The sequence below is a fragment of the Phyllobates terribilis genome, unplaced genomic scaffold (assembly GCF_046119375.1).
Source record: "Phyllobates terribilis strain yellow unplaced genomic scaffold, ASM4611937v1 Scaffold_11__3_contigs__length_659146591, whole genome shotgun sequence".
Taxonomy (NCBI): Eukaryota; Metazoa; Chordata; class Amphibia; order Anura; family Dendrobatidae; genus Phyllobates; species Phyllobates terribilis.
The window spans coordinates 508827471-508971649 of record NW_027362771.1 but is presented as its reverse complement, the minus strand read 5'-3'; positions in this window follow the sequence as shown (position 1 = coordinate 508971649).

The window sequence follows — 144179 nt, the reverse complement described above, 5'->3', positions numbered from 1 at the left end:
ACGTGGGGTTGCAGTTCAAGTTCTTTACTCACAGTTCTTTATATTCCAAGTCACTCCGCCGACAATGACTGCCCGAGCCGTGCTGCGTCCACCAGATGCGGGGCTCGGTCAACCCCCAGGCAATTCCAGAATGTGTCACAGGACTCCCTTCTATTCCTTTCTCTGGCCGTGCCCCACCAGTGACTGTACGTCTGTCCAGCTCCCGCGGGCCTTCTCTTGGGAGGGCTTCGTGCTCACCTCCCTGACCCTATGTGGTGTGCCTTTCTTGTAGATGTAGCGAGGGGTCGCACCAAGATATGATCGCGACTGCCGGTCCTTGGCTGAGGATTAGTCACCCCCACCAACTTGGGATCCGGTACCCTGTTTTGCCAACCCATCACCCGCAATCTCCTGGGTCCTTAGGGTTCCTTCTGCCTTCGTGTTTCTGGGCCTCTCTTGGTGTTCTGTTCCTTTCTGTTCCTTTCTTCTGGCTCTGGCCTTCACTCTAGGCCTGCCTCGTGGAGCTGGGCCCAGACTGAGCCACAGCTCCCTGTCAGCCCTCCTGGCTGAACTCCTTCTCTCCTCCTCCTCACTGTCTGAACTCACTTCTTCTACTCTCAGAACTAAGATGGTGCCCACCTTTTATACCTCCCTCTCTGTGTATGAGCCCAGGTGACTTGCAACCAATGGGCTCCTGCCTATGCCCAGAAACAGTCCCCTCCTGCTCCTACATCACTGGGTTTTCCTCCCCCCTCCCCACTCCAGCCAGGGACAGATTCTGTCGTGCCTGCATTACTGTCTAATGGGAGCACCGTTGAGCTGTCCCCCGGAAATGGGGTGTGTGTGATGCATGCAGCTAAACGAGCCCTGGTCCACACTCCATCCTTACCCGGGAGTGGAATATCACACTCCTGGCAGAGGTGCAATACCCCTGTAGCGGCCGAACCCTCGGGGCGCTACACATCTCACTATATTCTCTGCACAAAATATGATACCCACACTCTATACTTCTTATGGTACATCCCCTCCACACTGCCCTCTCCCTTCTATACTGGGCCCCCTCTTCACACTGTCCTCTCACACTGTGTCCCCCCTATAGAGCCCAGTCTCTATAATGTGCCCCCTCATCACACTCCCCCTCCTTGGCATACTGTCCCTTCCTGGCTGTGCCTTTACACTCTCCTCCCATGCTACTCCCGAACACACACATACTACTCAATCTTTATTCTGTGCCCACTCACACTTTTCTCCCTCCATACTGTCTCTTCATACTACTCCCCTCAATAGTCTTTTCCCACATTTCCCCCTCACACTTTCTGTACTGCCTCCTCCAACATCCCCCCTTAACTCCCCATACATCCCCTCCATCTCACCCCTTGCTTCTCATATTATGTCTTCAAATTTCTCCTGCTCCCCATATTGTGTCTGCACCAATCCCTTCCTTGATCCCTTGTGTCCTCAAATCATCCCCACCCCGTTACTCTAAATCTCACCCACACAGTAAATACCCCTCCACACGGTAAATCTCCCCCAGCTCCGTTACACTAAATCTCCATCACACACAGAAAAAAAAACCTCCCACATGGTAAATACCCCGTCCCACACACACACAGTAAATACCCCCCCACACAGTAAATATCCCCCACACACATACACAGTAAATACCCCCCTCCCACACACATACAGTAAATACCCCCCTTGAACACAGTAAATACCCCTTCCCACACACACACAGTAAATACCCCCCTCCCCCTCCGACACAGTAAATACCCTCCACCACACACTCACAGTAAATACCCCTCCACACACACAGTAAATATCCCCCACACACACAGTATATACCCCCACCACACACACAGTAAATATTCTCCCTGCATACTATATTTACCCACATCCAGCATAAATATCTCACACACACAGTAAACCCCCCCAACATTAAATATCCCCCAGCCTTCCTTTACTTTTATTCTTCGGTGTCTTCAGCTCCAGTCTGGAGCTCTTTCCACTTGTTCTTTGCGCTGGGCTCCGGCAAGTGACATCAGCAGCGTAATCACATGACCTGATCATGCTGCAGGCGTCGCTCTGACACGGAGGTCAGACCTTCAATTGTACTCAAATCTGAGAGACTCGAGTACAATCACTGGGAGCCGGCACGCTGCAGCTTCTCAGAGCCGGGTGTCAGTTTGACAGCTGACTCAGAGAACTGCCGACTCTCAGTCTGAGGGGGGGGGGGGGCTGAATGCAGCCTCCAGGGGACACACATTGGACCGCCGCATTAGGCGGCCTGACTGCGCCCCCCAGCCGGCTGCCTTCACCTAGATATGCATCTGTTTTGGGTCATTGTATTGTCTGTGGCCTTTCAGAAAAGGTAAAGTATATATACTGACAGACCATATGACACATTGCACACAGGTGAACTTCCTTTCACTAAGCATGTGACTTATGAAGGTAGTTGCTTGCACCAGAAATTTTTAGGGGCTTCATTGAAAAGGGGTGAATACATATGCAAGTGCCAATTTTTAGTTGTTTGATCCCATAAATGTAATTTATGCCTATATTTTTCTCACTTGACCAACTTAGATTATTTAGTGCTGCAGCATCCCATACAAATCGGATTACAAAAAAATGTAAACAGATTTAAGGTAACAAAATAGGTAAAAAGTCAAGGAGGGTGAATACTTTCGCAAGCCACTGTAGACTCCTGTGTGATACTCTGGCTGTTTCGCAGCTGTTTAACCAGTATCATAGTCTGATAGATCTTCTAGCCAATCACAGTTGCGTCGCAGATCAGCACTGCCTTTCGTAAGGCCCAAGAAAGGCCATTGTAAATGTCCTGTAGTCTTAGGCCATTGTGCAGGATTAATGTACTGTGTGTTATAGATTTTTTTATATGTTATTATCGTCTTTCTCAAATAAAAATGACTGTTATACAATGTTATAAACTATAATATGCTTCATAAATTCACAGTCTTGGAAATCTGACAACTATTAAACATTTGACTTCAACAAAATCAGCACGTGGTTCTGGCTAAACGCAGAATTATACTTTATAGGAATTTTTTGCATTATTTGAACTGATTTTTCTAGTAATTAATTCCATTGTCACTAAGGCAGTCTTCACATAATACATTCCTAATGCATTTTTATTTACTGCATTTTCCGAAAATTGCAACAATAAATGCATTACATTTTTAGAAGGAAATAGAAACTGACTGTCACTGGGATTAATAGGGCAAACAAGGAATAAATGCAGTCAAGCTGGAGACCAATCATTAGTTTGTCATAACGTGTGATAATCCAGCATTTCTGTTAGTGACCCGTATAATAAATCTTGTCAGCAGGACATTTGAGGACTTTTCTAGCTTTCAGACAACGTGATTAATGTTGTTCTTCTGGGTTTGCAGTAACATGTAACTAATTCCTCCGGGAATGATGGCTTAAGACGGAAGGGTTGGGAGCTGACGGGAAAGGGGCATCGTGCATTGCTGGAAGCGATATATCTAGTACTGAAATTATATGTACAGTGCTGTGAAAATGTTTTACATCTTCAAAATTTCTTCTATTTTTTGCCACATTTGTCACAAACGTAACCAAAAAATGAATTTATTTTTTCATTCATTGAAGGAAATATACAAATGAGTCTTATCTGGTCCTATTTCCAAAAAAGTAAATGTGTCTCCTCCTAAAATACTAAATGAGTCAGTTAAATAACTCTGTAGAACTCTCCCATTGTTCTCGGAATTCTGCTGAAGTTTAAAAATTCTGTAGAACTCTCCCATTGCTCTCAGAATATTATTGTTTTTTTTAAATAACTATGTAGAACTCTCTCATTGTTATCGAAATTCTGCTGAAGTTTAAAAATCCTGTAGAACTCACCCATTGTTCTCGGAATGTTATTGTTTTTTTAAATAACTCTGTAGAACTCTCCCATTGTTATCGGAATTCTGCTGAAGTTTAAAAATCCTTTGGAACTCTCCCATTGTTCTCGGAATGTTATTGTTTTGTAAAGAACTCGGCAAAATTCTCCCATTGTTCTCGGAATTCTGCTAAAGTTTATAAATCCTGTAGAACTCTCCCGTTATTCTCGGAATAATGTTGTTTTTTTAAATAACTCTTTAGAACTCTCCCAATGTTCTCGGAATTCTCTGAAGTTTAACCGGTTCCCGACCGCCCACTGTAGATAAACGTCGGCGCTTGCCGGGCTCTGTGCAGTGCCGACGTTTAAAAACGGTGGGTGGTCTCGCAGTGCTCAGGACCCCCAGGGTCCTGCAAGCACTGCGATTCCGGTGCAGAGCGATAGCTCTGACAGGGTACATCATCGGGACCTGATTAGATCAGGTCCCAGTGATGTTAACCCTTTGCTGTCTGCTATATGCTGTGATCTATAGTGATCGCGGCATATAGGAGACAGCAGGAAGAGAGGGGGTCGTCTTACTTACCTCCGAAGACCTCCGTTTCGTTTGAGGACCTGGGGTTGCTATGGCAGCTGGAGGTCACATGACCGCCTCCAGCTCTGCCATATATGGTGTCCTTCCTGTCTGGCTTCAGCCTGTATGTAGCTGATACCAGACAGGAGACTCTGACTGAAACAGTCAGTGAAGATCTCATATAATGTAATATATGTGTATTACATTACATGAGATCAGTGATCAGAAAAATAAAAATTAATGTCCCATACAGGGACTAAGTAAAAATGTAAAAAAAAGTTTTTAAACTATTAAAAAAAAAAATCACAAAATAAATAAAAATAAATAAATAAAATATTAAACCAATAAATCCGTAAATTATTACAAAACCAAAAAAAGTACACATATTTGGTATCGCCGCGTCCGAAACAACCCGAGCTATAAAACTGTCACACTAATTAACTCCTTCTGTGCACACCGTAATAAAAATAAATAAAAAACGGAGCAAAAAAATATGCTTTTTCATCATATCGCCAAATAAAAAGTGGAAAAAAATGGTACCACTGAAAACGTCATCTTGTTCCGCAAAAAAAAGCTGCCATACAGCTCCATCAGCCAAAAAATAAAAAAGTTATAGCGCTCAGAATAAAGCAATGCAAAAAAAATATTTTTTTTTCTATAAAATTGTTTTATGGTGTAAAAGCGCCAAAACATAAAAAAAATACAGTAAGTGTAGTATCGCTGTAAACGTACTGACCCGAAGAATAACGCTGCCTGATCACTTTTACCACACGCAGAACGGCATAAAAAAAACCTCAAAAAACAATTCCTGAAGTGTTTGTTTTCGTTAACTTTACCTCCCAAAAAACGGAATAGAAAGCGATCAAAAATTGTCACGTGCCCAAAAATGGTTCCAATAAAAATTTCAACTCGTCCCGCAAAAAACAAGCCGTCACATGACTCTATCAGCCGAAATATGGAAAAATTATAGCTCTCAAAATATGGTGATGCAAAAACTAGATTTTGCAAAAAAAGCGTATTTTAGTGTGTGACAGCTGTCAGTCATAAAAACCCGATATAAATCTGGTATCTCTGTAATCGCACCGACCCGAAGAATAAAGTAATCTAATCAGTTATATCACACTAGGAACGGCATAAAAAATAAATAAAACAAATATTATTCACCTGCTACTGATTTGTTTATTATGTCTCCCAAAGATCCTAGTAAGGCTCTGCTCACATTTATCCTGTGCTCTGCGCTGAGCACTTACACCAGAGTTTCCGTGTAAATCTCTGAAATACGTGATTCAGCCAGAACCCATGATGGAAGATTCCCTGTAATGAGGCAGATATAGGCCACTGTGGATGCCCTCTAGCCTGGGATCCCACGGTGTCATTTGTTTTAGGCGTGCATAAAAGTGCGGTTGGCCACAGTTTTGTGCACTTCTGAAAAAAAGGACACCACTAAACAGAGGCCAGACGGAGTCCAGAGTAACTCTGCTGCCTCATTACAGTGAATGGATCCTGCAGGGGTTTCATCTGAATTACATCACTTGGAAATTTAGATGGAAACCCCGATGTAAGTGCTCAGCCTAGAGCGCCGGATAAATGTTACGTAAAATGTTCCCAATAAAAGCTTCAACTCAGTCCTCAAAAAAAGCTAGTCCCCACTCAGGTCCATCATCTGTTAAAAATATAAGGGACTTCCAAGTTACTGGTAGCAGAAAGGCTCTGGAAAAGCAAAATGGTCCTTGCCCCCCAAAAGAAATTCAGAAAATTTTGTGCTCCCAAATCCAAATGCCTATTCTACAATAATTTGTTCTCCAATTGTCAAATAGCGCTCCTTCCCCCTCAAATCTCACCGTATGGTTAAGTGGTACGATACAGCCACATATGGGGTATTGACACTTTTAGAAGAAATTGTGTGACACATTTCGGCACCATTTTTACCCATTGCCCTGTGTGAAAATGTAAAATCTGAGGGTAAAACATTTTTTTGTGGTAAAAATATAATTATGCTTTTTTCACTGCCCAATGGTATAAATTTAAAAATTAAAAAATGCTCACTACTTCCCTAGATGAATTCCTTGAGAGGTGTAGTTTACAAAATGGGGTCACTTGTGGGGGTTTCTGCTGTTTTGGCATGTCAGCGACTCTTCAAATGTGGCATGGTGTCTGCTGCCTATCCCAGCCAACATAGCGCTTCTTTCTCTTCCGAACCCTGCCGTACACCAAAGCAGTGGTTTTCCCCCACATATGGGGTATCGGCGTACTCAGGAGAAATTGTACAACAACTTTCATGGTGCAATTTATCCTGTTACCCTTATGATAATGCAAAATTAGGGAATGAAAAACATTTTTTATGGGAAAAATGTGAAAATTTTATTTTTACGGCTCAATATTATAAACTTCTGTGAAGCAGCTGGGGGTGCAAGGTGCTCACTACACATCTAGATAAGTTCCCTAAGGGGTCTAGTTTCCAAAATGGTGGCACTTGTGGGGTTTTTCCACTGTTTAGGCACATTAGGGGCTCCCCAAATGTGACATGGCGTCCGCTAATTATTCAAACAAATTTTACATTCAAAAAGTCAAATGGCGCTCCTTCCCTTTCAAACCCTGCCATGTGCCCAAACAGTAATTTGCCTCCACATATGGGGTATCGGCGTGTTCAGGAGAAATTGCATAACAAATTTCATGGTGCAATTTATCCTATTACCCTTATGATAATGCAAAATTAAGGGATGAAAAACGGTTTTGTGGGAAAAATGTGAAAATTTTATTTTTACAGCTCAATATTATAAACTTCTGTGAAGCAGCTGGGGGTTCAAGGTGCTCACCACACATCTAGATAAGTTCCCTAAGGGGTCTAGTTTCCAAAATGGTGTCACTTGTGGGGGGTTTCCACTGTTTAGGCACATCAGAAGCTCTCCAAACGCGACATGGCGTCCGCTAATTATTCAGACAAATTTTACATTCAAAAAGTCTAATGGCGCTCCTTCCCTTCCGAACCCTGCCGTGCGCCCAAACAGTGGTTTTCCCTCACATATGGGGTATCGGCACGCTCAAGAGAAATTGCACAAAAAAATTTGGGGTCCATTTTTTCATGTTACCCCTGTGAAAATAAAAAAATTGGGTCTAAAGTAACATTTTTGTGAAAAAAGTTAAATGTTAATTTTTTTCTTCCACATTCCAAAAATTCCTGTGAAGCACCTGAAGGGTTAATAAAGTTCTTGAATGTGGTTTTGAGCACCTTGAGGGGTGCAGTTTTTAGAATGGTGTCACTTTTGGGTATTTTCTGTCATAAAGACCCCTCAAAGTGACTTCAAATATGATGTGGTCCCTAAAAAAATGTTTTTGTAAATTTTGTTGGAAAAATGAGAAATCGCTGGTCAACTTTTAACCCTTATAGCTCCCTAACAAAAAAAAATTTGGGTTCCAAAATTGTGCTGATGTAAAGTAGACATGTGGGAAATGTTATTTATTAACTATTTTGTGTGACATATCTCTCTGATTTAAGGGCATGAAAATTCAAAGTTTGAAAATTGCAAAATTTTCAAAATTTTCGCCAAATTTCCGATTTTTTCACAAATAAACGCAAGTGATATCGAAGAAATTTTACCACTATCATGAAGTACAATATGTCACGAAAAAACATTCTCAGAATCAGGGGAATACGTTGAAGCGTTCCAGGGTAATTACTTCATAAACTGGCAGTGGTCAGAATTGAAAAAATTGGCCCGGTCACGAAGGCAAAAACAGGCTCTGGCGCGAAGTGGTTAAAAATCCTTTGGAACTCTCCCATTGTTCTCGGAATTCTCTGAAGTTTAAAAATCCTTTGGAACTCTCCCATTGTTCTCGGAATTCTGCTGAAATTTAAAAATCCTTTGGAACTCTCCCATTGTTCTTGAAATGTTATTGTCTTTTAAATAACTCTGTAGAACTCTCCCATTGTTCTCGGAATTCTGTTGAAGTTTAAAAATCCTGTAGAACTCTCCCATTGTTCTCAGAATATTATTGTTTTTTTTAACCCTAGAATGCGTAACCCAGCCCCGGTAGCTTACTTTTTTGCTATTTTCTGCAAAATTACTATAGATAAAATTTTTAAACTCTAGGTATTCCTCAAGTATATCGTTGTTGGTAATATCCAGTTGTTCATATAATTTTATGTGATAGACATTTTGGTATAACAATTCTTTTTTGGGGAAACCCAATATTTACAGAACCCGGGCCTTTTAGGCCCATACTATGTTTATCTTGTACTCATCAGTGTTATGTCCCATGAATAGGAAATTTACAGACTGTCCTGGACATTTTACATACTGTATTGCATGTCTTCCAGCTCCCATGTATTCCCGGTTGTTGCTATGCAATAATGTTTACTTTCCATGATGTTTGTCCCTTCTCTCTCCCTGTCTCCCTCTCATGTGACTGTGTTGTAGATAACCCCTCCTTTCTTTTTCCCTGCCTTTCCTCATTCACCATCTTGTCACCATTAGGAGCTCATGTGCTCACAGACTGTCTGAGGAAAAGTTTCTTTTTACCTGCTGCTGTTGTATGCATTTCACAAGATTTCTCAAGAAAAAAGAAACCTTCTTCTGGATTCTTCATAACATGTGTACCTGCAGCTGAGTTGAAGCTATCTGCGACCATCGCCATTGTAAGTAAGGTAAAGCATCTCACAGAGCCATATATTTACAGCACAGCCATGGGGACAGAATAGTAAAAAGAAACTTCCCAGATTAATCTGTAAAGCCAGCCACAGCTTCTATAAAGCTACAAAATATTCAGCAGAGCATCTGCTCTCAGCATATAAGACACCATACAGTGTTCCTACTCCCTGTGAATTAAGATGGCTGATGGAACGACTACCCAGTCTCAGCCAGACCCATTGTTAGAGGAAGAATGCATAGAACATGATCTCACTGTCTAGTGAGAAGGCTAAACATCCCACAAAGCCGGCATGGAAGGTTAGAGAGAACCTTGAAACCAGTAAAAATGAACTTTCCTGTGTTATAGCAGACTTATGGCAAAAACTGCTGAGTCACATCGACAGCCTCTCTCAGCCTGCTTCTCTCAAACTACCACCAGAGGGAGCCCTTGCACAACTGTGTTCAGATTATTGACTGTATGTTAAAAAGCACTGATGAATATGTCACAGTTTTACAAAAACTTAACCCATCTGTTTCCTGTAAAGAGCTGCAAGCTTTCCAACAACTTAACTCTGAGAGAGATTGCATGGTGTGTGATATTAAAGCCAAGACAGAGGCAAGAATAGCATTAATGGCCGAGATGTCATCTTGTATTTCTGGCTCAGCCAGGCAGTCAAAGTGATCATCTAAGTCACGCTTTTCAAAATCTTCAACCCTCAGCGAACAGCTTATAAGAGCATGGGCAGAAGCTGAGGCCACTAAGGTACAAGCTGCCTTTGCTCAAAAGAAAACTGAGATAGAAGTAGAGGCAGCCGAAGCGGTGCGCAGAAAAGCCGAAATAAAGGCAGATATGGAAGCCAACGCAGCTCGCCAAAAGACAGAAATGGAAGCCAATGCAGCATGCCAAAAGGCAGAAATGGAAGCCAGCGCAGCACGCAAAAAGGCAAAAATAGAGGCCCTAGAGAAGGAATGTGAACACGCCAAAGCCATGGCAAGGTTAAAGATCCTGGAACAAGCTACCAGTGGGAGCCAACGAGACAGCATCAGTTTAAATGATTTTGATACTGAATACCCCCTTAAGCGTACAAGAGACTATGTACAAAGCCAAAATAGTGCACCCCTGATTTCAGCAATCATTCATGATGCCACAGACGTTCCCTAAGACAACAGGACACAGAGAGTTTATCAGCATCCTGCATTCAAGGTCAGTACAACATGCTGACAACCTTTCATCCTGATTCTCCTCCATGCACCAGAGTGTACCAGGCCCCTGCACCTCACCAAACCCTAAACACAGAAGCACACATGCAGGCTAATACGCAGGCAAGTCATCACATTCCAGCCAGCCACACAGTTCCCGCACCATGTATGGCAGAATCTATGCACCTTAAGCCAGTTACTGGACTGAATGCCTACGCTGCACCATACTTTCCTGCATTCCTAGGTCAAAACACCACAGATCGTATGAACAATGCTACCCAGCCAGCAACTGTCTTTCCAAAATCAGAGAATGCTGACATGTCCGGTTTTGCAAGGTACATGATTCGCCGTGATCTAGCTAAGACCGGTCTTACAAAGTTTGATGATCAACCTGAAAACCACAGGGATTGGAAATGCACCTTTAAAACCGCAACTAGCAACTAGTGTTGAGCCACCCCCGTAGTGTTCGAGTTCGGTTCGTCGAACACCCGTGTGTTCGCCGAACTGTTCGTCGAACTGTTCGTCGAACACCTTCGAACACCGTTAAAACCAATGGCAGGCAAACAAAAACACATAGAAACACATAGAAAACACCTTCAAAGGTGTCCAAAAGCTGACAAACTGCTCAGAAGACACAACTAACACATGGAAAAGTGACAAGTACATATAGTCATGCGAAAATAAAAGAGGTGGAGGAGTAAAAGGAGGGGGAGACACAGATATAGGCATGTCATGCCCTTCTAAAATCCAAAAAGTGAGAAGCCGAGACGGCCAGTCCGCTCCTGCCCGTGCCACCTCCGTGTCGCCGGGTTTGTGCCAGAGCCGCGGTGAACCCTGACGGCTAGCCCCCCTCTCCCAATACTGGTGCCTGTCCGCTGGTGGGTCGAGAGAGCCCCCCTGTGGTGGAGGCAGCTCTAAGCTTTTTAATTTAAATTGTCCCTCTAATTTGAATGAATACACTTTAAATCCATTTACAAGGATCTATTGGAGGGCAAGTCTCATGCCAGCAGCCGCGTAATTCCAGCTCCAGTAGCGTCCACTAAAGCTGCTGCAGTTAAAAAGCTTTTATAAGGATCGAGCTCGGCTGTCCACCGCAAGGCATCCTAGTGCCAGTCCCAGCCCCTATGCCTTGGGGTGCCTCCTGATGCTCTTCACTAAGTATCCCGTGGTCCCGAAGCATTTCCTTTGAAAAAATTAAGTGTCCAAACTACAGGTGGTGTAGCTTGCTTAACAGCCGGGATAATCCGCTGACTAGCAGACACTGCTACTAGGCACAAAGTATTTCCTGGGCTAGATGCAGTTAAAAATTTGTAAGTAGATACTCTCGTTGGATGCTGAGAAAGCATTCCATAGAGTCTCCTGGCACGCCATATATGATTCTCTTAAAAAGCTTGGGGTAGGGGTCTAGGGGACCCTTTTATAGCCAAAATCACGGCCCTGTATCACAATACGTCACCTAGGCTGAAGATAAATGGAACTGTAGCACCGAGGGCTCGGTTGCTACAGACGTATTGCACCTCACCCAGAGGTGTGATATCTCACTCTCAGATAAGGATGGAGTGTGGATCAGGACCCGACACCTGCATGCATTACACCACATTGCCGTGGGGCAGGGTGACCAATATACCCCTGAGATGGGCACGACAGTCCCTGTCCCTGGCTGGAGTGGGGGGAGGGAACACTGAGGAAGGGGAACCCTGCAGTGCAGGAGCAGGGAGGAAGCAGTTCCTGGGTGCATTGAGAAGGGAGTATAAAAGGTGGGCACCATCTTAGTTCAGTGCAGAGAAGTCTGAGCAGAAGTGGCAGGGAGCAGGGGCTCTGCATGAGCTCTGCTCCGGAGGCGGGCCTAGTAACAGAGGCCCAGGCCTGCAAGAGGGAGAAGGAAGGAAGAGGAGCGGAGAAGGCTCCAGGAACGAGGAATGAAGGGATCCCAGGGGTGCGGACGGGCGAGTCGCCACCGCACGCCCGAATCCACCTGCGTGGAGGGGTCAGGCCAAAGGGGGAGACCGGTCCCCGAACTAGTGGAGGCAGGAAACGACCCTCAGCTAGAAACCGGAGGCTCTGACATTTTATGTGGCGCAGCCCCTTGCTCCACCCGCTAGGAAGGCACCACATAGGGTCAGGGAAACTGGCGCCAAGTTTACCAAGAGGAGGCCCGAGGCAGCCGGACAGAAGTGTTGGTAAGAAAGGCCAGACAAAGGACACACAAAGGGGGTCCTGTGAAGCGCTCCAAAGTTATCTGGGAGTTGTCTGAGCCCCTCACCTGGTGAGCACAGTACGACGTGGGCAGCCGTTACCTGCAGACGTGGTCTGGATAATAAGAACTGTGAGTAAAGGCCCTGAACTGCATCACTGACTCCGTGTCGTTACTGCTGCTGCCCTGCACCATCACCCCCATCTTCCGCATACACTGCCCTGAGGCTATACTCCTCCCGTGGGGAGTTATGCTACGCTCTGCTGCACCCACAACACCAGCCTTAGCGGTCTGCCCTGTAGCGGCGGTTCACTCTGACCGCAATCCACGGGTGGCGTAGTCGGACATTTAAACATCAAAACCACATAAATAGTTCCGCCACTGGTTTGACCGCCCTGAGCCACGGAACCGGATCGCCGCCACGAAGACTACAACCACCAGCATCCACCAAAAAGGGTCCGGCTCCGGGTGTCCCAAGGCCCAGGGGGTGCGTCAGAACATTTTCATCACCTTTCACAATCACCAATGGGACAAGGCAGGGATGTCCTCTGTCCCCTCTCTTATACATCCTAGTGACGGAGCACCTGCTCTCATCAATTCGCCATAACCCCAATATTAGGTGGATTGAGGTGGGAGGCACCGAGTACAAGTGCTCTCTATTTGCTGATGATGTCCTAGTATATATCACTCAATCACATATATCCATCCCTGCTGTTATGGCTGAAATAGATCACTTTGTTACATGGTAAAATTTTAAAATCAATGCAGCGAAGTCTGAGGCCCTCGATGTCTCCCTCCCTAAATCCATATAGGATTCCATCCAGTCCAACTTTCCCTTTGCCTGGCCCTCACAGGGTATCAAATACTTAGGAATTCCTATTCATAGAGACCTCTCCCATCTATGTTATCTTAATTTTGGGCCCTTTATTGAACAATTCCATACAGACCACGGTTGGCAAGTTAGAACTGTAAGATTCACTACGTGAACCACTGGTGTTTTGTGGAAAAGCACATGTACACCGCGTTCCAAATTATTATGCAAAAAGTGTTTAGGAGTGATAAGGGAAGAATTTGTTTGTTTGTCAGTTAAACTCATTGATGGTGATGTGTGTCAGGGCTCTTTATATCACTGTAAGCAATTGCAGACACCTGTGCTAATTAGTTTGGCAGGTGTGTCCAATGAAAGGCAAGACTACTTAAGAAGGCTCTCTCACATTATTAAGCAGACTACATTTTCTGCCAAAATGGGAAAGAAAAAGGATGTGTCGGCTGCTGAGAAGCAACAAATTGTGGAGTGTTTAGGTCAAGGCATGACTACAATCAACATTGTGCGATGATCAGGATGAAGTGTCTTGGCAATCAAGAAGTATGTAGCTGATTCACAGTACACACGTGTGCGTGCTGATAAGGGCAAATTGAGGACTCTTTCCTACAGGCAATTACGTCAGGTTGAAAGAGCAGCGGCAAAAAAGCCTTGTCATAGCAGCAGACAAGTTTTTGAAGCTGCTTGTGCCTCCAACGTCCCCCGAACAACAAGATGCAGGGTCCTTCAGAGGTTTGCAGCTGTGCATACGCCATCCTGTCGACCTCCTCTATCCACTTCACACAAGCAGAAACGGCTCCAGTGGGCCAAACATTACATGAAGACTGATTTCAAAACTGTTTTGTTCACGGATGAGTGCCGTGCAGCGCTCGATGGTCCAGATGAATGGAGTGGAGGATGGCTGGTTGATGGACACCCCACGCAAACACGGCTACAGCGCCAACAAGGAGGAGGTGGAGTAATGTTTTGGGCTGGAATCATGGGGAGAGAGATTGTCGTCCCCTTTAGGATCCCTGAAGGCGCTAAAGATGAACTCCATAATGTATGTGGATTTTCTCAAACAGCACTTCCTGCCATGGTTCAAGAAGAAGAACCGTGTATTTCACAGCAAGATCATTTTTCTGCATGATAATGCACCATCTCATGCTGCACATAAAACATCTGCATCTCTGGCTGATATGGGCATAAAAGGGGACAAACTTATGGTGTGACCCCCATGCTCCCCTGACCTCTACCCCATTCAGAACCTTTGGAGCATCATTAAAAGGAGTGTCTATGATGGCGGGAGGCAGTTCACATCTAAGCAACAGCTCTGGGAGGGTATTCTGTCCTCATGCAAAACAATTGAAGCAGAAACCATCCAAAACCTGACAAATTCAATGGACGAGAGAGTTCAGAAGCTCCTTTCGAACAAGGGGTCCTATGTGAAAATGTAACATCACCTAGAATAAAGTTTTGAGTTGAAAACTGTTTGATTTCAGTTTCTAACAACCTGCTAATGCTTATAATTTCAAAAATGACCATTTTTTTGGTCTTTATTAAAATGAAAAGGTTGATCGAAAAGTTTGGGGGATCTAAGAGTGTGGCAACCCAGTAGTCATGATTACTTCGAATTCTGACAATATGAGGGTCATGCTGCAGGTAGTGCAGCAAGAAGGCACTTATGTGTCTTGCGCATCTCGGAGCCCCAAAATTATTTTCCGGGCTAGATGCAGCTAAAAATTATTTTTAATTTTAAATCTGGTGAAGCTTATTATAGATGGCCTAATAGGATCAGTGCTGCACACTGCTACAAAGCCCAAATTATTTTCCAGTCAAGATACAGATAAACATGATTAGTAATTTGAAAGCTTAAAACGGTTGGTAGGGTGATTTTAACCAATCATCAAGCTTTTACTCTCCCCAGGATGACACAGGGGTAGAAAAGTCATTTCGGATCCATGATTTGTTCATCTTTATGAACGTGAGTCTGTCTACATTATCAGTGGAGAGCCGCGTGCGCTTATCTGTCAGCACACCACCAGCAGCGCTGAACACACGTTCAGACAGAACGCTGGCTGCGGGGCATGACAAGATCTCCAAGGCGTAAGTGGCTAGCTCCGGCCATTTATCCAGATTGGAAGCCCAAAAAGAGCAAGGGTCCAGTGACACAGTCGTGGCTTCAATGTTTACTTGGAGATACTCCTGTACCATCGTCTCTAGGCGTTGACTATGTGTCAGACTTCTTGTCTCCTGTGGCCTTGCAAAGGATGGGCTAAAAAAGTGGTGAAATGATTCCTCAAAATTGATGTTACCAGCAGATACTGTGGTTCTGTTACGGTTTGAGTGCTGAACACTTGACGGTCCCACGGTTGGCAAGTTGGAACTGTGAGATTCACTACGTGCACCACTGGTATTTTGTGGAAAAGCACATGTAAGATTCTGCAACAGTCTCTGCTGATACTCCTGCATGCGTGCATCCCTTTCTATGGCAGGAATAATTTCTGCAAATTTACTTTTGTACCGGGGATCTAACAGTGTGGCAACCCAGTAGTCAGGATTATTTCTAATTCTCACAATTCGAGGGTCATGTTGCAGGTAGTGCAGCAAGAAGGCACTCATGTGTGTTGCGCATCCAGGAGCACCAAGTCCCTGTTGTGTTGGTGGCGAGGTAACAATCATGCTTCCTTCCTCTATCCTCTCCCCCCAACCTCGCACAACAGAAATGTGATCAAGGTCTCCCTCATCTGATGAGTCTTCCATCAGTTCGTCCTCCACTTCTTCCTGGGCTCCTGCACCTTCCTCACTAGTTTGGCTGCTACCATGCACCCTGGTAAAATCATCTCCCCCACCCTCACATGCCTGCCGCCCTGGTGCTGCCGACCTCTGGACCTTGCAGATGTTAGCCCTTCCGCATACAACTCCTCCTCCTCTACTTCCTCCACCTCCTCTTGTGCCACCACCTGACTCCGAATTCTGTTTAACATGTGCTCCAGCATGTAAATCACCGGAATAGTCATGCTGATAATGGCATCGTCAGCACTAAACATCTTCGTCGCCATTTCAAAACTGTGCAGAAGGGTGCATAGGTCCCTGATCTGAGACCACTCCTCCAGCGTGATTTGCCCCACCTCTGAATCTCGTTGGCCCAGGCTATACGTCAGAACGTATTGCACCAGGGCTTGTCGGTGCTGCCACAGTCGCTGCAACATGTGCAGAGTTGAATTCCACCGGGTAGGCACATCGCATTTTAGCCGGTGAAGTGGCAGGCCCAACGACTTCTGTAGAGATGTAAGTCGCTGAGCTGCGGGATGCGAACGGCGGAAGTGAGCACACAGCGACCGTGCCCTCTGCAGAAGGCCATCTAGTCTGGGATAGTGGGCTAAAAATTGCTGGACAACCAGGTTCAACACGTGAGCCATACAAGGCACGTGTGTGACATTGCCCCGGCGAAGGGCCGCACCCAGGTTTGCAGCATTGTCGCACACGGCCTTCCCTGGTTTCAGGTCCAGTGGAGACAACCATTCATGAAATTGGTTCTCCAGAGCTGACCACAACTCCTCAGCTGTGTGACTCACATTTCCCAGACATTTCAATGTAAAAACCGCCTGATGACGTTGAGCCCTACTGCCAGCATAGTAAGGAGGTGTGCAGGATCCCTTCTGCGCAGTTAGAAAGCTTGTGGCATGACCAGACAGGCTTTGGGTGCAGGTGGAAGACCGAGAGGAGGTTGAGGAGGCAGAAGCAGTGGAGGAAAAATGACATAAAGAGGATTGACGCACAACTCGTGGGGACGGCAAGACTTGGACAGCAGCCCCTTGTCCTGCTGTCACCATAGTTACCCAGTGCCCAGTCAGCGACATGTAACGCCCCTGTCCATGCCTACTCGTCCAAGTGTCTGTGGTGAAATGCACCCTGTCACACACAGAGTTTCTCAAAGAAGCGGTGATGTTGTGTGCTACATGCTGGTGGAGCGCAGGCACACCTTTCTTTGAGAAGTAGTGCCGACTGGGCATCTGGTACTGGGGCACTGCGATGGACATAAGGTCTCGAAAATCCTCTGTGTCCACCAGGCGGAAAGGCAGCATTTCTGTAGCCAAGAGCTTGCAGATGGTGAAATTCAACCTCTTAGCTTTCTCATGGCTAGGAGGAAATGGTCTTTTACTTGTCCACATCTGAGGGACCGAGGGCTGGCTATTGTGCTTAGACGGGGTTGATAAGGGTGTCCCCGGCAAACTGCCGGTCTGTGAGGAAGATGCAGGCGGACATGTTAGGTTGCCTTGATCCAAAGGTGGTGCTATCGATGTCGGACAGCGCTCAAGACCAGCTGGTGTTACCACCTCCAAAGAAAATGATGACCTGCCAATCACGCTGGCTGTTGCGGGTAAAGAGGTGGCAGGTCTGCGCCCCAAAACAGGTGTGACTGCTGTCCCCCCAGTCACAGAGGATGAAGAGGCCGCGGATGCACAAGATATGGCAGACGGTGGTTGGCCCGGCCGGCTAGACCGCATTGTAGCACACTGAGCTTCCCACTGCAACTTATGCTTCATGTCCATGTGCCGGTTCATGCATGAAGTACTCAAACTATGTATTTTTTGGCCTCTACTTAGCTTTTGCTGACAAATGTTACAGATAACACGAGTTGGGTCATCTTTATCGATCTGAAAAAATGCCCAGGCTATGCAAGGCTTAGCACCCATGCGACCTGAAGAGCCACCACGACTTGTGGTGAGAGGCAGAGTTGTGTTTGAGGATGCAGTTGTTGACGTGCTTCCAGTACTACGTCTCTGTCCAGGAAGGCGCAACCTGACCTCGTCGTCACTAGCATCTTCCTCCACCTCCTCTGCTGACCTCATCTCTTGGCTGACTGTGGGTTGACAGTAAGTGGGATCTCCGACCTCATCATCATCACCCTGTGCGTTATCACACCCGTCGTCCTCAGAGCCAACCTGTTCCTGCCCTGACAAAAAACTAAAGTTGTCGCTCCAATCAGGTATTTGAGTCTTATCATCGTCTTCCTCATTGTCTCCACCAACAGGAGTTACAGTTTGGGAATGAGGGTCTACATTATGGTCAGAACCTTCTGCGTCTGGTCCTGGATCCGACTCATAAAGATTCTGGGCATCAGTGCAGATCATTTCCTCGTCTGGATTCACAGAAGCGCTGGAGTCGACCTCTGATTCCCAGGCTATAGTATGAGTAAACAGCTCTGCAGACTCAACCATCTGTTCTACCTCATACTCAGACGGGCAGCTGGAGATTTGGGAGCTGTGAGGAAGCAAGTGCGATTTGGGTGACACCTTTGAGGACTGGAGTATTTGTGATGTTGAAGTTGATGTGGAGGAGAGCCCACTTAAAGGAGCACTTGATATCCGTTGAAGCACCTGCTGTTTTTGTGCCTCATCTGGAATTTGTAGCGATTGGCGTGGCCGTAAGAAAGGGATCTTATCACATTGTCCGCTAAAAGAAGTAGACATTTTAGTTTGGCTGGAAGATGGTCTTTCTTCTGCACCTACCCCACGGACACAACCTTTTTTCCCCTTCCCAACACGCCTATTCCCCTTTCCACCAGCAGCAGGCCTTTTTCCACTCATTTTGGTGGTTAACTAATTCACAACTCTGGAGTTGTTTGCACATAAAAACAATGGATGGTAACCGAGCAGAGCTGAGTGGCCAAACTGTGGTATTAGGCCAAAACTATTGGCTGGGTTAGATGCAGAAAAAAATTATTTTTAATTTGCAACCTGATGGAGGTCAGTATAGATGGACTAATAGACCAAGTCCCACACACCGCTAGAAGCCCAAATATTTTTTCAGAGCTAGATGCAGAAATTTTTTTTATTCAATTTGCAACCTGATGGAGGTCAGTATAGATGGACTAATAGACCAAGTCCCACACACTGCTAGAAGCCCAAATATTTTTTCAGAGCTAGATGCAGAAAAAAATTATTTTTAATTTGCAACCTGATGGAGGTCAGTATAGATGGACTAATAGACCAAGTCCCACACACCGCTAGAAGCCCAAATATTTTTTCAGAGCTAGATGCAGAAATTTTTTTTATTCAATTTGCAACCTGATGGAGGTCAGTATAGATGGACTAATAGACCAAGTCCCACACACTGCTAGAAGCCCAAATATTTTTTCAGAGCTAGATGCAGAAAAAAATTATTTTTAATTTGCAACCTGATGGAGGTCTGTATAGATGGACTAATAGACCAAGTCCCACACACTGCTAGAAGCCCAAATATTTTTTCAGAGCTAGATGCAGAAAAAAATTATTTTTAATTTGCAACCTGATGGAGGTCAGTATAGATGGACTAATAGAACAAGTCCCACACGCTGCTAGAAGCCCAAATATTTTTTCAGAGATAAATGAAGAAAAAAATTATTTTTAATTTGCAACCTGATGGAGGTCAGTATAGATGGACTAATAGACCAAGTCCCACACACTGCTAGAAGCCCAAATATTTTTTCAGAGCTAGATGCAGAAAAAAATTATTTTTAATTTGCAACCTGATGGAGGTCAGTATAGATGGACTAATAGACCAAGTCCCACACACCGCTAGAAGCCCAAATATTTTTTCAGAGCTAGATGCAGAAAAAAATTATATTCAATTTGCAACCTGCTGGAGGTCAGTATAGAAGGACTAATAGAACAAGTCCCACACACTGCTAGAAGCCCAAATATTTTTTCAGAGCTAAATGAAGAAAAAAATTATTTTTAATTTGCAACCTGATGGAGGTCAGTATAGATGGACTAATAGACCAAGTCCCACACACTGCTAGAAGCCCAAATATTTTTTCAGAGCTAGATGCAGAAAAAAATTATATTCAGTTTGCAACCTGATGGAGGTCAGTATAGATGGACTAATAGAATGATGCTATGCCCAAAAGATTTTACTTCACTAGGTGCAGTAAAAAAATTGGTATTCTATACACAGGTGGTATATCTTGCAACACAGATAGGCTACTCCACTGACTAACACACTCTGCAATAGGCCAAAAAGGATTAGCTTTGCTAGATTCAGCCAAATGCTGTGAAAAAAACTTGCACAGCACTGGCACAGACCTGCCTGGCAAAAACTGATAGGAACTGATGTAACCTAGTCCTGAAAAGGACTCCAATTACAATTAGTCTTTACTCCCACAATCTATCTATTTAAGAGCACAGACCTGCCTGATAAAAGTCGTAGGAAATGCTGTAACCTAGTCCTTAAAAGGACTGCAATCACAACTATTCCCTACTCCCAAGCTATCTGTATATTTGTGCGAAAATTGGCTTGAAATTAACAAGGTATAGCGCACACAGCAACAGCGGTGCCGTCTAACACGCAGCTGCAGCAGTGAGAAAATGGTGGCGACGGGGAAAATGGCTTGGTCTTATAGGGCAAGGACATGTGACATACACTGCCAATCACACATGCCCTTGCTTGTGTGAAAAAAAGCACTTCGCTCCGTGTGTGCGCTGCTGATAGGCTGACAGATTGCACCTCCCCACTGCAAATGCGGGAAAGAGAAAAAAAAATGGAGATCTTCATTGTTCCTGCAGAGATCCATCCCCTGCCCCTCCCCCCGCCCCGCTGTACACTCAAACTGCGTATTAACATTAATTTTCATCATTACTGAGAAAAAATCCAGTTATGATTTTGGTGCACGAACAGTTATCGAACATAACCTCGAACAGCCGAATTTTTCTCAAATTGTTCGTGTTCGCCGACCGGCTCGAACACCGCCCAAAACAGCTCGAATTTGAGATTAGCGAACAGTTCGAGTAGAACAACGCTCATCTCTACTAGCAACCTCTGCATCACCGCTGCTGAAGAGCTAGACCTGCAGATCAGGTGGCTTGGGCCACAATCCACAGAACGGGTCAAGAGACTTAAATCTGTCCACATCAGAAATCCAATGGCTGGTCTCACTGCTGCATGGGAGAGACTAGAATGAAGCTATGGTAGTCCTGAGGCCAAAGAAAATGCTCTGTTCAAGTGTCTAGATGATTTTCCAAAAATATACAGTAAGAACAGTCTAAAATTCCAAGAGCTCAGTGACCTCCCTTTAGAGGTTCAGCTGGCCAAAACAGACCCGCACCTTCCTGGCCTCAGCTACCTGGACACTGCTTGTGGATTAATCCCAATAGCTTCTAAGCTACCATTCAACATCCAAGATAGGTGGGCCATGCTTGGATCAAAATACAAAAGGGAAAGCCAAGTTTCCTTTCCTCCATTTTCTTATTTCTGTAAGTTTATCGAAAATATTGCGGAGTGTAAGACTGATTGAAGCTTTTCCCACCCAGTGGCCCTGTTTTATCTCCTAAACATGAGAATCTACGTCCTAATAACAGAAACCGCAGAGCTTCAGTGTCCGTCAAGAAGACTGATGTTCTTCCCACACCTACATCATCACCAGACAAGTGCAACAAAGGTGTGAAGGTTGAAAATCCAAATCTTATGTGTTCCATTCATAAGAAGCCACATCCCCTAAAGAAGTGCATCAGCTTCAGAAAGAAACCGCTCCAGAAATGCAAAGAGCTTCTAAAGAACTTTGGGGTATGGTACAGGTGTTGTGCTTCTACTGAACACTTTGTTAAGGACTGTAAAATCCCTATTAAGTGTTTTGAGTGTGACAGTGAGGACCACGTACAGTTCAAGCGCTCCATCCATCCCAACCTGACTCTGCACCGCTTCCGCCTTCTCCCACCACAAGGCATGGCGGGGAGGATGCAGAGCAAGGGGCAAGTCCTACCACAATATTTTCTTCATGTACACAAATCTGCGCAAAAGACCTGTGTGACAAGTCCTGTGGGAAGATATGTCTGGTGAACATGCATCCTAAGGGCCATCCAGGGAAAACCGTAAAGATGTACGCCTTTCTGGACGATCAGAGCAACTGATCCCTTGCAAGGTCAGAACTCTTTAATCTATTTGACTTAAAGGAAACGTTCACCCCTACACTCTGGGCACCTGTAGTGGTGTTACAGAGGTCTCTGGGAGAAGAGCCAATGGACTTATAGTATCTTCTCTTGAGAACAATGTGAAGATTCCCCTAACCACTTTGGTCGAGTGCGACCTAATACCATCCAACAGAGAGGAGATCCCAATTCCAGAAGCTGCTCTTCGTCACCCCCATCTAAAGATTATAGCCAACAAGATTCCAGCTCTTGACAATAGCGCAAACATCCTGATTCTGCTTGGCAGAGACATTCTGCGGTTACACAAGGTACGTCGGCAAATCAACGGGCCACATGATGCTCCATTTGCTTAATGCTTTGATCTAGGCTGGGTTATCATAGGTGATGTCTGCATGGAAAGGACGAAGAGACCTGCAAGGATCTTCTCATTTAAGACTCATGTCTTACCAAATGGTTGCAACACTCACTCTCAACCATGCCCACATCATTACTGGGTGAAAGAGAAGCCGAGTAACTGTAAGTGGCAGCAAGAAAACGCTAACAACATAAACACGTTCCCATCCTGTGAAGACAACCTCGGGTCAACAGCATTAAATTCTTCAAGTGAAGACAACCGGCTGGTACCTGCAAGAGAAGACAGTGGAAACTATCTCAGGTTCCTACGACACAAGGACAATGACATCCACAACGAGGTCATAGACTACCGGACGAAGGTACATGTCTTTGGGAACAGCCCCTCACCTGCTGCAGCAATCTGTGGACCGAGAGAGACAGCCCAGGAAGGTGAGAGAGAGTATGGATCTGATACTCCTCTATCTGTGGAGCAGAACTACTATGTAGATGATGTGCTTAAATCTCTACCCACAAGTGAAGAGACAATTGGTCTGCTCTCTGAAGCACAGGAAATGTTGTTAGCAGCAAACCTCAGACCTCACAAGATCATCTCCATCAGCCAGGAGATAATAAAGGCATTTCCATCTGAGGACAGTACAACGAGCTTAAAGGATCTTGATCTAGATTCTGACATTCCTTCTATGCAATGCGCGGCCTTTATCTGCTCTGCGACATTAAGCAGGACACATTCACATTCCAGGTGTCAGTTTGTGATAAACCTTTCACTAAACGAGGAGTCCTATCTCTCGTGAACAGCATCTCTGATCCTCTCGGGTTTATTGCACCCATCACCATTCAAGGCAAGACACTGTTGAGACAGTTGACTGCTGAGAACATGGATTGGGACACTCCGCTAGCATCCCAGAAACAATAAAAGTGGGAAACATGGAATAAGTCTCTGAAGGTCTTAGAGCATCTCCAAGCCCAACGTTATTATTCACTAAGCACCCTTTCAGCCGCCACCAGGAGGGAAGTCCACATTTTTCTCTGAGGCATCTACAGAGGCCATAGCTGCAGTAGCCTACCTGAAGACCTCAGAAGCCAACTACAAGGTACATAGTGAATTTGTCCTGGACAGGACCAAACTAGCCTCAAGGCCTGCTCACACTGCACCAAGACTTGGTCTTCGCGCGCTGTACTAGTGGTGGAGGTTACAGAGGTTGCCCCTGGACAGTGGCACCACATCTCCACTGACTTGCATCCAACGACCCAGAAACAGGACTCATGGCTGTACCCAGCCTTTGTGAAAACACCTGGCTGTCGTTTCCAAGTTTTGTTCCTGAGGACCCTTGTGCTGTCAATGCTGGCAGCACATTTGAAGTTAACAAACCAGTCACTGACGGAGAGACCAGACCCGTCATCTATACATGCAGCATACCTGTGACTCCAAAGTTGAAGCTGAGGCCTCATCTCTCTGGACACTCTCTCGTCACCGGTTATACAGGTTGGTATTCACTTGACGTATACCGCCAAGTGCTTCATGAAAGAAGGCATCACATGAAGGACATCGCTTCTGGACACAGCTGACAGCGGGGAGCCTACCACCGTATTCCTTCAGCTGTGTTAGAACATTGAACTTTCTCCAGCGGATTGTTGGGCTGATGGAAGTGTTTGCATGTTGCGGCTTCCCCAGTCCGAAGATGGGTTTCCATTTGGACTTGGATTATCCTTCTGTTGAGAACTTCAGGCCTCCAACGGAAGATTGGACTACAACTGTTACTGTTATTGTTGTATGCTTGTTTATTCCTTTGTCTTTCAGGTCTACTGTGACATCCCCAAAAGACACCACAACAAGAATTATTGAAATCTAAAGATTTCAGACGGGGAGTGTTATGTCCCATGAATGGGAAATTTACAGACTATCCTGGACATTTTACATACTGTATTGCATGTCTTCCAGCTCTCATGTATTCCCGGTTGTTGCTATGCAGTAATGTTTACTTTCCATGATGTTTGTCCCTTCTCTCTCCCTGTCTCCCTCTCATGTGACTGTGTTGTAGATAACCCCTCCTTTCCTTTTCCCTGCCTTTCCTTATTCACCATCTTGTCACCATTAGGAGCTCATGTGCTCACAGCCTGTGTGAGGAAAAGTTTCTTTTTACCTGCTGCTGTTGTATGCATTTCACAAGATTTCTCAAGAAAAAAGAAACCTTCTTCTGGATTCTTCATAACGTGTGTGCCTGCAGCTGAGTTGAAGCTATCTGCGACCATCGCCATTGTAAGTAAGGTGAAGAGACAGCATCTCACAGAGCCATATATTTACAGCACAGCCGTTGGGACAGAATAATCAGTGTTTGTGTCTCAAGTTACTGTGTTATTGTAGTCAGGGTTGCTGGGAAGGGGAAGTCCCCAGTACTTGTCCACTAAAGGTGTTTTCTGTACTTTTTTTCCTGAAGATATTACAGATGAGGTGCTTTTATGTGCAAACCAAGAAGGAAGACGTATTTCTTCTGGGAAAAAAAACTTGGCAAAATATCTCAGAAGAGCAATTGTATGCTTATATTGGACTAACACTTCTGGCAGGATGTAAAAAATCTTATGATGTTCCTATCAGAGAATTATTTCTGGACCCACTTTCTGATCCACAGTACAAAGCCACAATTTCAGTGGATAGATATGAAGAAATTCGGAGAAGCCTTCGATTTTATAATAAGCAAACTCGTCCTACAAGGTTGGAAACGGATCAATTAGCACCTATCAGTTACGTCTGGAATATTTTTATCAAGAATTGTACCAAGCTCTACAATCCTAGTGCTAATGTAACAGTAAATGAGCAAATTGTAGCCTACAGAAGACATTGCAAGTTCATTCAATATATGCCTAGTAAACCAGCCAAGTATGGAATAAATGTGTTTTGGATGTGTGATTCTGCAAATTATTATGGGATGAATGGGTTTATCTACTGTGGCAAAGAAGTTGGTGCTCCAGTGCAGAAAGACCTAGGTTCTGACATTGTAAAAAAAAACTTGCTGTACCAATTTACAATTCTGGTAGAAACATTAGAATGGACAATTACTTTACTAATGTTGACCCGGGCAATTTTTTGCTTGAAAAAAATCTTACAGTTGTTGGTACTATGAAGCCGAATCGACGAGATATTCCTCCGGTGATGAAGCACATTCCACAGCGATCACTTTATGATAATGTCTTTGGTTTCAGCAACAAAGCAACAATGGTGTCTTACAATGCGAAGAAGGAAAAATCCGTTATATTGCTCAGTACCATGCATCATGATTACAGTATTGACAGCAATAACAGGAAACAGAAACTAGAAATCATCCTGCACTATAATAAAGCTAAAGAAGGTGTGGACAAGGTGGATGAAATGGTTGGAGAATATTCATGCTAGAGGCCAATAAAACGTTGGCCTGTAGTCATTTTTTCAAATATGCTTGATGTATCAGCCCTTAATTCCTACATTATTTATACTGAAACTCATCCCGATTTCCATGCTAGGAGGAAGGACAGGAGACGCCTATTCTTGAAGGACCTTTGTTTGAAATTGAAAAACAAAATCATTAAATGACAAAAAGGATTCATCACATAGAATGCATAATGCGGGCCTTTTAGGTCCATGTACTTACTTTTTTGGTGTTTTCTGCAAACAATTATAATTCCAATGTTGTGCATTTTTCATATCTTACTTTGTAATTTTGAAATAAACTTGTAAAAGTTATTTATTTTAGTTCCTCCATATGATTTCCACCAGGGCCTAAAAGGCAAGGGTTGCATGAAAGTGTATATTTCAGATGTCACGCATTCTAGGGTTAACCTAATTCATTTCACAAATTAATTTAATTTCACTAGCAACACCGGACATAATTACTGCCAGGACTGTTAAATCTAGACATCAATTAAAAGTGTTATCCAGGGCTATTTTATTTTTTTCTCATGAGGCTAAGAACTATCAGGTAGGTTCTGCCTGTACCACCCGGCATCGGCTCAGAGCAGTCTCAAACCACTATTGCCGGCAATTCTGCTGCTTCATTTCACCAACAGAGCAGCTCTTCCACTTTTGTGCTGCTCTGTCACTAGGGTGTGACTTATGACATCTCGCTGATTGACAGCTGGCTGCCCGCAGTTAGGCTGCAGGGAGCCAACTGTCAAGCAGCATATCATCTGCAACTGGAGAAAGTGGAGATAAACCTGTGCCGCCAATAGTAAAGGATGCAGTGGAAAAACCATGAAGGTATCAATGTGGTTTTTATTTGTCTGTCAACGAGTTTCAAAGCACACCTGCTTCTGATGAAGAAGCATGGAAGTGTGTGGTTCGAAACTCATTGATACCTTCTTGGTTTTTCGACTGCATCCTTTACTATTTGCAGTGTGGGTTTACCTCCACTTTCTCCAGTTGCACATGATATCTCCTTTTGTGGATCTGCAGCAGCTAATTTCTCCAGCAATCACAGGGTTTGTGCCTTTGAAGGTGAGTATATTCTTTGCTTTACTTTTCGTTTTTAATCCGGATAAGACCCTATTGCACTGTGTAGGGGTAACATATAGGGAAGTGTTAACGTTGCAGGGATTCTAGAGGGGTCATCTGGTCATACATGCAATTGGCAACTGTTTGCTGTGCAAAAACTTCACCGATTACGGAACACAGATTTTCCTGCTACTATGCCATTTCCATAGTCCCAAAAATTTCCTAGCAATTTTAAAAAAAATCAAACATTTTTTTCTTACATTTTTTTTCTTAAAGTGTAACCATCATTTTAATTTTTATATAATCAATCAATAGTAGACATAAAAATAAGAAACTTTGTAATATATGTTATCAGAGAAATGTGCTTCTTCCTGTGTCAGGACTGATCATTCATTCTCAAAATTATCAATTCTAAGGGAACCTGTCACCAGAAAAAACATTATTAACCTGCAGATATGGGGTTAATCTGTAGATTAATAGTGTTATTAACCTGCCCGGCGCCCGCTCTTAGCCAAACACACCAGGGAGAAAATGTGCTATATTTATTATTCTCCCCCGCAGCTTTCCAGTTTCAGTCATGGTCCTCACCCTTCCCCACAGGTCCTAGTTAAAAAGCTCCTCAATTCGTCTGACTATTTTTTCCCCAAGCACAGCTGCACCCTCCCCAGTGAGGTGCAGCCCATCCCTACCATAGAGCCTTAGCTTAAAGCAAAGTCGGTTCAGTTCTCCTTTAACCCAAACACTTCCTTCCTGCACCAATTTCTAAGCCACTTATTTATCTCCCTAAGCTCCTGCTGTCTTTCTATTGATACTAGTGGCACTGACAGTATTTCTGAAAATGCCACATTTCCTTGTGTTTTACCTCTTATCAGAGCTTGATTCAGATCAATACAGCTCAGCTCTGCTGTATAATGTCCTCCATGTTGCTGCAGGTTCTGTCTGTGTGCTAAAAAGTGAATGAAGTTCAGACTATATAAAGAGGTTGATATATAGGTATTTGCATGGAAATAATTTTGTGGCATCAGCCTGCAGTATTGTTGTGGTGCTTACGATTGTTAAATGTGATGAATCAAGCAGTTGCAATAGTTTTTTTAAATAATTTATTAGGATTTATTAGGTTGGTAAAGCTGAACAGTAAAACTGGTTTCTGTTTGAAAGTCTGTGTTCGGGGTTTGGTACCGGACACTAGATGTCCAGTACGAAGCCCGAACTTTATCATTTGGGTTCATTCATGCCTACATGTAAGTTCATGAGAAAGGCTGAAATTTCCTACGCAACCACCAACTCAGGATTCACTTGGCTAGACCTGTGGTGTACTGATCATGCATTTTATAAACAACGCAAACAGGATCCTGAACTTGATGACGACCATCCATTTTTGTAACAATATCCCGTGTCACAGAATTAACTTTGGATGGCACTTTCCTTGAAAAACATAGTGTCCATACCACAAGAAACAAAGAATTAGGATTCTATTCCTCGAGTGGTTACCCTCTCCATCCATGTGATTTAATGCCAGCAAATAGCACTGCTGAATGAAGAAACTGTATTGGAGAATCGTGATGTTGTAGCAGAAGAATTAACAATATGTAGATTCTTCATCACCAGAAGAATTAGCTATTACTATTGTAAATTAAATTCTCAAAATAGCAGTTTAATATCAATTTGCCACCTCTTGAAGATGTATCCACCAGCATTAAGCAGGATCAATCTGTCAACTAAGCTACTTGATATTTGTTTCTGTTGCGGGTACAGGTGGTGGAACCTCTGTGCTGGGATGCAAGGAGGGACCAGAGGGGCGTAACTAAGCGCCTACTCGGACCGACCCTGGCCACATGGCGGCTTAGTCAACTCTGTGAACCAAGGAGGGACCGGGCAGGGGAACCAGGTGCCACTCTGGGACCGACTCCCACAGGTCAGGTGGCTGAGGCTGACAGGTACAGTGGAAGAGTACGGCAGGTAGCTTGATGGGTGATCCGGGTAGGCAAGGAGGCAGGTACGGCTGGTAGACAGACAGGTAATCCGGGTAGACAAGCAGGCGGACACAGCAGGTAACCTGACAGGTGATCCGGGTAGATAAGCCGGCAGATAGACAGAATCTTTCCTCTTACCCTCTTGATGGCCAAAATGTTTTCTACCTCAAAGACGTCCTCAGTGGAGACTGGAGCTGGAGTGGTACCTGGATTGTTGGAGAAAGAATTAAGGACAACCGGTTTGAGGAGAGACATGTGAAAGGAGTTGGGGATCCGTAAGGAGGCCAGGAGTTTCTTGTAAGCCACTGGATTTATTTGGTTCAGAATCTCGAATGGACCGATGAACCGCAGACCCAACTTGTAAGAAGGTATCTTGAGGTGGACATATTTGGAGGAAAGCCAGACCTTGTCTCCCGGACAGAATTGAGGCGGATCCAGACGTCTCTTATTAGCATGCTTCTTCATCCGCTCGGAGGACTGAAGGAGAGCAGATCTAGTGTCTTTCCAAATCGCAGAAAAATCACCGATGAGAGACTTCGCGGCAGGATTGTCCACTGAAGAGGAGACGGGAAATGGAATCCGGGGGTGTCGCCTGTAGACCACAAAAAACAGAGAATTAGCAGAAGACTCACTCACATGGTTGTTATAGGAAAACTCGGCCCAGGGCAGGAGCTCAACCCAATCGCTATGGTGAACGTTGACAAAGTGCCGAAGAAAGCTGGTAAGGATCTGATTGATACGTTCCACTTGACCATTGGACTGAGGATGATAGGCCTAAGAAAAATCCATAGAGACATCCAGCAGCTTGCACATGGCTCTCCAAAAGCGAGAAGTGAACTGAACTCCTCGGTCCGAGACAATGTGGAGGGGTAAGCCGTGGAGATGGAAGATATGACGGATGAAGTCCTTAGCCAGCACAGGTGCAGACGGAAGACCAGGCAGAGGGATGAAGTGTGCCATCTTGGAGAAGCGGTATCTTGTTACAGGCACAAGAGGAACAAGCCGTGACAAAATCCGCAACATCCTTGCGCAGGGTGGGCCACCAATAGTGCCGGGCAATGAGCAGAAGTGTCTTCTTCTGGCTGACATGGCCAGCCAGTTTGGACGAATGGCCCCTGAGTAAGACCTTCTTCCGATTCTGAACCGCTACAAAGGTCTTACCTGGAGGTAGATGAGACAGGTTAAATGGAGCAACAGTCATAATTCTGGAGGGATCAATGATGTGTAGAGGCTCCTCCTCCAGGTCGGAAGACAGAAAAGAGCGGGATAGAGCGTTGGCTTTAATGTTCTTGTCTGCCGGGCGGTAATAGAGATTGACGCATAATCGAGCAAAGAACAAAGACCATCTGGCATGACGCGGGTTTAGTCTTTGGGCGATCTGCAAATAAGCGAGGTTCTTATGGTCAGTGTAGATGACCACCGGGTGCAGAGCCCCCTCAAGCAAAGTTTTTGATACGTTTTTGCACTTTTGCATTGCTTTCAACCAAGACAAATGCATTCACCAGGAAATTTCATTTTAACATTTTACAACCTTATCTGGCCATGTGGTGTGTGGCACATCATCAGACACTGGCATACAGTGCTGAAAAGACATGGGAACAGCATGGGGAAGACCTCTGGAAGCATCTCTGACTCCCAGGTCACTGCCTAAAAGTGTACCCATCATAAGTGATCCTAGGCGCATGCGAAGATGCCTCCTACCATGCACCTGTTGTTGCAGACTTGCAACAATCACCTTCCACGTCCTTGTCCCAGTGCAGCGTTCAGTTGTCCGTGCCCCATTCCTTGGAATGCAAGCGCAAGTATGCAGCCAGCCACCCACCCACGGGCTGCAATACTATACTGCCAAATTTTTGACAGCTGCTTGCACTTGAAATGTGGCCTTTTAGGCTCGTGGAGGCGGAAGCTTTTCATAACCTCATGCCTGCGACGACCGGGTGTCCATACTCGGTCCCCAGCCGCCACTGTTTCTCCCGGTGTCGTCTCCGCCTTCCACAAGCACGGGTCCCACAACATTACCCATGCCCTCCCCAGTGCACTTACTGGGAAGGATCGCCTAACAACAAACACGTGGACAGGTGAATGTGGCCAGGGACGGTACGGAGCCAGTCCACAGCTTTTTTTGCTGAGTTGTATTTCACCACAGCCATATTCTTTAGCTTGGTGAAAGGACTGGGGAAACCATATTTACCCAACTGTCATTTCTCCCAGGAAGCCCTCTAAAGCTGCTTTCACTTGAAATGTGGCCTTTTAGGCTCGTGGAGGCGGAAGCTTTTCATAACCTCATGCCGGCAGCGGCCAGGTGTCCATACTTGGTCCCCAGCCGCCACTGTTTTTCCCGGTGTCGTCTCTGCCTTCCACAAGCACGGGTCCCACAACATTACCCGTGCCCTCCCCAGTGCACTTGCTGGGAAGAACCGCCTAACCACAAGCACGTGGACAGGTGAATGTGGCCAGGGACGGTACGGAGCCAGTCCACAGCTTTTTTTGCTGAGCTGTATTTCACCACAGCCATATTCTTTAGCTTGGTGAAAGGACTTGGGAAACCATATCTACCCAGCTGTCATTTCTTTCAGGAAGTCCTCTAAAGCTGCTTTCACTTGAAATGTGGCCTTTTAGGCTCGTGGAGACAGAAGCTTTTCAAAACCTCATGCCGGCAGCAACCAGGTGTCCATACTTGGTCCTCAGCCGCCACTGTTTTTCCTGGTGTCGTCTCCGCCTTCCACGAGCACAGGTCCCACTACATTACCCGTGCCCTCCCCAGTGCACTTACTGGGAAGGACCGCCTAACCACAAACACGTGGACAGGTGAATGTGGCCAGGGACGGTATGGAGCCAGTCCACAGCTTTTTTTACTGAGTTGTATTTCACCACAGCCATATTCTTTAGCTCAGTGAAAGGACTGGCATAGAGGGAAACCGTATCTACTCTGGGTGTCATATCTCCCAGGAAGTCCTCTAAAGCAGCTTTTGCAGAAGCAATGGCAGCCCGTCCAACATCAACTCGCACTTCTCGGTGGTGCTTTGACACACAAACATCTTTCTTTGCGCATTTAATCTCATGACTACAGAGTTGGGCAATGGCCTGATCTGCAATCCGATTTGAGAAATAACATGCATAAGCACATCCGATCCACATTAAGAATCAGCCATAGAGTGTCCGGGAACCTTCCCCCACACTTTTCTTAGCCAGGGCTGCTTCTCGGCAGGCTTGGACGGACCCACCAGAAAACTGGAGACTCCTCCAGTGGGCACTGGCTTCTCCTTCAGGAGAGTTCATAGTGCCGAGGTGAGGCGATGATGATGATAGAGGCCAACATCTGCATAGTTTTCTGTTACTTGGAATGCAAGCGCAAGTATGCAGCCAGCCACCAACCCACTCACAGGCTGCAATACTAAACTGCCAGGTTTCTGGGCAGCTGTTTGTACTTGAAATGGGGCCTTTTAGGCTCATGGAGGCGGAAGCTTTTCACAGCCTCATGCCGGCGGCGGCCGGGTGTCCATACTCGGTCCCCAGCCACCACTATTTCTCCCGGTATCGTCTCCGCCTTCCAAAAGCACGGGTGAATGTGGCCAGGGACGGTACGGAGCCAGTCCACAGCTTTTTTTGTTGAGTTGTATTTCACCACAGCCATATTCTTTAGCTTGGTGAAAGGACTTGGGAAACCATATCTACTCCAGCTGTCATTTCTCCCAGGCAGTCCTCTAAGGCTGCTTTCATTTGAAATGTGGCCTTTTAGGCTCGTGGAGGCGGAAGCTTTTCACAACCTCATGCCTCGTGTTCATACTCAGTCCCCAGCCGCCACTATTTCTCCTGGTGTTGTGTCCGCCTTCTACAAGCGCGGGTCCTTGAACATTACTGCTGGTACTTTTCTGTGGGAATCTGTTTGCCTCCTACCAGCCTGAAATATTTCCAGTAAACTATGGTACGAAGCCATGGTATTAGCACTGCCCCCAGTACCAGTAGCGAAGCCTTCCCCAATTTCCTTCTCAGGAATTTTATTTGGTAGACTGAATGGCTGCCCAAATACATTAGTTTATCACAAAGGAGCTGAAGATAGAGTGGCAGTAGGTGCAAGTTTCTTCAGCCTGTTAGAAATCAGAGGGTGAATGGCAGCACATTGGATCAGTGATTAGTAGTGTTGAGCGAGCACTAAAATGCTCGGGTGCTCAAAGCTCTGGCCGAGCTCACCGTGATATTCGGGTGCTCGACCCGAGCAACGAGCCCAATGTTAGTCTATGGGAGACCCGAGCATTTTTGCGGCGGCACCCCCGGCAGTCTGTGGAAAGCCTAAAAAGTGCCCAAAACGATAGTGACAGTGCTCAAAAGACATGGGGGCAGTATGGGGATCGCCCCTGGAAGCATTTCTGGCCCCCAAGTCACTGCTGTCAACAACGTGGTCAGAGGTATTAAGCCACTTTTACGGGCTCACAATAAAACGTTCAAAAACGAAACTGAAACGGTTTTCCTGTGAAATATGTTAAGGAATTTCCTTTCCAGGGTAAAGACTTGTGCATAAGGTAAAATAAATAAGCTATGTTCACAAGTAGGATTTTTCATGCGTTTTTGCACTTTAGTATTGCTTTCAACCGTGACAAATGCATTAACCGGGAAATGTCATTTTAACATTTTACAACCTTATCTGGCCATGTGCTCTGTGACACATGCATACAGTGCTGAAAAGACATGGGAACAGCATGGTAGGATCTCTGACTCCCAGGTCACTGCCTAAAAGTGTGCCCATCAGAAGTGATCCTTGCCACATCAGAAGATGCAGACTTGCAACTATCCCTGTGCAAGTCCTTGTCCCAAGGCAGTGTTCAATTGTACCTCCCCCATTCCTTGCAATACAAGCGCAAATATGCAGCCAACCACCCACCCACCCGCAGGCTGCAATACCATGCTGCTAGCTTTCACTTGAAATGGGGCCTTTTAGTTTGGAGGAGGCCGAAGCTGGCCACTACCTCATGGCTGCTTCGGCAGCGAGGTATCCATACTCAGTCCCCAGCCGCCCGGCGGCCGGGTGTCCACGCTCGGTCCCCAGCTGCCAGGGGGCGGCCGGGTGTCCATAAACGGTCCCCAGCCACCCCTATTTCTCCTGTCACCTTCCCCCACACTTTTCTTAGCCTGGCCTGCTTTAGGGCAGCATTGGACGAGCCCACCAGAGAACCAGACTCCTCCGGTGGGCCCTGGCTTCTCCATCAGGGGAGTTGAGAGTGCCAAGGTGAGGAGCATGATGATGATAGAAGTTAGCATCTGCTTTGTTTTCTTTTAATGCAAGCGTATGTGTGCAGCCTGCCACCCACCCACCCCCAGGCTGCAATGCCATACTGCTAGCTTGCACTTGAAAAGGGGCCTTTTAGTTTAGAGTAGGCCGAAGCTGGCCACTACCTCATGGCTGCTTCGGCGGCCTGGTATCCATACTCCGTCCCCAGCCGCCCGGTGGCCGGGTGTCCATAAACGGTCCCCAGCCGCCCCTATTTCTCCTGTCACCTTCCAACACACTTTTCTTAGCCTGGCCTGCTTTAGGGCAGCATTGGACGAGACTACCAGAGAACCAGACTCCTCCGGTGGGCCCTGGCTTCTCCATCAGGGGAGTTGAGAGTGCCAAGGTGAAGAGCATGATGATGATGATAGAAGTTAATATCTGCTTTGTTTTCTTGGAATGCAAGCGCATGTATGTAGTAGCGGCTAGGCCTGAGGTGGTCAGCGTTTTGGCGCATATCCTACCTCCTCTGAGGATTGCTGGATGTTTTCCTGCTACTATCCCAGTTCTATGACTCCCGTTAAAACAAAGCTTCAGGTGATAAATGATGGATGAGGTGGTGGCAAAGGAGAAAGAGCAGGAGGAACAGGGACCATTCACATCAATATCAGGCCAGTCAACCATACGTGTCTTGTAGGATATGTTTCTGTACCAAAAGGAGCGGTTCGGCTACACAGTTATAGGGCATACAGTGAGTGTAATGCCTATCAAAAATTTAGAGGCACTCCAATGCCCCTTGGAAGTGACATGGAGGTCAGAGGGCCTTAACTAAACCATTTTTTCCATTTATAGCAACTGGGTCTCCTGTGCACTGTTGGCCTAAGCAGTGAGTGGAAGGCTTTCCAAAAATTATGAAGAACTGCAATGCCCCTTGAAACAGACGTGGATTACAGCGTACTAAAAACCTTCTACCCATTATTGGGGAGTGGGTCTCCCTTAGCGTTCGCCTATGCATTGAAAAGCAAAAGCTGACTAAAATTAGGAGGAAATGCAATGCCCGTTGGAAGAGTCGTGGAGGTCACAATAGCTTAACAAGACGGTTTTAATGCCCCTTGGAAAAGTAGTGGAGGTCACAATAGCTTAACAAGACGGTTTGAATGCCCCTTGGAAAAGTGGTGGAGGTCACAGTAGCTTAACAAGACGGTTTTAATGCCCCTCGGAAGAGACGTGGAGGTCGCAGTAGCTTAACAAGACGGTTTTAATGCCCCTTGGAAAAGTGGTGGAGGTCACAGTAGCTTAACAAGACGGTTTGAATGCCTTTTGGAAAAGTGGCGGAGGTCGCAGTAGCTTAACAAGACAGTTTTAATGCCCCTTACAAGAGCCATACAGTACAGCATCTTAAAAACATTATTCTCATTATTGGGGAGTGGGTCTCCCATAGTCTTTGCATATGCCTTCCAAGCAAAAGCTGCCAATAATTAGGACGGAGAAACTTGCAAAGCCCCTTACAAGAGCCATGCAGTACAGCATATTACAAACATTATTCCCATTATTGGGGAGTGGGTCTCCCATAGTCTTTGTTTATGCCTTCCAAGCAAAAGCTGCCAAAAATTAGAACGGAGGAACTTGCAATGCCCCTTACAAGAGCCATGCAGTACAGCATATTACAAACATTATTCCCATTATTGGGGAGTGGGTCTCCCATAGTCTTTGTTTATGCCTTCCAAGCAAAAGCTGCCAAAAATTAGAACGGAGGAACTTGCAATGCCCCTTACAAGAGCCATGCAGTACAGCATATTACAAACATTATTCCCATTATTGGGGAGTGGGTCTCCCAAGGTCTTTGCTTATGCCTTGCAAGCAAAAGCTGCCAAAAATTAGGACGGAGGAACTTGCAATGCCCCTTACAAGAGCCATGCAGTACAGCATATTACAACATTATTCCCATTATTGGGGAGTGGGTCTCCCATAGTCTTTGCTTATGCCTTCCAAGCAAAAGCTGCCAAAAATTAGGATGGAGGAACTTGCAATGCCCCTTACAAGAGCCATGCAGTACAGCATATTAAAAACATTATTCCCATTATTGGGGAGTGGTCTCCCATAGTCTTTGCATATGCCTTCCAAGCAAAAGCTGCCAAAAATTAGGAGGAAATGAGATGACCGTTCGAAGAGTCGTGGAGGTTAGAGTTAATTAAAAACAACATTTCAATGCCCCTTGGAAGAGCTGTGGAGTTCAGAGTGGTTTAACAAGACGCTTTTAATGCCGTTCGGAAGAGACGTTGAGGTCCCAGTAGCTTAACAAGACAGTTTTAATGCCCCTTGGAAGAGACATGGAGGTCACAGTAGCTTAACAAGACGGTTTGAATGCCCCTTGGAAAAGTGGTGGAGGTCACAATAGCTTAACAAGACGGTTTTAATGCCCCTCGGAAGAGACGTGGAGGTCGCAGTAGCTTAACAAGACGGTTTTAATGCCCCTTGGAAAAGTGGTGGAGGTCACAGTAGCTTAACAAGACAGTTTGAATGCCCCTTGGAAAAGTGGTGGAGGTCGCAGTAGCTTAACAAGACGGTTTTAATGCCCCTTACAAGAGCCATACAGTACAGCATCTTAAAAACATTATTCCCATTATTGGGGAGTGGGTCTCCCATAGGCTTTGCTTATGCCTTGCAAGCAAAAGCTGCCAAAAATTAGGACGGAGGAACTTGCAATGCCCCTTACAAGAGCCATGCAGTACAGCATATTACAAACATTATTCCCATTATTGGGGAGTGGGTCTCTCATAGTCTTTGCTTATGCCTTCCAAGCAAAAGCTGCCAAAAATTAGGACGGAGGAACTTGCAATGCCCCTTACAAGAGCCATGCAGTACAGCATATTACAAACATTATTCCCATTATTGGGGAGTGGGTCTCCCATATTCTTTTCTTATGCCTTCCAAGCAAAAGCTGCCAAAAATTAGGAGGAAATGCAATGCCCGTTCGAAGAGTCGTGGAGGTTAGAGTTAATTAAAAACAACATTTCAATGCCCCTTGGAAGAGCTGTGGAGTTCAGAGTGGTTTAACAAGACGCTTTTAATGCCCCTCGGAAGAGACGTGGAGGTCCCAGTAGCTTAACAAGACAGTTTTAATGCCCCTCAGAAGAGATGTGGAGGTCGCAGTAGCTTAACAAGACGGTTTTAATGCCCCTTGGAAGAGATGTGGAGGTCACAGTAGCTTAACAAGACGGTTTTAATGCCCCTTGGAAGAGATGTGGAGGTCCCAGTAGCTTAACAAGACGCTTTTAATGCCCCTCGGAAGAGACGTGGAGGTTGCAGTAGCTTAACAAGATGGTTTTAATGCCCCTTGGAAAAGTGGTGGAGGTCGCAGTAGCTTAACAAGACGGTTTTAATGCCCCTTACAAGAGCCATACAGTACAGCATCTTAAAAATATTATTCCCATTATTGGGGAGTGGTGCTCCCACAGTCTTTGCTTATGCCTTTCAAGCAAAAGCTGACAAAAATAAGGATGGAGGAACTTTCAATAATGGCAACACGGACCACAGTCACCCTGGTGGTATAGTGGTGGTGGAGGCTGAGGATAAGGAGAAGAACATAAAACAGCCGAAATGAGGAAGCGTATACCCATGTGTGGGTGTGAAGTGGTGCATGTGAATACACTTCCCGAAATAACACAGTGGATTTGACTTTATGTTACTCTGCTGTCATTTGGTGGTGATGAGAAGTCTGGCCCAATCCAGCCCTTGTTCATTTTGATAAGGGTCAGCTTGTCAGCATTGTCAGTTGACAGGCGAGTGCGCTTATCAGTTATAATTCCCCCAACGGCACTAAAAACACGCTCCGATAACACGCTAGCGGCAGGGCAGGCCAGGACCTCCAAGGCGTACAGAGAGAGTTCATTCCAAGTGTCCAGCTTGGATACCCAATAATGAAAAGGCACAGAGGAATCATGGAGGACGCTGGTACGGTCGGCAAGGTACTCCCTCACCATCTTTTGAAACTTTCCACTCCTTGTGAGAGTACCCCGCGCCTCAGGGTCTGTCCGAAGGGAGGGTCTGAGAAAACTGTCCCAGAACGTTGACAGTGTTCCCCTGTCTCTGCTCAATTGGAGTTGCGTCTCTCTCGCATGTACGCCTTGGTTGGGCAACGAACTGTGATCTCTGCCGCTAGCGTGTTCAGATGGGAATTTTTTTAACAGTTCTGCAGCAAGGGACTTCTGGTACTACCCCATTTTTGTAGACCTCTCCACCTCAGGAATAAGAGAGTGAAAGTTCTCCTTGTAGCGGGGGTCTAAAAGTGTCACCAACCAGTAATGACTGTCACCCAACATTTTGACAACGCGAGGGTCACTGTTAAGGCAGCGTAACATAAAGTCAGCCATGCATGCCAGACTGGTAACGGGCAAGACTTCCGTGTACTCACCAAGATGATGACTGACCATGCTCTCCTCCTCCTCCTCCCCCCTGTCCTCAGGCCACCCACGCTGAACCGACGGTATGATAGTTGTACAGGTACTACTGTCTACAGCGCATGATACAAGCTCCTGTTCTTCCTCCTCCTCCTCTCCCTCATTGTCCTCCAATGAGGAGGACAATGCCCGTTGGGATGAGATGAGGCTGGGCTGTGTGTAATCGACCGCTACGGCTTCTTGATCCATCTCATCATACTCTGGCTGCAATGCCTCCTCTTTAATTCTCTGCAGAGAGCGTTGCAAAAGACAGACAAGTGGAATGCTGACGCTAATGATGGCGTCATCGCCACTCACCATCTTGGTGGACTCCTCAAAGTTTGTCAAGATGGTACATATGTCAGACATCCAGGTCCACTCCTGAGGTCTTATGTGTGGAGTCTGACCTGAATATTGACGGCCTTGTTGCAGCTGGTACTCCACAACTGCTCTCTTCTGCTTACAAATCGTTTGCAACATGTGGAGGGTAGAGTTCCAACATGTGGGGACATCACACACCAGTCGGTGTGACGGAAGCTGCAAACGCTGCTGCAACACAGCAAGGGTGGTGGAAGCTGTAGCCGACTTGTGAAAATGAGCTGACAGGCGGCGTACTTTGATGAGCAGATCTGGCAACTCGGGGTACGATTTAAGAAACCACTGAACCACGAGGTTAAGCACATGAGCCAGGCATGGTACGTGTGTGATCTCACCTCGCCTCAGAGCCGCCACTAGGTTACGGCCATTGTCACACACGACCATGCCTGGATGTAGGTTCAGCGGTCTCAGCCACAGATCTGCCTGCTCTTTCACAGCTGTCCACAACTCACAAGCAATGTGAGGTTTCTCACCTAATCTTATGAATTGCAGCACAGCCTGTTGCCGCTTGGCGGAGGCAGTACTGCAGTGCTTCCAGCTTGTAACTGATGTGGTGATATCTGAGATGGAGGCTGAACATGAGGAGGAGGAGGATGATGCGCAGGAGCTGTACCCTGTGGGGGCAACTCTGACTGACATAGGGCCCGCAGTCCTCGGTGTGGGGAGGATGTGTTCCGTCCCAAGGTCCGACTGGGTCCCGGCTGCCACTATGTTTACCCAGTGTGCCATCAGGAGATGTACCGTCCCTGTCCACAAGCACTTGTCCACGTGTCCGTTGTCAGGTGGACTCTCCCAGTAACTGCGTTGTTGAGGGCACGGCAGATGATTTGGGACACGTGCTTGTGTAGTGCGGGGATGGCACACCGGGCAAAATAGTGTCGGCTGGGGACCGAGTACCGAAGGGACGGCCACCGCCATAAGGTTGCGGAAGGATTCCGTCTCCACCAGCCTAAAAGACAGCATTTCCAATGCAAGCAGTCGTGAAATGTGCGAATTTAGGACTGTGGCCTGTGTGGCGTTGGTCTTGAATTTGCGCTTTCGTTCAAAGGTCTGGGATATGGACAATTGAACGCTGCGGTGGGACGTGGACGTGGACGTTGATGCTGTTTCTTGAGAAACTGCCATAACAAGTGAAGCCTGAGAGGAGGGGGCATCTTTGCATGCAGTATGCACAGGGGATTGCCTTGCACACACAACAAGGGGTTCTATTGCACGCACAACAGCGGAAGAAGCAATGGTGACACCCGCTGACACTGGTCGTGGACCCTGGGGTTCACCCCACAAAGTCGGGTGCTTTGCTGCCATGTGCCTGATCATGCTGGTGGTGGTCAGGCTGGTAGTTTTGTCACCCCTGCTGATGCTGGCATGGCAGGTGGTACAAATGGCCTTTTTGGGTTATCAGCAGAGTCTTTAAAAAAATTCCAGACTCTGGAAGACCTACAGGTTGTACTGGCAACGTCCCTCGTGTTAGTGTTACGGGGAACTGTTGCCTGCCTTCTGTGTGCGGCCACCACACTGCTTCTTCCTGCCTGTTGGGGTACTCTGCCTCCCTCACCCTGTGTGCTGCTGGCCTCGCTCTGCATGTCCTCCTGCCACGTTGGGTCAGTTACTAGATCATCCACCACCTCCTCCTCTTCCACTTGAGCACCACGATCCTCCTCCTCACTTCCTGGCAATTGTGCTTTGTCATCGTCCACCTCTTGTGACAAATTGCCAGCGTCGACTTCCTGTGGCCATGGCTGTTCAAATATTTGGGCATCGCTACATGGAATCTCCTCTTCCACCACTTCAAGCGGAGCAGGCGAGGGGTCACAAATCTGGAAATGGACCAGTGAACAGCTCTTCAGAGTGTCCAAGTGTGGGATCAGTTGCTGTCTGACGACACTCAGCATGGTGGGAGGAAGGAGCATCAGGGTGAGGAGGAATATGCGGTCGAGACTCATGGCTACTAAGAGTCGACCGTGTCGAAGACAGGCCGGAGGTGGTGGTGCCCAGGTAACTGGAAGTATTATCTGCTATCCAATTAATAACCTATTCACACTGATCAGTTCGCAATACTTGTGTTGTTCTGTGGTTCCCTAGTAATTCGGTCAAGAAGTGGGAGCAAGAAGATGTGGCTGTTGGCTGTAGCACATTTTCACCTTTGCACCGGCCCCGTCCTCTGCACGCACCATCACCAGATCGTCCAGTTCCACGTCCCTTGCCACGCGCCTTGCCCTTTGTAAAGGAAGTAAAATAGCTTACACTTGCACTATCAATGGAAAAAGGGTAATAAAAAGTAGATTAGAACCGTGGAAGAGGAAAACCACAGTTCTATTTCTGTGGTCTACATCCGACTCTTTTAAACAATCTGAACAAAAAGGGAGAAACTATTACTGTTTTTCTTCACGGAAAAAATACCAAAAGCTGAATAATAGAGATTTTTTACCATGGAATGGCAAAACCACAGTTATTGTGTACTGGGGTATACCAGACAATTTTAAATAGATATATTTGCAGCTGAACAGTGAGCGACACACTCAAACTGTTTTTTTTTAGGTAAAAATGGCCCAAAAGTGAATAATACAGAGGTTTGAACCGTGGAACTGCAAAACCACACTATTAAATTATTTTTTTAAGGCAAAAAATGACAAAAGCAGGATAATAGAGATTTTTTACCGTGGAACGGCAAAACCACAATTATAATTTACTGGTGTATACCAGACTCTTTTAGACAGATATATTGGTGTTTGAACAAACAGGAGACACTATTACTGTTTTTCTTTACGGATAAAATACCAGAAGCTGGATAATAGAGATTTTTTACCGTGGGACGACAAAACCACAGTTATAATTTACTGGTGTATACCAGACTCTTTTATACAGATATATTTGTGTCTGAACAATCAGGAGACACTATTACTGTTTTTCTTTACGGAAAAAATACCAAAAGCTGGATAATAGAGGTTTTTTACCGTGGGACGGCAAAACCACAGATATAATTTACTGGTGTATACCAGACTCTTTTAAACAGATATATGGGTGTCTGAACAATCAGGAGACACTATTACTGTTTTTCTTTACGGAAAAAATGCCAAAAGCTGGATAATAGAGATTTTTTACCGTGGAACGGCAAAACCACAGTTATAACTTACTGGTGTATACTAGACTTTTTTAAATAGATATATTTGCGACTGAACAGTGAGCGACACACTCAAACTGTTTTTTTTAGGTAAAAATGGCCCAAAAGTGGATAATACAGGGGTTTGAATCGTGCAACTGCAAAACCACACTTCTATTTCTCTGGCCTACACCAGACTATTTTCAACAAATATATTTGTGTCTGAACAATCAGGGAGACACTATTACAGTTTTTTTTTTATGGCAAAAAATGCCAAAAGCAGGATAATAGAGATGTTTTACCGTGGAACGGCAAAACCACAGTTATAGTATACTGGTGTATACCAGACTTTTTTAAATAGATATATTTGCCGCTGAACAGTGAGCGACACACTAAAACTGTTTTTTTAGGCAAAAATGGCCCAAAAGTGAATAATGCAGAGGTTTGAACCGTGGAACTGCAAAAACCACATTTCTATTTCTCTGGCCTACACCAGACTCTTTTAAAAAATATATTTGTGTCTGAACTATCACAGGCACACTTTTTTTTTTCGGGGGGGGGGGGGGGCTCCAAAAGGTTAATAAGATGGGTATTTGTACAGTGTGAAGGAGGAAAAAAAAAAGTGGATTTAGATGAAAAAAAAAGGATTTTTCCTGGCCCCCGAGACCTGGAGCTAAGTCCAGCAATTTCAGCAACAGGAGAACACAGGACTGTAATGCAGCATTTGCTGGTATAACCACTGCATCTCCTATACAGCCTGCCTGCCTGATATCTGGGATGGATATTAGTCCTGAGAAGGACTGTTTGTTTGATCTGGCAGCCTTTACAGACCCTACACTAACTATTTCGCAGGATATATCTCTCCCTAAATCAGCAGCGCTGTCCCTACACTGTCTGATCCCAGCCATCTGTGTCCAAGATGGCGGCGCCTGGTTTTAAATACTCGAGGTGACGCTGTGCGGCCAGCCAATCAATGTAATGCCCACAACCAACATGGCTCCGGCATTACAGTGACTGGCTGGCAATCCCTGCATTTTCAATGGCTCTGTAAAGAGTGCCAAACATGCAGGGCGGAGACCCGAGCTCCCGCCCCAGTTACCCGGAAATGCTCAACACTAGTGGTTAGCACTGAAGCCTAGCAGCACTGGGATCCTGGGTTCAAATCCCAGCAAGGACAACATCTGCAAGGATTTTGTATGTTCTCCCCGTGTTTGCGTGGGTTTCCACCTCAGTAAAAAAAGCAGCCATAGCGTGTCCGGGAACCTTCCCACACATTTTTCTTTAGCCAGGACTGCTTCTCGTCAGGATTGGACGGTCCCACCAGAGAATCCTCAGGTGTGCCCTGGCTTCTAGATCAGGAGAGTTCATGATAGCGCTAACTTTGCAGCTGCTATGGGGCTCTTGAGCGGGGGAGAAAAGTGAGCCCTCAGAATCAAATCCTCTGGTGGGCCCAATGTTTTTCCATCTGAAACAGCTTCTCAGTGGGAGTTGTATTTCACCACAGCCATATTCTTTAGCTCGATGAAAGGACTGGCATAGAGGGAAACCATATCTACTCCGGCTGTCATTTCTCCGTCACCAAGTTCTGCCCATTGTCACACACGACCATGCCTTGCTGTATGTTCAGCAGTGAGAGCCACAGATCAGGCAGCTGTGTTACAGCTTTCAACAACTCTGCAGCGCTGGGCGGTTTGTCACCTAAGTATTAAGCATGTTATCTTCAGCACAGCCTGTTGCCACTTGGCCAAGACAGTGCTGCAGTGCTTTCAGCTTGTCACTGATGTGGTAATTTCGGAGATGGAGGAGGAGGTGCAGGAGCTGAACAATGTGATTACATTGACGTTACATTGGCGGCTCTGTTTTTATACTTAAGAAAGATCCTACTGTTTTTTGTTTTTACACTATTTTTTAAGGCAAATGCATTCACCGGGAAATGTCATTTTAACATTTTACAACCTTATCTGGCAATATGGTGCGTGACACATTATCAGACACATCCTGTTTCATTGATGATGGAGGGACTCTGAAAGACACATAGAGCAGGGCCACAGTAACGAGTACGACATGTTCCCATTAGAAAGGAGAGAGTCTGATATACAGTTATAGGGTATGCAGTGAGTCTAACGGCTGACCAAATTTAGGAAAAACCCCACTAAGAAATTAAAGACACATAGAGCAGGGCCACAGTAATGACAAATTCCCATTAGAAAGAAGAGAGTCTGCTATACAGTTATAGGGTATGCAGTGAGTCCAACGGCTGACCAAATTTAGGAAAAACCCCACTAAGAAACTAAAGACACATAGAGCAGGGCCACAGTAATGACAAATTCCTATTAGAAAGAAGAGAGTCTGCTATACAGTTATAGGGTATGCAGTGAGTCCAATGGCTGACCAAATTTAGGAAAAACCCCACTAAGAAATTAAAGACACATAGAGCAGGGCCACAGTAATGACAAATTCCCATTAGAAAGGAGAGAGTCTGCTATACAGTTATAGGGTATGCAGTGCGTCCAACGGCTGACCAAATTTAGGAAAAACCCCACTAAGATACTAAAGACACATAGAGCAGGGCCACAGTAAAGACAAATTCCCATTAGAAAGGAGAGAGTCTGCTATACAGTTATAGGCAGTGATGAAGAGGTAGTTATCCACCAACTCGTGAAAGTGACTTAAAAAATAACCTTTATTTTGAAAAAATTAAAACCATGAGACCATGGTGCAAATAAAAGCGCACAGAGGCTTACGCGTTTCGGATATGTAGATCCTTATTCATAGCATAATACAATGTTGAAATGGAAAAACTTTTAAGGCATATGGAGAAAGTAGCCGCCCATCAACATCACCTGTTCCGAAGCTCAATTACACATGAGTCCAGAGTAGAGATGAGCGTTGTTCTACTCGAACTGTTCGCCAATCTCAAATTCGAGCTGTTTTGGGCGGTGTTCGAGCCGTTCGGCGAACACGAACAATTTGAGAAAAATTCGGCTTTTCGAGGTTATGTTCGATAACTGTTCGTGCACCAAAATCATAACTGGATTTTTTCTCAGTAATGATGAAAATTAATGTTAATACGCAGTTTGAGTGTACAGCGGGGTGGGGGGAGGGGCAGGGGATGGATCTCTGCAGGAACAATGAAGATCTCCATTTTTTTTTCTCTTTCCCGCATTTACAGTGGGGAGGTGCAATCTGTCAGCCTATCAGCAGCGCACACACGGAGCGAAGTGCTTTTTTTCACACAAGCAAGGGCATGTGTCATTGGCAGTGTATGTCACATGTCCTTGCCCTATAAGACCAAGCCATTTTCCCCGTCGCCACCATTTTCTCACTGCTGCAGCTGCGTGTTAGACGGCACCGCTGTTGCTGTGTGCGCTATACCTTGTTAATTTCAAGCCAATTTTCGCACAAATCTACAGATAGCTTGGGAGTAGGGAATAGTTGTGATTGCAGTCCTTTTAAGGACTAGGTTACAGCATTTCCTACGACTTTTATCAGGCAGGTCTGTGCTCTTAAATAGATAGATTGTGGTAGTAAAGACTAATTGTAATTGGAGTCCTTTTCAGGACTAGGTTACATCAGTTCCTATCAGTTTTTGCCAGGCAGGTCTGTGCCAGTGCTGTGCAAGTTTTTTTCACAGCATTTGGCTGAATCTAGCAAAGCTAATCCTTTTTGGCCTATTGCAGAGTGTGTTAGTCAGTGGAGTAGCCTATCTGTGTTGCAAGATATACCACCTGTGTATAGAATACCAATTTTTTTACTGCACCTAGTGAAGTAAAATCTTTTGGGCATAGCATCATTCTATTAGTCCATCTATACTGACCTCCATCAGGTTGCAAATTGAATATAATTTTTTTCTGCATCTAGCTCTGAAAAAATATTGGGCTTCTAGCTGTGTGTGGGACTTGTTGTATTAGTCCATCTATACTGACCTCCATCAGGTTGCAAACTGAATATATTTTTTTCTGCATCTACCTCTGAAAAAATATTGGGCTTCTAGCTGTGTGTGGGACTTGTTCTATTAATCCATCTATACAGACCTCCATCAGGTTGCAAACTGAATATATTTTTTTCTGCATCTACCTCTGAAAAAATATGTGGCCTTCTAGCAGTGTGTGGGACTTTCTCTATTAGTCCATCTATACTGACCTCCATCAGGTTGCAAACTGAATATAATTTTTTTCTGCATCTAGCTCTGAAAAAATATTTGGCGTTCTAGCAGTGTGTGGGACTTTCTCTATTAGTCCATCTATACTGACCTCCATCAGGTTGCAAATTAAAAATAATTTTTATCTGCATCTACCTCTGAAAAAATATTTGGGCTTCTAGCTGTGTGTGGGACTTGTTCTATTACTCCATCTATACTGACCTCCATCAGGTTGCAAACTGAATATATTTTTTTCTGCATCTACCTCTGAAAAAATATTGGGCTTCTAGCTGTGTGTGGGACTTGTTGTATTAGTCCAGCTATACTGACCTCCATCAGGTTGCAAATTAAAAATAATTTTTATCTGCATCTACAGTACCTCTGAAAAAATATTTGGGCTTCTAGCTGTGTGTGGGACTTGTTCTATTAGTCCATCTATACTGACCTCCATCAGGTTGCAAATTGAATATCATTTTTATCTGCATCTAGCTATGAAAAAATATTTGGCCTTCTAGCAGTGTGTGGGACTTTCTCTATTAGTCCATCTATACTGACCTCCATCAGGTTGCAAATTAAAAATAATTTTTATCTGCATCTAGCTCTGAAAAAATATTTGGCCTTCTAGCAGTGTGTGGGACTTTCTCTATTAGTCCATCTATACTGACTTCCATCAGGTTGCAAATTAAAAATAATTTTTATCTGCATCTAGCTCTGAAAAAATATTTGGCCTTCTAGCAGTGTGTGGGACTTTCTCTATTAGTCCATCTATACTGACCTCCATCAGGTTGCAAATTAAAAATAATTTTTATCTGCATCTACAGTACCTCTGAAAAAATATTTGGGCTTCTAGCTGTGTGTGGGACTTGTTCTATTAGTCCATCTATACTGACCTCCATCAGGTTGCAAATTGAATATAATTTTTATCTGCATCTAGCTCTGAAAAAATATTTGGCCTTCTAGCAGTGTGTGGGACTTTCTCTATTAGTCCATCTATACTGACCTCCATCAGGTTGCAAATTGAATATAATTTTTATCTGCATCTAGCTGTGAAAAAATATTTGGCCTTCTAGCAGTGTGTGGGACTTTCTCTATTAGTCCATCTATACTGACCTCCATCAGGTTGCAAATTAAAAATAATTTTTATCTGCATCTACAGTACCTCTGAAAAAATATTTGGGCTTCTAGCTGTGTGTGGGACTTGTTCTATTACTCCATCTATACTGACCTCCATCAGGTTGCAAATTAAAAATAATTTTTATCTGCATCTAGCTCTGAAAAAATATTTGGCCTTCTAGCAGTGTGTGGGACTTTCTCTATTAGTCCATCTATACTGACCTCCATCAGGTTGCAAATTAAAAATAATTTTTATCTGCATCTACCTCTGAAAAAATATTTGGGCTTCTAGCTGTGTGTGGGACTTGTTCTATTAATCCATCTATACAGACCTCCATCAGGTTGCAAACTGAATATAATTTTTTTCTGCATCTAGCTCTGAAAAAATATTTGGCCTTCTAGCAGTGTGTGGGACTTGTTCTGTTAGTCCACCTATACTGACCTCCATCAGGTTGCAAATTCAAAATAATTTTTTGTCTGCATCTAGCTCTGAAAAAATATTTGGCCTTCTAGCAGTGTGTGGGACTTTCTCTATTAGTCCATCTATACTGACCTCCATCAGGTTGCAAACTGAATATATTTTTTTTCTGCATCTACCTCTGAAAAAATATTTTGCTTGTAGCTGTGTGTGGGACTTGTTCTATTAATCCATCTATACAGACCTCCATCAGGTTGCAAACTGAATAAAAAATTTTTGTACATCTACCTCTGAAAAAATATTTGGGCTTCTAGCTGTGTGTGGGACTTATTCTATTAGTCCATCTATACTGACCTCCATCAGGTTGCAAATTGAATATAATTTTTTTTTGCATCTAACCCAGCCAATAGTTTTGGCCTAATACCACAGTTTGGCCACTCAGCTCTGCTCGGTTCCCATCCATTGTTTTTTTGTGCAAACAACTCCAGAGTTGTGAATTAGTTAACCACCAAAATGAGTGGAAAAAGGCCTGCTGCTGGTGGAAAGGGGAATAGGCGTGTTGGGAAGGGGAAAAAAGGTTGTGTCCGTGGGGTAGGTGTTAAAGCAACAGTAACATCTGCAGAAGAAAGACCATCTTCCAGCCAAACTAAAATGTCTACTTCTTTTAGCGGACAATGTGATAAGATCCCTTTCTTACGGCCACGCCAATCGCTACAAATTCCAGATGAGGCACAAAAACAGCAGGTGCTTCAACGGATATCAAGTGCTCCTTTAAGTGGGCTCTCCTCCACATCAACTTCAACATCACAAATACTCCAGTCCTCAAAGGTGTCACCCCAATCGCACTTGCTTCCTCACAGCTCCCAAATCTCCAGCTGCCCGTCTGAGTATGAGGTAGAACAGATGGTTGAGTCTGCAGAGCTGTTTACTCATACTATAGCCTGGGAATCAGAGGTCGACTCCAGCGCTTCTGTGAATCCAGACGAGGAAATGATCTGCACTGATGCCCAGAATCTTTATGAGTCGGATCCAGGACCAGACGCAGAAGGTTCTGACCATAATGTAGACCCTCATTCCCAAACTGTAACTCCTGTTGGTGGAGACAATGAGGAAGACGATATAAGACTCAAATACCTGATTGGAGCGACAACTTTAGTTTTTTGTCAGGGCAGGAACAGGTTGGCTCTGAGGACGATGGGTGTGATAACGCACAGGGTGATGATGATGAGGTTGGAGATCCCACTTACTGTCAACCCACAGTCAGCCAAGAGATGAGGTCAGCAGAGGAGGTGGAGGAAGATGCTAGTGACGACAAGGTCAGGTTGCGCCTTCCTGGACAGAGACGTAGTACTGGAAGCACGTCAACAACTGCATCCTCAAACACAACTCTGCCTCTCACCACAAGTCGTGGTGGCTCTTCAGGTCGCATGGGTGCTAAGCCTTGCATAGCCTGGGCATTTTTTCAGATCGATAAAGATGACCCAACTCGTGTTATCTGTAACATTTGTCAGCAAAAGCTAAGTAGAGGCCAAAAAATACATAGTTTGAGTACTTCATGCATGAACCGGCACATGGACATGAAGCATAAGTTGCAGTGGGAAGCTCAGTGTGCTACAATGCGGCCTAGCCGGCCGGGCCAACCACCGTCTGCCATATCTTGTGCATCCGCGGCCTCTTCATCCTCTGTGACTGGGGGGACAGCAGTCACACCTGTTTTGGGGCGCAGACCTGCCACCTCTTTACCCGCAACAGCCAGCATGATTGGCAGGTCATCATTTTCTTTGGAGGTGGTAACACCAGCTGGTGTTGAGCGCTGTCCGACATCGATAGCACCACCTTTGGATAAAGGCAACCTAACATGTCCGCCTGCATCTTCCTCACAGACCGGCAGTTTGCCGGGGACACCCTTATCAACCCCGTCTAAGCACAATAGCCAGCCCTCGGTCCCTCAGATGTGGACAAGTAAAAGACCATTTCCTCCTAGCCATGAGAAAGCTAAGAGGTTGAATTTCACCATCTGCAAGCCCTTGGCTACAGAAATGCTGCCTTTCCGCCTGGTGGACACAGAGGATTTTCGAGACCTTATGTCCGTCGCAGTGCCCCAGTACCAGATGCCCAGTCGGCACTACTTCTCAAAGAAAGGTGTGCCTGCGCTCCACCAGCATGTCGCACACAACATCACCGCTTCTTTGAGAAACTCTGTGTGTGACAGGGTGCATTTCACCACAGACACTTGGACGAGTAGGCATGGACAGGGGCGTTACATGTCGCTGACTGGGCACTGGGTAACTATGGTGACAGCAGGACAAGGGGCTGCTGTCCAAGTCTTGCCGTCCCCACGAGTTGTGCGTCAATCCTCTTTATGTCAAAGTTCCTCCACTGCTTCTGCCTCCTCAACCTCCTCTCGGTCTTCCACCTGCACCCAAAGCCTGTCTGGTCATGCCACAAGCTTTCTAACTGCGCAGAAGGGATCCTGCACACCTCCTTACTATGCTGGCAGTAGGGCTCAACGTCATCAGGCGGTTTTTACATTGAAATGTCTGGGAAATGTGAGTCACACAGCTGAGGAGTTGTGGTCAGCTCTGGAGAACCAATTTCATGAATGGTTGTCTCCACTGGACCTGAAACCAGGGAAGGCCGTGTGCGACAATGCTGCAAACCTGGGTGCGGCCCTTCGCCGGGGCAATGTCACACACGTGCCTTGTATGGCTCACGTGTTGAACCTGGTTGTCCAGCAATTTTTAGCCCACTATCCCAGACTAGATGGCCTTCTGCAGAGGGCACGGTCGCTGTGTGCTCACTTCCGCCGTTCGCATCCCGCAGCTCAGCGACTTACATCTCTACAGAAGTCGTTGGGCCTGCCACTTCACCGGCTAAAATGCGATGTGCTTACCCGGTGGAATTCAACTCTGCACATGTTGCAGCGACTGTGGCAGCACCGACAAGCCCTGGTGCAATACGTTCTGACGTATAGCCTGGGCCAACGAGATCCAGAGGTGGGGCAAATCACGCTGGAGGAGTGGTCTCAGATCAGGGACCTATGCACCCTTCTGCACAGTTTTGAAATGGCGACGAAGATGTTTAGTGCTGACGATGCCATTATCAGCATGACGGTCGGCAGCACCAAGGCGGCAGGCATGTGAGGGTGGGGGAGATGGTTTTACCAGGGCGCATGGTAGCAGCCAAACTAGTGAGGAAGGTGCAGGAGCCCAGGAAGAAGTGGAGGACGAACTGATGGAAGACTCATCAGATGAGGGAGACCTTGATCACATTTCTGTTGTGCGAGGTTGGGGGGAGAGGACAGAGGAAGGAAGCATGATTGTTACCTCGCCACCAACACAACAGGGACTTGGTGCTCCTGGATGAGCAACACACATGAGTGCCTTCTTGCTGCACTACCTGCAACATGACCCTCGAATTGTGAGAATTAGAAATAATCCTGACTACTGGGTTGCCACACTGTTAGATCCCCGGTACAAAAGTAAATTTGCAGAAATTATTCCTGCCATAGAAAGGGATGCACGCATGCAGGAGTATCAGCAGAGACTGTTGCAGAATCTTACATGTGCTTTTCCACAAAATACCAGTGGTGCACGTAGTGAATCTCACAGTTCCAACTTGCCAACCGTGGGACCGTCAAGTGTTCAGCACTCAAACCGTAACAGAACCACAGTATCTGCTGGTAACATCAATTTTGCGGAATCATTTCACCACTTTTTTAGCCCATCCTTTGCAAGGCCACAGGAGACAAGAAGTCTGACACATAGTCAACGCCTAGAGACGATGGTACAGGAGTATCTCCAAGTAAACATTGAAGCCATGACTGTGTCACTGGACACTTGCTCTTTTTGGGCTTCCAATCTGGATAAATGGCCGGAGCTAGCCACTTACTCCTTGGAGATCTTGTCACGCCCCGCAGCCAGCGTTCTGTCTGAACGTGTGTTCAGCGCTGCTGGTGGTGTGCCGACAGATAAGCGCACGCGGCTCTCCACTGATAATGTAGACAGACTCACGTTCATAAAGATGAACAAATCATGGATCCGAAACGACTTTTCTACCCCTGTGTCATCCTGGGGAGAGTAAAAGCTTGATGATTGGTTAAAATCACCCTACCAACCGTTTTAAGCTTTCAAATTACTAATCATGTTTATCTGTATCTTGGCTGGAAAATAATTTGGGCTTTGTAGCAGTGTGCAGCACTGATTCTATTAGGCTATCTATAATAAGCTCCACCAGATTTAAAATTACTAATCATGTTTATCTGTATCTTGACTGGAAAATAATTTTGGCTTTGTAGCAGTGTGCAGCACTGATCCTATTAGGCCATCTATACTAAAGCTTCACCAGATTTAAAATTAATAATAATTTTTAGCTGCATCTAGCCCGGAAAATAATTTTGGGGCTCCGAGATGCGCAAGACAGATAAGTGCCTTCTTGCTGCACTACCTGCAGCATGACCCTCATATTGTCAGAATTCGAAGTAATCATGACTACTGGGTTGCCACACTCTTAGATCCCCCAAACTTTTCGATCAACCTTTTCATTTTAATAAAGACCAAAAAAATGGTCATTTTTGAAATTATAAGCATTAGCAGGTTGTTAGAAACTGAAATCAAACAGTTTTCAACTCAAAACTTTATTCTAGGTGATGTTACATTTTCACATAGGACCCCTTGTTCGAAAGGAGCTTCTGAACTCTCTCGTCCATTGAATTTGTCAGGTTTTGGATGGTTTCTGCTTCAATTGTTTTGCATGAGGACAGAATACCCTCCCAGAGCTGTTGCTTAGATGTGAACTGCCTCCCGCCATCATAGACACTCCTTTTAATGATGCTCCAAAGGTTCTGAATGGATTAGAGGTCAGGGGAGCATGGGGGTCACACCATAAGTTTGTCCCCTTTTATGCCCATATCAGCCAGAGATGCAGATGTTTTATGTGCAGCATGAGATGGTGCATTATCATGCAAAAAAATGATCTTGCTGTGAAATACACGGTTCTTCTTCTTGAACCATGGCAGGAAGTGCTGTTTGAGAAAATCCACATACATTATGGAGTTCATCTTTAGCGCCTTCAGGGATCCTAAAGGGGCCGACAATCTCTCTCCCCATGATTCCAGCCCAAAACATTACTCCACCTCCTCCTTGTTGGCGCTGTAGCCGTGTTCGCGTGGGGTGTCCATCAACCAGCCATCCTCCACTCCATCCATCTGGACCATCGAGCGCTGCACGGCACTCATCCGTGAACAAAACAGTTTTGAAATCAGTCTTCATGTAATGTTTGGCCCACTGGAGCCGTTTCTGCTTGTGTGAAGTGGATAGAGGAGGTCGACAGGATGGCGTATGCACAGCTGCAAACCTCTGAAGGACCCTGCATCTTGTTGTTCGGGGGACGTTGGAGGCACCAGCAGCTTCAAAAACTTGTCTGCTGCTATGACAAGGCTTTTTTGCCGCTGCTCTTTCAACCTGACGTAATTGCCTGTAGGAAAGAGTCCTCAATTTGCCCTTATCAGCACGCACACGTGTGTACTGTGAATCAGCTACATACTTCTTGATTGCCAAGACACTTCATCCTGATCATCGCACAATGTTGATTGTAGTCATGCCTTGACCTAAACACTCCACAATTTGTTGCTTCTCAGCAGCCGACACATCCTTTTTCTTTCCCATTTTGGCAGAAAATGTAGGCTGCTTAATAATGTGAGACAGCCTTCTTAAGTAGTCTTGCCTTTCATTGGACACACCTGCCAAACTAATTAGCACAGGTGTCTGCAATTGCTTACAGTGATATAAAGAGCCCTGACACACATCACCATCAATGAGTTTAACTGACAAACAAACAAATTCTTCCCTTATCACTCCTAAACACTTTTTGCATAATAATTTGGAACACAGTGTACATGTGCTTTTCCACAAAACACCAGTGGTTCACGTAGTGAATCTTACAGTTCTAACTTGCCAACCGTGGTCTGTATGGAGTTGTTCAATAAAGGGCCCAAAATTAAGATAACATAGATGGGAGAGGTCTCTATGAATAGGAATTCCTAAGTATTTGATACCCTGTGAGGGCCAGGCAAAGGGAAAGTTGGACTGGATGGAATCCTATATGGATTTGGGGAGGGAGACATCGAGGGCCTCAGACTTCACTGCATTGATTTTAAAATTTGACCATGTAACAAAGTGATCTATTTCAGCCATAACAGCATGGATGGATATATGTGATTGAGTGATATATACTAGGACATCATCAGCAAATAGAGAGCACTTGTACTCGGTGCCTCCCACCTCAATCCACCTAATATTGGGGTTATGGCGAATTGATGAGAGCAGGTGCTCCGTCACTAGGATGTATAAGAGAGGGGACCGAGAACATCCCTGCTTTGTCCCATTGGTGATTGTGAAAGGTGATGAAAATGTTCTGACGCGCCCCCTGGGCCTTGGGACACCCGGAGCCGGACCCTTTTTGGTGGATGCTGGTGGTTGTAGTCTCCGTGGCGGCAACCCGGTTCCGTGGCTCAGGGCGGTCAAACCAGTGGCGGAACTATTTATGTGGTTTTGATGTTTAAATGTCCGACTACGCCACCCGTGGATTGCGGTCAGAGTGAACCGCCGCTCCAGGGCAGACCGCTGAGGCTGGTGTTGTGGGTGCAGCAGAGCACCCACAACACCAGCTATATTCATTATAACTGTCTGTTTCTAGGTCAATATTATGTGACTTATATTTAGCGAGTTATATTTATGGAGTTTGTAATTGTTTGGCAACTTTCCAAATTTTTTTTTTTCCCCCTTTAAAATAGAAACAGTCAGTTCATTTAGGGTTAAAACTGAGTTTTCTGAGACTCTGGACTCATGTGTAATTGAACTTCTGAACAGGTGATGTTGGTGGGCAGCTACTTTCTCCATATGCCTTAAAAGTTTTTCCATTTCAACATTGCATTATGCTATGAATAAGGATCTACGTATCAGAAACGCGTAAGCCTCTGTACGCTTTTATTTGCACCATGGTCTCATGGTTTTAATTTTTTCAAAATAAAGGCTATTTTTTAAGTCACTTTCACGAGTTGCTGGATAACTACCTCTTCATCACTGCCTAATGTCTCCCAGATGGGGATCTTTACAATCCGAACACCGTGCCTTATGAGAAAGTGAACCGAGCAGGCTGACCCAGGTGAGCTGAAATATTTTTTCTACATTATATTCAGTTATAGGGTATGCAGTGAGTCCAACGGCTGACCAAATTTAGGAAAAACTCCACTAAGAAATTAAAGACACATAGAGCAGGGCCACAGTAATGACAAATTCTCATTAGAAAGGAGAGAGTCAGTTATAGGGTATGCAGTGAGTCCAACGGCTGACCAAATTTAGGAAAAACCCCACTAAGAAATTAAAGACACATAGAGCAGTGAGTCTAACTACTGACCAAATTTAGGAAAAAGCCCACTAAGACATAGAGCAGGGCCACAGTAACAACAAATTCCCATTAGAAAGGAGAGAGTCTCCCATAGTGTTGGCCTATGCCGTGAAAGCTGCCAAAAATTTGGAGGCACTTCAATGCCCCTTGGAAGAGACGTGGAGGAGGGCCTCATAAAAAAATGTTCCCATTAGAAAGGAGCGGGCCTCATATACTTGTAATGCCCATGCCCTAAGTGTATGGGCTGGCAAACATTTACCCCTGAGGGTATACATGAACATACTGTATAATTTTTTTTTTTACGGGCATCATAAACACCCTTTAAAAAAATTATGTGGGTGTTGCATCACGGACCACGGACACCCTGGTGATATGGTGGAGGAGGATGAGGAGAAGAAGGGGGACAAATAGCCAAAATCAGGAAGCGTATACCCATGTGTGGGTGTGTAAAGGTGCATGGGAATACACCTCCCAAGAAAAGACATTGGATTTGACTTTGTGTTACGCTGCTATCATTCGGTGGTGTTGAGAAGTCTGGCCCAATCTAGCCCTTGTTCATTTTTATAAGAGTCAGCCTGTCAGCATTTTCAGTTGACAGGCGGATTCGCTTATCAGTTATAATTCCACCAGCCGCACTAAAAACCCGCTCTGATAAAATACTGGCGGCAGAGCAGGCCAGGACCTCCAAGACATAGAGAGCCAGTTCATTCCACATATCCAGCATGGATACCCAATAATAATAAGGCACAGTGGAATCACGGAGGATGTTGGTACCGTCGGCAAGGTACACCCTCAGCATCTTCCCAAACTTTGCACTCCTTGTGAGAGTACCCTGCGCCTCAGGGCCTGTGCGATGGGAGGGTCTGCGAAAACTCTCCCAGAACTTTGACAGTGTTCCCCTGCCTCTGCTGGATTGAAGTTGTGTCTCTCTCGCCTGTACTCCTTGGTTGTCCAACGAAGTGTGCCCTCTGCCCCCAGCGTATTCAGATGGGAATTTTTTTAATAGTTCCGCAACAAGGGCCTTCTGGTACAGCCCCATTTTTGTAGACCTGTCCGCCTCAGAAATAAGAGACATAAAGTTCTCCTTGTAGCGTGGGTCTAGAAGTGTCACCAACCAGTAATGACTGTCACCCAAAATTTTGAGAATGCGAGGGTCATGGGAAAAGCAGCGTAACATAAACTCAGCCATGCGTTCCAGACACTAACAGGCAAGACTTCCGTGTCCTCACCAAGAGGATGACTGACCATGCTCTCCTCCTCCTCTCTGTCTTTTGGCCATCCATGCTGAACAGACGGTATGACAGCTGTGCAGGTAGTACCGTCTATAGTGCATGAAACTAGCTCCTGTCCTTCCTCCTCCTCTTCCTCATTGTCACCCAATCCACGTTGGGATGAGATGAGGCTTGGCTGTGTGTAATCACCCTGTATGGTTCCTTGCTCCATCTCATCGTGCTCCGCCTGCAATGCATCCTCTTTGATTGTGAGCAGAGAGCGTTTCAGAAGGCAGAGAAGCTGGATGGTGACGCTAATTATGGCGTCGTTGCCACTCACCATCTTGGTGGAGTCCTCAAAGTTTTGGAGGATGGTACATACTGTATGTCTGACATCCATGTCCACTCATGAGGTCTTATGTGTGGATCTGAACTTAATACTGACAGCCTTGTTGATGCTGGTACTCAACAACTGCCCTCTTCTGCTCACAAATCCTTCCCAACATCTGCAGTGTAGAGTTCCAACACGTGGGGACATCACACACCAGTCTGTGAGCTGGAAGCTGCAAACGCTGCTGAAGCACGGCAAGGGCGGCGGAAGCTGTAGCTGACTTTATAAAATGGGCACTACTTTAACAAGCAGATCCGGAAGCTCCGGGTAGGATTTGAGAACGCGCTGAACCACGAGGTTAAGCACATGGGCCAGGCATGGTACGTGTGTGAGCTCGCCTCGCCTCAGAGCCGCCACCAGGTTCCGGCCATTGTCACACATGACCATGCCTGGCTGTAGGTTCAACGGTGTAAGCCACAGATATGCCTGCTCTTTCACAGCTGTCCACAACACTTCAGCATTGTGCGGTTTGTCACCTAAGCATATTAGCTTCAGCACAGCCTGTTGCCGCTTGACGGAGGCAATGCTGCAGTGCTTCCAGCTTGTGACTGATGTGGTCATTTCAGAGATGGAGGCTGAAGAGGAAGAGGAGGCTGAGGAGGATGAGGTGCAGGAGCTGTAGACCGTGGGGGCAACCCTGATTGACCTAGGCCCCGCAATCCTTGGCGTCGGGAGGACGTGTTCCGTCCCAAGGTCCGACTGGGTCCCTGCTTCCACTATGCTAACCCAGTGTGCCGTCAGCGAGATGTAGCGTCCCTGCCCACAAGCACTTGTCCACGTGTCCGTGGTTAGGTGGACTTTACCGGTAACTGCGTTGTTGAGGGCACGGCTAATGTTTTGGGACACGTGCTTGTATAATGCGGGGACGGCACACCGGGAGAAATATTGTCGGCTGGGGACCGAGCACCGAGGGACGGCCGCCGCCATCAGGTTGTGGAATGCTTCCGTCTCCACGAGCCTAAAAGGCAACATTTCGAGTGCAAGCAGTCGTGAAATGTGAGAATTTAGTAGTGTGGCCTGTGGGGCGTTGGCTGCATATTTGTGCTTGCGTTCCAAGGACTGGGGTATAGACAACTGAATGCTGCTCTGGGACAAGGACATGGATGTGCTTCCTGATGCTGCTACTTGAGAGTGTGCAACGACAGGTGCAGGGCAGGAGGCGTCTTCGCATGCACCATGGACAGGAGATTGGCTTGCATCCACAACAGCGGAAGAAGCAATGGTGCCACCCGCAGACACTGTTCCTGGACCCTGGGGTTCGGCCCACAAAGTCGGGTGCTTTGCTGCCATGTGCCTGACCATGCTGGTGGTGGTCAGGCTGGTCGTTTTGCCACCGCTGCTGATGCTGGCCTGGCTGGCCTGGCAGGTGGTGCAAATGGCCTTTTTGGGGTTATCTTTAAAAAACAACCAGACTCGGGAAGACCTAACAGTTGTACTGGCAACTTCCTTCATGTTGGTGTTATGGGGAACGGTTGCCTGCCTTCTGTCTGCGGCCACCACACTGCTTCTTCCTGCTTGTTGGGGTGCTCTGCCTCCCTCCCCCTGTGTGCTGCTATCCTCACTCTGCATGTCCTCCTGCCAGGTTGGGTCAGTTACTATATTATCCACCACCTCGTCTTCCACTTCCGCACCCTGGTCCTCCTCCTGACTTTCTGGCAATTGTGTCTCATCATCGTCCACCTCTTGTGACACTTTCCCACTGTCGCCTTCGTGTGACCGTGGTTGTTCAAATATTTGGGCATCGCTACATGCAATCTCCTCTTGTCCTGCTTCAAGTGGACCAGGCGAGAGGCCCGAATCTATATATGGAAAAATGAACAGCTCTTCAGAGTGTCCAAGTGTGGGATCAGTTGTCTCTGGGTACTCGGCATGGTGGGAGGAAGGAGGATCAGGGTGAGGAATATGCGGTCCAGAATCACGGCTAATGAGACTTGACCGTGTGGAAGACAGGGTGGTGGTGGTGGTGGTGGCTAAGTGACTGGAAGCATTATCCGCTATCCAACCAACAACCTTTTGACACTGCTCTGGGTTCAATAGTGGTGTGCTGCGGTCCCCTAGAAATTGGGACAGGAAGGTCAGGCGAGAAGATGTGGGTGTTTGTTGTGGCACAATTTCAGCTTGCCCACTGCCTTGTCCTCGTCCTCTGCATGCATCATTACCATCACATCCAGTTCCCCGTCCCTTGCCACGTGCCTTGCCCATTTTAAATGGAGGACAGTATGTTCCACGCTCACTACAAATGACTGAGTTTGGAGCGAACTTATATGTGATCCGTGTGACAGAGAAAACAGAGTTTCAAATAGCTGGCCTGTAGGTAAGTAGTTTGAACAGCAAACTGCTGTGAATTGCTTCACTGACACACTAAAGGAAATTTTTAATGGAGGCCTGAAATGGCAGTATTTTCTAACAACGTATATGTGATCCGTGTGATGGAGAAAACAGAGTTTCAAATACCTGGCCTGTAGGTAAGTAGCTTAAACAGCAAACTGCTGTGAATTGCTTCACTGACACACTAAAGGAAATTTTTAATGGACGCCAGAAATGGCAGTATTTTCTGACAATGTATATGTTATCCGTGTGATGGAACAGCAGCAGAAGGCAGAATTGGAATGGAGCATCTTTTGCTATATGCACTGCAGTCTGCTATATACACTGCCTGCCTATACACCCTGCCTGCCTGATATCTCTGCAGCTGGATTAGTCCTCAGAAGGACTGTTTGTTAAGATGGATATGTGCAATGTACGGTTTTTCTCCCTACACTACCTAATACACAAGCAAATCTCTCCTTGATGCAGCAGCACCTCTCCCTACACTGTCTGATTCCGGAGCGACTGTGACAAGCATGGTGGCGCCAGGTCAGATATAGACCCGATCACGCTATGCAGCCAGCCAATCACTGTAATGCAACAATCAACATGGCTACGACATTACAGTGAGCAACGGGCAATCCCTGCATGTTCATTGGCTCTGTAAAGAGCGCCAAGCATACAGGGAGGAGACCCGAGCTCCTGCCGAGCAACCCCGGAAATACTAGGCGACGCCGAGCATCTCAAGCAGTGAGATGCTCGGGCGAGCACCGAGGAGTAGCGAGCATGCTCGCTCATCCCTACATACAGACGATTCTTCCGGAGCCTCAGCAGAACCTGACGAACAGGGAAGATCAGGGGAGAACACCAAAATATCGTCCAGGTACACCACCACACAGGAATACAGGAGATCTCGAAAGATATTGTTTACTAACTCCTGGAAGATGGCTGGAGCATTAAAGAAACCGAAGGGCATCACGCGGTACTCGTAGTGACCATCCCGAGTGTTGAATGTCATCTTCCACTCGTCTCCTTGGAGAATCCGGACCAGATTGTACGCCCCAGGCAAGTCGAGCTTAGTGAAGATCCTTGCGCCTTTTAAGCGATCAAACAGCTCCGAGATGAGAGGCAGGGGGTTCTTATTCTTGATGGTAATCTGGTTTCGGCCCCTATAGTCGTTACAAGTGTGAAGAGAGCAGTCTTTCTTTTTGACAAAGAAGAATCCTGCTCCAGCCGGAGAGGTGGATTTCTGGATAAATCCCCTAGCAAGATTTTCTTCAATGTATTCAGACATGGCACGGGTCTTGGCCAGCAACAAGGGGTAGATTAGCCCACGAGGAGGTGAAACACCAGGTATTAGGTTGATGGGGCAATCATACGGCCTATGAGGTGGTAGTGTCTCTGCCTCCTCTTTATCAAAGACGTCCGCGTAGGACCAGTAGGGTGCTGGCAGGCCAGGTAGGTTAGCCGGAGTAGACGGGGGTCGAGCAGGACGAACAAGAACCAGACAGGTCTTATGGCATTCCTGACCCCAACGAAGCACCTCACCCGAGCTCCAATTCAGGACGGGCTCATGTCTCTGCAACCAAGGCAAGCCAAGCAAGAGAGGATGAGAGAGACCGGACAGTACGTAAAAGGAGATTTTCTCTGAGTGCAGCATTCCCACCTGAAGAGTTACCGGCTCAGTGACCAACGAGATTGTTTCAGGGAGAAGCTTTCCATCCACAGAGGAAACCGCTAAAGGATCCGCCAGACGTATGGTAGCAATCTGAAAACGCTCCACAACGGCCTGTTGGATGAGATTTCCAGCGGCTCCGGGATCCAGATGGGCAGTCTCGAAGAAGCGGGTCTCACCACTGGTAATGGAAACGGACAGAGTCAAGGGCGGAGAGGAAGAACTCTTGCCTAGGACGACCTCTCCGAGCGGTCCTAGACACTGGAGTTTCCCGGTCTCACCGGGCAAGAGCGGATCTGATGCTCTACATTGCCACAATAGAAGCAACTCCCCTCAGCACGACGGGTTTCCTGGCGGGACTTGACCATCTTTACTTGGTCAATTTGCATAGGCTCAGGAGAAGACACCCGCGGGAGTACCGGTTGCTAGACTGGACTTTGGAAGACGGGAGCAAGGTGCAGAGGTTTCCTCTCATGGGTCATCTCCTTAGCGCGTTCCAGAAAACGGATGTCAATCCGGGTAGCTAACGACACCAGGTCGTCCATGGAGGAAGGTATGTCATGACCGGCTAGCTCATCCTTGATCTGTCATGAAAGGCCCTCCCAAAAGGTGGACACAAGGGCTTCATTGTTCCAGGCAAGTTCAGATGCGAGGGTTCAGAAACGCACGGCATACTGACCCACAGAGAGACTCCCTTGGCGGAGTCGAGGAAGTGAGGAGGCAGTAGAAGATTTTAGTCCACGCTCATCGAACACCTTCCGGAAAGCCGCGAGGAAAGCCTGGAGATTGGACATCAGAGGATACCCTCTCTCCCACAGAGGGTTAAGCCACGCCAACGCCTCTCCGGTGAGGTGAGACATGATGAATGCCACGTTGGCCCAGTCGGACCTGAACTGGTGTGCCAGGAGTTCAAAGTGCAGCGTGTACTGATTTATGAAGCCCCTACATAGGGCCGGGTCACCACCATAACGTGGGGGAGCAGATAGCCAAAGCCGGATGCCACAGTGCCACTGGGTTGAGGTGCCGCCGGAGCGGGTGCCGCTCGGTTAGAGGCGGACACAGTAGGGGTGGACAGCACGTCCAGGCGGGAGTTGACTGTCCGCAGGTAGGACAGGATACTATCCTGTTGGGCTCTCTGGCGAGAGACCTCTTGGTACAGGTCTGAGAGCAAAGGAGCCTGGGAGCCACTGGATTCCATGGCCTGTGCAAACTGGGTGGTGGAACCACTGTGCTGGGATGCAAGAAGGGACCAGAGGGGCGTAACTAAGTGCCTACTCGGACCGACCCTGGCTACACGGCAGCTTAGTTGACTCCGTGAACCAAGGAGGGACAGGGCAGGGGAACCAGGTGCCACTCTGGGACTGACCTTGTGTGAGAGCAGGCGACTCCCACGGGTCAGGTGGCTGAGGCTGACAGGTACAGTGGAAGAGTATGGCAGGTAGCTTGACGGGTGATCCGGGTAGGCAAGCAGGCAGGTATGGCTGGTAGCCAGACAGGTGATCCGGGTAGACAAGCAGGCGGACACAGCAGGCAACCTGACAGGTGATCCGGGTAGGTAAGCCGGCAGGCACGGCAGGTAGACAGGCTGGTGGGCATGGCAGCTAGACAGACTGGCGGGCACGGCTGATAGACAGGCTGGCGGGCACGGCTGATAGACAGGCAGGCGGGCCCGGCTGACAGACAGACTGGTGGGCACTGGAACCTGAGGGCTGAGGAGAGTGTTAGCACACAAACAACAACCTTGCACAGGCACCTCCATATTGGAGGAGGTGCTTTAAATAGGAGTGGTCCACCGGCCACTGGCCGAGGACTCTTTAGGACGGCGCGCGCGCGGCCCCTTTCAGAGGGAGGGAGCGCATACGCCCTAAGTACAGTGCCCGGGAAGCTGCGCGCGTTGCACGCAACAGCATCGGGGGGGCTGGAGGACGCCGGACCAGGACCACGGCAGTGAGGGGAATGGCGTCTCTGCCCGCCAGGAGGCAGAGACGCCAGCGCTACAGTTTCATTGTGAATACAGGGAGAATAAGTAAAGAAGAATCCATTCACAGCCTTTTATGTTCCCAGTTCTGTGCAGGGACCTAATCCTGTGGCTACTGTGAAACTTCACTTGACCCAAAAAAATATTAAATAGCATTCATACAAAAATAGATTATTTTGTAAAAAAAAATTGCATAAATCCAAATATAATTAATAAATTGTATTGGAATTTTTGTTTGCTAAGTTATAACAATTATTTCCCATTCTGCCAATCCCTGCAAAGGAGCCCAATTCTTCATAGGGCCTTACCGGGGAAATTCACCCCAGTATAGATCACTGCTCAAAAATTCATATACACAAAACATGATGTTGAAGCAGAAAACAAAAGGCCTAAAGAAAATTGGTTGTTATAGAAGACCAACAATTTGGTGTATAGCAGGAGCCCAATCTTGTGCAGCGTCCTGGGAAAATGAGTAACAAAAAATGAAAAAAGGTACAAAATATGGCGAGGATCACCAATAGAGTATAAATCTTTATTAAGAAGTGGGACATCTAATAGAAAACATGATTAAAAATATTTAGGGCACAGTTAGACAGTCTTATAAATCGGAGCGAGATTAGAATGCAGTCCACGGACTGGCCGGGGGTATTCCCAACTCGAGCGTGTCAGCTCCATAGAAATGCATGCACCTGTGACGCTCAGGTCGGGAGAGCCGCCGGCTAGTCCACTGCACTGAGTTTCGATCTCACTCTGGTTTATACAGCTGTCTGACTCTGCCCTTTAAAACAATACATGATTTAGGTTAGGGTGTGCCCATAATAGAATAACCCCCTATTGCCACGCCAAGTAGAAAATAACCACAAAGACAAATCTCCAATGAAAAATATGTTGAAAGGACACCATAAATAATAAGCCAAAAAGATGTTGAAAGAGGACACTAGATATGTGCACGATCCACTGATCCACTTATCTTGAGAATTTTTTACCCTTTTTCAAAAGTTTCATTAAGTGACACGTTACTCTCATTGCCTATCAATGGTGGATTTTAAAGTAAATCAAGCTCCAGTTCTCCGCTGTATACCATCTGTCACCTCACACCTGATGTTGCTTGTACAGATTATGCTACTTACATTTATGTCCAGAAATATTAAAACAGTGACATATGTTTTGGTATTTAAGCTTTTTACCAAAACATATTCAAAATACTGTTGTATAATCAATATGGTCTTAAAGTGCAGACTCTGAGCTTTATTTGAGGGTATTCATAATCCTAATTGGAGTAATGGTTTAGGAATTACAGCTCTTTAATATGTAGCTGTCTCTTTTTAAAGGGACCAAAGGTAATTGGACAATTATCTCAAATGCTCTTTAATAGGTTGCATGGTCTATTCCCTTTTAAATACATCATCAATTAAGAAGGTAAAAGATCTGGAGCTGATTCCAGGTGGGGCATTTGCATTTGGTAGCTGTTGCTGTGAACAAACAACAGGATGGAAGAGAAACATATTATAATTAGGCTGATAAAAAAGAAGAAATCCATCAGAGAGATAGCAGATATGTTAGGAGTGGCCAAATCAACAGTTCTGCAAAAACATAGAGCACACTGCTGAGCCTGGGAACTCAAAAAGGCCTGGACGTCCATGAAAGACAACAGTGGTAGATGGTTGCAGAATACTTTCCATGGTGAACATTCACTTAAGTGAAGAACACTTTCCAGGAAGTAGGTGTTTCAGAATCTAAGTCTGCTATAAACGGAGGACTTCATGAGAGCAAATACAGAATGTTCTCGAGGTGCAAACCATTACCCAGTCTTAAAACTGAGAGGCCAGATTAGACAGAAAAAAACATCTAAAGAAGTCAGCCCAGTTCTGGAAAAGAATTATTTGGACAGATGAAACTAAGATCAACCTATACAGAATAATGAAAATAAGAAAGTATGGAGAAGGCTTGGAATGGCTTATGAATGATCCAAAGCACTGCACATCCTCTGTAAAACATGGTGGAGGCAGTGTGATGGCATTAGCATGCGTGGCTTCCAATGGAACTGGTTCACTAGTCTTTATTGATGAGGTTAATGAAGATAGAAGCAGCCGGATGAATTCTGAAGTATACTGGGCAATACTTACTGCTCAGATTCAACCAAATGCAGCAAGGTTGATTGGATGGCTCTTCACTATACAGATGAACAATGACCTAAAACATACTGCGAAAGCAAATAAGGAGTTTTGTAAGTCAAATAAATTGAATATTCTGCAATGGCCTAGTCAATTACCAGATCTGTGTAACCCTGGCGGCGTGCTGGCATGGCTTACCATCTCCCACCATGCAAGACCGCCAACTTACCTATCAGTCCAGGCTGCACACTTTGCTCCATTATTTGCTGTGTGCATGTCTCTTGTCTGATTGCTTAGGGCGGCGGCCCTGTTACTTCCTGATTCTTAAAGTTACAGTGTGCGCAGTCCTAATCCGTCCCCAGCCTATTGCTGTGAGTCACTGGATACTTAAACCCCCTCCACCCAGTAGGAGGTGCCTGAGCAACAATTTCTTTCAGTGTGTTCCCTGCAACTGAGTTGCCAGGTCCTGTCCTGTATCTTGTCTGTTTCTACCACCCTGGGGGCTGAGTACTCAGGCTCGTTCCTGTATCTTGTTCCAGAGTCAGTTCCTGTCTGAACTGTGTCCTAGCCCGTTACCTGTTTGTCTCTATGTCCTATCCTTTCCTTTTCCTCCAGTGTCTGAACCTGCACCTAACTCCAACTCGTTGTCTCTGTACTTCTGTTTGTGAGTTTTGTGTCCACTCGTTACTTCATTGCAAGTACCTTGTGTGTATCTGGTTCTGCTTGTCCCGTTTCCCTGCCTCCGTTTCTACCTCCTGTGTTCTAGCTATCTTCCTGTGTTTTCCAGTCTGTTCCATGTGAACAGAGCCCTGTCCTGTCTGCCTGTACCTTCTGCTCTGCGGTTACGCTCTGCTCTGTTCTGCCTTGCTTGTCCTCCACACCTGCGGTTACGCTCTGCTCTGTTCTGTCTTGCTTGTCCTCCGCACCTGCGGTTTCGCTCTTCTCTGCTTGCCCTCCGCACCTGCGGTTTCGTTCTGCTCTGCTTGTCCTCTGCACCTGCGGTTTCGCTCTGCTCTTCTTGTCCTCTGCACCTGCGGTTTCGCTCAGCTCTGCTTGTCCTCTGCACCTGCGGTTTCGCTCTGCTCTGCTTGTCCTCTGCACCTGCGGTTTCGCTCTGCTCTGCTTGTCCTCTGCACCTGCAGGTTTGCTCTGCTCTGCTTGTCCTCCACACCTGCGGTTTCGCTCCGCTCTGCTTGCGCTCCGCACCTGCAGTTTTGCTCTGCTCTGCTTTCCCTCCACACCTGCGGTTTTGCTCTGCTCTGCTTGTCCTTCGCACCTTCGGTTTTGCTCTGCTCTGCTTGTCCTCCATACCTGCGATTTCGCTCTGCTCTGCTTGTCCTCCGCACCTGCGGTTTTGCTTGCTCTGCTTGTCCTCTGCACCTGCGGTTTCGCTCTGCTCTGCTTCTCCTCTGCACCTGCGGTTTCGCTCTGCTCTGCTTGTCCTCTGCACCTGCGGTTTCACTCTGCTCTGCTTGCCCTCTGCACCTGCGGTTTCACTCTGCTCTGCTTGTCCTCTACACCTGCGGTTTCGCTCTGCTCTGCTTGTCCTCTGCACCTGCAGGTTTGCTCTGCTCTGCTTGTCCTCTGCACCTGCGGTTTCGCTCTGCTCTGCTTGCGCTCTGCACCTGCAGTTTTGCTCTGCTCTGCTTTCCCTCCACACCTGCGGTTTTACTCTGCTCTGCTTGTCCTCCTCACCTGCGGTTTCGCTCTGCTCTGCTTGTCCTCCGTACCTGCGATTTCGCTCTGCTCTGCTTGTCCTCCGCACCTGCGGTTTCGCTCTGCTCTGCTTGTCCTCTGCACCTGCGGTTTCGCTCTGCTCTGCTTGTCCTCCGCACCTGTGGTTTTCGCTCTGTTCTGCTCTGCTTGTCTTCCACGCCTGCGGTTCTGCTCTGCTTGTCCACCACACTTGCGGCTCTGTTCCTGTATCCCAGTCTGTACTGGTCCCTATCCAGCCTGTGTTCCTACCTGCCAGTATCTGCCTGTGTGCATACCGGATGTGCTTGCCAGTACCCGCCTGTTTGCATACCAGCCATGCTTGCCAGTACCTGCCTGTTTGCATACCAGCCATGCCTGCCAGTACCCGCCTGTCTGCATACCAACCGTGCCTGCCAGTACCCGCCTGTCTGCATACCAGCCGTGCCTGCCAGTACCCACCTGTCTGCATACCAGCCATGCCTGCCAGTACCCACCTGTCTGCATACCAGCCGTGCCTGCCTGTACCCACTTGTCTGCATACCAGCTGTGCCTGCCCGTTCCTGCATTCCCCGGTCTGGGTCAACAGCTGTGACCGGGGTCTGACCTGGAGAAGCACCTGGGCCACCTCCCACATCCCTCCTCGGACCACGGAGTCGATTAAGCCGCCATGTGTTCATGGTCGGATCTGGCGAGGTCCCTAGTCACGCCCCTCCAGACACTCCGCAGTTTGTGGCCCAGTGGGACCACTAACCACGCTCGCGCCAGTCAGTCCGGGTGTGAGCGTAACAATCTGAACACCATAAAGCATGCATTTCATATGCTTAAGACAAAACTTAAGGCAGAAAGACCCACAAAAAAGCAACAACTGAAGTCGTCTGCAGTAAAGGCCTGGAATATGTGACATGCAGAAGTAGTGCTGTTGTGCTTCAGAAGCATCCAGCAACTGGAGGGGTTAGCACAGTCACAGGAGACAGGGAGTGTTTTAGCAGAGTCCCAGCTGAATTGTGGGGAACTTATTATTGTAGTCTGGCTGAAGCCGAAGAGAAAGGTGGTGTATTATCTGGATCTGACAGAAGGCAACTGAACAGGATTCAGATCAGGAGAGAAGCTAAACACAGGTCAGATAAACTCCCTAAACTAACAGTGCAGAGTATTATCGGGCAGGAAGATAAGGACTGGAAGGAATTGTGTCACGGGGATCATCTCCCTCATCAAACCCTCCCCCCTCCACCTCCATGCAGGATAAAGAATGCTGTGTACTATTGTGTCCTTGTGAAGGAAAAGCCTGTGGTTGTGTATGCATGGACGTGTGCTGCTAACAGATCTAATCTATGCTGAATTATGCTACTGAAGAGACTGTAATACTGTGCCTTGTGAAGAAACTACTGTATTGTTACTGTAGCCGATTGCTAAAGAAACTCAGACTATACTGTAATGAAGATTGTTGCTGTAATATCCCTGAATTGCACTGGCCGTGCTTCAGATTAAATTACACTGTTAAAATGTTGAAAAAGACTCTTGTCAGATGTGTCTGGTCAGCAATTGAATCTATTGTGTGCCTGAGAGAAGCTGCAGCCTATGGTCGCCCTGAGTAACAGTTCCCCTATGATCCCAAAGAATTCATGAAACCCGTCTCACCCTATCTGAACCTAGCGGCGTGCATGTAACAAAAAGCATCACAAAGAAGGAAACCCAGCGTTTGCTGACCATGGCTTCCAGACTTCAGGCAGTCATTGCCTGCAAAGGATTCTCTACAGAGTATAACAAATGAACATTTAATTTATGGCACAGATAATTTGTCCAATTACTTTGGAGCTCCTGAAATTATCAGGCTTTGTAAAAAGATAAAACCCAGGATAGAAGCATGATAAAAAAAAATGTAAAAGCCATCTAAAAACGTCATGGTGACCCTATTCGGGAAATTCCAAACAAGGTCATTGTGACGTGGTGGAATGGATTTTACATTTTTTTTTAATTAAAATTATGTTAAATAAGCACCCCATATTATTTTCATGCACTATTGCTGTTTATTTATCTATTTACTGCAGGATATTTGCTTATTATGTTTATATCTTGGGTTTTGTCTATTTAGTGGTCAGTGTGAACCTGCACTTACACGCTGCATACACAATAACTTATATTCCAGTTCATCTCTTTTGTTTTTTTGTAGAAAGATGGTTGCAATTCCTAAACGATTCACAGGATATTTTTGTTCAACCCCTTTAATTACACCAGAAAGTCTACACTTCAAGTTCATCTCAGCTGTTTCATTTTAAATAAAAAATAGTGGCATGCAGAACTCAAATCACGGAGATTCAGTCACTGTCAAAATATTTTTCGAACTAACTGTATGCAGTTGTGAATTCCATTATGCTGCAATTTCTCCAACCACCCCAATTTTCTTGCCGGTCTTGATGAGGGAGTGTGATGGAGTCAGACACTGATTCATGAAGTGGTGCACACCTCTTCATGAATCTGGAGTGCCTGACGAGTGGTGTGCACCTCCATGAGCTACTCCAGAAATCTTACACCAGTCAGGGACTGGAGTTAGATTTCTGGCATATATAATGCCACAAATCATCATGAATTAGAATAGTTGTGGCATCCCAGCTCTGGCCATTTTGGCGGAGCTGTGAGACACTGGTGTGAACACGCCAAAAGTGTTTTCAAAATTTATGTCACATTTTTGGTATACAAGCATAGATAAATTGGGGCCTTTTCCTTAAGTGTTGCTATTGACGGTGGAGTGCAACTTTCAGCATAGCGTCAATTCCAAAGAGAGAACCATGGTCTTTGCCATGTGTAAGTATAGTGAGAGACAGAAACACAGATGCAAACAACACAGTGAAGATAAATCTAATCCCAATGGACCCATGTTATTGCATATAGGACTAATAAAGAGAACGGGCCATCATCTTGTAACTGTAAAGGAAAGGGGGGATTGTTCCTCTGTGAAGCAGAGAAACAAAAAGATGGCCACACAAGTTCAAAATTGTAAAGAAGTAAGAAAATGTGTAAGTATAAAGTATAGCTTTATTCAATAAATTATGGCAATTAAGTATCTTCCATTGAGGCTGAATGCATGAAATTATTTTGCAAAAGACAGTACAATTGTTGTGGTTCAGCATCAATTGTGGTTAACTTGGACAAGTGGGAGTTCTGTTTACACACAAACGGATGACTGAACGCATGTTTTTTGAGCTCAAGAGCGGATAACTGATGACACAATGAAGGGAGAGCAAGAAGAATAAAGAAAGCAATAGATGGGGGTGATGACAATTCAGCCTGTGAGTCTTAAAATGGACAGGGCAGACGCAATGATGTCACTGGATCATGCCTGTCGCTTCGAGCCACAGACCACTTGCTGAAGAGATCAAAGCAGTGCTCTGGGGAATGTGGTTAGGTGAGTTTTTTTTTCATTATTTTATCAGTCATTACTTGTGGGGACCCTATACTGCATAAAGGAGATCTGTGGGGGCATCATACTGCATATACAATAGCCGTGGGGCCATCATACTATATATACAGTTGTGCTCAAAAGTTTACATACCCCGGCAGAATTGTTCCTTTCTTGGCCATTTGGATGTTTTTGGCTGTCATTGAGATTTAAAAAGAGAAAACACAGTAGTTTGACAATAAATGGCTTCACCCAACCAATAATCATGAGTGGAGAAAAAGTTTTTTTGTTATCATTCATATTCTCTGAAACAAGGACAAGAAAGGAAAAATTCTGTTGGGGTATGTAAACTTTTGAGCACAACTGTAGGTAACATCGTAGTGCATATAGGAGAGCTGTGGGGCCATCAAACTGTATATAGGGAGCTGTGGGGCCCTCATACTGAACATAGGGGAGCTGTGTGGACATCATATTCTATAAAGAAGAGCTCGGAGGCCACATACTGCATATAGGGGAGTTCTGGTGAACATCATACTGTGTATGGGGGGTTGTGGTCCCTCATACTGCATATCAAAGAGCTGTGGGGGCATCATACTGAATATAGGGTAAGGTGTGGGGCCCAAAATTGTATATAGGGAGCTATGGTGCCCCCATAACAAACTTTCCTACATCCATGATCTTTTCATTACTAACAAACTTTCCTTACTCGCCATCAACGAAATCTGACTCAACCCCTCTGACACAACCTCTCCAGCTGCACTTTCGTACAGTGGATTACACCTCTCCCACACACCCCTACCCAGCAGCAAGCACAATGGTTGGCTTTCTCCTGTTAGATAACTGCTCCTTCTCACATATCCCATTGCCACCCTCCGTCACCCTCCCCTCTTTTGAAGTGCACTGTGTGCGCACCTACTCCCCCTCCAAACTCCAACTGACTGTCATTTACCGCCCCCCAGGGCCAGCCACTACCTTCTTAGACCACTTCCCCATCTGGCTACTCCATTTCCTTTCCACTGACATCCCCACTATCATCATATGTGACTTCAACATCCCCATTGACACTTCACACTCATCTGTCTCTAAGCTTCTATCCCTCACTTCCTCCTTCAGCCTTGTTCAATGGTCTTCCGCAGCCACTCACTAAGATGGACACACACTGGACCTCATCTTCACCCGCCTCTGTTCCCTAGCTAACCTCTCTAACTCACCTCTCCCTCTTTCTGACCACAATTTACTCACATTCTCTTCCCTCTCCTCTCCAGGTCCACAATCCCCCATCCAGAAACTTGCACACCCTCGCAGAAACCTCAAACACCTTGACCTACACTCACTCTCTGAATCCCTTCTCCCTCTTAGGCTATGTGCCCACAATGCAGAAATGCTCCGGATTTTTCCTGAGCGTTTCTGAATCTCCCTGGCAGAAAAAACGCATACGTATTTTACATGCGTTTTTTCTGCCAGGGACAAGCGCTTATCAAGCGTTTTTAGCATGCGATTTCGCATGCTTTTGTCAAGTGCTTTTCCAAGCGATTTTAGCATCACTTGGAAAAGTGCTTGAAAGTTGGTCACACAATATAAATCCATGTAACCGGCATGGGTTTATTTAGTGTGACCAAGTTAATAGTTAAAAAAAGAATAAAAATGATAAAAACTAAAAAAAAAACATTATACTCACCTTCCGATGGCTCCCGGTCTCCTTCTCCGGTGCATCAGGTGTCTTGGGCGCCTCGCAGGGGTGTTAAAGGACCTTCCATGACGTCATTTAGTCATGTGACAGGTCATATGACTAAATGATGTCATGGAAGGTCCTTTTACACCATCGCGAGCCGCCGGGGAGCCGGGACGCACCAGGGAGAAGAACGCGGGCCATCAGAAGGTGAATATAATGTTTATTTTACTTTTTTTTTACAGCTACTATGGTACCCGGGTTTGGAGGAGAGTCTCCTCTTCTCCAGACCCGGGTACCATCCCCACATTGAATCACAGAATATCCACATGTGCACATGTAGTCACGCAGATATTATACGATTCAATGCAAGTCAATGGCGGCGAAAACGCCACGATTACACAAAATTAATGGACGTGCTGCGGATTTTTCCGCAATAATAATCCGCAGCGGAAATTTCCGCAGCATGTGCACAGCACATGCGGATTATCTTTGGGGAACATTGCAGACCTTCCATCAAGCGGTTTTTAAGCATTTCCGTGGTGGAATTGCCGCTACGGAAACGCTTAAAAAACGTATCGCGGGCATGCAGCCTCACAGACATAAATTCCTTTCATGATGCAGATGCTGCTGCTGCTTTATATAACACCACAACAGCTGCAGCTCTCAATTTGGTCGCCCCCTCACACATACCAAAGCTCGCACAATCAACAGGCAACTCTGGCACACCAGCCTGACTAAAGAACTGAGATGGGCTTTGAGGGTTGCTGAACGGAGATGGAAAACATCCCACTCCAACAAGCAATTCATCACATTCAAACAGTCCCTCACTACTTTCAAGTTCACACTCATTACAGCAAAACAAACAAACTTCTCATCGCTCATATCCTCCCTGTGTCACAACCCTAAACAGCTTTCAGTACTCTCAATTCTCTCCTCCGTCCCCCAGCTCCCCCTCCCTCCCCACTCATCTCAGTTGAAGTCTTTGCCTCATTCTTCAAGCAGAAGATTGACAACATAAGGCAAAGCTTTGGCCATAAGTCCCTACAGCCTCTTCTCATAACTACTCAACTCTCCTCCTCCAAAACAAGCTTCTCCGCCATCACAGAACATCAACTTTCCTCTTTACTCTCCAAGTCACATCTCACCACCTGTGAACTTGACCCAATCCCATCCCACCTCATCCCAAACCTCACCTCAGTCTTCATCCCAACCCTAACCCACCTCTTCAACCTGTCACTAACAACTGGCTTCTTCCCCTCATGCTTCAAACATGCCTCGATCACACCCATCCTCAAAAAGCCCTTTCTTGACCCATCCTCTCTGTCTAGCTATCGCCCCATCTCACTTCTCCCCTATGCCTCAAAACTACTGGAACAACACGTCCATTTTGAACTATCCTCTCACCTCTCCTCCTGCTCCCTCTTTGACCTCTTACAAACTGGCTTTGGACCTCACCATTCCACTGAAACTGCCCTGACTAAAATCATCAACGACCTACTGAGTGCCAAATCCAAGCGACACTAATCTGTCCTCCCCCTCCTGGACCTGTCTTCTGCTTTTGACACAGTGGACCATTCCCTCTTACTACAGACTCTCTCATCTCTCGGCATTGCCGACTTGGCTCTATCTTGGATCTCCTCATGCCTAACAGACCAGACATTTAGAGTCTCCCACTCACACACCACCTCCTCATCTCGCCCCCTATCTGTTGGTGTCCCCCAAGGTCCAGTTCTAGGACCCCTGCTCTTCTCCATCTACACCTTCAGCCTGGGACAGCTCATAGAGTCTCACGACTTTCAGTATCCCCTCTATGCTGAGGACACACAGATCTACCTCTCTGGACCTGATATCACATCTTTACTAACCAAAATCCCACAATGTCTGTCCGCTATTTTATCTTTCTTCTCTGCTAGATTCCTAAAAATTAACATGGATAAAACTGAATTCATCATCTTTCCAAAATCTCACTCAACCCCCCCCTACCTGACCTATCTATCAAAGTCAATGGCTGGCCACTCTCCCCAGTCCCACAAGCTCGCTGCCTCTGGGGTAACCCTTGACTCTGATCTCTCCTTCAAACCTCATATCCAAGCCCTTTCCACTTCATTCCAACTCCAACTCAAAAATATTTCCTGGATCCGTACATTCCTCAAATATTATTCAGCAAAAACACTAGTGCATGCCCTCATCATCTGTAGCCTCGACTACTGCAACCTCCTGAACTGTGGCCTCCCTTCTACCACTCTCGCACCCTTGCAATCTATCCTAAACGCTGCTGCACGACTAATCCACCGGTCCCCCCCATTATTCCCCTACCTCTCCCCTCTGCCAATCCCTGCACTGGCTACCTATTGCCCAGAGACTCAAGTTCAAGACTCTAACCTTGGCATACAAAGCCATCCACAACCTGTCTCCTCCATACATCTGTGATTTAGTCTCCCGGTACCTACCTGCACGCAACCTCCGATCCTCAAAGGATCGCCTTCTTTACTCCCCTCTTATCTCCTCTTCCCACATTCGCATACAAGATTTCTCCCGTGCATCCCCCTACTCTGGAACTCTCTACCCCAACACGTCAGACTGTCGCCTACCGTGGAAACCTTCAAAAAGAACCTGAAGACCTACCTCTTCTGACAAGCCTACAATCTGCAGTAACCCTCGCTGTACAACCAGCTGTGCCCTCACCTACTGTATCCTCACCCCCCCTTCTAGATTGTGAGCCCTCGCGGGCAGGGTCCTCTCTCCTCCTGTACCAGTCCATGACTTGTTTTTGTTCAAACTATTGTACTTGTTGTTTGCTACATATACCCCTTTTTCACATGTAAAGCGTCATGGAATTAATGGCGCTACAATAATAAATAATACTGTATATAGGGGAGCTTTGCTGACATCATATTCTATACATGAGAGCTGTGGGGACATCATACTGCAGTGGTTCTAAAAAGTCTACATGCCCCTGTTGAAATGCCAGTTTATTGTCATGTAAAAAAAATAATACCAATAAGAGTTATTTCAGAATTGTTTCCACCCTTAAGGCCCCGTCACACTTAGCGACGCTACAACGATCCCGACAATGGTATGACCTGCAGGGATCGTTGCTGCGTCGCTATGTGATCGCTGGTGAGCTGTCAAACAGGCAGGCTCACCAGCGATCAGGGGAGCAGCGACATCATGGAAAGAATCTTTCCACGATGTCCTGCTCCTGGTTACCAGCCTGCTGAAGCAGGAGCAGGCTGGTAACCATGATAAACAGCGGGTTACTAGGGGCACGCGCGCACCTAGTAACCCGCTGTTTATCATGGTTACCACTCTGCTACGGTGAGCGGGAGGTTACCGCTCACCGTAGCAGAGTGGTAACCATGATAAACAGGGGGTTACTAAGTGCGCGTGTGCCCCTAGTAACCCGCTGTTTATCATGGTTACCAGCCTGATCGTTGGTCCCACTGGTCACACACAGCGATGTGTGCTGACCAGCGGGAGGGCAAAGACCAAAAAATGGTCCAGGACATTTTGCAGCGATCAGCGACCTCACAGCAGGGGCCTGATCGCTGCAAAGTGTCACACATAGCGACATCGCTGGTGAGGTCGCTGTTGCGTCACCAAAACCATGACTCAGCAGCGATCTCGCTAGCGATCTCGCTATGTGAGGCGGGGGCTTTAATGTCAACTATAATCTGTACAAAACCATTGAGAAACAAACTCATTGTTTCTCAACGAGTCATTTTGAGAGGAAAAAAAAATAACATGACGTGGTTGCATAAGTGTGAACACCCTCTTACAATTGGGGATGTGGTTGGGTTCAGAATTAGCCAATCACATTTAAACTCATGTTAAATAGTAGTCAGTGCACAACTGCTATAATTTACAGTGATTCTGATTAATCACATATAAAGTGTAGCTGTTCTATTTTCCTGACATGTTCTTAGTTACATTTTACAGCAAAATCCATGGTTTGTAAACAACTTACAACACAGCAAAAGGATCTCATTGTCATACATTATCAGTCAGGAGAAGGGTACAAAAAAAAAAAAAACTTTCCAAGACATTACATATAGCATGAGAAGCTATGAAGACTGTCATCAAGATGTGGCTTAAATTTGGCACAACACTAACATTACTTAGAGCTGGATGTCCCTCAAAACTTGATTAAAGACAAGAAAAAAATTTGTCCGGGAGGTTGCAAAAGAGACCTACAGTAACATTAAGGAAGCTGCAGGAATTTTTGGCAAGTACTTGTGTTCTGCATGTCACAACAATTTGCTGTATTTTTCATATGTCTGGCCTGTCTGGTAGGGTGGCAAGACAGAGACCTTTTCTTGCAAAGGAAAAATTCAGGCCCAGCTATTTTGCTTAAACTTACATCAAGTCTGCCAAATGCAAGTGGAAAAATATGCTATGGTCTGATGAGTCAAAGGTTTTTGGCTCCAAAGGATATGTTTGGCGAACAGTTCCTCCCCCTTTGGCATTAGCTGTAATTGTTCGTGATTACTGCGGTGCCTGGTATCTATATACTACTAGTGGTTGTGTCACATATAACCCCACCAGGTGACCACTTTATATGTTTACTCACGCTGCATAATTAGGATAAGAACCGACTGTGTTTCACGTGTCTTTTCACAATCTAAGGCCACGGCCCCACTATCAGTATTTGGTCAGTATTTTTTCTCAGGAGTGGGAGCTAAAACCAGGAGTGGGTGATAAATGCAGAATCGGTGCACTTGTTTCTATTATACCTTTTCTCTGATTGTTCCTCACCTGGTTTTGGCTCCTACGCCTGAGAAAAAATACTGACCGAATACTGACCAAATACTGATAGTGGGGCCGTGGCCAAAACCAGGTGAGGAACAATGAAAGAAAAGGTGTAATAGAAAGAGACTGACCAAATACTGATAGTGCAGCCGTAGCGTAATAATGTGAAATGACACAGGGAAAAAGTATTAAACACACTTACTGAAATGTAATTAAGACTTCTTTCAAAAGCCTTTCTTTGTAATGGCAGCTTCAAGACACCTTCTGCATAGAGAAACTAGTTGCATGCATTGCTCAGGTGTGATTTTGGCCCATTCTTCCACACAAACACTCTAAAAATCCTGAAGGTTCCATGGGCTCCTTCTATGAACTCTGAACTTTAGTTTGTTTCATAAATTTTCTATTGGATTAAGGACAGGTGATTGGCTGGAACATTTAAACAGCTTTATTTTCTAACTCTGAAACCAATTGAGTTTCCTTGGCTGTGTGTTTGGGATCATTGTCTTGCTGAAATGCCCCCCTTGTTTCATCTTCATCATCCTGGTAAATGGCAGCAGATTTTCATCAAGTATGTTTCGGTGCATTTTTCTATTCTTCCTTCAATTATATGAAGTTTGCCAGAAGTTATGGTAAAAAACAGCCTCACACCATGATGTTCCCAACTCCAAACTATACTGTTGGTATAGTGTTTTTGGAGTGCTTTATGTGACGCGCCCCTGGGCCTGTGTCGCGCTGCGTTGCGCACGCGGGAGCTTACCCGGAGCCGGATCTCTTGAGGGTTGTAGTCTCGTGGCGGTGATCCGGTCCGTGCCCAGGGAGTCAGACTAAGTGGCGCTGTATTAGCGGTAGATGTTGGACGACTACGCCACCCGTTGAGTACAGCTAAGGAGCTGCTGCTGCAGGGCAGACCGCTGAGGCCGGTGGTAGGATTGTGCAGCGTGATAGTATAACCCCCAACGGGAGGGGTATGGCCTCAGGGCAGCCGACGTGGATGATGGGGGTAGCAGGAACCACTCGGAGACGGTACGGTGTAGTTCAGGGTCTTTACTGGTGACAACGATAGACCCTCCCGGAGTACTGGCTAGCGATTGGGGCCTGGTCAGTCCTTGAGCAGATGGGATCTCCCCTGGCCAGGCGGAGTTGTAGGCCTTCCCAGCTAACTGTACTCTTCTGGCTACCTTGCTAGAGGCGGGTAAAAGTAGCCCACGTCCCTGAGTGTACCGTGTGGTGCTCACCCGTATGGCCGGTGACTCGGGGCCTTCTAATGGCTTCCGCTCCACGATGGCGGTGCTGGTCCCACGCATGTGACCGTGCCTTCGGGTTTCTGGGCCAGAGGACCTGCAATCCCCTGCCAGTCGGTTTCTGCTGCTGGGTAAGGATTAGTCCCCACAGCCTCGGACTCCGGGTCCGGTGATAACTTCTCAGTCAGGGCGAGCTCTGCAGCTGCTAGCCCCTGACTCCTTGTAACACTGCTCCCACAGAGCTCCTGTGGTTTCTTCCCATAGCTGCTTCTCTTCTCTGTCTCTACTTCTGGCATGGCCCAGGAGCTGGGCCCAGCCGGAGCCACAGCTCCCTGTCAGCCCTCCTGGCTGAACTCTCCCTCTGAACTCTCTCACCCTGCCTCAGCCCCAGGTTTATATAGGGGAATTTCTTCCCCTCCCAGGACTGGGCAGGAGGTGTGGCATGCACAGGATCCCTGACCAAGAGACCTCCCACCTGCTCTCAGACATAACATTGCTGTTACTGTGGAAACCAGACCCCTGGGGTGCCACATTCCCCCCTAGTGAAATTTAGTACTCCGGGACTAAACATATTTTTAAACATAACAAGGTATAAACAATAATAGTACAATAAGAAAAACATATAAAGATGGTCACGGCGTGTCCGCAACCGGGTGCAGTCTTTGAAGGAAACAAAGGTGTCCATTTCACCAAAACAGGGAGACGTAACCAGGTAGGGGTCTGTCCTGCCCCGAGTCCTTATCAGTCTTTTAGTCCATCCTGGGTTACGCTCCAACTAATTGTACAAGGATTCCCGGTAAATCCACCAAGGACTCCTAAAAATAACTAGAAACACATAATTATTTACAGGATATGGCCGCTCTCAGTCCTCGGCCAGTGGGGATAAGGATTGGCTGCTCACAGTCCTCAGCCTGGTAAGGGATAGGGGATGGCTGCTCACAGTCCTCAGCCTGGTAAGGGATAGGGACACACGGGGAACAATTCACTAATCCCAACGGGGACCATATTTTAATTAGCAGCAGTCCTTGTACCCTTACGGGTAACTATTTACAGCTCTTTATTCACGCTACTTCCCTTCAGTAGCTATGTCCTCTTTGTGCTCCCTCCTGAGGGTAGTCCTCAGACCCGTCCGGGTCCTCTTGGCTTTCCTCGTATTGGTAGCACTGCAGCTCCTCCTCGGTTAGCTGGGTTAGTATCTCTGCGACAGTCCTCCCCCCAGGTGGCCAGGACTTTACCTCCCTTTGGGCTGCTCCGGTTAATTGGGCCACCAGGATGCTCACTTTTTGCTCCTCTGTGAGGGGGTACACCTGGAAGAGGCTATCCAGCTTTTCTCTAAAGTCATGCAGGGTATGTGACTCCCCTGAGTACTGGGGTAGCCAGGCTGCCCCCGGGATATAGGGCATGGTGAAAGGCATGACCGCAACAGCGGTGGCGCTGGCGGGGGTTGAAGCGGTGAAGCTCTCCTCCGTATCCGACATCCTTCTCCCCCCTAGTGGACCGTGGCCTACCTTGCGATGATCCTCTTCCGTAGGCCGCGGCTCCGCAGTGGATCGTCAGGGTTGAGGACCTTCCGTCGCGCTCCTGTGACGTCGGCGTCTGCTGGGCTCCTTCCAGGACCTTACGCAACGTCCGGACGTGAGGCGGGGCTTCAGTTCTCGCGCGCTTTCGGAGTCCACGCCCCTCTTCTTCCCGCGCGGCGTCCAATGGCGGGAAAACTCCACGTATGGCGGGAAGAAGGCCGAAGATGGCGCCGGATGGCGGGAAAACTCCACCGATGGCGGGAAGGAAGCGGAAGATGGCGCCGGATGGCGGGAATCTTCACCACAGGTAAGTTTGAACAGTCTTTTTCAGGCACGCAGTACCCGGTGGTTGCGGGCACGAAATCCTGCCGACTACGCCAAAAGTTGACGCGCCCCTGGGCCTGTGTCGCGCTGCGTTGCGCACGCGGGAGCTTACCCGGAGCCGGATCTCTTGAGGGTTGTAGTCTCGTGGTGGTGATCCGGTCCGTGCCCAGGGAGTCAGACTAAGTGGCGCTGTATTAGCGGTAGATGTTGGACGACTATGCCACCCGTTGAGTACAGCTAAGGAGCTGCTGCTGCAGGGCAGACCGCTGAGGCCGGTGGTAGGATTGTGCAGCGTGATAGTATAACCCCCAACGGGAGGGGTATGGCCTCAGGGCAGCCGACGTGGATGATGGGGGTAGCAGGAACCACTCGGAGACGGTACGGTGTAGTTCAGGGTCTTTACTGGTGACAACGATAGACCCTCCCGGAGTACTGGCTAGCGATTGGGGCCTGGTCAGTCCTTGAGCAGATGGGATCTCCCCTGGCCAGGCGGAGTTGTAGGCCTTCCCAGCTAACTGTACTCTTCTGGCTACCTTGCTAGAGGCGGGTAAAAGTAGCCCACGTCCCTGAGTGTACCGTGTGGTGCTCACCCGTATGGCCGGTGACTCAGGGCCTTCTAATGGCTTCCGCTCCACGATGGCGGTGCTGGTCCCACGCGTGTGACCGTGCCTTCGGGTTTCTGGGCCAGAGGACCTGCAATCCCCTGCCAGTCGGTTTCTGCTGCTGGGTAAGGATTAGTCCCCACAGCCTCGGACTCCGGGTCCGGTGATAACTTCTCAGTCAGGGCGAGCTCTGCAGCTGCCAGCCCCTGACTCCTTGTAACACTGCTCCTACAGAGCTCCTGTTGTTTCTTCCCATAGCTGCTTCTCTTCTCTGTCTCTACTTCTGGCATGGCCCAGGAGCTGGGCCCAGCCGGAGCCACAGCTCCCTGTCAGCCCTCCTGGCTGAACTCTCCCTCTGAACTCTCTCACCCTGCCTCAGCCCCAGGTTTATATAGGGGAATTTCTTCCCCTCCCAGGACTGGGCAGGAGGTGTGGCATGCACAGGATCCCTGACCAAGAGACCTCCCACCTGCTCTCAGACATAACATTGCTGTTACTGTGGAAACCAGACCCCTGGGGTGCCACATATGGCATCCAAAGAATTCAATTTTTGTCTCATCTGAACAGACTATATTCTCCCAGTAATTTACAGGTTTGTCTAAATGTTGTTGAGCAAACTTTAAATGCTTTTGAACATCCTTTTTGTTCAGCAATGGAGTCTTGCGTGGTGAGTGTGCATACAGAACATGGAGGTTGAGTGCATTACTTATTGTTTTCTATGAAAGAATTGTACCTGCTGATTCCAGGTCTTTCTGTAGCTCTCCACAGGTGGTCCTTGGCGCTTGAACAACTCTTCTGATAATTCTTTTCACTGATCTGTCTGAAATCTTGTGAGGAGCATCTGGTCGTGGCCGGCTTATTGTGAAATTATGTTTTTTCCACTTCCAGATCATGGCCCCAACAGTGCTCACTGGAACCTTCAGTAGTTTAAAAATTCTTCGTTAACCAATTCGATCAGTATGTTTTGCAACAATAAGGTTGCGAAGGTTTTTTAGACAGCTCACTGGTTTTACTTTCCATGGGATGTTTCTTGTGTGGCACCTTGATAACGAGACACCTTTATATAGGCCATCAGTTGAGCCAGCTGATATTATTTTTCACTAAGTGGCAGGATTGCATTCTAATTATTGATAGATTTTAGCTGGTGTCATGACTTACCATGGCTTTTTGTACCTCTATTTCTTCATTTGCTCAATACTTTTTCTCTGTGTCATTTCTCATTATTACACATATCTTAATTTATGAACATCTATGGCTTGATTTATTTGCCTGTGTGGATTGGATGGATTGCCGCCAACATCTTGTGAGAATTTCATGCCAATGGCACCTTTAGAAATATACTTAGAAAATTGGTGACGTGTTCAATACTTATTTCACTCACTGTATGTAGGTAAGGTCAGCTTACAATATTTCACACTGCAGTACATGCAGCTAAACAAATATTTTATCTGCCACAAAACCAAAGTTTACAGAAAGTTCAACTTTTTATCTATGAGCTCTGCATTTGTTACCCAATAGCACTGATACATTCATTAAGCATTACTAATTATCACATCCATAACAGAAAATGCCCCTAATTACAGCTTCTATTGATTTGAACATCTCATACAACCTCCTCTTTGTTATAATTACTTTTTCATCTGTTAAGAAAATTTCTAATCAGGAATGAAATTGAGAACACATTCCAAAAGTCCTAAAATCTTGATATTATAAAAAACTAGAAAATAAAGATACTCATTTTCATTTTTTTAAATTACTTTTACAACGTAAATGTTAAATTCTTTTTTCATCAGATGTGGATTAGAATTCTAATTGTCATTATCGACAAAATGTTTAATATATTGTGCATTGTATCCTTGGATTGTTATACAAATATTCCCATAATTTATTCTCTGGGGTCACACAAGAAAACTGCAAGACAGTTCCTGCACTCAGTGGGGAGATTTACTAACAGTGCAGTATTGCCCTGTATATGTTAGTGGTAAATGTAATTAAACTGTGCAACAAATTCACATGGATGGTGCCCTGATATTGATATGTTATCTTGTTATATTTTACCTGCTTTTTTCACAATTTTTTTGAGTCTCGAAGCCCGCTCCAAAATTCTGCAACAAAGTAAAGTACAATGTTAGACAAGGGTATTTTAATAAGCCGTATTCACTTGCAATATATTTATAAAAATCTGCAGTTTAAATCATTTATGAATGTAAAAATCAGCCTCATGTTCTGTTTGCAGAAATGCCAGAGATTTTCACAGTGTATTTCATCCATTGCAACTGAAATCTGTTGCTAATTCTGCACCAAAGTGCACAGTGGAATCTTATTGTAGTACATCAGGATATCAGTGCAGTTTTTGGCATTATTTTCCAGTCTGTGTTAATAGTGCAGTGTGATTACTATTTGTCTTAGACCATATTCCCATTAAGTACACTTCGTTTTTCTCACTCCGCTACAGATTTTTGTGCATAAAATCTGCTACACTTACCAGTTTAAGCAAAGTGGTTGTGATTTAATACCCACTGTGCATTTCACAGATTGCGTTTTTTGGTGCATTTTTTTTACCGACAGGCTTTCATGGGGACCCTAAAAAAAGCAAATTTAAAAAATGCATTTGTGTTTTAAAGTGCAGAATCCAAGCATCTCTTCAGTAAAGATGCATAAAAAATGCGGCTTCAAACCTGCACAAAAAACGTATTGAAAGAAGAGAAAATGCCTAAAAAATCACAGCAAAAATGCAATAATCAGAGCAGAGCGCTATTGTGTATTTTGGTGCGGACACCTGCAAAAAAACGCATTGGAAAAAAAGTATCTGCAAATGACCTTATCATAACATTATAATTATTTACGACCTTATCATATAATGTCACTTTTATACTGTGTTCACAATTTGTGCGCAGATTTTTTTTCGATGATTCATTTTATTATTCAACAACTACAGAACTGTCACTCAATCCAAAAAGTTTAATAAGCCTGAAATCTGAATATTTAAGAAAGTAAAAGTTGAGGTTTTGTCTTTCTTAGGAAAATATGTGAGTGTGCAGAATTATTGGGCAACTATTAGTGTGTAGAATGATAACGCAACTAAATGAAAAATGTAAATGTTCCCATCTCAACTGTTTATTAGTGATAATGATAACCAAACAACTCAAGATGTACAAACATACATTTCTGATATTTCCAAAATATATCAGTGACCAATATAACCGCCCTTCTTTTCAATAACAGTCATAAACCTTCCATTCATGGAGTCTGTCAGGTTCTTAATCTATTGACAATCAACTTTTTGGACAACGATAACCACAGCCTCCCAGACACTGTTCAGAGAGGTGACTATTTTTATTAATCACACATCTCCTGTTTAAAAAGGGTTCACGAGTTATCAATAGGGTTTAGGTCAATTGAGGAAGGGGCCATGTCATTAATCATCATTTTTTTTAAATCAAATATTTTTTATTGTTAAAACTTTTTTTGTAACACAACAGCGAAACAAATAAAACAACCCAACCAAAGAAGGGACCCAGTCCCTATTCTATCCCTCCCCCCACAACACATTGCCCTTTCAAACAAAACATTTTGAGTTAAATGTTCCACGGTTCTGTCCACAGCAAATTAACAATCTTACAGTATGAATAGTCACAATTGTATTAAGGGGTATCTAACTCTTGCTTTGGAGCAGTTGTATACGTGCCTAAAGCAGTCCAATGTAGGATTTTGCACCTGTCAAGTAATCTATACACCAATCATAGCAGACCAAGTCGAAATCTATGCAGTTCTCTGGATGCTAGGCCGGAGCCGTCAATCCATGGAGCCCATATTTTTTCAAATTTGGAGATGGCCTTCCTTTTCAGATATATACTTTTTTCCAGATTTAATAACCAATTAATCTTATTTATAAATTCTGTCACCGTGGGTGCCTGCTCTGATAACTAATGTTGGGCTATTAGTTTCCTAGCCATGTATAACATGCGTGCCACCGCTATTTTACCATGTTCGTCAGTGCTCAGATCTTCTATATATCCCAGTATACATACTAATGGTGAGGGATCTGAATCGACTGAGTATGTTCTATCAATAATCGCTATTACATCCCTCCAGAAGTTTTTCAGAGCAGGTCAGGTCCACATCATATGAAGCATGTTAGCCGGGGATGTTTTACATCTAGCACATAGGGAGTCTGGTCGAAGCCCTGTATCGTGGAGAAATTGGGGTGTTCTATATGACTGGTGCAGCACCTGTAAGTGGGAGAATCTATGGGACTCACTCAGAGATAACTGGGGAACTCTTTCCAGTATTTCAGACCACAGTCCCTCTTCAATAGGGCCTATCATGCCCTCCCATTTTTCTCTTGATCTTATGGGGTGTTTTGCTAATACTAGGTCCAGCAGACCCCTATAAAGTAATGAGATTAGCCCCCCAGAATTATGTGAGCTAGCCATTCTCTGTATTATAGTATTTTGAGGAACTCCGTTACTTAGGACAAGACTCTCTGCCTGATATGCATGTCGTAACTGAAGGTACTTATAAAATTCGGTGTTGGGCAGTCCATATTCATTTTGTATCTGTGAAAACTCCTTGAGTGAATCTCCCGCTAAAACATGAGTGAATCTTTCTAGTCCTTTTAGACTCCAATTTTTAAACCCTTCCAATTTATATAGGTTAGGGAGCCATGGCATTTCCCACAGTGATGTAAATTGTGAGATCCCTTGTATCCCCTGTAATTTCCTCACTGCCCACCAAAGTTTGAGTATTAACAGCGTAGTTAGGGTTCTACAAGAGGGTGTCTTAAATTTGTGAGCCTCCAATGCTTCATAGAGTCTGAGTGATTTAAACTGTGATTGGAGTAAAAGACGTTGAGACCCCCCTCCCACTCCAGGGTCGTCCCACCCACGAATGTGCTGGAGCTGAGCTGCCATATAATAAACCCACGGATTTGGGACAGCAAGGCCACCCACTGTTTTATCTCTTTGAAAAGTTTCCAGTTTAATTCTTGGAGCTTGTTTTCCCCAGATTAAGTCTCTGAACATGCTGTTTACTTTAACTCTGGGGAAGCCATATTGGAGAATTATGCAATACATATAGCAATTGTGGCATCCAGATCATCTTGACCAAGTTAGTGCGGTCCACCACTGACAGTGGCAATTTACATTTGAATCTGGCCAGTATTGGGTTGAGGTTTAGTTTCTCTTAGTCAGTTACTTTAGATGTTACATTAATACCCAAATATTTAAATTCATTGACCACTTGTAAGCCCGAGTCAGTATAGTGAGGTGCATTAATGTTCCCATTATCTATTGGAAGCAGTATCGACTTAGTCCAATTAATCACCAAACCCGAAAATTTCCCAAACTTCTCGATTGTCTCCATAGCTACAGATAATGTTTTGGAGGCTTCCGCTAAAAATAGTAGTGCATCGTCAGCATAAAGCACAATTTTCTCCTCTATATTCCCTCTGCGAAATCCCATTATGCCAGGGTGCATCCTGATAGCCGCAGCTAGTGGTTCAATGGCCAGTGCGAACAGTAAAGGGGACAACGGGCAGCCCTGCCGGGTGCCCCTACCCAGTTCAAAGGCTGAAGTAAGACGCCCATTTACCCTTAATCGTGCCAATGGCCTCTCATATAGTAGCTTGATCCATGAAATAAATCCAGCGCCCATACCAAAATTCTCCAAAACTACCCATAGATATTCCCATTCAACAGAGTCAAATGTTTTAGCAGCGTCTAGCGAGCAAATAACCCTGTCTCTTGCATTGTCCACTGGCAGCTGAAGATTAAGAAATAGTCTACGAATATTAACGGCTGTAGACCTAGCTGGCATAAAGCCCGATTGATCACTAAGTATAACATTAGATATTATGTTATTTAACCTGGAGGCCAGAACTTTTGCTATAATTGTAATGTCCGTATGTAGCAGAGATATAGGCCTATAGGATTCGGGAAGCAATGGATCCTTACCCGGTTTGGGTATCACTACGATCACTGCTTCTCTCATTGAGAGGGGCAGAATGCCTTCCCTGGCTGCCTCTTGGACGGTGCACAGCAATTGAGGTAGTAATATATCCCCAAATTTCTTGTATATTTCCATAGGGAACCCGTCCAACCCTGGTGATTTATTATTGGCCATTGAAGCTGTGGCCATTTGTAACTCCTCTAATTGCAGGGGACTATTTAAGTATTTTTTATCTGCTTCAGAGATAGCTGGAAGATCAATCCCCTCCAAATAAGTCAGGATTTGTTCTCTGCTAAACCCTGTTTTGGTTCTGTATAAGTCCTGATAAAATTCTCTGAAAGTATTTGATATTTGATCTGGCTTATTAACCATTGCACCTTACTTATTTTTTAAAGCACCTATAAAAATGTCCCTATTTGAGCCCTTGCAATCATAGCCAGTAAATGCCCTGCCTTTTCCCCTTCTTCATAAAAATGTGTTTGGGAAAATAGTCGCTTATTCTTGGCCTTCTCGCTAATGTGTGTGGAGTATGCCTCCTGCGCCTCTTTCCAGGTCATTAGGTCCTCCTCTGTGCCTGACTGGACAAATTTATTTTCCGTGAGTCTAACCCTGTCTTGCAAGAATTCCCCAAATTGGTTAGTTTTAGTCTTGGATCTATTTCTAGCTTGTATCAGGACTCCCCTCAGACAGGCCTTCATAGCGTCCCATAGTGAGTTCTGCATCACAGAGCCGTTATTTTCTATAAAATAGTTTTGAAGAGCTGATGTAATCAAATTTATGTCTATGATTTGCAACTAAAAGGGATTCACGGACCATCTAGTAAGGGTAGCTTCCAATCTAGGCAAAAGACATAGGCTCATCATTAGGGGTGAGTGGTCCGACAGTACTCTAGGTAAATATTCCACCCTTTCCACTAAAGGGAGGATGTGTTCTGTTCCCAGTACTAAATCTATGCGGGAGAGGGTGTTATGTGATTTAGAGTAGCAGGAGAATTGTTGTGTTTTGGGATATTTAAGACGCCATATATCAGTCAAGGATAGCTCTGACAGGAGCTCACCAAACTTAGTTATGGGGGTAGCCTCTGTAGCTGTGTCTGATCTGAATCTATCCCAGTATGGGTGTACAATATTGTTAAAATCTCCCATGCATAGCACAGGGACCCCCGGTACTTTGTCTATGAGTGAAGCAATTTCCTTCATAATCATATTATTATAGGGAGGGGCAATGTAGACTGCCACTAGTAATAATTCTTTAGTGAATATTCTACAATGAATCCCAATGAATCTGCCCTCCTCATCCACCTTAGCGGATATCAATTCAAAAGGGATAGATCTATGTACTAAAATACTGACGCCCCTTGAGTAACTTGAAAAGGTAGAATGAAAACTATGGCTGATCCATGAACGCTTCAGGGCCGCTATATTACTTTTTTCTAGATGCGTTTCCTACAGACATACCACTGCTGGTGAATTTCCCCGTATATATTTCATGACAGCCGTCCTCTTTAAGGGGTCTCCCAACCCTCTCACGTTCCAAGAAAGGAATTTTACTTGGTTAGCCATTAACGCATAGAGGATGGACAGGATACGTATGACAAGCGTTAACATAACTCTGGTTCCCAAATACAAGGCTATGATAATACCTCCTTTTCCATACAAGATCACTGTAATCCATACGGGTGGCAGAACTGCACAGCACAATCTATAAACATACAACTTACAAAAACATACAAACAGAAAAATACGGATCCATGCAGAAAAAACAGATGGATGGGGATACCAGTCCAACTCGCTTCCGCACATGAAGCAAGCGAGCAACCTACAAAAGGAGAAAAATAAACGCTTCTTGGGAGCCTGCCATTTTAGGATAATAGACAGAATATCCATTTTCCACTGGGCCGTGGGTTACTTGGTAAGAATTATGGCTCCAACAGTCAATCAGATATCTTCTGATGGCACATGACTTAAGTTATACGTCTTCATTCAGCGTTGTGGGTTCTGACGAAGTTGCTGTTCATTTAGATCAAGCCAGCGGAGTGCTTCCTTAGGATTCTCAAAAAAGGAGGTCGCTCCCAGGGCAGCCACTCTGAGTTTCGCTGGGTAAAGCATGGAATATGGTATTTGTAACTGGCGTAACCGGCGTTTCACATCCACAAATTGTGCCCTGCGTTTTGACACTTCAATGGAGTAGTCAGGGAAAAAGGACACCTTTTGGCCATAGACGGAGATGTCCCCTTTATCACGAGCTGCCTTAAGGATGTTGTCACGGTCCTTACAGTGGAGCAGCTTCATTAGGACTGGCCGCGGTGGAGCTCCGGGTAACAGCCGAGTAGGAACTCTGTGCGCCCTTTCCACAGCAAATAGAGGGGTCAGGTGTTCTGCCCCAAACAGGGAGAGCAGCCATTTCTCTAAATACTCAGTAGGGTTATTGCTCTCGGGTTTTTCAGGGATGCCAATTACCCTTATATTATTCCGCCTGAGTCTGTTCTCCAGATCGTCAGTTTTAGCTACCAATGCCAGGATCTGTTGGTCATGTCTGCGATAGTCACTGATAATTTGGGGCTGTTTATCCTCCAAATCACTAATTCTCCCTTCAGCTGCTGTGGTGCGATCTGTCACTTTCTGCAGCCCCTGTCTCATATAGGAAAGTTCTTCCTTAATCTCACCCATTTGATTACTAAGTGAGGACAGGACAGATCCATACTGTGTAACAGCCATGAAAATATCCTTAATTGTAGGGTCTTCTGTCTGCTGGGTTGAGAGAGTGCTGAAGGGGTTAACCTCTGGCCGAAGCTGCGGGCTGCTATCTGAGGTGTCAGTATTATCTGCATTGTCACATTCTCCTGAAAGAGCAGAGAAGTGATTAGCCATCTCTCTCATCTGTGTCTGCACTGTATTACTCAAGGGGGCTGCTCTGTTTGTCCTAGCATAACTAGCTAGTTTAACTGAAGCATTCATGGAAGTTGACTTGCCTGGTGCATCTAGGGATGTGGAAAGCTTCGGCTTCTCGGCGCCATCTTGAGATTGTCTGTCTGCTCCTGCAGTCACCTCACGGAGCCTTCTGCCTGCTTTCCCAGCCATAAAAAAACTCTTCTGTTGTGCACCGATCGTTACAGGAGCTCAGCGGGAGATGTTATCTTTGGTTTTATTACTATTTAGGGCCCAGTGGAGACTTTTACAGGCTATTGCTCCCGGAACTGATCTGTCCTGCGACCACGCACATGTCCAGCCAAGCCACGCCCCCCCATTAATCATTATTAAGGCATTTAGTGGCAGCCAAGCAGTGATACCTCAATTCATGTGATGGAGCATTGTCCTGCATTAAAATCATGGTTTTCTTGAAAGATGCAGACTTTTTCATGTACCACTGCTGGTAGTAAGTGTCTTCCAAAAACTGGCAGTCGGTTTGGGGGTTGATTTTGAGTCCATCTTCAACCCAGCATGTTTAGCTCATCTTTGATTATACCAGCCCATAGCAGTACCTCATCTCCTCCTTATTGGTGTCTGAGTTGAAGTGGAGGTGCCCATTACTGTTCCAGCCATGGACCCATCCATCTCGTCTGTCAGGTGTCCCTCTCATTTCATCAGACCATAAAAGAGTTGAAAAATCTGTCCTCAGATTTTTCTTGTCCCAGTCTTGATGTTTCTCTTCTTTATCTTGTCGGGTTTCAGCCTTCCTTACCTTGGCCAAGTCTCTGAGCACTGAACACCTTGTACTTCTGTGTCTCGTTCGGTAGTGGTCAGGTTTCAGCTTTCCTTACCTTGGCCATATCTCTGAGCACTGAGCACCTTGTACTTCTGTGTCCTGCTCAGTGGTGGTCGGGTTTCAGCTTTCCTTACCTTGGCCATATCTCTGAGCACTGAGCACCTTGTACTTCTGTGTCCTGCTCAGTGGTGGTCGGGTTTCAGCCTCTCTTACCTCGGCCATGTCTCTGAGCACTGAGCACCTTGTACTTCTGTGTCTTGTTCAGTGGTGGTCGGGTTTCAGCTTTCCTTACCTTGGCCATGTCTCTGAGCACTGAACACCTTGTACTTCTGTGTCCTGCTCAGTGGTGGTCGGGTTTCAGCCTTCCTTACCTCGGCCATGTCTCTGAGCACTGAACACCTTGTACTTCTGTGTCTTGGCCAGTGGTGGTCGGGTTTCAGCCTTCCTTACCTCGGCCGTGTCTCTGAGCACTGAACACCTTGTACTTCTGTGTCTTGCTCAGTGGTGGTCGGGTTTCAGCTTTCCTTACCTCGGCCGTGTCTCTGAGCACTGAGCACCTTGTACTTCTGTGTCTTGCTCAGTGGTGGTTGGGTTTCAGCCTCCCTTACTTCAGCCATGTCTCTGAGCACTAAACAACTTGTAATTCTGGACACTCCAGGGAGGTTGCAGTTCTGGAATATGACAGCACTGGGGATAATGGCTTCCTGGTCCCTTTACGTTCTCAATTCTTTGGTAGTTAATGTGCTTTTTTTTGCACATTTTTTGTGACCCGGTTGACTATTTGCAACAAAACTTTTGATGGTTCCGTGATCACACCCCAATATCTAGCAATTTTAAGAATGCTGCATCGCTCTGTAAGACTTAGCTATTTTTTACTTTTTAAAGTTAGTTAACAAGCTGCCTAATAATTCTGCACCTTGATAAAAGGCATTGTATGCTTAGGCCACATCCCTCCCTCATTACACAAATACACATCACCTGATCTGCTTCTTTCAATAAGCATTCATTATATGGTCAAAATACTCGCTGAATAATTCTACAAAGTGTATTCTTCTCTGTGTGGCTGAAAAGAAGCGTCTTGAATGTCATGGAATGTACTTTTACCTTCAGAATGTACAGTAAGACTAATTAGGCAGCATGTCCATCAAAAATAAATAATAAAATGGACTGAAAATAATGATATCTATGGTAAATAAATACAATAATATTTCAAGTCACTATGGTCAACATTACATAGGACAGTATGGTAGGCATTAGATATTGAGAGGAGACGTGTGGAGGCAAAGCTTTATTGCTGCCTGTGTCTAAGTTATGCGGAAATCCTGCTGTTAAGTTGGTGGGGATTTCATTAGCATTTCAGACTTGATCATATCATTTGCAGTTGATGCAATCAATATGCAACATCTCTATACAACATCACAAGGAGAGAAGAACAAGGCGGAGATCTTATCTCCTAATGAATCTTTGTAAATTCCAGGCGGCTTTGAAAACGAAATGTTCCAATAAAAATGACAATCTCCTTAAAATTGAAAATTGTAGTAAATATACGATGTCATTGTCCTAATGATTAACATAGATATGGAAAGTATCCTCTAGCGTAATATTTTGGCTATGGTTAGCTCTTTTCGTCCTGAAAAATGCAACATCCTTAAAGGGAAATTATTAGAGATGAGCAAATCTTTTGAACTATAAATTAGCCAGCTTTACCAAATTGGCCCAAGAAATTTTATTTGTGGTGAAGAACATTGCACAAATCTCAACATTGGAAAGTTTGTAATTGCTTGGAAAATACATTAGGGAGAGGAGAGAGAAAGAGAGATAATCTCACTGACCACTTTAGGGTAAGTGCACACACGTTGTGTTTTTTCGGCACGTTTTCTGCACCTAAATCTGCACATAATCTGCTGATATCTTTTCTCTGGCAGGAGATTAGCTGCGTCAAAAACGCAGGTTTAGTTGCGTTTTTTGCTGTTGAATTCTGTCTCATGTTCATGCTAATAAAGTTTAGTGACTACAGGGAAAAAAAATGTTGTCTCTGTCATTTCTGGCCCAGAAACGCTGCAAATACGCAGCAAAGTACGCACATGGGTGAAAAAACGCTGAAAGAAGTGACATGTCACTTCTTTCAGAGTTTTTCTAATCACTGAAAATACGCAGCGAACAAATACAACATGTGGGAACAGTGAATTCTGGTTTCTCATACACTTTGCTGGTACTGCCAGACGCAGCTGAAAATTTACATAAAAATCTGCAGCAAATACGCAGCAAAACACAATGTGTGTGCACATACAGTACAGACCAAAAGTTTAGACACACCTTCTCGTTTAAAGATTTTTCTATATTTTCATGACTATGAAAATTGTACATTCACACTGAAGGCATCAAAACTATGAATTAACACATGTGGAATTATATACTTAACAAAAAAGTGTGAAACAACTGAAAATATGTCTTATATTCTAGGTTCTTCAAAGTACCCACCTTTTGCTTTGATGACTGCTTTGCACACTCTTGATGAGCTTCAAGAGGTAGTCACCGGAAATGGTCTTCCAACAATCTTGAAGGAGTTCCCAGAGATGCTTAGCATTTGTTGGCCCTTTTGCCTTCACTCTGCGGTCCAGTTCATCCCAAACCATCTCGATTGTGTTCAGGTCTGGTGACTGTGGAGGCCAGGTCATCTGGCGTAGCACCCCATCACTCTCCTTCTTGGTCAAATAGCCCTTACGCAGCTTGGAGGTGTGTTTGGGGTCATTCTCATGTTGAAAAATAAATGATAGTCAAACTAAACGCAAACTGGATGGAATAGCATGCCGCTGCAAGATGCTGTGATAGCCATGCTGGTTCAGTATGCCTTCAATTTTGAATAAATCCCCAACAGTGTCACCAGCAAAGCACCCCCACACCATCACACCTCCTCCTCCATGCTTCAGGGTGGGAACCAGGCATGTAGAGTCCATCCGTTCACCTTTTCTGCATCGCACAAAGACACGGTGGTTGGAACCAAAGATCTCAAATTTGGACTCATCAGACCAAAGCAAAGATTTCCACTGGTCTAATGTCTATTCCTTGTGTTCTTTAGCCCAAACAAGTCTCTTCTGCTTGTTGCCTGTCCTTAGCAGTGGTTTCATAGCAGCTATTTTACCATGAAGGACTGCTGCACAAAGTCTCCTCTTAACAGTTGTTAAAGAGATGTGTCTGCTGCTGGAACTCTGTGTGGCATTGACCTGGTCTCTAATCTGAGCTGCTGTTAACCTGCGATTTCTGAGGCTGGTGACTTGGATAAACTTATCCTCAGAAGCAGAGGTGACTCTTGGTCTTCCTTTCCTGGGGCGGTTCTCATGTGAGCCAGTTTCTTTGTAGCGCTTGATGGTTTTTGCAACTGCACTTGGGGACACTTTCAAAGTTTTCCCAATTTTTCGGACTGACTGACCTTCATTTCTTAAAGTAATGATGGCCACTCGTTTTTCTTTACTTAGCTGCTTTTTTCTTGCCATAATGCAAATTCTAACAGTCTATTCAGTAGGACTGTCAGCTGCATATCCACCAGACTTCTGCACAACACAACTGATGGTCCCAACCCCATTTATAAGGCAAGAAATCCCACTTATTAAACCTGACAGGGCACAGCAGTGAAGTGAAAACCATTTCCGGTGACTACCTCTTGAAGCTCATCAAGAGAATGCCAAGAGTGTGCAAAGCAGTCATCAAAACAAAAGGTGGCTACTTTAAAGAACCTAGAATATAAGACATATTTTCAGTTGTTTCACACTTTTTTGTTAAGTATATAATTCCACATGTGTTAAATCATAGTTTTGATGCCTTCAGTGTGAATGTACAATTTTCATAGTCATGAAAATACAGAAAAATCTTTAAACGAGAAGGTGTGTCCAAACTTTTGGTCTGTACTGTATGTGGCACCCCTGAGGGTTCGGTCGCCACAGAGGTGTTGCATCTCAGCCAGAGATGTGGCATCTCACTCTCAGGTAAGGAAGGAGTACAGCTCAGGACCCTAACACCTGCATCCAACACGTCCACTTCAGAAGGTCAGGGCGAGATTGCTCCTAAGGGAGAGCACAGTCCCTGGTCCCTGGCTGGAGTGGAGGGGAACCTAGACAGAGGGAACCATGTAGTGGGTGTGGGTGGAGGAAGTAGCTCAGGGGAGCACATTAGAAGGAGGTATAAATTGAGAAGCCATCTTACAAAGACAAGCCAGTCAGAGGAGGAAAGTGAGGGGTACAGAGGCTCTGCAGGAGCTCTGCTCCAGAGGCGGGCCTAGCCAGGAAGGCCCAAGTCTGAAGAGAAGGAGGGAAGAGAGGAGAGGGAGCAGGAGAAAGGCTCCAGGAACCAGGAAAGGACCTCAGGGGTACGGGCCATGCAGAAGGCCACCCGTATGCCCAAATCTACCAGGAGGTGGAGGGGTCAGGCCACACAAAGGGAACCGGTCTCTCAACTAGCAGAGGACTTTATGTCCAACTAGAAACCGGAGGCTGCAGTACTTTATGTCCTGCAGCCACAAGTCCATGCCAGTCTCACCGAGAAGGTAGCCATATAAGACCCAGGGGATGGAACAGACGTCGCCCGCCAAGGCCCGCGGGTACCGGATTGGAGACACTAGGAGTGAGGTGCAGGAAGAAGGCCAGAGAGCGAGGACACACAGAAGGGGGTCCTGCTAAGTACTCCAGAGTTACCTGGCGGTAGACTGAACCCCTCCCTGAGTAAACACAGGACGACGAGGACAGTTACATGGATCCCTGTAATCTGGACTGCAACAACAGTGAGTAAAGACCCTGGGACTGCACTATCTTGTTTCTGTGTTTCTTGCTGCGCCATCAACCCCTGCACTACAATGCCCAGCACAACCTGCAACATCTTCTACATCTACACTGCCCTGGAGCTAGCTCTTCCTGTGGAGAGCCACACCATCCCTGCTGCAGTAACATCAGCTTCAGAGGACTGCTCCGCAGCGGCGGCTCCCCTTAGCCGCATTCCACAGGTGGCGTCACGAACTCTATTAAAACTCGAAATCCCCTATAAATATAACACCCCCCTTTTATTGATCGCCCTGGGTCACGGACCGGGCCACCGCCACTGTGACATTCCCCAGAGTCCACAGGCCCGGCACCGGGTACCTCACGGCCCAGGGGGCGCGTCACATACCCTTACAGGCAAGAGAGAGAGAAAGAAATGACCGAACTTACACTCTACAGAAGAGAGAGACTTACCCAGTAACTCTGGAGATGCATAATGACTCTGCTGTACCAACTGTGCTCTATTGAGAACTGCTGATCTGTGATGTCCCAGGTACTGACCACCACTGTACAAGGTATAATAATCCACTAGATGTCATAGTTGCAGGGTATTATGGGGAGACTGATGTGGCGACACAAAATTACATTAGTCCACTCTCTGATGCTTCAGCAGTGTAAGAAATAATGCCAGGCAAATTTTTTTTGTGAACAATGAATCGAATCCCAAAGTGTTTGAATTCATGTGAAACCGCAAATTTCAGGAAATTCCACTCAAACTCAATCCTATTCGGATTGATCCTCAATTCTAGAAGCTATAATAAGAAAATTACCTATTGTTTAAGTTAGGTTTTTATGTTATATTTACTTTTTAAAAAATGGTTTTTTATCACATTACAATATTGGAAAAAATAAAATTGTAATTTTGCAATTTTCACACTGGCCACTAAGACTATTTTATACTAATACTTCTTTCCTGAGTTTTCAGCAAGCCTTCATATCTTCAGAGGTAGGCTTACAATGACAGGTAGCACCTCAATATACAGCTGGTAACACATGATCCACAAATGCACCAATCCACAATAGGCGATATCAAAGCTGACCCAGTTCCCATTCACAATAATCTTTATACACGCTCAATAGACACTTCAATACCAAAGATAAGTTCGAGATCTGACCATTGTTGCTATGTAACACAGGTGCCGGAATGCAACGCACAGAGACACAAGGCTGGAACAGTCAGGGGTTGGTGTAACTACTTTATATGTATAATAGTTGTTCAGAAAAGGGATTAGTAAAAAGGGTAATAAATAGAGATGAGCGCTGTTCTACTCGAACTGTTCGCCAATCTCAAATTCGAGCTGTTTTGGGCGGTGTTCGAGCCGTTCGGCGAACACGAACAATTTGAGAAAAATTCGGCTGTTCGAGGTTATGTTCGATAACTGTTCGTGCACCAAAATCATAACTGGATTTTTTCTCAGTAATGATGAAAATTAATGTTAATACGCAGTTTGAGTGTACAGCGGGGTGGGGGGAGGGGCAGGGATGGATCTCTGCAGGAACAATGAAGATCTCCATTTTTTTTTCTCTTTCCCGCATTTGCAGTGGGGAGGTGCAATCTGTCAGCCTATCAGCAGCGCACACACGGAGCGAAGTGCTTTTTTTCACACAAGCAAGGGCATGTGTCATTGGCAGTGTATGTCACATGTCCTTGCCCTATAAGACCAAGCCATTTTCCCCGTCGCCACCATTTTCTCACTGCTGCAGCTGCGTGTTAGACGGCACCGCTGTTGCTGTGTGCGCTATACCTTGTTAATTTCAAGCCAATTTTCGCACAAATATACAGATAGCTTGGGAGTAGGGAATAGTCGTGATTGCAGTCCTTTTAAGGACTAGGTTACAGCATTTCCTACGACTTTTATCAGGGAGGTCTGTGCTCTTAAATAGATAGGTTGTGGGAGTAAAGACTAATTGTAATTGGAGTCCTTTTCAGGACTAGGTTACATGAGTTCCTATCAGTTTTTGCCAGGCAGGTCTGTGCCAGTGCTGTGCAAGTTTTTTTCACAGCATTTGGCTGAATCTAGCAAAGCTAATCCTTTTTGGCCTATTGCAGAGTGTGTTAGTCAGTGGAGTAGCCTATCTGTGTTGCAAGATATACCACCTGTGTATAGAATACCAATTTTTTTACTGCACCTAGTGAAGTAAAATCTTTTGGGCATAGCATCATTCTATTAGTCCATCTATACTGACCTCCATCAGGTTGCAAACTGAATATAATTTTTTTCTGCATCTAGCTCTGAAAAAATATTTGGGCTTCTAGCAGTGTGTGGGACTTGGTCTATTAGTCCATCTATACTGACCTCCATCAGGTTGCAAATTAAAAATAATTTTTTTCTTCATTTAGCTCTGAAAAAATATTTGGGCTTCTAGCAGTGTGTGGGACTTGTTCTATTAGTCCTTCTATACTGACCTCCAGCAGGTTGCAAATTGAATATAATTTTTTTCTGCATCTAGCTCTGAAAAAATAGTTGGGCTTCTAGCGGTGTGTGGGACTTGGTCTATTAGTCCATCTATACTGACCTCCATCAGGTTGCAAATTAAAAATAATTTTTTTCTGCATCTAGCTCTGAAAAAATATTTGGGCTTCTAGCAGTGTGTGGGACTTGGTCTATTAGTCCATCTATACTGACCTCCATCAGGTTGCAAATTAAAAATAATTTTTTTCTGCATCTAGCTCTGAAAAAATATTTGGGCTTCTAGCAGTGTGTGGGACTTGGTCTATTAGTCCATCTATACTGACCTCCATCAGGTTGCAAATTAAAAATAATTTTTTTCTGCATCTAGCTCTGAAAAAATATTTGGGCTTCTAGCAGTGTGTGGGACTTGGTCTATTAGTCCATCTATACTGACCTCCATCAGGTTGCAAATTAAAAATAATTTTTTTCTTCATTTAGCTCTGAAAAAATATTTGGGCTTCTAGCAGTGTGTGGGACTTGTTCTATTAGTCCTTCTATACTGACCTCCAGCAGGTTGCAAATTGAATATAATTTTTTTCTGCATCTAGCTCTGAAAAAATAGTTGGGCTTCTAGCGGTGTGTGGGACTTGGTCTATTAGTCCATCTATACTGACCTCCATCAGGTTGCAAATTAAAAATAATTTTTTTCTGCATCTAGCTCTGAAAAAATATTTGGGCTTCTAGCAGTGTGTGGGACTTGGTCTATTAGTCCATCTATACTGACCTCCATCAGGTTGCAAATTAAAAATAATTTTTTTCTGCATCTAGCTCTGAAAAAATATTTGGGCTTCTAGCGGTGTGTGGGACTTGGTCTATTAGTCCATCTATACTGACCTCCATCAGGTTGCAAATTAAAAATAATTTTTTTCTGCATCTAGCTCTGAAAAAATATTTGGGCTTCTAGCAGTGTGTGGGACTTGGTCTATTAGTCCATCTATACTGACCTCCATCAGGTTGCAAATTAAAAATATTTTTTTTCTGCATCTAGCTCTGAAAAAATATTTGGGCTTCTAGCGGTGTGTGGGACTTGGTCTATTAGTCCATCTATACTGACCTCCATCAGGTTGCAAATTAAAAATAATTTTTTTCTGCATCTAGCTCTGAAAAAATATTTGGGCTTCTAGCAGTGTGTGGGACTTGGTCTATTAGTCCATCTATACTGACCTCCATCAGGTTGCAAATTAAAAATAATTTTTTTCTTCATTTAGCTCTGAAAAAATATTTGGGCTTCTAGCAGTGTGTGGGACTTGTTCTATTAGTCCTTCTATACTGACCTCCAGCAGGTTGCAAATTGAATATAATTTTTTTCTGCATCTAGCTCTGAAAAAATAGTTGGTCTTCTAGCGGTGTGTGGGACTTGGTCTATTAGTCCATCTATACTGACCTCCATCAGGTTGCAAATTAAAAATAATTTTTTTCTGCATCTAGCTCTGAAAAAATATTTGGGCTTCTAGCAGTGTGTGGGACTTGTTCTATTAGTCCTTCTATACTGACCTCCAGCAGGTTGCAAATTGAATATAATTTTTTTCTGCATCTAGCTCTGAAAAAATAGTTGGTCTTCTAGCGGTGTGTGGGACTTGGTCTATTAGTCCATCTATACTGACCTCCATCAGGTTGCAAATTAAAAATAATTTTTTTCTGCATCTAGCTCTGAAAAAATATTTGGGCTTCTAGCAGTGTGTGGGACTTGGTCTATTAGTCCATCTATACTGACCTCCATCAGGTTGCAAATTAAAAATAATTTTTATCTGCATCTACAGTACCTCTGAAAAAATATTTGGGCTTCTAGCAGTGTGTGGGACTATTTGTATTAGTCCATCTATACTGACCTCCATCAGGTTGCAAATTCAAAATAATTTTTTTCTGCATCTAACCCAGCCAATAGTTTTGGCCTAATACCACAGTTTGGCCACTCAGCTCTGCTCGGTTACCATCCATTGTTTTTTTGTGTAAACAACTCCAGAGTTGTGAATTAGTTAACCACCAAAATGAGTGGAAAAAGGCCTGCTGCTGGTGGAAAGGGGAATAGGCGTGTTGGGAAGGGGAAAAAAGGTTGTGTCCGTGGGGTAGGTGTTAAAGCAACAGTAACATCTGCAGAAGAAAGACCATCTTCCAGCCAAACTAAAATGTCTACTTATTTTAGCGGACAATGTGATAAGATCCCTTTCTTACGGCCACGCCAATCGCTACAAATTCCAGATGAGGCACAAAAACAGCAGGTGCTTCAACGGATATCAAGTGCTCCTTTAAGTGGGCTCTCCTCCACATCAACTTCAACATCACAAATACTCCAGTCCTCAAAGGTGTCACCCAAATCGCACTTGCTTCCTCACAGCTCCCAAATCTCCAGCTGCCCGTCTGAGTATGAGGTAGAACAGATGGTTGAGTCTGCAGAGCTGTTTACTCATACTATAGCCTGGGAATCAGAGGTCGACTCCAGCGCTTCTGTGAATCCAGACGAGGAAATGATCTGCACTGATGCCCAGAATCTTTATGAGTCGGATCCAGGACCAGACGCAGAAGGTTCTGACCATAATGTAGACCCTCATTCCCAAACTGTAACTCCTGTTGGTGGAGACAATGAGGAAGACGATGATAAGACTCAAATACCTGATTGGAGCGACAACTTTAGTTTTTTGTCAGGGCAGGAACAGGTTGGCTCTGAGGACGACGGGTGTGATAACGCACAGGGTGATGATGATGAGGTCGGAGATCCCACTTACTGTCAACCCACAGTCAGCCAAGAGATGAGGTCAGCAGAGGAGGTGGAGGAAGATGCTAGTGACGACGAGGTCAGGTTGCGCCTTCCTGGACAGAGACGTAGTACTGGAAGCACGTCAACAACTGCATCCTCAAACACAACTCTGCCTCTCACCACAAGTCGTGGTGGCTCTTCAGGTCGCATGGGTGCTAAGCCTTGCATAGCCTGGGCATTTTTTCAGATCGATAAAGATGACCCAACTCGTGTTATCTGTAACATTTGTCAGCAAAAGCTAAGTAGAGGCCAAAAAATACATAGTTTGAGTACTTCATGCATGAACCGGCACATGGACATGAAGCATAAGTTGCAGTGGGAAGCTCAGTGTGCTACAATGCGGCCTAGCCGGCCGGGCCAATCACCGTCTGCCATATCTTGTGCATCCGCGGCCTCTTCATCCTCTGTGACTGGGGGGACAGCAGTCACACCTGTTTTGGGGCGCAGACCTGCCACCTCTTTACCCGCAACAGCCAGCGTGATTGGCAGGTCATCATTTTCTTTGGAGGTGGTAACACCAGCTGGTGTTGAGCGCTGTCCGACATCGATAGCACCACCTTTGGATCAAGGCAACCTAACATATCCGCCTGCATCTTCCTCACAGACCGGCAGTTTGCCGGGGACACCCTTATCAACCCCGTCTAAGCACAATAGCCAGCCCTCGGTCCCTCAGATGTGGACAAGTAAAAGACCATTTCCTCCTAGCCATGAGAAAGCTAAGAGGTTGAATTTCACCATCTGCAAGCTCTTGGCTACAGAAATGCTGCCTTTCCGCCTGGTGGACACAGAGGATTTTCGAGACCTTATGTCCGTCGCAGTGCCCCAGTACCAGATGCCCAGTCGGCACTACTTCTCAAAGAAAGGTGTGCCTGCGCTCCACCAGCATGTCGCACACAACATCACCGCTTCTTTGAGAAACTCTGTGTGTGACAGGGTGCATTTCATCACAGACACTTGGACGAGTAGGCATGGACAGGGGCGTTACATGTCGCTGACTGGGCACTGGGTAACTATGGTGACAGCAGGACAAGGGGCTGCTGTCCAAGTCTTGCCGTCCCCACGAGTTGTGCGTCAATCCTCTTTATGTCAAAGTTCCTCCACTGCTTCTGCCTCCTCAACCTCCTCTCGGTCTTCCACCTGCACCCAAAGCCTGTCTGGTCATGCCACAAGCTTTCTAACTGCGCAGAAGGGATCCTGCACACCTCCTTACTATGCTGGCAGTAGGGCTCAACGTCATCAGGCGGTTTTTACATTGAAATGTCTGGGAAATGTGAGTCACACAGCTGAGGAGTTGTGGTCAGCTCTGGAGAACCAATTTCATGAATGGTTGTCTCCACTGGACCTGAAACCAGGGAAGGCCGTGTGCGACAATGCTGCAAACCTGGGTGCGGCCCTTCGCCGGGGCAATGTCACACACGTGCCTTGTATGGCTCACGTGTTGAACCTGGTTGTCCAGCAATTTTTAGCCCACTATCCCAGACTAGATGGCCTTCTGCAGAGGGCACGGTCGCTGTGTGCTCACTTCCGCCGTTCGCATCCCGCAGCTCAGCGACTTACATCTCTACAGAAGTCGTTGGGCCTGCCACTTCACCGGCTAAAATGCGATGTGCCTACCCGGTGGAATTCAACTCTGCACATGTTGCAGCGACTGTGGCAGCACCGACAAGCCCTGGTGCAATATGTTCTGACGTATAGCCTGGGCCAACGAGATTCAGAGGTGGGGCAAATCACGCTGGAGGAGTGGTCTCAGATCAGGGACCTATGCACCCTTCTGCACAGTTTTGAAATGGCGACGAAGATGTTTAGTGCTGACGATGCCATTATCAGCATGACTATTCCGGTGATTTACATGCTGGAGCACATGTTAAACAGAATTCGGAGTCAGGTGGTGGCACAAGAGGAGGTGGAGGAAGTAGAGGAGGAGGAGTTGTATGCGGAAGGGCTAACATCTGCAAGGTCCAGACGGTCGGCAGCACCAAGGCGGCAGGCATGTGAGGGTGGGAGAGATGGTTTTACCAGGGCGCATGGTAGCAGCCAAACTAGTGAGGAAGGTGCAGGAGCCCAGGAAGAAGTGGAGGACGAACTGATGGAAGACTCATCAGATGAGGGAGACCTTGATCACATTTCTGTTGTGCGAGGTTGGGGGGAGAGGACAGAGGAAGGAAGCATGATTGTTACCTCGCCACCAACACAACAGGGACTTGGTGCTCCTGGATGCGCAACACACATGAGTGCCTTCTTGCTGCACTACCTGCAACATGACCCTCGAATTGTGAGAATTAGAAATAATCCTGACTACTGGGTTGCCACACTGTTAGATCCCCGGTACAAAAGTAAATTTGCAGAAATTATTCCTGCCATAGAAAGGGATGCACGCATGCAGGAGTATCAGCAGAGACTGTTGCAGAATCTTACATGTGCTTTTCCACAAAATACCAGTGGTGCACGTAGTGAATCTCACAGTTCCAACTTGCCAACCGTGGGACCGTCAAGTGTTCAGCACTCAAACCGTAACAGAACCACAGTATCTGCTGGTAACATCAATTTTGCGGAATCATTTCACCACTTTTTTAGCCCATCCTTTGCAAGGCCACAGGAGACAAGAAGTCTGACACATAGTCAACGCCTAGAGACGATGGTACAGGAGTATCTCCAAGTAAACATTGAAGCCACGACTGTGTCACTGGACCCTTGCTCTTTTTGGGCTTCCAATCTGGATAAATGGCCGGAGCTAGCCACTTACGCCTTGGAGATCTTGTCATGCCCCGCAGCCAGCGTTCTGTCTGAACGTGTGTTCAGCGCTGCTGGTGGTGTGCTGACAGATAAGCGCACGCGGCTCTCCACTGATAATGTAGACAGACTCACGTTCATAAAGATGAACAAATCATGGATCCGAAACGACTTTTCTACCCCTGTGTCATCCTGGGGAGAGTAAAAGCTTGATGATTGGTTAAAATCACCCTACCAACCGTTTTAAGCTTTCAAATTACTAATCATGTTTATCTGTATCTTGACTGGAAAATAATTTGGGCTTTGTAGCAGTGTGCAGCACTGATCCTATTAGGCCATCTATACTAAAGCTTCACCAGATTTAAAATTAAAAATAATTTTTAGCTGCATCTAGCCCGGAAAATAATTTTGGGGCTCCGAGATGCGCAAGGCACATAAGTGCCTTCTTGCTGCACTACCTGCAGCATGACCCTCATATTGTCAGAATTCGAAGTAATCATGACTACTGGGTTGCCACACTCTTAGATCCCCCAAACTTTTCGATCAACCTTTTCATTTTAATAAAGACCAAAAAAATGGTCATTTTTGAAATTATAAGCATTAGCAGGTTGTTAGAAACTGAAATCAAACAGTTTTCAACTCAAAACTTTATTCTAGGTGATGTTACATTTTCACATAGGACCCCTTGTTCGAAAGGAGCTTCTGAACTCTCTCGTCCATTGAATTTGTCAGGTTTTGGATGGTTTCTGCTTCAATTGTTTTGCATGAGGACAGAATACCCTCCCAGAGCTGTTGCTTAGATGTGAACTGCCTCCCGCCATCATAGACACTCCTTTTAATGATGCTCCAAAGGTTCTGAATGGGGTAGAGGTCAGGGGAGCATGGGGGTCACACCATAAGTTTGTCCCCTTTTATGCCCATATCAGCCAGAGATGCAGATGTTTTATGTGCAGCATGAGATGGTGCATTATCATGCAGAAAAATGATCTTGCTGTGAAATACACGGTTCTTCTTCTTGAACCATGGCAGGAAGTGCTGTTTGAGAAAATCCACATACATTATGGAGTTCATCTTTAGCGCCTTCAGGGATCCTAAAGGGGCCGACAATCTCTCTCCCCATGATTCCAGCCCAAAACATTACTCCACCTCCTCCTTGTTGGCGCTGTAGCCGTGTTTGCGTGGGGTGTCCATCAACCAGCCATCCTCCACTCCATCCATCTGGACCATCGAGCGCTGCACGACACTCATCCGTGAACAAAACAGTTTTGAAATCAGTCTTCATGTAATGTTTGGCCCACTGGAGCCGTTTCTGCTTGTGTGAAGTGGATAGAGGAGGTCGACAGGATGGCGCATGCACAGCTGCAAACCTCTGAAGGACCCTGCATCTTGTTGTAATGTGAGAGAGCCTTCTTAAGTAGTCTTGCCTTTCATTGGACACACCTGCCAAACTAATTAGCACAGGTGTCTGCAATTGCTTACAGTGATATAAAGAGCCCTGACACACATCACCATCAATGAGTTTAACTGACAAACAAACAAATTCTTCCCTTATCACTCCTAAACACTTTTTGTATAATAATTTGGAACGCAGTGTACATGTGCTTTTCCACAAAACACCAGTGGTTCACGTAGTGAATCTTACAGTTCTAACTTGCCAACCGTGGTCTGTATGGAGTTGTTCAATAAAGGGACCAAAATTAAGATAACATAGATGGGAGAGGTCTCTATGAATAGGAATTCCTAAGTATTTGATACCCTGTGAGGGCCAGGCAAAGGGAAAGTTGGACTGGATGGAATCCTATATGGATTTGGGGAGGGAGACATCGAGGGCCTCAGACTTCGCTGCATTGATTTTAAAATTTTACCATGTAACAAAGTGATCTATTTCAGCCATAACAGCATGGATGGATATATGTGATTGAGTGATATATACTAGGACATCATCAGCAAATAGAGAGCACTTGTACTCGGTGCCTCCCACCTCAATCCACCTAATATTGGGGTTATGGCGAATTGATGAGAGCAGGTGCTCCGTCACTAGGATGTATAAAAGAGGGGACAGAGGACATCACTGCCTTGTCCCATTGGTGATTGTGAAAGGTGATGAAAATGTTCTGACGCACCCCCTGGGCCTTGGGACACCCGGAGCCGGACCCTTTTTGGTGGATGCTGGTGGTTGTAGTCTTCGTGGCGGCGACCCAGTTCCGTGGCTCAGGGCGGTCAAACCAGTGGCGGAACTATTTATGTGGTTTTCATGTTTAAATGTCCGACTACGCCACCCGTGGATTGCGGTCAGAGTGAACCGCCGCTACAGGGCAGACCACTGAGGCTGGTGTTGTGGGTGCAGCAGAGCGTAGCATAACTCCCCACGGGAGGAGTATAGCCTCAGGGCAGTGTATGCGGAGGATGGGGGTGATGGTGCAGGGCAGCAGCAGTAACGACACGGAGTCAGTGATGCAGTTCAGGGCCTTTACTCACAGTTCTTATTATCCAGACCACGTCTGCAGGTAACGGCTGCCCACGTCGTACTGTGCTCACCAGGTGAGGGGCTCAGACAACTCCCAGATAACTTTGGAGCACTTCACAGGACCCCCTTTGTGTGTCCTTTGTCTGGCCTTTCTTACCAACACTTCTGTCCGGCTGCCTCGGGCCTCCTCTTGGTAAACTTGGCGCCAGTTTCCCTGACCCTATGTGGTGCCTTCCTAGCGGGTGTAGCGAGGGGCTGCGCCACATAAAATGTCAGAGCCTCCGGTTTCTAGCTGAGGGTCGTTTCCTGCCTCCACTAGTTCGGGGACCGGTCTCCCCCTTTGGCCTGACCCCTCCACGCAGGTGGATTCGGGCGTGCGGTGGCGACTCGCCCGTCCGCACCCCTGGGATCCCTTCATTCCTCGTTCCTGGAGCCTTCTCCGCTCCTCTTCCTTCCTTCTCCCTCTTCCAGGCCTGGGCCTCTGTTACTAGGCCCGCCTCCGGAGCAGAGCTCATGCAGAGCCCCTGCTCCCTGCCACTTCTGCTCAGACTTCTCTGCACTGAACTAAGATGGTGCCCACCTTTTATACTCCCTTCTCAATGCACCCAGGAACTGCTTCCTCCCTGCTCCTGCACTACAGGGTTCCCCTTCCTCAGTGTTCCCTCCCCCCACTCCAGCCAGGGACAGGGACTGTCGTGCCCATCTCAGGGGCATATTGGTCGCCCTGCCCCACGGCAATGTGGTGTAATGCATGCTGGTGTCGGGTCCTGATCCACACTCCATCCTTACCTGAGAGTGAGATATCACACCTCTGGGTGAGGTGCAATACGTCTGTAGCAACCGAGCCCTCAGGGTGCTACAGTTCCATTTATCTTCAGCCTAGGTGACGTATTGCGATACAGGGCCGTGATTTTGGCTATAAAAGGGTCCCCTAGACCCCTACCCCAAGCTTTTTAAGAGAATCATATATGGCGTGCCAGGAGACTCTATGGAATGCTTTCTCAGCATCCAACGAGAGTATCTAATTACAAATTTTTAACTGCATCTAGCCCAGGAAATACTTTGTGCCTAGTAGCAGTGTCTGCTAGTGAGCGGATTATCCCGGCTGTTAAGCAAGCTGCACCACTTGTAGTTTAGACACTTAATTTTTTCAAAGGAAATGCTTCGGGACCATGGGATACTTAGTGAAGAGCATCAGGAGGCACCCCAAGGCATAGGGGCTGGGACTGGCAGTAGGATGCCTTGCGGTGGACAGCCGAGCTCGATCCTTATAAAAGCTTTTTAACTGCAGCAGCTTTAGTGGACGCTACTGGAGCTGGAATTACCGCGGCTGCTGGCATGAGACTTGCCCTCCAATAGATCCTTGTAAATGGATTTAAAGTGTATTCATTCAAATTAGAGAGACAATTTAAATTAAAAAGCTTAGAGCTGCCTCCACCACAGGGGGGCTCGCTCGACCCACCAGCGGACAGGCACCAGTATTGGGAGAGGGGGGCTGGCCGTCAGGGTTCACCGCGGCTCTGGCACAAACCTGGCGACACGGAGGTGGCACGGGCAGGAGCGGACTGGCCGTGTCGGCTTCTCACTTTTTGGATTTTAGAAGGGCATGACATGCCTATATCTGTGTCTCCCCCTCCTTTTACTCCTCCACCTCTTTTATTTTCGCATGACTATATGTACTTGTCACTTTTCCATGTGTTAGTTATGTCTTCTGAGCAGTTTGTCAGCTTTTGGACACCTTTGAAGGTGTTTTCTATGTGTTTCTATGTGTTTTTGTTTGCCTGCCATTGGTTTTAACGGTGTTCGAAGGTGTTCGACGAACAGTTCGACGAACAGTTCGGCGAACACACGGGTGTTTGACGAACCGAACCGAACTCGAACACTACGGGGGTGGCTCAACACTAGTAATAAACAGTAACTTGGAGTAACAATAGGAAGTATTTTCAGTGAATAACAGTAAAGTTCTTTGCAAAAGTGTGATGCACCCAGTCATGGGAGTCACACGTGAGTTCTCTTTATATGGCCCTAGCGGGGTCACCGTTTTTTCTCGCTAGGCCGCAAGTCTCTTCCGGATAAAGTCTATTAGATCCTGTTTAGCCTCCCATGCACCAACTGGCCCCCTCCCAACCTGAAGTCCTAATCCCAACCATCCCTGGTACTGTAGGTGAGAGTTGAAAGTGGCGGCCCTGCTCACGTGGGCAGTTCCTTCGCTACTGCTGGCGTGTCTCTCCTGTCGCAGTCCCCTCTAAGCTCTTCTCGGCTTGACCATTGACGGTAGTCTCTCACGCTTGGGGTAGGGGTATCCAGACCTCGGTTCTTGGCAGGCGGTGTCGGGTTCCAGGAACCTGCTTGGTGCGCAGCGCAGGTCCTGACTCTGCTCAACTTGTGCAGCATTTCAGGGCACCTCTGCAAAGGGGTCCGGAGCTCTTTAGGCAGTGTCCTCCGGCTGAGGCCTGTCGCGCTGGGCTCTCTGATAACTCTGGAGCACATCTGCTCCACGCTGCAGCCTGGCGCCAATCTCCCTGTGTCTTGACGCGCTGAACTTTTTTATCCAAGAAATCCTTTCTGGAAGTCACCTGATCAGGTCCGACAACTGAATTTGCTCCCCGTTCAATTATTTTAGCACAACTTGGTTCCGCTTGATTTCGCCTGACCAGCAGATGGCAATCTCTCCTCATCTCTGACACATCCTGCAAGAGTTCTCCTGCTGGTTCATTGCCTTCTACTACAGCTACGTACGTGTTGTTTCTTTTAACTACAGAATATTAAAGTCTATAAAAGCCCCAGTGGCTAGTGAAAAATTGCAAGATTTCTATTTTTCACATAGATTGTGATATGTGAAAACATTGCTAAACAAAAAATGTAAAAAAAATGCATGTAACACAAAAACGTAATTTAAACATGCTTTTCTGATGATGGCTTTTATTTAAAAGAGAATTCTTTAAAAGAAAATGAAACAAAAGAATATTGTATAGGTTGTCTTCAGTAAGCAGTTGCGCAGCGACAAAACTAACTCTGCCACATAAGAAGACATCTAAAATACCAATAGTGCATTGTAAGTGGGAGAGTCTTTTACAGATTTTTAATTGAGGCTCTGGCATTTCAAGTTATATCTCTGGGGTGTCTGGCTCTATATTACCAATCAATTGACCTTAAATTGCATTTGTAGCTAGATGATCCTTATGCGCTGTCACAATTCTGCCTTCTGTTTTACCATCTAACAATGCGGAATGTTTCTGCTCTGTCATGGGCCCTTTCTCTAAAATTATACACGAGTATTAATATTTGCACCTTTGAAAACAATATTAAAGGTGATCTATCAGTATGATTGACTGTTAGGACCTAGATCTCCTTGAGAATTTTCCTCTAGGGCTTATTTTAAATGAAAGAGGACGTTACCAGTGTGAGACATGTAGAACAGGAGAGCAGACTGTCAGTCATTACATGTCTCACACTGGTAACACCCCCTTTCATTTAAAATAAGCCCTGCATGCAGATTCTCAGGTACATCTACAGTATGTCCTGCTCATAGATCTTAACAGCTAATTTGCATATTTGCATATTAAGAAAAACATGGATTTGTCTTGAATAAGACATTGGATTACATATATCAAGATATCATTTTATTCAGCTTCCTATGACCTACATGCCCATATGGATGACTTAGGACGGTTGATCCCACTGACAGATTCCCTTTATTTGCCTTCCAGTAGTCTAATCCTACTCTCTGAAGTTCACAAACAATATTTAAAAATGGTTGTATAGCATAATCTTTTTTCCAATGTATGTTTGACGCTGAGTCACTTCTCATCGACAAGCCGTGAGTCAGGATAATCGAGGAGTCCAAGGTCAATAGCCAGGAGGGTACGTCATAAACACAGGGAAGAGACAAAGGCCATAGTCAAGTAACGGTCCGAGGTCAAAATACCAGGAGGATAGCGGATCAGAAGAAAGGGGTTAAACAGATGGATGGTCTGAACGAGGTCCAAGGTCAGGCAGCGATTGATCAATGAGAAAAATACAAGGCATGGAGTAAACCAACCACACTTAGCTAAAGCTACGGCTGACAGCTATCTGGGACTGCCAGCTCAGTTAAATAGCTGAGCAATTATGGGAACTGAAAGCACCTGATGAGAGCTCAGCACCACACGCCCCTGCACCAGATTGGACAACTGACCTGTTAATCATCACTGCACAGACCGCTCAGCACTGAGGGGTGGAATCATTTCAGTATGCTTTATGTTAGGTAATAATAGGGGATTTTTGGAAATTCATGTCATTTACACTTAAATATCTATTTATGATGAAAGCAAACAGCTGGATCCACGCTTTTGCCAGTGTAGCCTAAATTATTCAGCAACAATATTTTGCCTTGTGTCTCTTTAATATCTGAATATTGAAGAATAGTCAAAGCTACCCAAGATCATCATTTAGAAGGACTCTAACCATACGATAGACGATAATTAATGAGTTCTTTATTACTGGTACAGACACTGAGGACAATACAATGACATCCTGAAAGGACTTCAAATATCATAATCAGGGCCCGATCAAGTTTGATTGGAGATATAACAGTAGAAAATGGATACAGTGGTCATATACATTAGATAATTTTCGGCAGATTCCGTGATGACAACCGGATTATGTAATCTGTGTAATGTCATGTGAAGACGGGACTTTATTGGTGTTGTTTCACCATAGACAACTTCTTTTATATTTCATCAGATGACCACTGTAGGTAAGGCTCCAGGTAACCCTAGCAAACAGGTGATTCTGTTGTGTCACGGCTTCTCTGGACAGATATTTTTCTTGCAGTGGTTGCTGCAGGTTAAGTGTGGTAATATCTAGTGGCAATTTAGATGAATAGTCCACTGTGTGATACATGGCTGGCTTTGGGCTGCCAGTAGAGGAATGGTTCTCCGTTTTGGCTCATAGATGGGGACCCTTAGTGGAACATACCCATCTATGATGTCCAATTGTAGTAGGCATATGGAAAGGTATTGTCACCCATTTAACCATCTTGCTCCTTTGTTCAACCAGGAGATAAGGTCTTTCTAACCCCATTCCTTTGCCAGACACAACTGGCAGCAAGATATAGATTGAACTAACTGGGTGGTAAAGACCCTTAGCTTTGGAAGAACCTGGACGATTACACCGCAGGCTCTCCCTATAAGTGGCTACACATATAATTGTATCTCAATCAATCGCAAAGGCCTTAAAAACGTTTGTATGGATTGTCTTAGATATTCTGCTTGTAAAGCTGGCCTTATCATCTGGAACAAATGATTCTGATTGTATTTCTGCTGACAACTGGGAATTCATTCATCACAGATAATGTCTTACAACTATTTGTGCAAAATGTGATTGTCTGCGGTGGATCTTTTCAGTAGACAAGTATCAGATGATTTATCTTGGGCAGAACCATAATCATATGCATGAATGATGGTATAATAGTGAATATCTATTGTGTTTGACTGTGCAATTCACCTTTATGTTCATATGCAAAATCAAGAATTAGACCATTATCAGGCAACTTAGACTCCAAGGACCCATTTAACCCTGTAAAATGAATGATCTTTTACATATATACTCTGTATAGTTGCACTTGGGCATTTGAGCCTAGGGAGACCCCAAAGGTCCCTTTGGCAGTACTATTAAAGATTCATGATAGTTGGGAGCCCTGTTGGAGACTGTGCACTGTGGCCCACACATGGCTGTACTTATAGGTCCTGCTGCCCTAGGCACCTTGCCTAACTATGTTCATTATTACCAGTAATCCTCTGGGCCTCCAGATATTAACTGTGAGTGAATGGAAAAACATACTATAACTTACTTAAATAACTTTAAACTACCTCTATTCATGAAAATAAAAAATACATTATTTTATTAAAAACTCAGCTGTGACAGATAGGGGAGCCTAGACAATCTGCTCAATCACTATTTTTATTAGCTATAGTTTTAGTAGCCTAAAAAGTATACATACACATTAAAGAAAATCTGTCAGTAAGTTTGAGCCCTCACCTCAATTATATGCGCATGGAGTTCAGTGAAAATCAAACTCATCGGAGCCTTTACTTTTTTCATTTTATTCATTAAATCTTGATAAACACACATTTTTTGCAGTATGCAAATGAATCACTAAGTGCAGTTGGGTGGGAGAAGGAGAATACACTAATGTCACTCGGCCTAAGCATGGCTACACAGCGCATCCACAGTAGAACAGTGAAGCCTGTACCCTCTGGAGGTTAGTTACTGTGTCAAAGTATGCAAATTGCCTCTTCAGAGCGAAAGAGGACTTGAACTCTATAGCGCCACCTATTGGAAGCAGCAATCCCACAAGTCACAATTGACCCTTTAAAGAGTCTTGCAATATGACTTAGGATAATAGCCAAATCAGAATCTCAATTTGCAGACACGGTGTTTCGGGCTGTTGGCCCTCATCAGTGCAAAGTATGAGAACTGATTTGGCTAGGTGAGAGGCTCTGGACTGAGGTCTAAGGGGTAACATTTCTCCTTGTGAAGAGTGACATACCAGCTCTGGTATGCCAAGGTAAACAGGCTTATTCGCCGTGCAATGCTCCTCTGTGAAATTTAACATGCAAATTGCCTCTTCAAAGAAAAAGAGGACTTGAACTCTATAGCTCCACCTATTGGAAGCAGCAATCGTAAAAGTCACAATCGACCCTTTAACGAGTTGTGCAATATAACTTAGGATAAAAGCCAAATCAGAATCTCAATTTGCAGACATTACAGTGCCTACAAGTAGTATTCAACCCCCTGCAGATTTAGCTGGTTGACACATGCGGAATTAACTTGGCATTGTGACATTTGTACTGTAGATCAGCCTGGAAGTGGGAAATGCACTGCAGCTAATATTGTTTTTGTTTTTTTTTTGTTTTGTTTTTTAAAACGTTAAAAGTTAATTCAGAGTGTCATTTATTTTTCAACCCCTCAAACCACAAGAATTCTGTTTGGTCCCCCTAAAGTATTAAGAAGTAGTTCAGGCACCAAGAATAATGAGCATCACATGTGTGGATTAAAGATCTCTTTTGCCAACCTTTTCTGACTATTTAAGACCCTCCCCAAACTTGTGAACAGCACTCAGACATGGTCAACATGGGAAAGACAAAGGAGCATTCCAAGGCCATCAGAGACAAGATCATGGAGGGTCACAAGGCTGGCAAGGGGTACAAAACCCTTTCCAAGGAGTTGGGCCTACCTGTCTCCACTGTTGGTAGCATCATCCGTAAGTGGAAGGCTTATGGAACTACTGTTAGCCTTCCACGGCCTGGACAGCCTTTGAAAGTGTCCTCCCGTGCCGAGGCCAGGCTTGTCCGAAGAGTCAAGGCTAACCCAAGGACAACAAGGAAGGAGCTCCGGGAAGATCTCATGGCAGTGGGGACATTGGTTTCAGTCAATACCATAAGTAACGTACTCCACCGCAATGGTCTCCGTTCCAGACGAGCCCGTAAGGTACCTTTACTTTCAAAGCGTCATGTCAAGGCTCATCTACAGTTTGCTCATGATCACTTGGAGGACTCTGAGACAGACTGGTTCAAGGTTCTATGGTCTGATGAGACCAAGATCGAGATCTTTGGTGCCAACCACACACGTGACGTTTGGAGACTGGATGGCACTGCATACGACCCCAAGAATACCATCCCTACAGTCAAGCATGGTGGTGGCAGCATCATGCTGTGGGGCTGTTTCTCAGCCAAGGGGCCTGGCCATCTGGTCCGCATCCATGGGAAGATGGATAGCACGGCCTACCTGGAGATTTTGGCCAAGAACCTCCGCTCCTCCATCAAGGATCTTAAGATGGGTCGTAATTTCATCTTCCAACAAGACAACGACCCAAAGCACACAGCCAAGAAAACCAAGGCCTGGTTCAAGAGGGAAAAAGTCAAGGTGTTGGAGTGGCCTAGTCAGTCTCCTGACCTTAACCCAATTGAAAACTTGTGGAAGGAGCTCAAGAATAAAGTCCACATGAGACACCCAAAGAACCTAGATAACTTGGAGAAGATCTGCATGGAGGAGTGGGCCAAGATAACTCCACAGACCTGTGCCGGCCTGATCAGGTCTTATAAAAGACGATTATTAGCTGTAATTGCAAACAAGGGTTATTCCACAAAATATTAAACATAGGGGTTGAATAATAATTGACCTACACTTTTATGTTTAAAATTTAATAAAGTTCAACTGAGCAACATAACTTTTTGGTTTGTAAGATTTATGCTTCTGTTCATAAATCCTACTCTCGTTTGCAGTTTGAAGGCTCTAACTTATTTGCATCTTATCAAACCAGCTAAATCTGCAGGGGGTTGAATACTACTTGTAGGCACTGTATGTTTAAGGCTATTAGCCCTTGTCAGTGCAAAGTATGAGAACTGATTTGGCTAGGTGAGAGTGTGTAGAAGTAAGCAGACCACTGATCTTCGCAGGCACGTGACTTTCTTGCTGGCATTGACATCAGAGGCAAAGTCATTTAGCAATCAACAGGGGGAGGCATCCAGAATGTTAATTACTGATGAGGCAGAATTTCAGTAAGTGCATTCTCCTGCCCACTGCACCTAGCAACTGGTTTGTGGGGATTTGTTAAGACTGAGGCAACAAAACAAACATATAAATGTTTCAGTGAGATACATTTTCACTGGGCTACATGCGCATATAAATTATTTAAGGGATTCAAATTTACAGACAGATTACCTTTAAACAGAACCTTTCACAAAACTTTTCATGCTGAACTGTACACAGAAAAGAGAAAACTTTTTTATTTTTATTACGTCTACATTGTGGAGATAGTTGCAATCAAAGTATTTGGCACATAACACTGTTTTACATATTTTCAAAAGTTCTCAGGTTCAGTTATGAAATGAGTCATTTCTTAATGATTTTGACCTCCTGAATTCAAATCTGACAATGAAAAGTTTTAGTTTTTGTCTCTTGTTTCTATGACAAAAAAGTTTTCTTTTTACTGCTGCATATAATTAATGCATAAAAGTATCAGTACTTTGAAACATTATTATTTTGCAAATATGAAGATGCCAAATACTTTGTTTATTGTACTGATATTCTCTTGTACGACTATCCCACTCATACAGAAAGCAGCAGTACTTTGTGTATCCACCTGGAGACCAAGTAAGAGGGCAACCAACATTAAGTCACCACAGAGAGACCACAAATATTAGTCATAGTTCAAGGACCTCAACAGATGTTTAATGTTGTCATAAGTTTCTTTCATGTGGATGGCATAACCAACTTGAATTGAAAGTAGCGCATTGCCATTATGCAGCAAGATGGCTTTTAGGCTTATTTTGGATGAATTGATGAAGAGCCTCCACTCCTCTGGATATGACTTATCTTTGGAGTTTCCGTTAAACTGTTGGTGTTGTTGCATGCCACAAGATCACCCTCCATGAAGAAGTATTGGACAACATCTTTATCACCTTTGCGGAACAAAGAAATCCGAACATCACCCGCTAGGAGATTCCACTGCTATAGCCTGGATGCTAAGAGCTCAGCCTTACTCTTGGGCAGATCCAAATCTCTAACACGATCATTCAGTTCACTTTATAAGGTGTGATTCAGTTGAAGTTGCCTACATAATATCTGGGTCGTGAGTTGAAGGTGCTTCATGACACCAAGTGCCCTCTTCTTCCTCACTTGACTCGACTGAAAATGTTTTTGGTGCTTTTGGAACTGACAGTTCTGTATATGGTACTGGGAATATTGCCGAAGGAATGTTTGGAAACCATAAAGTCCACTTCTTCTTCCTTGAAACTCCTTTCCTAATGGGGGGCACCATGCAGAAATAGCAATTAGTAGTGTGATTGCTTGGCTCTTTCCAGATCATTGGGATTCCAAAGGGCATAGATTGCATCTTCCCATGCAAACACTTTGTAAGATGTGATGAACATCTATTGCAGCATACGTTTGGAGCCCAACTCTTGTTCTGAGCTCCTATTCTGCAGCCAAAATACAGTTTGTACGCTTTCCTTATCATGATAGTCAAGTTTCGCCTTTCTGACGCAAAAGTGACTTCTCTTGACATGTAGAAAGAACTATCCGCTTTATTAATGCAAGAATGAGGCATATCTGAAAAAACATATATAAACATGTCAATATGCTACGGAACTAAGGTAAGAAATCCTAAAACAGTATACCTTACACAGAGAACATTTATAAAAGTAGGTGGTTCAACTGTAATAGGATTACATCATCAGAGCTGAGTTGGAGGTTTTTCATTGGTCACCCTAAGATGATAGAATACCAAAGACTCAATAGACTAAATAGATAGAATAAATAAATAATGTAATAGAATAGCTACTAACAATGGAATAATGATGATGCAATAATAAAGACGCAATTTTTCTATAAGCCTACATGAAAGGTGTCATAAGTAATTACAAACTCCTCTGAATCTCGAAAAGCCAATCAGCAAATTTAAGCATCATATTTGTTTTCAGCTCCACAAAAGTAGTTCAGTTCAACTGTTTTCATCTCTGAACCAATTTGGCTGTAGAACAGTGTAATACGTTAACTTTTTTAAAGTACAAGCGGCTGTTATCAGATAGTTTTCCCTGGGGGTGTGTACTTCTTCTCCCTGTATAATGCTGACCAATAATAAGCAGGCAGCAACAAAGGTGATAGGGTCTCTTTAAGTCATGTTCAGACCACCATATTTCACGGTGAATGTACAGACTGCAATGGCTGGGTTGACTTCTGGTCCCCTGCCACAATCTCAATAGCATCATATACTTTATGCCTGTTGAGGATGGATCAGGAAACCTGTGGTTATTCCTCACATTGTGTTCCTTACACAGACTGTGAAATATGGCCGTCTGAACCATGCCAAAGATGAATGTTGACTTGCTCAGCTGACAGATTTCTCTCCCGAGTCGTCCATACACATAAACGCTCTGCCATATTTCATGTGTTTTCAATATGAAGGGGTGAAAAATCCACTCCAGACATTTGGCAGTGACTTATTTAGCAGGAGGAAAAAGATTGCTCACTTGGCTACAAACTGATGACCCCCCCCCACCCACCGTTATCTGTTGGGAAAGAATTAGGATTCCCCCATACACATCAGATTGTCGGACAGTCCCACAAATATTAGCCGGTGTGGCTGACTTAAAACTAATGTGTATGAGGGGTCTTAAAACCTGTGCTATTGTTGACCCTGAAAATACTGGAACCATAGATGGAATCCTCAAAATATTTGAGGAAATAGAGATCAATAATATTGTGCAGACCACAGATACAACTATCAGAGAAAATTGTCAAATATTACGACTATACATTGCTTAATAATATAGGGCTGTGAAGATCCTCAGCACGGAAAGTAAAATCCGCTGCTTGGCTTGAAATGCAGACAAAGCAAACAAAGGTGTCCAACCACATGGATATAAAACTTCACCAATTTATTAATACAGCTTAAAAGGTTCCAGGTACAAACAGTGAACTGTCCTTAGTGACTAATGACAGTTCAATGTCCGAAGCACATCAGTTTTTGCCCTGATGCAATATTTTAATATACCTGGAACCTTTTAAGCTGTACTCATAAATTGGCGAAGTTTTATATCCAAGCAGCAGGATAACTTTGTTTGCTTACAATGCTTTATATAGCAGCAGACAAGTGATCCCACTCGTGTATATTTATAATTATATGTGTGATGACCCAGGGTCAGGGCCGGCGTCAGCACCTGGCGCACCCGGGCAAATGCCGGGGCCCTGAGCAGGCAGAGGGGCCCACTGGCGGTCGCGCACCCCGCTGGGCTATGGGCGGAGGAGAGCGGTGTCAGCGCCCCCTCCCCTCTCCCCTCCGCTTGCTCAGGGCCCCGGCAGCTGGATACTTACCTCTCCCCGTGCCTCCGCAGATCAGCTGTCTTCCTGCTCTGCGCTCCCTGTGACGTGTGAGGTCAGAGGGCGCGGTGACGTCTTTACACCGCGCTCTCCCCTGAGCCGTCACAGGGAGCGCTGAGCGGGAAGATGCCGACAACGCTGGAGTTCGGACCCGAGCAGCGGGCAGCGGGCAGCAGGTGAGGAGAAGGGAGGTGAGTATTTGATTTTTTTTTTAAATGTATGGAGGCATGGGGCATTATAAGGAGAGGGGGGGACATCCTGCATGGGGCATTATAAAGAGGAGGGGTGACATCCTGCATGGGGCATTATAAGGTGGGGAACAGCCTGCATGGGGCATTATAAAGGGGGGGGGGGCAGACTGCATAGTGCATTATGTGGGGGGGTAACAGCCTGCATGGAGCATTATAAGGGGGGGACAGCCTGTATGGGGCATTATGTGGGGGGTAACAGCCTGCATGGAGCATTATAAGGGGGGGACATCCTGTATGGGGCATTATGTGGGGGGTAACAGTCTGCATGGAGCATTATAAGGGGGGGACAGCCTGTATGGGGCATTATGTGGGGGGTAACAGCCTGCATGCAGCATTATATGGGGACCAGTATCCTGTATGGAGCGTTATAAGGGGACCAGTATCCTGTATGGAGCGTTATATGGGGGCCAGTATCCTGTATGGAGCTTTATATGGGGGCCAGTATTCCGTATGGAGCCTTATATGGGGGCCAGTATTCCGTATGGAGCCTTATATGGGGGCCAGTATTCCGTATGGAGCCTTATATGTGGGCCAGTATTCCGTATGGAGCCTTATATGGGGGCCAGTATTCCGTATGGAGCCTTATATGGGGGCCAGTATTCCGTATGGAGCCTTATATGGGGGCCAGTATTCCGTATGGAGCCTTATATGGGGGCCAGTATTCTGTGTGGAGTGATTCACCGGTTTCTGAGCTATTGTGGAATTTACAATAGATATCACTCATGTAATGTAAGAAGTGAAATCTTTGCATTGTACTATATATATATATATATATATATATATATATATATTTATTTATTTCTCCGCCGTATCTCTGCATCATGAATCGTGGTATGTGTTAAAGGGGCCACTGAGACTCTTTCGCCCGGGGCCCAGAAAAACCTGGAGCCGGCCCTGCCCAGGGTCCAGCAAGTCGGAGTAGAGCCCCACCCCTGCCCCGCTGCCATGTAGGTTCCGAATCAATCATAGGTGGCAACATCATGTACAAAAGAAAAAATGAAAAAACAAAGACGCAACTAGAAGCCTGATCTATTAAAGTACCGCCATTTCCTTCCTGCCACTCTAGGCACATGCTTTCCCGTGCCTAATTGTTAATATGTGCCTGGGCACACAAACTTAAAATTACACCACTGAATCTGAGCAACCTTTAAGAAGTAAGTATCGGGAGGCGGACACAATTTCAAGTTTGTCATGGGTAGAGTCGAGTTTTATGAAATTTGCAGATCCTGAAGAATTCGGATAATATGCAATTTGATGTACACTAATCGGCAAAAAATGTCCAGTGTCTTTTTACACATTGCAAAAGATTGCATCAATCACAGAAGGTTCACGTGATTTTAGGCACAACTGCAAACACTTTCCTATAATGAATTTTAGCTATCACATCACATAGTAAAGTGCACCTAATCCAAAAGGCCTATAATAGCCTGTATAAAAGCAGCGAATGCAGCAGACATTATAGGGTGTTTCAGTTAGTGAAAGGATGCTAGAGCTCACAGCTCAGCAATAAAGATAGGAAGATAAAGCTCTAAAACATTGGACAAATACTCTAGACAGTAATGTGTTGCACAACTGCAGCACTGAATAAGATGAGAGTAGTAGTCTGCTAATAATATAGAGATTTAATTGATGGGAGGGGAGAGACAGAGGGGAAGTGCAAGCAGCAGTACCAGAGTTAGAGTGATTAACCGGTTCAGGACCGCCCACTGTACATAAACGTCGGCGCTGCCCGGGCTCTGTGCAGCGCCGACGTTTAAAAACGGTGGGTGGTCCCGCAGCGCTCAGGACCCCCAGGGTCCTGCTAGCGCTGCGGTACCGGTTCAGAGCGATAGATCTGACATGTGGCATCATGGGGACCTGAATGGATCAGGTCCCCATGATGTTAACCTGTTCCTATCTTCTAGATGCCGCGATCCATAGCGATCGCGGCATTTAAAAGATAGTAACAGCTGGTGGTCGGCGATCGGGACCCCCCACATACCTCAGGGGCGGGGATCCCGGTGCTGTGACCTCTGACATCATTGAGACCTGATTGGCTCAGGTCTCGATGATGTCAGCGTCACACCAGCCAATCAGAGAGATCACCAGGGAAGTTTGTTTTAGCAACAAACTTTCCCGGGCGATCTGCCTGATAAATACACTGTTTCTCCTCCGATCTCAGTGAGAGAGCAGAGGAGAAACAGTGTGACAAGAGCTGTGTCAGCCTTGCCACTGTGAAAGTAAAAAAAATAAAATAAAAAAGAAAGTAAGAGTTAGGGTTAGTGAGTCTGTCAGATCAGTCAGTCCTGTCAGATCAGTCCTGTCAGATCTGTCAGTCAGTCAGTCCTGTCAGATCTATCAGTCAGTCAGTCCTGTCAGATCTATCAGTCAGTCAGTCCTGTCAGATCAGTCAGTCAGTCCTGTCAAATCAGTCAGTCAGTCCTGTCAGATCTATCAGTCAGTCAGTCCTGTCAGATCAGTCAGTCCTGTCAGATCTGTCAGTCAGTCAGTCCTGTCAGATCTGTCAGTCAGTCAGTCCTGTCAGTCAGTCAGTCCTGTCAGATCTGTCAGTCCTGTCAGATCAGCCCAGTCAGTCAGTCCTGTCAGATCAGTCCAGTCAGTCAGTCCTGTCAGATCTGTCAGTCAGTCAGTCCTGTCAGATCTGTCAGTCAGTCAGTCCTGTCAGATCAGTCAGTCAGTCCTGTCAGATCAGTCAGTCCTGTCAGGTCAGTCAGTCCTGTCAGATCAGTCCCGTCCGTTCAGTCCGGTCCGTTCAGTCCAGTCAAAAAATCTAAAAATAAAATGGCCCGTCAGACTTATACCGCAGAGGAGGTGTATGCCCTGCTGTGTTCTGACACTGATGACAGCGCAATCTCAGATGGAGATGTGGATTTTGAGGGCTTTAGTAGCGGCGACACTGAGAGCTCAGAAATGAGCAGTGATTCTGGTCCATCCTCAAGCCCAAGGACCAGTACAACAATAGGGGCAAATAGCGCTACTGGAGAAACGTCTCCAAATCAGGGAACACTGCCCAGTACAAGCGCTGTCCCTGCTACTAGTGAATTGGCGCACGCCAGTGTACAAGGGGCTTTGCCACATGATCTAGCATTTCCCAGATGGGAGGCTTCGGATTCGGCTGCTCCATTCAGCCCTGATTTCAACGCCACTCCTGGTATAAATGTGGAGGTGGAAGATTTTGGACCAATTCATTTTTTTAATTTTTTTTTTTTACAGACAGCTTGCTAGAGCATATTGTCGTGCAAACAAATTTATATGCATCCCAATTCATAAGCCAGAATCCCCGATCTTACTATGCTAGGGCAAATTTATGGACACCAACTAATGTCCCGGAAATAAAAAAATTTTTAGGACTTACATTTGCCATGGGGCTTGTTAAAAAACCGAGCATTCGATCCTACTGGTCCAACCACCCTGTTCAAGCCACCCCTATGTTTTCAGTCATTCTGCCTAGGACCCGTTATGAAATGCTCATGCGGTTTTGGCATTTTAACTAGTGTTGAGCCACCCCCGTAGTGTTCGAGTTCGGTTCGGTTCGTCGAACACCCGTGTGTTCGCCGAACTGTTCGTCGAACTGTTCGTCGAACACCTTCGAACACCGTTAAAACCAATGGCAGGCAAACAAAAACACATAGAAACACATAGAAAACACCTTCAAAGGTGTCCAAAAGCTGACAAACTGCTCAGAAGACATAACTAACACATGGAAAAGTGACAAGTACATATAGTCATGCGAAAATAAAAGAGGTGGAGGAGTAAAAGGAGGGGGAGACACAGATATAGGCATGTCATGCCCTTCTAAAATCCAAAAAGTGAGAAGCCGACACGGCCAGTCCGCTCCTGCCCGTGCCACCTCCGTGTCGCCGGGTTTGTGCCAGAGCCGCGGTGAACCCTGATGGCCAGCCCCCCTCTCCCAATACTGGTGCCTGTCCGCTGGTGGGTCGAGCGAGCCCCCCTGTGGTGGAGGCAGCTCTAAGCTTTTTAATTTAAATTGTCTCTCTAATTTGAATGAATACACTTTAAATCCATTTACAAGGATCTATTGGAGGGCAAGTCTCATGCCAGCAGCCGCGTAATTCCAGCTCCAGTAGCGTCCACTAAAGCTGCTGCAGTTAAAAAGCTTTTATAAGGATCGAGCTCGGCTGTCCACCGCAAGGCATCCTACTGCCAGTCCCAGCCCCTATGCCTTGGGGTGCCTCCTGATGCTCTTCACTAAGTATCCCATGGTCCCGAAGCATTTCCTTTGAAAAAATTAAGTGTCTAAGCTACAGGTGGTGTAGCTTGCTTAACAGCCGGGATAATCCGCTGACTAGCAGACACTGCTACTAGGCACAAAGTATTTCCTGGGCTAGATGCAGTTAAAAAATTGTAATTAGATACTCTCGTTGGATGCTGAGAAAGCATTCCATAGAGTCTCCTGGCACGCCATATATGATTCTCTTAAAAAGCTTGGGGTAGGGGTCTAGGGGACCCTTTTATAGCCAAAATCACGGCCCTGTATCACAATACGTCACCTAGGCTGAAGATAAATGGAACTGTAGCACCCTGAGGGCTCGGTTGCTACAGACGTATTGCACCTCACCCAGAGGTGTGATATCTCACTCTCAGGTAAGGATGGAGTGTGGATCAGGACCCGACACCTGCATGCATTACACCACATTGCCGTGGGGCAGGGCGACCAATATGCCCCTGAGATGGGCACGACAGTCTCTGTCCCTGGCTGGAGTGGGGGGAGGGAACACTGAGGAAGGGGAACCCTGTAGTGCAGGAGCAGGGAGGAAGCAGTTCCTGGGTGCATTGAGAAGGGAGTATAAAAGGTGGGCACCATCTTAGTTCAGTGCAGAGAAGTCTGAGCAGAAGTGGCAGGGAGCAGGGGCTCTGCATGAGCTCTGCTCCGGAGGCGGGCCTAGTAACAGAGGCCCAGGCCTGGAAGAGGGAGAAGGAAGGAAGAGGAGCGGAGAAGGCTCCAGGAACGAGGAATGAAGGGATCCCAGGGGTGCGGACGGGCGAGTCGCCACCGCACGCCCGAATCCACCTGCGTGGAGGGGTCAGGCCAAAGGGGGAGACCGGTCCCCGAACTAGTGGAGGCAGGAAACGACCCTCAGCTAGAAACCGGAGGCTCTGACATTTTATGTGGCGCAGCCCCTCGCTACACCCGCTAGGAAGGCACCACATAGGGTCAGGGAAACTGGCGCCAAGTTTACCAAGAGGAGGCCCGAGGCAGCCGGACAGAAGTGTTGGTAAGAAAGGCCAGACAAAGGACACACAAAGGGGGTCCTGTGAAGTGCTCCAAAGTTATCTGGGAGTTGTCTGAGCCCCTCACCTGGTGAGCACAGTACGACGTGGGCAGCCGTTACCTGCAGACGTGGTCTGGATAATAAGAACTGTGAGTAAAGGCCCTGAACTGCATCACTGACTCCGTGTCGTTACTGCTGCTGCCCTGCACCATCACCCCCATCCTCCGCATACACTGCCCTGAGGCTATACTCCTCCCGTGGGGAGTTATGCTACGCTCTGCTGCACCCACAACACCAGCCTCAGCGGTCTGCCCTGTAGCGGCGGTTCACTCTGACCGCAATCCACGGGTGGCGTAGTCGTACATTTAAACATCAAAACCACATAAATAGTTCCGCCACTGGTTTGACCGCCCTGAGCCACGGAACCGGGTCGCCGCCACGAAGACTACAACCACCAGCATCCACCAAAAAGGGTCCGGCTCCGGGTGTCCCAAGGCCCAGGGGGTGCGTCAGAACATTTTCATCACCTTTCACAATCACCAATGGGACAAGGCAGGGATGTCCTCTGTCCCCTCTCTTATACATCCTAGTGACGGAGCACCTGCTCTCATCAATTCGCCATAACCCCAATATTAGGTGGATTGAGGTGGGAGGCACCGAGTACAAGTGCTCTCTATTTGCTGATGATGTCCTAGTATATATCACTCAATCACATATATCCATCCATGCTGTTATGGCTGAAATAGATCACTTTGTTACATGGTCAAATTTTAAAATCAATGCAGCGAAGTCTGAGGCCCTCGATGTCTCCCTCCCCAAATCCATATAGGATTCCATCCAGTCCAACTTTCCCTTTGCCTGGCCCTCACAGGGTATTAAATACTTAGGAATTCCTATTCATAGAGACCTCTCCCATCTATGTTATCTTAATTTTGGGCCCTTTATTGAACAACTCCATACAGACCACGGTTGGCAAGTTAGAACTGTAAGATTCACTACGTGAACCGCTGGTGTTTTGTGGAAAAGCACATGTACACTGCGTTCCAAATTATTATGCAAAAAGTGTTTAGGAGTGATAAGGGAAGAATTTGTTTGTTTATCAGTTAAACTCATTGATGGTGATGTGTGTCAGGGCTCTTTATATCACTGTAAGCAATTGCAGACACCTGTGCTAATTAGTTTGGCAGGTGTGTCCAATGAAAGGCAAGACTACTTAAGAAGGCTCTCTCACATTATTAAGCAGCCTACATTTTCTGCCAAAATGGGAAAGAAAAAGGATGTGTCGGCTGCTGAGAAGCAACAAATTGTGGAGTGTTTAGGTCAAGGCATGACTACAATCAACATTGTGCGATGATCAGGATGAAGTGTCTTGGCAATCAAGAAGTATGTAGCTGATTCACAGTACACACGTGTGCGTGCTGATAAGGGCAAATTGAGGACTCATTCCTACAGGCAATTACGTCAGGTTGAAAGAGCAGCGGCAAAAAAGCCTTGTCATAGCAGCAGACAAGTTTTTGAAGCTGCTTGTGCCTCCAACGTCCCCCGAACAACAAGATGCAGGGTCCTTCAGAGGTTTGCAGCTGTGCATACGCCATCCTGTCGACCTCCTCTATCCACTTCACACAAGCAGAAACGGCTCCAGTGGGCCAAACATTACATGAAGACTGATTTCAAAACAGTTTTGTTCACGGATGAGTGCCGTGCAGCGCTCGATGGTCCAGATGGATGGAGTGGAGGATGGCTGGTTGATGGACACCCCACGCAAACACGGCTACAGCGCCAACAAGGAGGAGGTGGAGTAATGTTTTGGGCTGGAATCATGGGGAGAGAGATTGTCAGCCCCTTTAGGATCCCTGAAGGCGCTAAAGATGAACTCCATAATGTATGTGGATTTTCTCAAACAGCACTTCCTGCCATGGTTCAAGAAGAAGAACCGTGTATTTCACAGCAAGATCATTTTTCTGCATGATAATGCACCATCTCATGCTGCACATAAAACATCTGCATCTCTGGCTGATATGGGCATAAAAGGGGACAAACTTATGGTGTGACCCCCATGCTCCCCTGACCTCTACCCCATTCAGAACCTTTGGAGCATCATTAAAAGGAGTGTCTATGATGGCGGGAGGCAGTTCACATCTAAGCAACAGCTCTGGGAGGGTATTCTGTCCTCATGCAAAACAATTGAAGCAGAAACCATCCAAAACCTGACAAATTCAATGGACGAGAGAGTTCAGAAGCTCCTTTCGAACAAGGGGTCCTATGTGAAAATGTAACATCACCTAGAATAAAGTTTTGAGTTGAAAACTGTTTGATTTCAGTTTCTAACAACCTGCTAATGCTTATAATTTCAAAAATGACCATTTTTTGGTCTTTATTAAAATGAAAAGGTTGATCGAAAAGTTTGGGGGATCTAAGAGTGTGGCAACCCAGTAGTCATGATTACTTCGAATTCTGACAATATGAGGGTCATGCTGCAGGTAGTGCAGCAAGAAGGCACTTATGTGTCTTGCGCATCTCGGAGCCCCAAAATTATTTTCCGGGCTAGATGCAGCTAAAAATTATTTTTAATTTTAAATCTGGTGAAGCTTTAGTATAGATGGCCTAATAGGATCAGCACACTGCTACAAAGCCCAAATTATTTTCCAGTCAAGATACAGATAAACATGTGTAACATACCTGGCGGCGTCCTTGCATAGTGGTCCATCTCCCACTGTGCAAGAGCGCGCACTTGATCTCCTGTCCAGAATGTCTCTCTGGCTTCCCTCCATGCTGTCTGTTTGTGTCTGTTTCTGCTGCTTAAGGGCGGCGCCCGATCACTTCCTGCTTTTTGTACCTGCTGTGGGTCACACCTCTTGTGCGTCCTCAGCCTATTGCTGTCTGTCACCTGGTATATAGCTCAGCTGCGCCCATCTATCCCTGCCTGAGCATAGTGTTTCTTTCAGTGTGTGCTTGCACTCTGAAGGTGCCAGGTCCCGTTCTGTGTTCTCTTTTCTGCCTATCCTGGAGGCTGTATTTCCAGGCCTGTCTGAACACGCTCCTAGCCTGTTCCTCCTGCCTTCTAGGGGCCGATTACCTAGACCTGTTCCTGTATCTTGTCTGACCTGTCTGAACACGCTCCTAGCCTGTTCCTCCTGCCTTCTAGGGGCCGATTACCTAGACCTGTTCCTGTATCTTGTCTGACCTGTCTGAACACGCTCCTAGCCTGTTCCTCCTGCCTTCTAGGGGCCGATTACCTAGACCTGTTCCTGTATCTTGTCTGACCTGTCTGAACACGCTCCTAGCCTGTTCCTCCTGCCTTCTAGGGGCCGATTACCTAGACCTGTTCCTGTATCTTGTCTGACCTGTCTGAACACGCTCCTTGCCTGTTCCTCTCGCCTTCTAGGGGCTGATTTCCTAGACCCGCTTCTGTATCTTGTCTGTCCTGTCTGAACACGCTCCTTGCCTGTTCGTCCTGCCTCTCTGGGGGCCGTATTCCCAGACCCGCTCCTGTATCCCGCTGCAGTGTCGGTCTCTCCGTACACTCAGTTCCAGTCTGAACTGTCTCCTATCCTTTACCTGTTTTGCCTCTATGTCCGTTCCCTTCCTTTTTCTGCAGAGTCTGAACTCGTACCTAACTCCTGCTTGTTGTCTCTGTACTCCCGTTTGTGAGTTTGTGGTCCACTCGCTACTTCACTGCAAGTACCCTGTGGGTGTCTGGCTCTGCCTTTCCCTTCCTGTCTGTTCCGTGTGAACAGAGCCCTGTCCCCCCTACTCAGCCTAGCCTGCTCTGACTCCTTTGCCCGCTGCTCCGGCAGTCCTGTCCTGCCCTGCTTCTGCCCGCTGCTCCGGCAGTCCTGTCCTGCCCTGCTTCTGCCCGCTGCTCCGGCAGTCCTGTCCTGCCCTGCTTCTGCCCGCTGCTCCGGCAGTCCTGTCCTGCCCTGCTTCTGCCCGCTGCTCCGGCAGTCCTGTCCTGCCCTGCTTCTGTCCGCTGCTCCGGCAGTCCTGTCCTGCCCTGCTTCTGCCCGCTGCTCCGGCAGTCCTGTCCTGCCCTGCTTGTGCTCGCTGCTCCTGCAGCCCTGTCCTGCTCTGTTCTTGCCCACCGCTTCGGGCGTTCCCTCTCTGCTGTGGTTGTCTACCGCATCTGCGGTTCTGTGACCCAGTCTGTACTGGGTCTTAACCTTTCTGTGCTCCAGCCCGTCCTTTCGGCCAGTACCTCCCTGCCTGCATATTCGCCTGTATCCACCCATCTGTATACCTGCCGTGTTTGCTTATATCCACCAGTCTGTGCCAGCCTAACCTGCCTGTTCCTGAGTCCCAGTGTGTACTGGGTCCTATCCCGCCTGTGTTCCTACCTGCTAGTGCCTCCCTGTCTGCACTCTAGCTGTGCTTGCCTGTACCCCTCTACCTGTATTGTTCCTGAGTCCCAGTGTGCACTGGGTCCTATCCCGCCTGTGTTCCTACCTGCTAGTGCCTCCCTGTCTGCACTCTAGCTGCGCTTGCCTTTACCCGCCTGCCTGCATACCAGTCGTGCCTGCCTATACCCTCCAGTCTGTGCGCCAGCCTAACCAGCCTGATCCAGTAATCCCTGTGTGGGTCAACCCCCGTGTCCGGAGTTTGACCTGGAGTAGCACCTGGTCCCTCTGCCCGGTTTCTCCCTGGTGCACTGGCGTCGTATGCCGTCGTGCCATCTTGGTCGGATCGGCCAGATACTTAGTCACGCCCCTCCAGGCACTCTCCGGTTCATGGTCCAGTGGAATCACTACAATCACACGCACACGCCGCTCAGCCCGGGCGTGTGCATAACAACATGATTAGTAATTTGAAAGCTTAAAACGGTTGGTAGGGTGATTTTAACCAATCATCAAGCTTTTACTCTCCCCAGGATGACACAGGGGTAGAAAAGTCGTTTCGGATCCATGATTTGTTCATCTTTATGAACGTGAGTCTGTCTACATTATCAGTGGAGAGCCGCGTGCGCTTATCTGTCAGCACACCACCAGCAGCGCTGAACACACGTTCAGACAGAACGCTGGCTGCGGGGCATGACAAGATCTCCAAGGCGTAAGTGGCTAGCTCCGGCCATTTATCCAGATTGGAAGCCCAAAAAGAGCAAGGGTCCAGTGACACAGTCGTGGCTTCAATGTTTACTTGGAGATACTCCTGTACCACAGAAATGTGATCAAGGTCTCCCTCATCTGATGAGTCTTCCATCAGTTCGTCCTCCACTTCTTCCTGGGCTCCTGCACCTTCCTCACTAGTTTGGCTGCTACCATGCGCCCTGGTAAAACCATCTCCCCCACCCTCACATGCCTGCCGCCTTGGTGCTGCCGACCGTCTGGACCTTGCAGATGTTAGCCCTTCCGCATACAACTCCTCCTCCTCTACTTCCTCCACCTCCTCTTGTGCCACCACCTGACTCCGAATTCTGTTTAACATGTGCTCCAGCATGTAAATCACCGGAATAGTCATGCTGATAATGGCATCGTCAGCACTAAACATCTTCGTCGCCATTTCAAAACTGTGCAGAAGGGTGCATAGGTCCCTGATCTGAGACCACTCCTCCAGCGTGATTTGCCCCACCTCTGAATCTCGTTGGCCCAGGCTATACGTCAGAACGTATTGCACCAGGGCTTGTCGGTGCTGCCACAGTCGCTGCAACATGTGCAGAGTTGAATTCCACCGGGTAGGCACATCGCATTTTAGCCGGTGAAGTGGCAGGCCCAACGACTTCTGTAGAGATGTAAGTCGCTGAGCTGCGGGATGCGAACGGCGGAAGTGAGCACACAGCAACCGTGCCCTCTGCAGAAGGCCATCTAGTCTGGGATAGTGGGCTAAAAATTGCTGGACAACCAGGTTCAACACGTGAGCCATACAAGGCACGTGTGTGACATTGCCCCGGCGAAGGGCCGCACCCAGGTTTGCAGCATTGTCGCACACGGCCTTCCCTGGTTTCAGGTCCAGTGGAGACAACCATTCATGAAATTGGTTCTCCAGAGCTGACCACAACTCCTCAGCTGTGTGACTCACATTTCCCAGACATTTCAATGTAAAAACCGCCTGATGACGTTGAGCCCTACTGCCAGCATAGTAAGGAGGTGTGCAGGATCCCTTCTGCGCAGTTAGAAAGCTTGTGGCATGACCAGACAGGCTTTGGGTGCAGGTGGAAGACCGAGAGGAGGTTGAGGAGGCAGAAGCAGTGGAGGAACTTTGACATAAAGAGGATTGACGCACAACTCGTGGGGACGGCAAGACTTGGACAGCAGCCCCTTGTCCTGCTGTCACCATAGTTACCCAGTGCCCAGTCAGCGACATGTAACGCCCCTGTCCATGCCTACTCGTCCAAGTGTCTGTGGTGAAATGCACCCTGTCACACACAGAGTTTCTCAAAGAAGCGGTGATGTTGTGTGCGACATGCTGGTGGAGCGCAGGCACACCTTTCTTTGAGAAGTAGTGCCGACTGGGCATCTGGTACTGGGGCACTGCGACGGACATAAGGTCCCGAAAATCCTCTGTGTCCACCAGGCGGAAAGGCAGCATTTCTGTAGCCAAGAGCTTGCAGATGGTGAAATTCAACCTCTTAGCTTTCTCATGGCTAGGAAGAAATAGTCTTTTACTTGTCCACATCTGAGGGACCGAGGGCTGGCTATTGTGCTTAGACGGGGTTGATAAGGGTGTCCCCGGCAAACTGCCGGTCTGTGAGGAAGATGCAGGCGGACATGTTAGGTTGCCTTGATCCAAAGGTGGTGCTATCGATGTCGGACAGCGCTCAACACCAGCTGGTGTTCCCACCTCCAAAGAAAATGATGACCTGCCAATCACGCTGGCTGTTGCGGGTAAAGAGGTGGCAGGTCTGCGCCCCAAAACAGGTGTGACTGCTGTCCCCCCAGTCACAGAGGATGAAGAGGCCGCGGATGCACAAGATATGGCAGACGGTGGTTGGCCCGGCCGGCTAGGCCGCATTGTAGCACACTGAGCTTCCCACTGCAACTTATGCTTCATGTCCATGTGCCGGTTCATGCATGAAGTACTCAAACTATGTATTTTTTGGCCTCTACTTAGCTTTTGCTGACAAATGTTACAGATAACACGAGTTGGATCATCTTTATCGATCTGAAAAAATGCCCAGGCTATGCAAGGCTTAGCACCCATGCGACCTGAAGAGCCACCACGACTTGTGGTGAGAGGCAGAGTTGTGTTTGAGAATGCAGTTGTTGACGTGCTTCCAGTACTACGTCTCTGTCCAGGAAGGCGCAACCTGACCTCGTCGTCACTAGCATCTTCCTCCACCTCCTCTGCTGACCTCATCTCTTGGCTGACTGTGGGTTGACAGTAAGTGGTATCTCCAACCTCATCATCATCACCCTGTGCGTTATCACACCCGTCGTCCTCAGAGCCAACCTGTTCCTGCCCTGACAAAAAACTAAAGTTGTCGCTCCAATCAGGTATTTGAGTCTTATAATCATCTTCCTCATTGTCTCCACCAACAGGAGTTACAGTTTGGGAATGAGGGTCTACATTATGGTCAGAACCTTCTGCGTCTGGTCCTGGATCCGACTCATAAAGATTCTGGGCATCAGTGCAGATCATTTCCTCGTCTGGATTCACAGAAGCGCTGGAGTCGACCTCTGATTCCCAGGCTATAGTATGAGTAAACAGCTCTGCAGACTCAACCATCTGTTCTACCTCATACTCAGACGGGCAGCTGGAGATTTGGGAGCTGTGAGGAAGCAAGTGCGATTGGGGTGACACCTTTGAGGACTGGAGTATTTGTGATGTTGAAGTTGATGTGGAGGAGAGCCCACTTAAAGGAGCACTTGATATCCGTTGAAGCACCTGCTGTTTTTGTGCCTCATCTGGAATTTGTAGCGATTGGCGTGGCCGTAAGAAAGGGATCTTATCACATTGTCCGCTAAAAGAAGTAGACATTTTAGTTTGGCTGGAAGATGGTCTTTCTTCTGCAGATGTTACTGTTGCTTTAACACCTACCCCACGGACTCAACCTTTTTTCCCCTTCCCAACACGCCTATTCCCCTTTCCACCAGCAGCAGGCCTTTTTCCACTCATTTTGGTGGTTAACTAATTCACAACTCTGGAGTTGTTTGCACAAAAAAACAATGGATGGTAACCGAGCAGAGCTGAGTGGCCAAACTGTGGTATTAGGCCAAAACTATTGGCTGGGTTAGATGCAGAAAAAAATTATATTCAATTTGCAACCTGATGGAGGTCAGTATAGATGGACTAATACAACAAGTCCCACACACAGCTAGAAGCCCAATATTTTTTCAGAGGTAGATGCAGAAAAAAATATATTCAGTTTGCAACCTGATGGAGGTCAGTATAGATGGACTAATACAACAAGTCCCACACACAGCTAGAAGCCCAAATATTTTTTCAGAGGTACTGTAGATGCAGATAAAAATTATTTTTAATTTGCAACCTGATGGAGGTCAGTATAGATGGACTAATAGAGAAAGTCCGACACACTGCTAGAAGGCCAAATATTTTTTCAGAGCTAGATGCAGAAAAAAATTATATTCAGTTTGCAACCTGATGGAGGTCTGTATAGATGGATTAATAGAACAAGACCCACACACAGCTAGAAGCCCAATATTTTTTCAGAGGTAGATGCAGAAAAAAATATATTCAGTTTGCAACCTGATGGAGGTCAGTATAGATGGACTAATACAACAAGTCCCACACACAGCTAGAAGCCCAATATTTTTTCAGAGGTAGATGCAGAAAAAAATATATTCAGTTTGCAACCTGATGGAGGTCAGTATAGATGGGCTAATACAACAAGTCCCACACACAGCTAGAAGCCCAATATTTTTTCAGAGGTAGATGCAGAAAAAATATATTCAGTTTGCAACCTGATGGAGGTCAGTATAGATGGTCTAATACAACAAGTCCCACACACAGCTAGAAGCCCAATATTTTTTCAGAGGTAGATGCAGAAAAAAATATATTCAGTTTGCAACCTGATGGAGGTCAGTATAGATGGACTAATACAACAAGTCCCACACACAGCTAGAAGCCCAAATATTTTTTCAGAGGTACTGTAGATGCAGATAAAAATTATTTTTAATTTGCAACCTGATGGAGGTCAGTATAGATGGACTAATAGAGAAAGTCCCACACACTGCTAGAAGGCCAAATATTTTTTCAGAGCTAGATGCAGAAAAAAATTATATTCAGTTTGCAACCTGATGGAGGTCAGTATAGATGGACTAACAGAGAAAGTCCCACACACTGCTAGAAGGCCAAATATTTTTTCATAGCTAGATGCATACAAAAAATTATTTTGAATTTGCAACCTGATCGAGGTCAGTATAGATGGACTAATAGAACAAGTCCCACACACTGCTAGAAGGCCAAATATTTTTTCAGAGCTAGATGCAGAAAAAAATGATATTCAGTTTGCAACCTGATGGAGGTCTGTATAGATGGATTAATAGAACAAGACCCACACACAGCTAGAAGCCCAATATTTTTTCAGAGGTAGATGCAGAAAAAAATATATTCAGTTTGCAACCTGATGGAGGTCAGTATAGATGGACTAATACAACAGGCCCACACACAGCTAGAAGCCCAATATTTTTTCAGAGGTAGATGCAGAAAAAAATATATTCAGTTTGCAACCTGATGGAGGTCAGTATAGATGGACTAATACAACAAGTCCCACACACAGCTAGAAGCCCAATATTTTTTCAGAGGTAGATGCAGAAAAAAATATATTCAGTTTGCAACCTGATGGAGGTCAGTATAGATGGACTAATACAACAAGTCCCACACACAGCTAGAAGCCCAAATATTTTTTCAGAGGTACTGTAGATGCAGATAAAAATTATTTTTAATTTGCAACCTGATGGAGGTCAGTATAGATGGACTAATAGAGAAAGTCCGACACACTGCTAGAAGGCCAAATATTTTTTCAGAGCTAGATGCAGAAAAAAATTATATTCAGTTTGCAACCTGATGGAGGTCAGTATAGATGGACTAATAGAATGATGCTATGCCCAAAAGATTTTACTTCACTAGGTGCAGTAAAAAAATTGGTATTCTATACACAGGTGGTATATCTTGCAACACAGATAGGCTACTCCACTGACTAACACACTCTGCAATAGGCCAAAAAGGATTAGCTTTGCTAGATTCAGCCAAATGCTGTGAAAAAAACTTGCACAGCACTGGCACAGACCTGCCTGGAAAAACTGATAGGAACTGATGTAACCTAGTCCTGAAAAGGACTCCAATTACAATTAGTCTTTACTCCCACAATCTATCTATTTAATTGCACAGACCTCCCTGATAAAAGTCGTAGGAAATGCTGTAACCTAGTCCTTAAAAGACCTACAGATCACTACCCATTCCTGCTAATACATGTGGGGACAAATGACACCGCAAGAAAGGAACTGGAAACCATCTGCAGTGACTTTGAAGACTTAGGCAAGAAAGTGAAAGAATTGGGAGCGCAGGTGGTCTTCTCATCCATCATCCCAGTGGATGGCCATGGAACAATGAGGTGGAATAAGATTCTACAGGTGAACAACTGGCTACGTCGATGGTGCCGTCAACAAGGATTTGGATTTCTGGATCACGGAATGAATTACCTATACGATGGACTACTTGCTAGAGATGGGGTGCACCTTACGAAGACTGGAAAACATGTATTTGGAAGTCGCCTTGCTACACTCATCAAGAGAGCTTTAAACTAGAACAATGTGGGAAGGGAAGCAAAAGGCCAGAAAAAGCCATACAGCTGACAAATACTATTGAGATCTCTGCTACTGGAAGTGGAAAGGAAGAACAAAGACAAAACAATTTAAATAATAAAAATATGGGAGGAAGAGAAACCAATCACAAACTAAAATGTTTTTATACAAATGCACAAAGCATGGGCAACAAACAAGGAGAATTGGAACTACTAACGCAGGAAAAGGAATATGATGTTATTGGAATCACTGAAACTTGGTGGGACGATACACATGATTGGAATAAAAGGCTAAAAGGATACAACTTATTTGCAAGAAACAGACTTGATAAACGAGGAGGAGGTGTCGCATTGTATGTTAGAAAAGCGTATATCTGCACAGAGATTGAAGCTTCAGAGACTGGGAGTTCTGTGGAAACTGTTTGGGTAAGAATACAAGGAGAGAACAACGGAAAGGACACCATTGTAGGCATTTACTACAGGCCACCTGGGCAAGCTGAAGATATGGATGAACTCTTTATGTATCAAATGACCAAGTTCTCAAAAAAATATGACGTAGTGGTCATGGGAGATTTCAACTATCCAGACATTTGTTGGGAATCTCTCTCAAGTAAAACTAACAGGTCAAGCAAATTCTTATCCTCTCTTGCTGACAACTTTATCTTCCAAAAGGTAGGGGAGAAAACAAGGGGATCTGCTACTTTGGATCTAATCCTTATAAACAGGGAGGAAATGGTTGAGGAGGTAAAGGTGGCTGGGACGCTAGGAGGCAGCGATCATGCTATTATAGAATTTTGGATAACTAGAGGAGGAAGACATGTGAAGACTCAAACTTCAAGGTTAGATTTTAGAAAGGCAGATTTTAAGAGACTCAGAAAGAGAATAGGAGGGATCCAATGGCTGGATGTCCTTAAGGACAAAAATGTCCAGGAAGGATGGGAAATTTTTAAAAATGAGATTCTCAAAGCACAATCGTTAACAATCCCGAAAAGTAGGAAGAATGGGAAGCATTTAAGGAAACCAGGATGGATGAACACAGAACTTAAACACATGCTAAAAAGAAAGAAAGAAATGTTTATTAAATGGAAAGAGGGAGGCATATCTAAAGAAGATTATAATGCAGTCTGCAGATCCTGCAGGGCACGTATCAGGTTAGCTAAAGCTGACAATGAATTAAGGCTTGCAAGAGATGTCAAAAGCAATAAAAAAGGATTTTGGGGGTATGTCAAAAGTAAAAGAAAAGTCAAAGATGCTATAGGATTTTTACAGGATGAAAATGGAGAAATGGTAAGAGAGGATGTTGAGAAGGCCGAACTTTTTAATTCCTATTTTGCATCTGTTTTCTCTGAGAAAGAAAATGTAACATCAACTGATCTTCACTGTCCTTTTAGAGGAATAGAGGAATCCAAGTTATCTGTAAACAGAAAGATTGTGAGGGAATATTTAGCTAACATAAATGAGTTCAAGTCTCCAGGTCCAGATGAATTACACCCCAGAGTACTGAAGGAGATCATAGAAGAAATTTTAGAACCACTCTCCATAATCTTTGAAAATTCTTGGAGAACAGGAGAAGTCCCAGAAGACTGGAGAAGAGCAAATGTTGTTCCTATCTTCAAAAAGGGGAAGAAGGTGGACCCAGGGAACTATAGGCCGGTGAGTCTGACTTCTATACCAGGAAAGATCTTTGAACAAATTATTAAACAACATGTATGTAAGTACATGGATAAGAATGAAGTGATTAACCAGAGTCAGCATGGGTTTGTAACTAACAAGTCATGTCAGACTAACTTAATTTCCTTCTATGACAGAATCACTGACTTCTTGGATCAGGGAAATGCTGTAGATATAGTATATCTTGACTTCAGCAAAGCATTTGACGAAGTATCTCACACCATCCTTATTGAAAAAATGACCAAGTATGCAATGGACCAGGCAACTGTTAGGTGGATTCATAACTGGCTTAGTGATCGGACTCAAAGGGTGGTTGTAAATGGCTTCACATCCAGCTGGATGAATGTCTCAAGTGGGGTACCACAGGGCTCCGTCCTGGGACCTGTATTGTTCAACATCTTTATCAATGATTTAGATGAAGGAATTGAGGGTAAACTGATTAAATTTGCTGATGACACAAAGCTAGGATGGATAGCTGATACTAGAGAAGAGAGAGAGAGGATTCAAAAAGACCTAAATAAACTGGAGCAGTGGGCAGCAACCAACAGAATGGTTTTTAACAGGGAAAAATGCAAAGTACTACATCTGGGCAATAAAAATGAAAAAAGCATATACAGAATGGGAGGAATAGAGCTAAGCAACAGTACATGTGAAAAAGACTTAGGTATACTAATAGATCATAGACTGAACATGAGTCAACAGTGTGATGCAGCAGCAAAAAAGGCAAATACAATTCTGGGATGTATTAACAGAAGCATACAGTCTAGATCACGTGAAGTCATTATCGGTCTTTACTCCTCTTTGGTCAGACCTCATCTGGAATACTGTGTACAGTTTTGGGCACCACATTTTAAAAAAGACATAGACAAACTGCAGCAAGTTCAGAGAAGAGCGACCAGAATGGTGACTGGTCTGCAAACCATGTCCTATGAGGAACGGTTGCAGGATTTGGGAATGTTTAGCTTGCAAAAAAGAAGACTGAGAGGAGACTTAATAGCTGTCTACAAATATGTCAAGGGCTGTCACATTGTAGAAGGATCATCTTTATTCTCATTTGCACAAGGAAAGACTAGAAGCAATGGGATGAAACTAAATGGGAGGAGACACAGATTAGATATTAGAAAAAACTTTTTGACAGTTAGGGTGATTAATGAGTGGAACAGGCTGCCACGAGAGGTGGTGAGTTCCCCTTCAATGGACGTCTTCAAACAGAGGCTGGACAGACATCTGTCTGAGATGATTTAGTGAATCCTGCTTTGAGCAGGGGGTTGGACCAGATGACCCAGGAGGTCCCTTCCAACTCTACCATTCTATGATTCTATGATTCTATGAAAAGGACTGCAATCACAACTATTCCCTACTCCCAAGCTATCTGTATATTTGTGCGAAAATTGGCTTGAAATTAACAAGGTATAGCGCACACAGCAACAGCGGTGCCGTCTAACACGCAGCTGCAGCAGTGAGAAAATGGTGGCGACGGGGAAAATGGCTTGGTCTTATAGGGCAAGGACATGTGACATACACTGCCAATGACACATGCCCTTGCTTGTGTGAAAAAAAGCACTTCGCTCCGTGTGTGCGCTGCTGATAGGCTGACAGATTGCACCTCCCCACTGCAAATGCGGGAAAAAGAAAAAAAAATGGAGATCTTCATTGTTCCTGCAGAGATCCATCCCCTGCCCCTCCCCCCACCCCGCTGTACACTCAAACTGCGTATTAACATTAATTTTCATCATTACTGAGAAAAAATCCAGTTATGATTTTGGTGCATGAACAGTTATCGAACATAACCTCGAACAGCCGAATTTTTCTCAAATTGTTCGTGTTCGCCGAACGGCTCGAACACCGCCCAAAACAGCTCGAATTTGAGATTGGCGAACAGTTCGAGTAGAACAACGCTCATCTCTAATTTTAACGACAATAGTCAATGCCTGCCCAGAAATGCCCCAGAACATGACAGGTTATATAAAATTAGACCCATCATTGAAAATTTGTCAGAAAAATTCTTAAGCCTCTACACCCCAACACAAAATATTTCTATAGATGAGTCCCTTGTAAAATTCAAAGGAAGACTGCACCTCAAGCAATTTATCCCATCTGAAAGGGCAAGGTTTGGAATAAAGATCTATAAAATGTGCGAAAGTTCAACCGGATACACATCCGCTTTCCGCATATATGAGGGGAAAGATAGCCAACTAAACCCACCAGGATGCCCTACTTATCTGGGAACATCTGCAAAAATTGTTTGGGAGCTGATAAGTCCATTTTTTCAAAAAGGCTACAATCTATATGTGGACAATTATTACACCAGCATACCCCTATTTAAAAGTCTGGTTGAACACAACATCGGGGCTTGTGGGACCATCCGTAAAAACCGTCAGGGGTTTCCACAACCATTGGTCAACCAAAAGTTCCAAAAGGGGCAGTCAGGGGCTGTATGCAACGGAGAGCTGCTTGCCCTGAAATATAGGGATAAGAGGGATATTTTTGTCCTCAGCTCGATCCACACAGATGCCACAAGGGCCACTGTAGAACTAGGATCCACCACTCCGAAGCAAAAACCTGTGTCAGTCATTGACTACAACAAACACATGGGGGGTGTGGACCTTGCAGACCAGGTTCTACAGCCATACCAGGTATCAAGAAAGTCCTATACCTGGTATAAAAAGTTGGTTATCTATTTGTTTCAGGTGGCCACATACAATTATTTTGTGTTGTACAAAAAAGCAGGAAATTCAGATCCTTTTCTTGATTATCAAGAAAAGGTAATTGAAAATCTTGTCTTTCAAAGTGTTAGCCCCGCTCATCCATTAGAATCTGAGGATGTGAAAAGACTCACTGAACGACATTTTATTGCACTTATTCCAGCAACGGAAACAAGAAGGAACCCCCAGAAAAGATGTCGTGTATGTACTAAGAGAGGAATGAGGCGTGATACCCGCTACTATTGCCCACAATGCCCATCATTGCCAGCCTTATGCGTCACTGACTGCTTTAAAATCTACCACACAGAACCACGTTTTTAAACTGTAAAAATGTATCCCAATTTGTCATTCAAACATTTGGTTCATTTAGTGAATGACATATTCGAGTAGAGCTCACTTAATTTCCAGGGGGGGTTCTCCAGAATCTAAACCTTCCATTGCGTGCTTGTTTCTGGAAATCATCCATCGAGTTAAAATGGTCACTAAACCCATAGATGAATTCCCAGAGGGGTGTCATTTCCAAAATGGGGTCACTTCAGGGGGGATTCTTTAGCTCTGGTACTCTGAAAAGTGCCAGAACAGCATAATCCCCCCTGAAGTGACCCCATTATGGAAATGACACCTCTGTGGGAATTCATCTATGGGTTTAGTGACCATTTACCTTCTTATTTTCCCACCACTAGATTAATTTATACAGAGGAGTAGATTGTAAAATTCGGTCACTTGTTGTGGGTTTCCTCTGTTTAGGCACCTCAGGGGCTCTCCAAATGCAACATGGCGTCCGCTATCGATTCCAGTCAAATTTCCATTCCAAAAGTCAAATGGCGCTCCTTACCTTCCGAGCCATGCCGTGCGCCCAAACAGTGGCTTTGCACCACATATGGGGTATCAGCGTGCTCAGGAGAAATTGCACAACACATTTTGGGGTCCATTTTTTCTGGCTGCCCTTGTGAAAATTAAAAATTTGAGGCTAAAGTAGCAGTTTTGTGTTAAAAATGTGTTTTTTTATTTTCACCCTTCAACATTATAAAATTGTGTGAAGCCCCTGAGGGTTCAAGGTGCTCACCACACATCTAGATAAGTTCCTTGAGGGGTCTAGTTTCCAAAATGGGGTGACTTGTTGGGGGTTTCCTCTGTTTAGGCACCTCAGGGGCTCTCCAAATGCAACATGGCGTCCGCTATCGATTCCAGTCAAATTTCCATTCCAAAAGTCAAATGGCGCTCCTTACCTTCCGAGCCATGCCGTGCGCCCAAACAGTGGCTTTGCACCACATATGGGGTATCAGCGTGCTCAGGAGAAATTGCACAACACATTTTGGGGTCCATTTTTTCTGGCTGCCCTTGTGAAAATTAAAAATTTGAGGCTAAAGTAGCAGTTTTGTGATAAAAATGTGTTTTTTTATTTTCACCCTTCAACATTATAAAATTGTGTGAAGCCCCTGGGGGTTCAAGGTGCTCACCACACATCTAGATAAGTTCCTTGAGGGGTCTAGTTTCCAAAATGGGGTGACTTGTTGGGGGTTTCCTCTGTTTAGGCACCTCAGGGGCTCTCCAAATGCAACATGGCGTCCGCTATCGATTCCAGTCAAATTTCCATTCCAAAAGTCAAATGGCGCTCCTTACCTTCCGAGCCATGCCGTGCGCCCAAACAGTGGCTTTGCACCACATATGGGGTATCAGCGTGCTCAGGAGAAATTGCACAACACATTTTGGGGTCCATTTTTTCTGGCTGCCCTTGTGAAAATTAAAAATTTGAGGCTAAAGTAGCAGTTTTGTGATAAAAATGTGTTTTTTTATTTTCACCCTTCAACATTATAAAATTGTGTGAAGCCCCTGGGGGTTCAAGGTGCTCACCACACATCTAGATAAGTTCCTTGAGGGGTCTAGTTTCCAAAATGGGGTGACTTGTTGGGGGTTTCCTCTGTTTAGGCACCTCAGGGGCTCTCCAAATGCAACATGGCGTCCGCTATCGATTCCAGTCAAATTTCCATTCCAAAAGTAAAATGGCGCTCCTTACCTTCCGAGCCATGCCGTGTGCCCAAACAGTGGCTTTGCACCACATATGGGGTATCAGCGTGCTCAGGAGAAATTGCACAACACATTTTGGGGTCCATTTTTTCTGGCTGCCCTTGTGAAAATTAAAAATTTGAGGCTAAAGTAGCAGTTTTGTGAAAAAAAGTTAAATGTTCATTGTTTTCTTCCACATTCCAAAAATTCCTGTGAAGCACCTGAAGGGTTAATAAACTTCTTGAATGTGGTTTTGAGCACCTTGAGGGGTGCAGTTTTTAGAATGGTATCACTTTTGGGTATTTTCTGTCATAAAGGCTCCTCAAAGTCACTTCAAATAAGATGTGGTCCCTAAAAAAATGTTTTTGTAAATTTTGTTGTAAAAATGAGAAATCGCTGGTCAACTTTTAACCCTTATAGCTTCCTAACAGAAAAAAATTTGGGTTCCAAAATTGTGCTGATGTGAAGTAGACATGTGGAAAATGTTATTCATTAACTATTTTGTGTGATATATCTCTCTGATTAAAGGGCATGAAAATTCAAAGTTTGAAAATTGCAAAATTTTCAAAATTTTCGCCAAATTTCCGATTTTTTCACAAATAAACGCAAGTGATATCGAAGAAATTTTACCACTATCATGAAGTACAATATGTCACAAAAAAACAATCTCAGAATCAGGGGGATCCGTTGAAGCGTTCCAGAGTAATTACCTCATAAATTGACAGTGGTCAGAATTGAAAAAATTGGCCCGGTCACGAAGGCAAAAACAGGCTCTGGCGCGAAGTGGTTAACTAGTGATATTGTTTAGCTTACATCTGTCCTGCTGCATTTAAATTACAATTGCACCTGTTTTTCTTCATTCACAATGCACTAGAAAGCAGAAGCAAGCCTCTTCATTATTTTTTACCGAAAAAAAAATCTAAAATCAGTGTCATACGGTGTGCTTGCTTGTAATAAGAAACTGTGCTTGTGCAATGCTTTTTGCTTTTTGTGAAGGGGGATAATTGTTTTTTTTTTATTTTTTTAGGAAAATTCCCCAAAAATCCAGACATTTAATTGCAACTAGATATAGCAGGAGAAACAGAGTATATATAGGCATAAAATCAATATAGCTTTATTAGATACAAAATGGTAAAAAGGCCACAGCAGTGGCAACACAGAGTAAATAACAGATTACAAAATGCAGTACATGGTAACATATATAGAGAATGTATATATCAATGACCCCCCCAAAAAGGAAGGAGAAAGGTAAGCAAATAGCAAGTAGGATATACCATAAATAAGGGGTAGCCGCACAAGTGTGCAGGTATACATGAGATATCAAGAGAAATTCAAGGTTCTCTCACTGGTCATTTGGCACCTTAAGTTTATCCTGTTCCTGGTCTGCCTGTCACTTTTTCTCTACTGGCCCCCCCTACTAGCGATTGGTAAGGGATACTTGAATTTCTCTTGATATCTCATGTATACCTGCACACTTGTGCGGCTACCCCTTATTTATGGTATATCCTACTTGCTATTTGCTTACCTTTCTCAGTTGATATCAGTTGAAGAGTATCAGTTTGAGTCAGTTTTCTGCACAGCAAACCTGACTGATCACAAATGACTAAGAGGGATACATTTTACACAATTTCCCAATTTTAAAAAACATGATAAGTCTGTCGGTGTTATTAAATGGTTTGTTCGTTAGTCCAGGGTTATTTTCCGTTCATATGGTGAGGTCACCTTGACATTACATACGCTGTTTTTTCATTAATGAGATTAAAAGGGATGGGTAACAGCAGGGCTGCCACCAGGAATTTCGGGGCCCATACTGGCAAAAATTTCGGGCCCCCTTGAGACTCCACCCAGGCTCCACCCCAGCTCCGCCTCCATCCCTCAAACCTTCCACAGTCCCACCGCCCATTCTTGGAAAAACTCAACTTTCTGCACCACGTCTTCACCAATCACACATTAACAGTTCCAATCGAACACCAGATCACATATATAGCCAGGAGATTTTGCTTTGGCCAAAAATGAACAAACACCACCACACCGTGACCAGACCACATGTTACCACCACATAGTGACTGAATAATGCTACATACAAGGGACAGATACTGCCACGCCGTGACCAGACCATATTACCACCACATAGTGACTGAATAATACCACATACAAGGGACAAATACCGACACACTGTGACCAGACCACATTACCACCACATAGTGACCGAATAATACCACATACAAAGGACAAATACTGCCACACTGTGACAAGACCACATTACCACCACATAGTGACCAAATAATACCACATACAAAGGACAAATACCGCCACACCATGACCAGACCACATATTACCACCACATAGTGACCGAATACTACAATACTGATCATTAATAAAAAAGCAGAATGCTAATATTACCATAAGTGCCATTATACGCAGGAGCCCTGTGTATAGTATACAGTGTATAGTGTCAGTGTACTGATAACACACTGACTCACCTGTTGAAGTCCTTCATCTTCGCTTTTCCTCTTCATCCAGCACAGACCGCCATCACTTCTTCTAGCCAGGACTCGTCTCTGCATAAAATAACACAGTTATCTAGAGTAGCTTCCAGAACACATTCCCCAATTTTTTCCCCAACTTCTACACTACACCAGATGAAGAAAAAAGTGACATAGTGTCGCCCTGCACAGTAACAGGATCCCCGCACTCAAAACAGTACCCTAAAAAAAAATACATCACAGCTCTAACAATATCCATAATTAGCCCCTACAGTAATAATGTCCCACATCCTGCCCCATGTCTCCATCCAGTCACCAATGTGTCCTTCCTGCCTCCAATGTCTCCATCCTGCCCCCATTGTTTCCATCCTGCCCCCATTGTCTCCATCCTGCCCCCATATCTCCATCATGCCCCCAATGTCTCCATCCTGCCCCCATTGTCTCCATCCTACCCCCATTGTCTCCATCCTACCCCCATGTCTCCATCATGCCCCCATTGTCTCCATCCTGCCCCCCACATCTCCATTCTGCCCCCATGTCTCCATCCTGCCCCCCATGTCTCCATACTGCCTCCATGTCTCCATTCTGCCCCCTGTCTCCATTCTGCCTGTATGTCTCCATTCTGCCCCCATGTCTCTATGCTGCCCCCATTGTCTCCATCCTGCCCCCATGTCTCCATCATGCCCCCATTGTCTCCATCCTGCCCTCCATTTCTGCATTCTGCCCCCCATGTCTCCATTCTACACCCCCATGTCTCCACTCTGCATCCCATGTCTCTCCATTCCTTTTTTCATGTCTCAATTCTGCCTCCATGTTTCTATTCTGCCCCAATGTCTCTATTCTGCCCCCAATGTCTCTCCATTCTGTTTCCATGTCTCCATTCTGCATCCATGTTTCTATACTGCTTCCCTGTCTCCATTCTCCCCCCGTCTCCATTCTGCCTCCATGTTTCTATTCTGCCCCAATGTCTCCATCCTGTCTCCAATGTCTCCATCCTGCCCCCATTGTCTCCATCCTGCCCCCATTATCTCCATCCTCCCCCGATGTCTCCATCCTGCCCCCATTGTTTCCATCCTACCCCCATTGTCTCAATCCTGCCCCCCATGTCTCCATTCTGCCCCCATGTCTCCATCCTGCCCCCATGTCTCCATCCTGTCCCCCATGTCTCCATCCTGCCCCCCATGTCTCCATCCTGCCCCCATGTTTCTTATCTGCCCCAATGTCTCTCCATTATGTCCCCCTGTCTCCATTTTTCCCCCCTGTCTCCACTCTGCCCCCCATGTCTCTCCATTCTGTTTCCATGTCTCCATTCTGCCTCCATGTTTCTATTCTGCCCCTCATCTCCTTTCTGCCCCCGTCTCCATTCTGCCCCTGTCTCCATTCTGCCTCTATGTTTCTATTCTGCCCCCAATGTCTCCATCCTGCCCCCAATTTCTCCATCCTGCCCCCATTGTCTGCATCCTGCCCCCATTGTCTCCATCCTGCCCCATTGTCTCCATCCTGCCCCCCATGTCTCCATCCTGCCCTCCATGTCTCCATACTGTCCCCCATGTCTCTATTCTTCCCCCTATCTCCATTCTGCCTCCATGTTTCTATTCTGCCCCCAATGTCTTTCCATTCTGCCTCCATGTCTCCATTCTGCCCCATCTCCATTCTGCCTCCCATGTCTCCATTCTGCTCCCTTTTGTCTCTCCATTCCATTTCCATGTCTCCATTCTGCCTCCATGTTTCTATTCTGCACCCAATGTCTGTATTCCTCCCCAATGTCTCTCCATTCTGTTTCCTTGTCTCCATTCCGTATCCATGTTTCTATTCTGCCCCGTCTCCAATTCTGCCCCAATGTCTCTCATTCTGCCTCTATGTTTTCCTTTCGACCCCCCCATGTCTCCATTCAGCCCCTCCATGTCTCTCCACCCTGCCCTCATTGTCCCCCATGATGCAGCTTTAAAAAAAAGTTTCTTACCTTGCCACGCTCCAGTGGCGCCCAGCTTTCCCATCACTGGAAGCACAATCGCTGGTGCATGACAGTGACGTCATAAACCAGCAACTGACGTCAGCCTCCGGCCTGTGATTGGCCAGTGGCTGTTAACTATTGGCGTGCGGGAAGCTTCGGGCACGGCAATAGATTTAAAGTGAACCTGCGTCTGAGGACGCACGTTCACTGAACCAGCAGAAGCCTGCAGTAGGGGCCCAGTGAGAAGAAGAACTGGGGCCCGACCGGGCCCCCTTTACTCACCGGGCCCCATACGCCAGTAAGGGCAGTAATGCCCTGATGGCGGCCCTGGGTAACAGTCCTAGGAGACCTCAGAGTTTTATAAACATATTTTCAATTTTAATGGCAATTGTAGTACCTGTCATTTACAGCAAATTTATTCTCTGCAAATCAAATTTTTT